Source organism: Cervus canadensis, chromosome 24 (assembly GCF_019320065.1).
Source record: "Cervus canadensis isolate Bull #8, Minnesota chromosome 24, ASM1932006v1, whole genome shotgun sequence".
NCBI lineage: Eukaryota > Metazoa > Chordata > Mammalia > Artiodactyla > Cervidae > Cervus > Cervus canadensis.
Window position 1 is genome coordinate 7,791,359 of NC_057409.1, and position 141,692 is coordinate 7,933,050.

A 141,692-nucleotide genomic window follows, 5' to 3' on the forward strand; every position below is an offset into this window, starting at 1 on the left:
GGTATTGCTCTACCCTTATTAGAAATAGGAGTGAATTCCTTTCTTGTTTCTCAGTTTTTTTCAGCTTTAAGATGGGGATATTGACAGTATAGACCTTGAGAAGTTGAGTTAACATGGCAAAATGTTTATAATAGTGCCTGACATGCAATGTTAGCTATCAAAGCTATGGTTTTTCCAGTAGTCATGTATGGATGTGAGAGTTGGGCTATAAAGAAAGCTGAGCGCAGAAGAATTGATGCTTTTGAACTGTGGTGTTGGAGAAGACTCTTGAGCGTCCCTTGGACTGCAAGAAGATCCAACCGGTCCATCCTAAAGGAAATCAGTCCTGAGTATTCATTGGAAGGACAGATGCTGAAGCTGAAACTCCAATACTTTGGGCACCTGATGCGAAGAACTGACTCATTTGAAAAGACCCTGATGCTGGGAAAGATTGAGGGCAGGAGGAGAAGGGGACGACAGAGGATGAGATGGTTGGATGGCATCACCGACTCAATGGACATGAGTTTGAGTAAACTCCGGGAGTTGGCAATGGACAGGGAGGCCTGGCCTGCTGCAGTCCATGGCGTCACAAAGAGTTGGACATGACTGAGTGACTGAACTGATACTGATACTGATTATTACTTCAAAGATAAATGCAGAGAAGGCCCCAAATTCACCATGAGGTTACCAAGGAAGGCTACCTAGAAGAGGCGACACCTCAGCTAATGTCGAAAGAGTTAGTCCAAGCATGATTTCAAACTCCTCTGCTTGGATATTTATCAAGGTCTAAAAGTTTAATACACTATGCCCCTAACAAATGTGCTCACTTCAGAAAACTTGAAAAAACACTGAAAAATATAAAGAAGAAAACAGGAAACAGCTATAACCACAATCTTCCAGTGATTTCACTCTAGATTCCTTTCATTTGTTTTTTTAACAATATTAATTGATATTCTGTATATACACTGTGTACTTGGCTAGAAAAAACTTTGTTCCTGGAAAAATGTTTACAATATTTATAGAAAATAAATATCTGCATGGAGGAAAAATTCCTGAAAATATGAACAATGGTTATCTTTGGAGAGGTGGGATTATGAGTAACCTTTTTTGTGCTCTTTTTGGTAACCTGTATAATCTACATTTTCTCCCAACCATTTCATCCTCTGTCATCCGCTTCTCCTCCCACCTTCAATCTTTCCCAGCATCAGGGTCTTTTCAAATGAGTCAGTTCTTCGCATCAGGTGGCCAAAGTACTGGAATTTCAGCTTCAGCATCAGTCCTTCCATTACAGCTATTATCTTGTAATAACTTTTAATGAAGTGTCATCTGCAAAAATACTGAAAAATAGAGTATACCAAGCTGCATACCTGAAACAAATATAATATTCTAAATCAACTCTACTTCAATTTTAAAATTTTGATTTTAAAATTTAATACACAGAATCTGGGAACCTCAGACATTAGATCTTACAATCATTACATTTTAGGGGTGCCAGGACCAGATTTTGAGCACTGGACCCTTTAGTCTGAGAGGCTGTATGTGACCTCGGGGGTGGTGAGGGGTTGTCATGAGCCAGGATAAGGCTTCACTAAGACCTGTGCGGGGTAACGAGCCCGAGGATCACGGAGAGGGCAGGGTTGCTGTTATTATGCACTTGGCAACAACAAACACTATTATCAAAACTTTGTCCCCAGTGGCTCCATCAAATCCCATGAGCCCAGGAAACCAAGAGACACTTGAATCTGAGGTTTGGGGCACTGGATCCTTCCTGAATAAACCCTGAATATTCACTGGAAGGACTGATGCTGAAGCTGAAGCTCCAATACTTTGGCCACCTGATGGGAAAAGCCGACTCACTGGAAAAGATCGTGATGCTGGGAAAGACGGAAGGCAAGAGGAGAAGGGGATGACAGAGGATGAGATGGTCAAAGAGCATCACCGACTCAATGGACGTGAATCTGAGCAAGCTTTGAGACAGCGGAGGACAGAGGCCTGCATGCTGCAATCAGTGGGGTAGCAGAGAGTCAGTTGGACATGACTCAGCAACTGAACAACAGCAACAATCCTTCCTGTGACTTTTGTGCTGAAGATGCCTTAAGGAACTGAGGTCCTCCTCCAGCCATTTCGCACGGGCGTCACCCTTCTTTGCCTGGACTATTGCAGTAGCCTGTGAGCCGGCCTCTGCACCCTCCTGCAGTCCACAGTCCAGGCTGCCATGGTGATCCCCCCAACACACACCCATCTGAACACACCCCCACTCCCCAGTGCCTGCAGAACCAAAATCCAAGCCCCTCAGCTCGACCTGCAGCCCCTGTGACCTCCTGGGCTGCCCGCCTCCCATATGGTCCCCTCACCATTCCTCCATATGCCCCAGTGTCCACTCCAGCTTAGACGTACTTCTATCCTCCAGGCTCTGCATGTATGGTTCCTTCCACCTAGAGGCTCTCCTGCGGCTTAGAGAACTTCTGTTCATCTTTCCATCCTGTCTCAGCCGCACCCTGCATCCCCTGGCTTAGCCCTCCTGTCTTCCTGTCTGCCTGCCCCATGAACTCCCCGGGGGCACAACTATGTCTTATTGGCCTTTTTTGCTTGCCGGTTCAGCCCGTGGGAGTGGTGTGGGGCTTGGGTCTCTGGTGAATGAGTGAATGAACTCTGGCCAAGGCCTTGAAGACACCAGCCCAGAAGAGCAGAGTGGGGTGTGTGGCCCAAATGGGGGCCACCCATTAGGACATCCACGAGGCCCCCGCGGTTTCAGCAGCCGGCCTGGGCACCAGGGAGGGTGGTTCCAGAACGCGGGCTCTAGGGCTTGGCCCCCTCCCCTCTGCTCGCGGGCTGCCTCCGGGCCGGGCCCAGGGCCGGCTCCCTCTGCGGGTGAATATAAATATATAAAACAAACAGCAGGCCTCGAGCTGCAAAACTAAAAATAGGAAGCCTGGAATCCGGCTCCCCAGCTCCTCCAGCCGCTGGGCCACACAGGTGTGGATGCGGATGCTGGGGGACGTGGCCCCTCACCCCAGCTCCCCTGGCCCTCGTGGGGAGGAATGGGAGCACCCTGAGTTTCTGCAAGAACAGTTCATTCTTTCACTCTGGCGCCCCCCCACCTCCACCCCCACCCCCCAGTCTGTTTGACAGCTCATTTCATTTACGACCCCCAAATGAACCAGCCCACTGAGGTGCATTCCCGGCTCACGTGGCCAATCTGAGTGTCTGGGGCAGCTCAGCACTGCCCCCTGCGTCACGCTGGGGGCGGGGGTGGGGGGGGCGCCTGGCTGGCTGTGTTTATGGGGTGCAGTCTGGGGCAGCAGGGGAGAGAGGCAGGTCTGAGGCCCTTCCCCATAACACCAGGGGCTGGCCCCACACCAGGCAGCCCCTCACTGCCTCCTCTGACCCTCACAGTTCCTCCCCCCAACCCGGGCCTCAAGACCCCTGCCAAGGCGTCCATCTCTCACAATGAAAGTCCAAGTCTTCTCCAAGGCCAGAAGCCCAGAGGCTAGAAGTCGGTCTGGGGCCACGTCATCCCTCAGCGGGGGGTGCCAAGCACAGCCCAGTACCTAGCAGACCACCCCTGGGCGTCCCGAGGCCTGGACCACCTCTCTCAGCCTCTGGCCTGTGGGGCTGGGCAGGGGCCGGTGAGCCTGTAGGCGCTGTCCAAACTGGACCAAGTCCTTGAGCCTCAAAATGGAATTCTAGGGTTCAAGGGCTCACAGACTCTGGAACAGAAAGGTCTCACCCTGGACGGGAGGTGCGGGAGGTGGGGGGCCTGGGCCAGGGCCAGGGCTCCATTAGTAGGCTGCGGTTGCCAGACTAGGGATGTCAACCTTCCCGGCAAGCCAAGTAAACCTCTGTCCCAAAGCGGGGCCTCTAGGGACCACGGGACCTGGGTTCTGCTACATACCTGGCACATAGTAGGTGCCTGTGTAATGTCTGAATAAAAAGAGATGCTCAGAGAGGGACAGGGACCTCCCACGGCCACAGAGCTCAAGAAGGAAGGAAAATCTTTCTTCCATATCGAGACATTTCCCAGGCCCTTCTGGGATGACCCTCCTGAGGTTAGGAAGTTCTTCTTAATACCTAACCTGAATTCTGGCCGTAACTGAGGCCACGTCCCTTTTCCACCTTCTCTGAAGGGGAAGGGCCACGCTCCCTGTCTGCTGCCACCTGCAGGCTGATGTAGTCACTGCAGTGCTTGCCCCTTCAGCCCCAGAACTGTGTGACCTCAGGCAAGTCCTCGACTTCTCTGGACCTCCGTTTCCCTCTGGGAATCCGGGTGTGCCGTTTCTGTGCCTTCTGGGGTGAAGGTGCTGGAGCTCTGAGTCAGGGGCTGTGGAGGCCACACCTCCTTTTCTCTCAGCTGCGGCACCCAAGTGTGGCCGGCGGGGAGGAGCTTGAACTGGGGCTCACTTAGAACCTCCATTATCCCCTCCAAGCCTGCTAAGTCACTTCCGAGTCGCATCCAGCTCTTTGTGACCTTGTAGCCCGCCGGGCTCCTCTGTCCATGGACGATTCTCCAGGCAAGAGTACTGGAGTGGGTTGCCATTTCTTTCTCCAGGGCATCTTCCCAACCCAGGGATGGAACCCACATCTCTTGCATCTCCTGCCCGGGCAGGCAGGGTGCTTTGCCACTAGCGCCACCTGGGAAGCCCTCCAAAGTGCCCCCACACAAACACATACATGGAAGCAGAGTGTTGGCTTATAGATGCTGCTTCAGGACCAGTCCTGCTCATCCAGGCAGAGGCCACTCAGAGCCAGCCTGCCGCTCTGGCTGGACTCCTGCTCAGAGAAGACTCTGCTGGCCCTGGGGCAGAAGGGGTGCTGCAGGGCAGAGGGGCGGGGATCAGGGTTTGGCTGGGGAAAGGGGAACTTCCTGCTGGGTGTTGGGTTTCGGGCAGACCAACCTAACTGAACAAGGCAAAGTCTTGGGATTAGCTTTTGAAGTCTTTTCACTCAAAAATAAGGTCTGTTTTATGAAATTTCCCCTCCTCAAATCCCAGCTGGACAGGCACGGCGCGCCAGGCCTCCTTGCTGGTGGGGTGGGGAGGGAGGCAGCCCAGCCAGGTCCCCACACCATCACACCCACGGGCCCCACCATCAGCCACAAACAACTCTGCGGAGAGGCGGAGCCAGATGACACCCCTCTTTGCACCTCGGTCCCCTCGTCCACACGCTGGGGGAGCTGCTGGCGCTGCCCGCCTTGCACCTCTGATGGCTGCCAGCTCGTCAAATGCTGCAGCAAACAGCTCCCAGTGCAGGGCTCTCGCCGAGGCCGCGCCACGGTCCACCCGCCTCGGCCCCTCCTGACTCAGGGCCTGGGGGACGAGCTGGAGGAGGGGCCCCGTTTGTCCTGTGGATTCACCTGTGAGGGGAGGAGGGATGGCGGCTCCTGCAGACGTCAGTTTCCCTGGTGTTCCAGCCACACCAGGAGGAGGCCTCGCCAGCTGCTCTAGCCCAGAGTGGTCTCTCTGGCCATTCCTGATGGAGCTGCATGCAGGGAGGCCAGGGCGCTGGGGGTGGGAGTGGGGGTCTCCAAATCAGCGAGGTCAGTCCTGGTCCTGCCCCCAGGCCCTGCCCTCTTCCTCCTTGGCCATGGTGGGAGGGCTCCATCCTCTCCCACCGCAACCCCCCCCCGAAGCCCCACCCAATGCACACAGCCCTGGAGGTCTGGCACGAGGGTCCTCTGACACATCTCAGAGTCCTATTGTTGTAACAAATCAGTCAAAATCCCATGTTACAGTTAAATAGTATAGAAGATGGTTTACTGTACAAGCAAGTTGTGCATTAAAAACAAACACACCAAGCAAATTATAGTGCAAAGCAAGTTTCCATCCCTCCCCCACCCTCTTCTCAGCCCTGGGACGGTTTTACGGAAGGTATGCGTATAGCAGGTATGAACATATCAGCATGACAATATGTCACAACCAACCTGTACCCATCACCAACAGGCTTACAGTAAACGGTAACCATACCCCTTGATTCCTCTTGCTTTCCGAGCCAGTGTGTTTGCCTCGTATGACTTTAAAGCAGCCTTGTAAATAAGGACCCATTTTTACCAGCCCAAGCTGTCTGCACCCACCATGGGCATTAAAAAAACAAGACTCAGCATGGCTGCCATCACTTTTAGTCGGGGACTGGGCAGGGGGCGAGGGGGTCAATTTATTTTCCGGTCCCTGCCCCGACCAGGGCTTGGATATCAGGAAGCGGGTAGTCATCTGGGGGGGGTGGGGAGGGCTACAAAGTGCTAGGCCCTGGGGACCCAAGGGTGCCTCCCGCTGGAGCCTGGGGCCCGTGTACAACCACAGGGAACAGGAGAGAAGACACCGGGGCAGTGAATCTGTAGCTGCTTCCTGAGGAGGAGTGGGGAGCCTGCCCCCTCAGAGCCTGCACGCTGCCTGAGGGAGTCAGTGGAATCCCCCAGCAGCTGTTTTAAAGGGATGGAGACGTGCTTTTTTTCCAGAAGACAAACTGCAGCAAGAGGGGGGTTGAGTAAGACCACCAGAAGGACTTCCTAACCTGCCTGAGTGTGTACCCCGTGTGCTTCTCCGGCGGTGGCTGCAGGCTGGGGTGACGGGCTGGCCAAGTGCTGTTACAGAGACAGCCGCCAAGGGGCACTTTGTGAGGAGATTCCCACCTCCACAGAAGATGGGGCCGAAAACAGCGACTAAATCCACATGCTGCCCAATGCTTCTAAGAGTTTTCTTGTCCTGTTCCCCTTCTGCCTTTCTAGAATTAAAAAAAAAAAAAACCCTTAGGCATGGGTTTCTTATGCCTTTCTAGAACCAGAACACTCGGACGTGCCTAAACCGGGGGGCGAGGACTGTTTTCCCATCTGCAAACTGTAGCACTTCCCGTGAACAGAGCCAGGGCTGAGGCTGCCAAGCTCTTAACAGCTCTTGTGATCTGCCCTCACTCAGCCACCACGCCCCAGCTCACACCCTCTCGAACAAGAACAAACGCCTGAAGAGTCACAGACATGAGATTCCAGCCTTTCACTGGCGCTTCCTTTGTTCCACAGCAGGGTTTCCCTATGGTGGCAGCTGGTAGGATGCTGCTGAAGGAATGTGACATCTTGAGGAGGTTTTTGGGGGTGTGGCTAACAATTCCACACCCTCAAGGGGGTGGGGGCGTACCATTCACTATCACGGGGCCTTTTCCTGTAAGGGACTGGGTGTCTGAAAATGTTTGAGAAACTTCTTTTTCTAAAACCAGCTTTGACAACTTGTTTTTCTTTTTTGTTGTTGTTGTTTAAGACTGCTCTGGGAGCAGGCTGGTTAAAGATGGAAGGTTGTATGTCAGAGGTTGGGAGGTTTGGCTGGGCCTTCTCAGGAGGCTGGGGGTCAGGGGTGTGTGCAGCTTGGCTGGACCTAGGTAGGACAGGGAGGCTGACATCTGACCCCATGACCCCTCACCCCAAGGCTTTCTGCTAGGACCTGTCCGGTCCTGGTGCTCTCTCCAAAAATGGCAACATGGGAGACCAGCCTAGGGGAAAGGGGACCCTTCCCAGGCCCCAGAGGGAGGAGAGGGCGAACGGCTCCGACTGGTAAAGTGCACGGAGGCCCCGTCTGCAGGTGCCTGCCCTGGTTTTAGGGACCTGCTGTCACAGGCCAGTCTGCTCTGGGGCCCTGGGACCAGGTTGGGGCCTCTTAGTTGCTATGATTTGTGGAGGAGCAGAGCTCAGGTAGGGGGGCGGGCCTGGGGTGTTCTCTTTCCATCTCTGCTAGCGATTCCCCGGGGCCTCTGGAGGGGTTGCTTCCTCATCCATACCATGAGGAAGACCCCCTTTCAGGGCTGGGGGAACCTTCCAGTTGTGACTCAACTAGTGTAAATGTGGAGGGAAGGGCTGGGCCCACGGGGTGAGGGGTCTCTGAGGAAGATGGCGCCGGGGCGGCGGGGGGGGGGGGTCTTTCTAGGGCTCTGTGGATAACAGGGCAAACCATGTGGGCAAACACCACCTCTCTTTGGGAAAGAGATGGTCTCTGTCCAGGGGGCCTGGGCCCCTGACAGCAGTGGGCATAGCTGGGCACAGCCGGGTCACCCTGGGCAGGGGGCGGGGGTGGGCGGGTGGCAGGAGGGGACTTCTCCCACAGGGACGTGGGATGAGATGATCTGGGCTGGGGGCGGGGTCCTGGGAGAGGTCCCAACCCCTCTGTACAAAGACGTGGCTCTGGGATAAGACGCTCTTAGAGCCAACCACCAGCTCCGGGGCCACCCCCTGGGACGGTGGACCCGTCTGGGGCCCATGACTGCCCCGGAGCATTAAGTCCAGTTGGTGCCCTGAGCCTTGGAGCTGGGCCCGCCGCGCTTGTCTGGAAGGTTCTTGGGGGTCTCTCCCCTCCGCCGCGCGCTGCCGGTGAGAGCCGTCCACCCTGCCGCGGGCGGTCAGTAGGGCCGCCACACGGCCTCGTCCATGCGGCCGGGCGTGCTCAGCGCGGTGGGCGAGTTGCTATGGCTGCCGTCGGCCTCCACGCCGTCGCTCTGGCCGCCCAGGCTGGGGTTCATGAGGTTGCCGGTGGCGACCGAGGCGGCGCTGCTGGTGCAGGAGGCCAGCATGCGGGTCGGGGAGCGGTCGCCCCCGCTGCTGCCGCCTCCGCTGCCGGCCACCATGGAGAACTGGTAGGAGCCCGAGGACGCGCCGTAGTAGAGGTGGTAGGGGGACGGGTTGGCCTGGAAGGGCCCGCTCTGGTTCTGCGGGGCCCCCGGGTAGGGCGGCGGGAGGTAGGTGTGGTGGAAGCGGCCGGTGGCCGGCATGCTGGCCACGCTGAGGCCGCTGATGCTGGTGCCCGAGGGCGTGGCGCTGTACGGGAAGGCGGCCGACATGGCCCCTGGATAATGCATCCGGGGGTCGGGGAAGCGGCTCTCCGTGAGGGGCGGCAGGAAGGAGCGGTCGAACTGGCGGGGGTCGGAGAAGGGGTTCAGTTCCGAGGTGCCTGGTGGGAGGGGGTGGACAGCAAGGAGGGACCGGTCAGTCGCAGCCCGACGCCCCCCACCCTCCTCCCGGCCGGGGACCCTTCTTTAAGAATGACCTTGGGCGACGGCCCTGATTGGTCCAGGGGTTAAGAATCCACCTGCCACAGCAGGCGACGCGGGTTCGATCCCTGGTCCGGGAAGATCTCGCACGAGCAAGGCAACTGAGCCGTCGGGCCACGGCCACGGAGCCCGTGCTCTGCCAACAAGAGAAGCCACCGCCGTAAGAAGCCTGCGCCCCATAAGGAAGAGCAGCCCTCACTCGCCACAACTGGAGAAATCCCACGGGCAGCAACGAAGACCCAGTGCAGCCAAAAATTAAAAAATAGATTGATTTTTAAAGAAAGAGAAAAAACAAAAAGGACCTCAGGCTCTGGTTCATAGGCCCGTGTGGGGGACCCCCTGGTTCTAGGTCTGGCTCTGCTCTGACCCTTCTGGGCTGCTCCGGGGCTGGAGCCTGCGGACTCCGAATCTGGCCCCCACCTGGGGACAGGTGAGAGCAGGTGTCTGGGCTGTGGGTGGCTGGGGAGCGGGGGGCGCCCACCAGGGCAGGGAGCGGGGGGTGGGGGTGGTGCTTGTCTCTCTCCTCCCGGAGTCCTCGTCACAGCCTGGCCAAGCAGAGGCCCGTCGAGGGGGTGAAGCTGGGCCCCCAGCTGGGCTGTTGGTGTCGGGGACCCCGAGGATGGGGCCAGCACCGGCCACCCAGCAGCCTGGCCCAGCAGCTCCTGCCTCCCTCTCTCCCTCTGGGTTAAGTAAGAACTGGGAAGACCATGGGTGTGAAGAGGGTCTCTGGTGGTCCTGTGAGATAAGGAGTTAGTCCTGCTTTTTGCAGACAAAGGGAACAGGCAGAGAGAGAAAGATGGCTTCTCCTATGTTGCACAAAGGACTGGAACTCTGCACAAACGTCAGGGGCTCTCTGCTTTCTGCTCCCACTGGGATGTACCCGTGTGCGTGCACCCACCTCACCTCTCTGCCCAGTGGGGCTCAGCGAGCCTACGGGAGCTGTCTGGCCTGCATTTGAGGGGGCTGCGTCCACCGCGGCTCTGTGCCTGCCACCCGGCCTCACCCTGGGCCTGTCATCTCCAGGGCTGCCCGCAGCCTGGAGCTGCCTGGTGGCCAGACAAGGGTCAGATGCTGCCCTCACCTGCCTCCACAACAAAGTGAGATGGCAGATCGAGGGGGTCTGGTGGCCTGGGCTCTGCCCACATCGCAGAGAGACCCAGCGTACAGCCCGAGCCCTGCCCTGACTCCCCCAGGGGTTTGGCTCCAAGACGCAGGTATCCTAGCCTCTGCCTCGCCTTTTGTAATCACAGACTCCCAAACCCTCAACTTCCCAAGAGGCTTCAGGAATGAGTCCAAATCCCTTAGTACGAAACCTGAGACTCAGAGAGGGTGAGGCACTCGCGGAAGGGTCACACAGCACCGGGGACCTGGCGCGGAATCCGGGGGTTCTTGGTCCTGAGCACTTACACGTGCCTGAGGGGTAGCTGTCCCATCTCTGAGGCAGCACATTGGAAGTTAACTATATCGTCTCCAAGCTTAGATACAGATCTTAGTTCTGACACTGACTAGCTGTGTGTCCCTGGGCAAGTCACTTAACCTCTCTGTGCATCGGGTTGTCCCACATGAAAAACGGAGACGATAACAGGCCCTAGGGATTTAATACATGCAAAGTGCTGACACTGGGCACAGCGCAGGGGCCTGAGGAGGGCTGGTGCTGCTGCTGTGGCTGTGACACCTCCCGCTCTTGGAACCCAGGAAAACTGGCCCATTTGGGGCCCAGCAAAGATGAGCCCCTGACCCCAGTCCTTCCTTGTACCGTGGCCACAGGGGTGACTCTGGGCAGCAGTGGGGTGGAGGGCAGGTGAGCTCCCAGCAGCAGTTCCACTGGGAAGTCAGTCTGTCCCCAAGCCCTCTGTCCACCAAAGACTAGGGGCCAGAGAGGACTCGGGAGGTGCCTAGCCCCTCCCCTGGCCAGCTCCAGGCGGGCACGGTCTGCAGGGCCTGAGGCGTGGCTGGGATAAGAGCTGCAGGTGCTCTAGGCTTTGCTTTCCCAGGTCTGCCTGAGGCGCTGTGTGGCCTCAGATAACACCTGCAACCTCTCTGGGCTTTGGGGTCTTTCCGGCTCAGCTGGAGGTTGCTTCCTCAGCAGCAGGCTCTGGTCCTGGACATGGACCAGAATGCAATGTTGAGCCCAGGCTCCAGGTTGGGGAGATGGGGGGCGAGGGTCCTGGAGACTGGGGTCTTCTGGCACACCTGGTACCCTCCCTAACAGATCTCTTGACTGGTCAGTGCTGCCCTGAAGCCTAGGGGGTCAGGGGAGCCTGGCTCCCATCCTCACCTCCCAACCCCGGGGAAGAAGCCTTGGGGGCATCGCCTGGCACCTCCCGGAAGAGCTGAGCATGAGACTAACACCTTGCTCTGAGCTCAGAAAAGTGAGTGCTGACCCTATGACAGGGAAGCCTTTTTTCAAAACAAAGGGGACCCAAACAGGGACCCCAGGATGCAATGACAGGACTGCAGTCTGCTAAACACAGGGGTTGTGCCGGGTGGGCCTGGGTGTGTGTGGCCCTCAGGGGGTCCCGTGGGCTGCGGGCAGTCTTGCCTGGATCTGCCACCATCCCCTCCCGTCTCCCTCCCAGGGCAGGGTGGCGGGGGGAGCATCTGCCCTCAGCACCCCTTAGCTCCTGCCCCCCCCCGCCCACTCCCTCCAGCCCAGTAGCCCCAGGAAACCTGAGCTGGCCAGGCCGCTGTCGAGCGGCCAATCCCAACACTGGGAGGAAATGTTTATTTTCTTCTCCAAATTGCCCCAGCTGCTGCGTGGTGGCTGAATGAGGCCTTTGAGCTGTGAGAAGCCCCCATTGTGGGCGGCCGCAGCCAGGGGGCTGGGGGCTGGGGTATGGGAGGGTTGGGGCCTCAGCGCTGCTTGCCAGTGACCAAAGCTGGGGGGTCAAAGCTGTTAACAGGAACCAAGAGGAGTGGTGGAGGGTGCCCTGAAGAGGACCCCCAGGATGGAGTCTGAAGGCAGAGATCTGTCCCACCAGGAGGGGACGGTCAGAAAGAGGGACTCCCCAAGCCTGGCTCTACCAACATCCCCTCGGTGACAGATGCCTCCTTCTTCCCACTTTAGAGATGAGAAAACTGAGGCTCAGAGAGGGGAAGCGACTTGGGGAAGATCACACAGCCAGTGCCTGGCAGAGCCTACCTGACTGCAAAGGTCAGGCTCCTTCCCTGGTCTTGGATGTCAGAAGCCCTTCCTCTCACTCCAAAGGGGTGGGGTGGGGTCAGCCGGTGTCCCACACAGGCCCAACCTCCTCTCCTCCCAGGCCCTGGGGAGGCAGAGCCTCTGCCTGCTGCTGGGCCAGGCCTGGCCCTCTGGGGCCGGACAGGGGTGAGCAGGTCTGTCTCAGACTCCGTCAGGCGCTGATTCCCAAGCCATGTCCACACAGCTGGAAAGGGGAGGAAGGGCTCTCCTTCCATGGGAGCTGCTGGCCGGGACACCACTCTGTGCCCACCTGCTGGGGTCCCTGGCTGGGCCCCAGCCCCTCCCATGGCAGAAGACCTGGCATCTTAGACCACTTTACCTGCACAAAGGCTGGCTGGTGGGTGACGGAAACACGGACAGCTTCTGGATAGAGGTGGGCACGAGCCCAGAAGACCTCTCCCTGTCTCCTGAGCTCAGACCTCTCCACCCTGAGGTGCCCTGGATTCAAGAGTTGCTGAATGTCTCAAAGTGGACAGCCCCTGGCCCAGAGCTGCAGGACAGGGGTGGGGGGCCTCTCCCCACCTTCGGGGCTCAGCAGCGCCAAGGCTCAGCTCCCCAGGCCAGAAGGGAGGAAATTTCTCTTCACGCCAGGGGGCTTCATCAGTATGCCATCGTGCCTGGCACACACGGCCAGGGCTGAGGGCAGGGCCTCCCGTAATGGAGAGACCAAGTACAGACCCCCTGGCCTGGGCCCTCAGAACTACAGGAGGCACCCAAGGGCAGGTGCTGTGGACGTTTTGAATCTGGCCAGTGATGGTCTGTGTGATCCAAGGGTGGCCCTTCACCTCTGAAGCCTCAGTTCACTCATCTGCCAAATGGGATCTAACCAGGGTCCAGGGGACTGAGAAAGGATGCACACCCGTGGTGCCTGATGGCAGCTGGCCCTCCCACCCCCGTCCAGCGCTGGGGATGAGCGCACTCCCTCCCTGCCTCGCTTGAGGGTCAGCTGTGCACTCAGCCCCCTGCACCCCACCCTACTGGCCAAGAGAACCTGGACAGCAGTATTCATCCTCCAACCATCCATGGAGCACCTGCTGCGCGCCAGGCCCCGTACACCTGGACGGTCCGCCTGAGACCGGGGCTCCCACGTTCCTGCTGTGTCCATCCGGCCACGGGGGAGAGACTCCATCCCGCGCCTCCGCCCAGAGGCCGCCCTCCTCCTCCTCCCTGTCTGGGAAGTCTCTGGGTCGGTGGGGACCTTTCTTAGATGAAAGTTCTGTGTCCCTCCAGGGCTACAACCTCACTTTACAAAGTCTGTCTGAGCGCAGTGAGATCATCTGAATGTCACCCCAGGCCTGGGCAGAGGCATCCAACCAACCACCTTGCTGAGATGAGAAAGGCGAGGTTTGGGGGCCCACCATGTCCTCGGGGAACAAGTGTCTGTCTCAGGCTCTTGGGGCAGGTCCTGTCCAACTCTAACGGGCATGCTGGGGGACCAACGGCTATTTCCCGCAGAGGACAAGGAGCTCCTGGGGCACAGGGGAGGGACTGTGTCTGTCCATTCACACTGGTCCTTGAGGCCGGGCACGGTGATGGCGCAGGGAGGGTGGCCGTATCTACTTGCTGAGTGAAGGAAGGAAGGGCTAAGCCCAGGACCCCGCAGAGCAGGCCCTCAGAGCGCGACGAGCGTCGGAGCAAGTGGGCAGCCGCGCTCCGACGTAAGACCAGGGCGGTGCAGTCAAGGACCTTCCAATGAGCTTCCGCTCCGCTCCGAAGTAGAGGGACCACGCCCAGGCCCCCGCCCACCCCCGCCGCCGTCCCCGCTGGGTGACCTACCTTGGATGGGGGTCTGGGCCTGGCTGCCGAAGTGGCTGGTGGTGCTGAGCGAGCTCCGGGGACTGGGCGTGCTGGGCGTCACCCGCATGCGCAGACGCTCCAGTTCCCCGAAGCGGTCGGGGAACGCCTTGGTCTGGTCCTCCAGCTTCTGCCGATGCCCTGCAGGGCATGGAACCCATAAGCAACTCATCCCTGAGAGTCTCGGGGTGGGGGGTGGGTGCGCAGAAACGCCTCGCTCCGTTGGGAAGTTCTCCCTGCGGTCTAACCTTAGGCCTCTGCAGGGAGAACCCACAGGCCGTTACCAACCTCTTTTCTGAACAGAGAACAGTCAGTATGGGCCACCCTGCTGCTGCCATGATCTTACCCTGACCTTCTGACACCACAGGTGAGACTCAGAGAACTTCCAGGCCACATAGCCAGTAGGTTCTGGAGTCAAGATCTTGGACCTGGGGTTCAAATCAAAGCCCATGACCTACACCTACCTCTACGTTACACTTTTTAAAAAATATTTACTTTTACTTATTTGTTTGGCTGTGTCGGGTCTTAGCTGGGGCATGTGGGACCTAGTTCCCTGACTAGGATAGAACTCTGGCCCTTGCATTGGAAGTGCAGAGTCAGCCACTGGACCACCAGGGAAGTCCCCATGTTATACTTTTTGGCAGAAGGGAAATCTGAGGCAACAGGCATGCGCAGGGGCTCAGGCAGGCTCCGTGGGAGGCAGGGAGAGAACCCAGGGATGGTACCATTCTCTGCCCCCAGCATTCCCTGCCCGCCCCCAGCATTTCCATCTCCAAGAGGGATGAAAGAAGGCCCAGAATGGGAATGCCGGCTCCTCCAGTCCAGAGCTATCTGGGAACCCCCAGCACATGCCTTCTCCCCTCTGGGCCTCACACAGGAGGGGAAATTCACCAGGATGCCAGCAAGTGCTGCAGGCACTGTGTGAGAGGCCAGACTCCCGTCTTTGTCCAGAAGCTGGGGACAGGGGCATTGAGCTTGGAGAAAATACCAGAGGTTTCCAGGATCCTTCTGCCATTACCACACGAGAAGGGCCCCAGCCTCGTCTCCAAGAGCCTGGAGGAGCTAGCAGGGTCAAGATGGCCATGCCCTCCCTGCCTTTAAGCAGCCAGTCAAGGCCACCCTCAAGCCCTCTTGAATGACATCAGGCTCACAGGGACCACCCCTTCACACACACACTCACACACACACACAACTTTTTCAATTACTCATTTTACATTTCACAAGCAACACGTGAATATCTACGAAAAGAAAAGCATTACAGGTAAGGCTAACGGCTCCTCTGACCCACCCTAAATCCTGCCCAGAAATCCCCATGTGATCAATTTGGAGATCTTTCTTTCCAGGTCTTTTTTAGGGTTTCATGTGCATGGAAAACACATAGCAAGTTTGTCATGGAACTTTCTTGAATGGTCTCAGCCTGGTTGTATCATTCTGTAACTTGCTCTTCCATAGCCCACCTGGGTGGGGGCCCCTCAATTTCCTTATCTGATAAGTACAGAGAGTACCCCTGCCTCAGAGAAACCACAGAGTTTCCGCAAAACCTCGGGAGCCCACCCTGGGTCATGGTGAGGAGCCATGAGTGGGGGCAGATTGGCCTCGCTGAGCCCATGTGTGTCCCAAGTTCCTGCTGAGACAGGCAGGCTGGCCTGGTCCTCTTTCTGTGAGACAACAGGACTGCGGCTCAGAGAGGTAAAGAGGCTTGCCTGAGGTCACACAGCGAGGAAGTGGGGAGGATTTTCTAGACCTGGGATTCTTGGAAAAGCAGCATGGGGAATGGGCTGGGGGAGAGCAGAAGGCTCGCCTGAGTCCTGGGGTCTGCAGTGACATGAGGAATTTTCTAGCTTGACAGAGAAAGAGAAGACAGTCTCAGAATATGGCACTGGGCGCAGGGGGGAGGGGGGGGCTGGGAAAGTGTGATGGGACCCTTCACTGCTGTTGGGAACGAGGGGGGCAGAGCTGGAGGCTGCAGAATGGGCCTGATTCCCGATTTTCAAAGGAGGATGCAATGGATTCTGGTACCCACAGGCCCCCAGGCTGGCTCCACACCCCTGCCACCAGCTCACATAGGCATCTGAGAGCCCTGAGGAATGGAGCTGGCTGTCCTGGGGGCCACAGCGGGCTCAACAAGCCACCAAAAACCAGGGAACCCAATTTCTCCTCCAAGGAGGACCCAGGCCCGGGCCCATGGGACATGTGGCAGCCAAAATGAGCCCACTTGACACCAGCCAGCCCCTACTATTGCCTCCCAGGACCCCTGGAAACAGGGAAAACGTGGGCTGGAGTGAGTTTGGCTGGAGCTGAGGATGCAAACTCATGCCTAAGAGGACCAGGCAAGTCTCATAAATGAGGCAGATGGGATGGGTGGGGACTGGGCAGACTGGGGAGGGTGGGCTCGTAGAAGGGGCAGCTGCCATCCAGCCCAGCTGACTGGTGCCCCGTTGGGGGTGGGCCCAGTGCTGCCAGTTTCCAATTTACCAGAAGCCAAAAGCCTGCTTTCCTATGAAATCTCCCATATTATGTATGTCGGCGACTAACCTAAATACTGAAACGTGAAAGTCACTCCGTTATGTCCGACTCTTTGCGACCCCGTGGACTATATACAGTCCATGGAATTCTCCAGGCCAGAATACTGGAGTGAGTAGCTGTTCCCTTCTCTAGGAGATCTTACCACCCCAGGAATCAAACCGGAGTCTCCTGCATTGCAGGCAGATTCTTAACCAGCTGAACCACCAGGGAAGCCTGGTATGCTGAAAACAACAACAATAACAACAAAATAAACCACTTGGCAGAATGTGTCTGCTTGGGGGTTGCCAGTTTGCAGCCTCCAAGTTTGAGGTTTCATTTGCTGGTTGGCTGTCTAAGGTGAGCCACCGAGGACTGACTAATGGATATCCTTGGGGACAGGGTCTCTAGGGGGGGCCACAGGGCTCAGCCTCGGTCCTGGCAGGCCAATGCTCTCGCCCTGGCTGCTGCGGCCACTGGAGACGGCAGGGTGACGTGGGTGAGCTGGATCATGAATGCATTCAGAACAATCTCAACAGGCAGGAAGCCGGCCGGATAGATGTGGAGACCGCAGACTGACCTGACAGCAGCTTCGGGTGCAAAGGATCCGGGTGTCTTAGCCAACCACAAGCTTGAAGTGAGCCAATGGGGCTACACAAAAGCTGCTGCAAAACCTCAGGCCCTGCTGTTATTGTTGCTGGCGGATAGAGTCCCCGTTTCTGAGTCACACTGAGTACAGAGTGTTTACAGAGATGCCCGCGGGCCGGCGGAAGGAGGGAGGGGTTCACAGCCCGCCTGGGTTCAAGGACCGCCCGCAGCCTGGTGGCCGCGCTGGAGTCACACCCCTTTCCCCCACCCCAAGCCACAGTGGGAGGGCCACACGCTGCCCTTGCAGGTCGTGGTGCTGACCAAACAAGGTCTCTGGACGCTCTCCACCCTCCCCCGCCCCAGGTCACTGTCCTCTGTGTGGTCACTTCTACCCCAGCTCATGCCAAGGGAGGCAGGATTATCATCTCCACGTGGAGACCAGGACACTGAGGCCAGGGCGGGGAGTCCTGTCTGGGACACAAAGCCAGGCCAGCAGAGCCAGTGTCGGCACCCAGACCCCTGACCCCAAGTCCAGTGCTCCTTCTCTGGACACTTCCCTTTTGTCCCCATTATACAGATGGGGGGCCACTGAGGCTTCAAGATGAACCCTACACTAAGTGACTGGTCTGGGATATAAAGCAGGTAATATGGTCCCGGAGCACGCGCTCCAACCACGTGCTACCCTGCCTTCGCGAAGGGCAGACTTCCTGGAGAGGAGTTTTCATAGCATGTGGGGAACCGCTTCCGCATTGCTGTGGAGCCCCCGAGTCATGGCCGGGGAGGGGCGAAGGGGAGCCCAGGCGGCTCGATGGGGCCAGGGCGCCAGAGAGTCTCAGAGCCTCGGGGCCCCGGCCTTCACACTGGGAGCAGAACAGAACTCCCTGTGCCCGAGGAAAGAAGATGGGCCTTCAGAATAGACCTCTTTCATTCAGCAGCCCACAGTGAGGGCTGGGGGCGGGGAGCCCTGGCCCAGTTCACCGGGTCACCCGGGGCCCAGTCCTTTCACGCCAGGACTCAGTTTCCCCTCTGTACATACTGCTCCCCAAGGCCCCTCCAGCTTCGAAAATCCCTGACTTAAGACTCCAAGAACTAGCCACTGGCCAGGAAGCGGCCCCAGAAGGAAGGGAGGCAGGGATTGCTGGCTCAGGGCCCCTCCGTCTGCTCCTTCTGCTGCTGTCCGCGGGGTTTCTCTAGTATTCTCTGCCTCAAACACTTCAGGGCAGCAGCTCTGGTACAGCCCCTGTCAGGAGTCTTCCTGTCCTTTGGGGCTCAGCCCAAGACCCCCCCCCCCACCTGCCCAGGAAGCCCCCTTCTCCCAGCACAGAGCCCCACAGCTCCTCTGCAAGGCTAAGAGCAGTAGCTAGCCTTAAACGGCGGCTGACGCTTCCGGAGTGCTTTCTCCACTGCAGGGTCTCAGCACTTGATGCCCTGCCTTGTCTCACCCGCGTCATCCCCATGGCAGGAAGGAGGGGTGGGGAACAGCGAGGAGGGGTGTCTACCATTGTCCCTAGTACACAGGTGAAGAAACTGAGGCTCGGGGAAGGCCAGTGACATGCTTGAGGTCACAGAGAAGCACTGGCCACCGTGCCTTCCTGCAGCACGCCCTGCATGAAGGAGCCTGGGTTGGCAAAGCTGGGGGGGATCCAAACGGTTGGCTGTCAGGGCCCAGCCTAGGCCCAGGGCCCAGGGCCGCTCTCTGCAGGTGCAGGAAGACAGGCCCTGGAAAAGGAAGATGAGAGGGTCTCAGTGGACCCCAGCAGAAGCCCCGCCCTGCTCTGAAGCCTGGTCCAACCTTCTAAACTCACACCCTGCTCTAACCCCCAAGTCCCTCTCCTCCCTCTGGGCCTCGGTTTCCACACCCATTGAGTGGTTATCATACTGTCTAAGCCCTGGGCTGAGGCTGAGCCAGAGGATGGGCCCCCAAATGTTTCAGAACAGAGGGAGGATGGGACACTGGGGGAGGGCGCCCCCCACCTTGCCGTCTGGACCTGGCGGCCCGACCCCCTGCAAGCAGCTGGGCTCAACTCACTGAGGGCCCCTCCGACGTCACCTCGATCAGGGCTCGTGGTGATCACGGATCATGGTGGTCGATCAGGATCGACCTCGTGTGTGAGCCTCCGGGGCCCAGCGACCCAGGGCCTGTCCCGGGCAGCTCTCACCCACTGGTGACTGGGGCAGGTCACTCTCTCTTCTGGGCCTCTGGTGTGTCATCTGTGAAATGGAGCTCACACTCTTAACTCCTGAGGGTGCAGACAGGCTGGGGAGAGTGAAACCCCGGCCTGGCCTTGGCCCTCGAGATTCACAGCTCCTCCTCAATGACCTAGTAGGTGACTGGCAGGGGGGAGTGCTGGGGGGAGGTGTGTGCACCCAGCCTCACAGGTATGCGAGAAGGATCAGAGCTGGGGGACGAACACTGGATCCCAGCCGGACTGGTGATTCACCCGGGGTCACAGCAGCAGAAGCCTGAGGACCAAGGCTGGGTTCCAGTGGGGGCGGGGGGGGGTGTCCCTGCTCTCTACTCCCAGGGCACCACTCATTCCTGGGCCAGCACTGGATCCTCCGGGACTGCCAGGGACCTGGTGCTTCCAGGGGGAAGCCTGGGGGCCATCAGGGCCATCCCCCTGCCTTCACCCTGGCCCAACACAAGGCCCCCAAGACGAGTATGGCAACCACGTGAGCAGACGTTTTCAATGGGCCATGCGCTGTGCTAGGCAGGCCTCGCGTATCATCTCCAAGGGCCGTGATGATCCTCTGGGAGGCTGCTACCATCACACCCATTTTCCACATGGGACAGTGGAGGCACGTGGCGAAGGGCAAACCCGGAAGGGTGAGCGCGGTGCATGGAGCTCAGCTGCTAAGGTCTTGGCTTCCTCAGACCTCTGAGAGAGAGGACAGCTGGGCTCCTTGGCAGCAAGGCCGGGCTGGCAGCAGGCCAGCTCAGTGTCCTGCCGTGGAGGGGGCAAGGGGGGCAGCAGGCCAACCGGAGCCGGGAGCCAGAAGCAGCAGCGCTGGGTGGGGCCGCGGGAGAGGCGCGGTCTGCGGGCGACAACGTGGGCCCCAGCCGCGGGGCTCTTCTGCCATCTGAAGCCTGTCGGCCACCTCCTCGGCTGCCCGGCCCGGGCCTGGTGCAGCCACAGCTCAGACACAGCGGCCACTGTCTGCCCGGCCCCGCGGGTGGGGCACCCGGGCCCGAGGCCCGCTCTGTGGCCTGTCGGGAGATTTACACCCGGCTCTTAACAGCCGCGCGGCATCGCAGGCGGGTGCTGGGCCCGGGGTGGTCCGCTGTGAATCGGCCCCCTGTGAGCAGATGAAAGCCGGTCGGCGGCTGAGCAGAGAAGCGGGCGGGCGGGCGAGGGGCCAGCGGGTCCCTCCTGGGGCCACAAGCGGGGCTTCCAGCGGCCTGGGCCTGATTAGGGGGGAGCCCCGGAGGTCTGAGGTTAACCCCTTCCCGCCTGCTGGCTGCACTCCCTGGGAGTGGGTGGGGGGCGCGTCCTGGGAGCCAGGGGCTGGGAGCAGCTGCCTCTCCTTCAGCCGGGCACCCCTCCGGTGCCCACACCTGGAGCGGAGAACGGAACTGTGGCGACCTGATGTTGGCGGCCGGCTCAGGGTCACTCGGCCTGCCCACGCTGTCTCCAGCTCCCAGCCGCCCCCGTGGCTGTCTGCTCACCTCCTTCAGGCCTCTGCTCCAATGTCACCCCTTCAGGAGGTGACGTTTCCCTGTGGGTCCCGGCCCTGCTCGCTCCACCCCTCCCCCAGCTTCAGTTTTCTCCACCAGACTTCTCACTACCGGAAATCGGAACTAGCTGATCATTTGTTTTACCTCGTTCATTCATTCAACAAGTATCTACTGAACACCTACGACGTGCTCACGTCTGTGTTCCAGGGTATACACCAATGTCTGGCAAAGCAAAGGACCCCCCCACTGCCCGCCCAAGGTCGGGGGGGCGCACAGTCAGTTATCAGGGAAGATGAAAAATAGGTGAAATATATGAGTGAGCTGTATAGCATCTTAGAAGGTGACAAGTAAAACGAAGCCAGGGAGTTTAGGGGGACGGGGATGTCTGTGCGGCCAGGGGGTGTCGGGAGAGGCACGCCCAGGTAGAGGGAACAGCAGGGCAAAGGCCAAGAGGCCGAGCGTGAAGCTGCCTCCTTCAACGACGGGTCAGCAGGCCAGGCGGCCAGGGTGGGGTAAGCAAAGCGGAAAGTGGAGGAGAGGAGGGTGGAGGGGTCCCGGTCACACATCAGACTGGGACCTCATGGCCGTGGTGAGAGCAGCATGACTTACCATCTCTCCCCATCCCGAGTGTGTGAGACCCAGGAGGGCCAGAACCTGGTCTGTTGGGTTCAGTGCAGCCTCCTCAGTTTCTAGAACAATGCCTGATACATGGTTGGGACCCAGGAAAGTAGTATTTGTTGAAACCATCCCATGTATATTTTGGGGAAGAAAAGACACTGCCCCCTCAGGGCAAGATGGGCCCGTGCCCCCGTGAACCTGCGCTCCACCCTCCCAGGTATGTGTTAGTCGCTCAGTCGTGTCCACGCTTTGTGACCCCGTGGACTGTAGCCCGCCAGGCTCCTCTGTCCTTGGGATTTCCCAGGCAAGAATACTGGAGTGGGTAGCCGTTTCCTTCTCCTGGGGATCTTCCTGATCCAGGGATAAAACCCGGGTCTCCTGCATTGCAGGCAGATTCTTTACTACCTGAGCTACCAAGGAAGCCCTCCCAAGTACACCACCGCCGAGCCTGGGAGACGGGGTGAGCGGTTCCCAAACTGTGGTCCAGCCCAGGCCCGCTCGAGCACTAATCCGCCTGCCACCGTGCTTCTGGATCCTGTTCCACCTGCTTCTTAACCAGCCCCTGGTGACTCTGAGGGACACCAGCCCTGAGAACCTCGGAAACCAAGGCCACACAGGCAGGAAGCCACCAAGCCAGCCTTCAAACCCAGCTGGCCACCTGGCTGCAGACTGGGCACGCTCTGCAGGGCAGCAGAGGGGAACGACCCAGCCACAGAACCCACAGCCAGGCCTCGGGGCGCTGAAGGCGCCCGCTCCCTGGCTCCCGGGACCAGCCTTGACTCCCATTCCTCCCCACAGAAGGCTCAGCCCTCACATGGGGTTGCAGGGGTGGGGGACGGTCCCGAAGCAGGAGAAAAGCCCAGAAGGAAAACCTGGCGAACATCCACCAGGGGAGTCTTGAGGGCCAATCAGCGACAGTTTCATGGAACATCCACAGCTCCCCACAGCAGGAGCTAATGCCATCCCCGCCTTACAGATGAGCACCCTGAGTGTGGAAGGCCCTTCCACGTGGCTCTGGCTTCCCGGGGCCCCAGGCTGGAGCCCCAAGGGTGTACCGAAGCTCGCCCTGGGGCAAGTGGCTTTGTCTGCCAGCCTGTCTCCTCCTGGGGTTTTGAGGATCAATTAAGAGACTCTGGGGGCTTCTCTGGCAGTCCAGTGGTTAAGACACTTCCACTGCAGGGGGGCACAGGTTTGACCCCTAATCTGGGAACTTAGATCCTACGTGGCGCACAGTGCGGCTCCCCCACAAAGAGAGAGAGACTCTGCAAAGGGCCCGGCACCCCGGGAGTGCTCACTGACCAAACGCAGCTAGCTGAGCTGGCCTCTGACCGCTTACAGGTGGGGAAATGGAAGCCGAGAAAGGAGGCGGCGGCGTCCAAAGGCGGCAGAGTGCAGGCCAGGTTGGGGCTGGAACCAGGGGTGCTGGGGAGACCTGCTCCCAGGGCCAGGCGGAGGGGTGGAGCAAGCAGGTGCTCCGAAGGGAGACCAGGAGGGCCACCTCCCACATCCGCCCTTTTCTACAAACGAGCGTCTGCTAAGATCAGAGTGCGGCAGAGGATGAGACGGTTGGATGGCATCACCAACTCAATGGACATGAGTCTGTGCAAACTCCTGGAGACAGTGAAGGACAGGGAAGCCTGGCATGTGCTGCAGTCCATGGGGTTGCAAAGAGTCGGATATGACTTAGCGTCTGAACAACAACCAAGATTTTGTTTCAAGAAACTGCTTTAAAAGCACTGATCTGGCCCACACTGAGTTGCTTCTGACTCTAGGGTCTTTGAGAGCCCAGCTTCGTTCCCTTCCTCTTGCTGCCTCCAACTATGCCATCCCTGCCCTAACCAGCTCACCCCAGGAAGGGGCCGTCTCAGGTGTGGGAGACCTAGGGAGAGACAGGCAGACAAGGACTCGACTAGGGGCAGAGAGCTGAGCCTCCGTCCTCATCCAGTGGCCTCAGTCGGGGACGGTGGGCAGCTCTGGGCTGGGCAGGGCTGAACACAGAGGGTCCAGGCATTGGACCCTTCTGGAATCTGAGGGATCCAGGCATTGGCTGGGTCCTGGGAGCCTTCCCACCAAGCTCCAAGTCCCCTGCCTGCCTGCCTCTATGCACGGGAAGCTCGCCGCTTTGTGGAGTGGCTCCTCAGTGCTCAGCATCATGCTGAGCCCAACTGGGGCTCCCATTCATCCTGATTAGGCCCCTGGAGACTTACAGTAAAATAGCACCTCCTTCATCAGAGACTCAATGCCTCTACTACTATGACCTGGGTTTCTCAGCAGCCACCTTGCTGCTGACCAAGAAAGGTTCAACCATCGACCAGTGGGGGTGGTGGTGGGAGTATGGGGGAAGCCAGACAACAAGGATTAACAGAACACCAGGGATCCAGAGACTCACAAGGACCCTCCCTCTGCTACAGCCAGATACTATCCACATGCTATCATCCCACTTCCTGGAGGAGGCAGCTGAGGCACAGAGAAGTCAAGGACTGCCCCAAGGTCCCCCGGCCAGGCAAGCCGGGTCAGAATCTGCTCTCTGTACCATGCACCTGTGGCTTACAAGGGCTTCCCAGCCATCACCACCTTGAGACTCTTGAGGTCACTGACCTGGTTCACAGATGACAAAACCGAGACCAAAAAGGAGACAAGACTTCTCTCGAGTCACAAAGCCCAAGGTCACAGTCATGGGCCCGTCCCCATCTAATCCCTGCAGGAAGGAACCAGCAGGAAGGTTCCAGGGCAAGTGCCAGCTGGGAGGTGAATCACTTGGGCCTGATGATCGTGATCAGGAGCCTCGGGGGCCTTGGAGGAGGTGGCCTTGAGAAGCCTGCAGGGAAACACTTCCAGGGCTGCAAGACCCTGCTCTGAGCCCTTCCCCAGTGGCCAAGTGCTAGTGTGGGCTGGACAGATGGGGGGCCAGGCCTGATTCCCCAAAAGAGAGAGGGGCCCAGGGCCAGGCCTGGGTGGTCTTCACTGATGTTGCCCTTACACAGCCATAGCCCTTCCCAGCCTCCTTCCTCAGGCCCACTCAGCCCTGGAACTGGGACTGAAAGCTATTTCTGGGAAGACTGGGCACCTTCCTACACCTGAGAGTGTGAGGCCCTGGCCAGGTTCTCAACATCCCCAGGGCTGGATTCCTCCTCCTGGGATCCCAGTGACCCTCTGGTTCAGGATCCCATGAGACAAGAAATGAGAGAGGGTTTTCTAAACTGTAAAGGGCCATGGCGACAAAGACAAGGACATGGCAACTCTCAATACATCGATCATGCCACAGGGTTGGGGCCAGTCCACATAAGCACTCCGCTCTGAGTTCAGGAAGCAACCAGAGATGACCGGCTGCTTGTTTCATTCATTTATTCATTCCCTCATTCATTCAGGAAACACAGGTCTCCGGCCCGCAGTGGCAGCTGCCCCTCTGGTTTCCCTAATCTGAATCTGAAACTCTGCGTCATCCAGCAGGCAGAAGCAACGAAACCGAAACCCTCTCTGACGCTAAAATGCATGGATGACCTGCTCCCTGCACAGAATATGTGCTCAATAAACAGAATCAGATCTGCATTCCTGATCTCAAGAGGTGGGTCCTGGGGTCGGAGTATCTGGGCTCTGTGAGACTTGAGTCACACTGAGATTCAGAGGAAGGGTTTCCAGGAGGGGATGTGGCCTCGCACCCCGAGCAGCGCCTGCTTTGGGTGCTCCCTCCCTCCCACAACGGGCAGAGGAAGCTGGGGTGGAGTCAAGCCAACCTGCCCCATCTCTGCCCAAACACACACCGCCCTCTCTGCAGTCTTTCCATCCTTTCCTTTCCACATTCCCCCGTCGCCCCCTCAGTGGGCAGTCAACCCTCAGGGTGGCAGAGTGGAGGTCAAGCTGATCCGTCACCTCCCCTTTGCAGCCTGGCTCCCTCCAGCCCCAGGCTAAGCACAGGCACACAGCGCAGGGAGGCCGCGGCGCAGCGCTGCGCGCGAGGACTGCAGTCCCCACGGCTCCAGGGACCCAGTGCCCTCTGCCTGACCCTGCTGACCCCGCTGGGCCCCCCTCCCCCGCCCAGTCGGTCCGGTGGCTTTGGCACTTACGTCTGGGCTCCCGGGGTCCATCCACGGTCACCTTGATGGCGCGGTGGTAGGTGGCCACTTGCGTGGGGTTGGTGAACACGGTGATGGTCAGCGTGAAACTCTTACCTGGGGGGAAATAAAGGCAGGAGGTTGGCACCAGGAAGCTATTCACAACAGCCCAAAGCCCTCATCTTCCAGAAGGGCTGGGTCTCTCTCCTTTGACCCCGGGGCAGAAGAGAGGGCTCTGGGTGAAATTCAGGCTGCTGGGCTTGGCATTCAAGGTCCCCCAGAAGTCTGGTACCCATCTGATCACATTCCCCCGACCCTGTGTTCTGGCCACCCTGTTTTTCGGCCTTTGTGCTGTTCCTCAGGGACACTCAGGATTTTGGGGTGGGGGCTAGGATCGGTATATATTTTTTCCTGAAAATAATTTGTAACCTTTAGAGAAAATTTTGACAATACAGAAAATATAAAAAAAGAAGAAAAAATCACCCACAGTTCCACTAGCCAGAGAGAAACACTGTTATTAACATTTGGGGGTTCTCTCCCGCAACCCTTTTTGGGCGAGTGTATGTTTTTACACAGTTGTAAAAATGACAATGAAGTAAATATTTCCATACCCTCTTTTTTTTTTTTGTCCTGTTCACTTAACATCACATCATAAGCACTTATGTCATTAAAAACTCTTCATAAACTTCATTTTTAATGGCTGCAAAATATTTCCACTCATGGAAGCCTCATCTTTTATTTATCCATCTCCTTATCTTGGGTATTTATGCTGCTGCTCATTTCTTACTGGTGTGTGCAACCGGAGCTTGAAAAAGGACTGATTTGGGAGCTACAGACATTTCATTTGTAGACACAACTGTTATTTCCAGAACTCTGTTCTATTTTTAGATAAACATTTGGCCCCAAAGTCTCCATTCAAAATTCCTGAGGAGGGAAAAAAAAACTTCAAAAATCATCATTTTTGTGTTACCGTTTAAAATAAAAGGAAAATGACCTTCTGTTTATAAAAATCTTTGTCTACACCTCTGCTTATTTCCTTGGCCTAGGTTCCAGGCAGCGGTGAATCGTTTTATTGCATCAGAGGGCTGAGATGGATTCAGGGGCGCTGATCTCTCCAGTGAGATGACTCTCCAGAGAGAAGCATTGTGATCGGTGTGGGGCCGGGTCTATGATGTTAGTGGGTCTGTGATGTTGTCAGCATCTTCATGACCAAGCCTATCAAGGTGGAAGATCTCTGAAACGCTCTAAGCTTCGACACCTTTCTTCTATTATCAGTGAGAACTGAAACGTTTTATATGTTTATCATCTGTCCTCATCCAACACAAATGACCGCTTCCTGGTGTTCCAAAGTTTTAAGGTTTTAATGCCTTAAAAAAAACACACCACTCTCTAACAAGCCTGTTAACACTCTCCTTCTCCTGTTTGTGGCAATCGGCTTCCCACTTCACTGGCCCTTACATTTCGCTTTCTGACTCCGAGCTGATTTGCATTTTCAGTTCTGCCTCTTGATTTGTGACTGTTCCTGTCTTTTCATGTTTGGGGAGGTTTCCCCGTGGAACAAGCAGGTAAAGAGTGCCTTCGATCAATATCGTCCTCTCTACCTCCTACGTTGTTCTTTGATTCTTCTAGGGATTTACTGGTTGGCCTGGTAGAAGGTAAAGTTTTTCCTCAAAGGGCAACCCAATTTTCCTGAAGTCGGAGTCTCCTTTCCTGCCCTGCTCTCTACTGTCATCAAAGTCTCTACGATATATGAGGGTAGGGGGAGGGGGCGGCGAGTATCACTGATCCCCAAGTCAAACAGGCCTCCTTCTGCTCTGCCTCTGAGCACCCCACCTCTGGTCCCCAGTTACGGGCCTGGGGACTCCCCAAGGGCAGGGGCCGACGGCTCTGTGCACCCGTGTCCCCCAGGGCTGTCCTCGTACTCTCAACACCCATCCAGGACAGGCAGACCCAATTCCATATTCCCACCACACGGGTGGGAGACAAAAATTTGAGGGGTGTGTGTTGGGGGGAGGTACCAATAGCTAGCTTAGCACAGCTGGTACTTGATGATCTAGTGATGTGAGTGGAAATTCCAGCCCCAGAAACAGAGCAACCCAGAGCAAAAGAAAACAGCCATAAAAAGGAACAAAACTGTGCCGTTTGCAGAGACATGGATGGACCTAGAGACTGTCGCACAGACTGAAGTAAGTCAGAGAGAGAAAAACAAACAGCGTATATTAGCACATACATGCGAAATCTAGAAAAATGACACAGGTGAGCCTATTCGCAACGCAGACACAGAGACACAGACGAGGAGAAGAAATGTATGGACACCACGGGGGAAGAGTGGGTGGGATGCACTGGGAGATGACGACTGGCATGTATACACTGTATGTATAAAACAGAGGATAGAATAATGAGAACCTACTGTATAGACAGGGAACTCTACTCAATGCTCTGCAGTGACCTAAATGGAAAGGAAATCCAAAAAAAAAAAAAAAAGAGGGGATATCTGTACACAGAGCTGATTTACTTTGCTCTGCGGCAGAAACTAACGCAGCACCGTAAAGCAATTACATGTGTGTTAGTCGCTCAATCCTGTCTGACTCTTTGTGACGCCACGGACTATAGCCCACCAGGCTCCCCTCCATGGGATCTTTCAGGCAAGAATATTGGAGTGGGTGGCCATTCTCTTCTCCAGGGGATCTTCCCCACCCAGGGATCAAACCCGGGTCTCCTGCACTGCAGGCAGATTCTTTACTGTCTGAGTCACCAGTTCAGTTCAGTCGTTCAGTCGTGTCCGACTTTCTGCGACCCCACGAGTCGCAACCAGGGAAGCCCCTAAAACCAAAGATACTCGGAAAAAAATTAAGAAAAAAAAAGAAAATCAGCCAGGCTGCTTGGAGCCACACCAACGGGGGCTTCTGAGCCTGGGAGAGAGTGTGTGTGTGTGGGAGGGAGCAGGGGAAGGGTAGTGGTTTAAATTGAGGTGTGACTTGAACTGGGGCAGAGTGGGGCCTCGCTGGAGGAATTTTCCAGAGCTGGCAGCTGGAGGCAGGGATGGAAATGCACCTGCATCTGACCTGGCGTTCTGGGCCAGAGAAACCAGCCTGGCCCCTCACTCTCAGACCACAGGGGCACTTTCCATGGCTTTTGGAAACAGACTGTGCAGAAAGTCTCTTGGCCTCAGGCTCTCTGCCCACTCAGGGACCCTTCTACCCCACTACTGCTTCCTCTCATTCTGAGGTCCGTTCCCTGCTGGACCCTCTCCCCAACCAGTCGGGCACTCTCCAGAGGTCCCTGGGCTTCTGACCCCTCCATCACCTCCCTGGTACCACAGGGTGGTTTAGGTGGCCAGCCCAGAGCCGACGGGCCACGGGGTCCCTGCACTTGCCAGCTCACTGAAGCCCTCTGTTTTTAGCCTCACTTCCTTCAGGTCATCACTTTAAAGTCACCTTCCCAGGGAGGCCCTCCCAGGTCACTTTATCTAAAGGAGGCATTTTTATCTTGGCATGCCTCTGAGAATTGAGCGGGCTTGAGAATAGAACAAAAAAACAAGAAAAGGACAACAACTGTATCTTCCCTAGCCTCCACCTGAAATGTAGCACCTCTCTGAAGGATGAACGTATGCAACAAGTCACAGAGGCATGACAGCAGTCTCCGTGACCTTGTCGCCAACAGACATCACAGATATTAACATATCACGTTACAGATCATGCAGATTTCTTTAAATATCTTTTGTGCTCGTCACAACTTCAAAGTCACAGTCATGATCAAACCATTGCTAGATCTTGCTATTTAACATGCTAACAAAGCAGCATATTTATCACATTTAAGAAAAATGTTTTGCTAACTATGTTTTAATATAATTGGCTTTTATTACCATCCTTTGCATTTTATTTCATTCCTATTTTTTTTTCACGGTGGTCCACTTTTTAAAAAACTTATTTTTAATTAGAGGATAATTGCTTTGCACTATTGTGTAAATGTCTGCCATACATCAACATGGATCAGCCGCAGGTATACATGTGTCCCCTCCCTCTTGAACTTCCCTCCCGCCTCCTGCTCCATCCCACCCCTCTAGGTTGAAAAACACTATTCTGAGACTGTTAAAGGGGTTCCTGGAGCGAAGAAAGATTAAGAAGCTCATTCTGAAGCATCATAGACCTTCCCACTTCCACTTGCTAGGCTTGAATTTCCTCCTAAGACTTATTACTGCTAATAATCCATCTACTTATTTATTTTGTCTCCCTCTACTAGATGAGATGGTCGAAAGGCATCATCAACTCAATGGACAGGAGCATGAGCAAACTCTGGGAGATAGTGAAGGACAGGGAAGCCTGGCGTGCTGCAGTCCATGGGGTCACAAAGAGCCAGACACAACTGAGCGACTGAACAACTAGATGATATGCTCTGTGGGGGCCAGAATTTTTGTCTTCTTCATTGCTCTGTCCCCAGCCCCTAGGACAGCATCTGGCACATAGCACATGCTCAATAAATGCTTGTGGAATGAATTAAGGGCAAAAGTTACTGCTCCCATTTTACAGATGAGAAAACTGAGGCTCACAGCAGGGCAATGAGTTGGCTAGGTCCCACGATAACCACGTGGAACCCAGAAAAGTCAGCACTTACTGGAACCTGCCCCGCCACACCGACCCTAAGCATCTACTCCTTGGGTGTGAGAAACTCCACCCCACTAGGCAGCAAACCACAGGCCAGCACTGAGGTCACCAGCCCACCTCAACAGCTTCCTCCCAGTTTCCAGGCCTGACACCACCCCTCCCAGGTACCCACAGAGAGGAAGGAGGGAGGAGGGACGAAGGGAGGAGCTAGGACCTGGGAGCAGGGGTGGGAGGGAGGGGGCCAGGCATCAGGTGCCACAGGAGGCTGCCCCCCACCACCGCGAACCAGAGGTGGGGGAAGCCGTCTCCCAGAGCGCCCCTCGCTTCTCTCTGTGCCTGGCAGCAAACCCATCCAGCCATCTCTTAAGGGCAGGAAGCCGAGAGGACTTTGTGCAGGAATCCCAGGCTCACTTGCACATCAAGGTGCAATTCCTAGGAGTAGGCAAGCAGCCCTAGAAGGGGTGAGGAGTCCTAGTCTGGAAATTGCTGCTCCATGGGGCTGAGAACGGCCCCAAGACTTTGCCGGAGGACCCGGGTTTCGGTCGCTGGATGGAGCAGTGGTGGGGTCTGGCAGTGCGGTCCCGGGCAAGTCTCTGAACCTCTAGGCCTGGGTTCCTGTGGAACAAGTCCCTGCCCCTGGGGCTTCATGGACAGGGGGAGGACTCATCTCTGGGGGCCTCTGGATTTGTTCAGGGTCGACCAAGAAGCCATCTACTCCTCCCCCACCAGTGGTCCCCTTAAACCGGTGCCCACGATTGCATTCCTAATTTCTCTCCACACACTGAGGTTTCCTTTTAACCAATTCATAACGGTTCAGTTCTTTTCATCTTCACCTAGGCCAGTGGCCCCCTCCTCAATTCAGTTCAGTTCAGTCAGTCAGTCGTATCTGACTCTTTGTGACCCCAGGGACTGCAGCATGCCAGGCTTCCCTGTCCATCACCGACTCCCAGAGTGTACTCAAACTCATGCCCATTGAGTCAGTGATGCCATCCAACCATCTCATCCCCTGTCATCCCCTTTCTCCTCCTACCTTCAGTCTTTTCTAGCATCAGGGTCTATTCCAATGAGTCAGTTCTTCCCATCAGGGGGCCAAAGTACTGGAAGTTTCAGCTTCAGTATCAGTCCTTCCAACGAATACTCAGGACTGATCTCCTTTAGGATGGATTGGTTGGATCTCCTTGCAGTCCGGGGGACTCTCAAGAGCCTTCTCCAACACCACAGTTCAAAAGCATCAATTCTTCGGCTCTCAGCTTTCTTTATAGTCCAACCTTCACATTCATATATGACCACTGGAAAAACCACAGCTTTGACTAGTGGCCATTTTGGGAGTTTATGGTGCCATGGTCCTCAAGAGGTGGGATGTGGTGGGTAGGGGAGATACAACTGTCTAGCACTGCACAGGGCAATGGATTATTCACTCTTCCTGTGTGTGAAAACCTGCTTACAGAGAGTCTCTAAGCCATGAGCCTAACTCAGTTGTACACAAAATAGAAGTTTTTGCACTCTTTTAACATCTACTGAATTTTCCAGAAGGGAAGATAGTTCTTAATTGTTTCAAAAAACCTTTGCTCAGAGTTTTGCCAAAAATTTCTCACAGCTTCAGCAAATCGTGTCCCTGGCGACGGTGCCACTTTCAGACTTTGAGTCACGTACACCTGGCCTGTCGGCTTGGGGGTCACAGGGCTTCCGCTAGAGGTGCAAACATTGATCCACCCCACAGTGTCTGTCGGCTTGCCCCAGCATTTACATATTCAAATAGATACATTGTGATAAAGTTACTTTTCCTTTTTCTCTCCATTAGAGTTATGGAATTATATCGATTTTGAGAATGCATGTAGGTGGATAGATCATGACGATATCATGCACATTTCAACCGTAGGATGGTAGAGGGCATGTCGCAAAATCTTCTGTAAGAAGGGGTGCTGCGTCTGGCAGGGTGGGGACGTCAGCCCTAATCACTGCAGGAGAATGACTTGGTTTCCTTCCCTTTCTTCTCTTGGTTTACACTTTCGGGCTTATCATGAGAGCTTTGTGGTAGTTCTGTGTATACGTCTTGCACAGAAATCTCTTTCTTAGAATTAAGGCAGGATCAAGGGATAAAAAGCAAGGAGATGAACAGAAGTTTCCATCTGGCTTCTTAAGTTCTGGCAGAAGGCAGAGAGCCAGGGAAAGGCTTGGAGTCCCAAACCCCAGGCTGTCCTGACTCCTAAGGTGGCCCAAACTGTCTGTGTCAACCACCGATGTGTTCCTGGGAGGGAATTTCCCAATGGGCAGGCTGGGCGCAGCAGAGGCGCGGCTGCATGCCACAGGACCCCTGTGTCCTCCTTCCTCACTGCCAGCCGCCTCCACTTCTCCCACTCAACAATTCACACCTTCTGGGTTTCCCCCACCCCCGCCCAAACCACACCATAATCAGAGAATCAGTGACTGTCACCACTCAAAGGGACTTCAAAGGTCTCCTCCAGTCCCAGGCACTTGAAGTAACACAATCTCTAACCTGTATCCCATTCTCAGCAGGTGCCAACCGATACATTAGTACCAGTTTCCTCAATGCTCACAGAAATCCCACAAGGTAGGTTCGAGTATTGCCCCATCTTATAGATGAGGAAACAAGGGAGACACAGAGAGGTTAATAAGCCATTTGCCCAGTGTCATCCAGTGAGTCACCAGCAGAGCTGGTTGCAGAGCCCAGGCTGTCTGATGAGCCTCCAAGGTCTGAAAAGCTCATCAAGTTCCTTGGGCATCGGAACTCGCGCTCAGGCCTCTTCTGCCGCCTAGGACCACTGAGACTGGAGAGAGAATGGAGTCTGTAAACTCCGCCTCCTGCCCCTCCCAGAGCCAGGATCCCAGCCTCCCTCCGCAGTGCCTGCTCCAAGAGCCCTCGGCTGAACGATGCTTTGGAAACCCAGCTCCTTCTCTGTGGGCCTTGTGGGGTGGGTGCAGGTCTGTGGGTATAAATACTACCAAGAAATCATTTTCAGTGGCAGGACAGCCAGGTGAGGTCTCAGGAACACACAGAATAACCAACTCATCACTTTCCAGGAGAGGGAGTAGGGGAACCCATTCCTGACGCGTTGCTGGGCTCCCAGCACAGAATGCCCCTTCTGCTGCGGCTCCAGGTGCCCTCCACTGCCACTGGTGGACCCGGCCACCGCCCAAGACCCAACCGCATCCGAGCAAGCCCCCTGCCAACCAGTGGTGAGCAGCTCTCCACTCGGGGCTGGGATTAAGTTGCAAAAGGCTTGAGAAATTGGGAATGACAAAGGGGGCTTGGAGACTAATTAGGAGCAGCAATGAAAGCTTAATTCATAAAAGCAAACATTTTCCATCCATCAACCTGCAACCAGTTAAGGGCAACGTTTGAAAGAAATCTGTGCGTGGGGAAGGGAGCCAACAGGAACAGGAAATGTTTGAAAGAATGTAAACTATTTCAGTTTCATAAAAAAGTAACAAGTAAACAGTTATTACATGCAAATAATGCCCTGGTTTTAATTAATGCTGAAAAGTCAAAATATGTTTGACATTTGTATGTATACATTGAATGGCTGGAGAGGAAAAAAATGGTGCCCAGATGCCCGTTTCCGAGCTGGGCTGGCGGCTCACAGGGAACTAAAACCTTAAGAAGGTCTTGTTTATTGGTGATGAAAAGTACAATTCTGCCTCAGCCTCTCTGGAGGACTGGAAGCAGAGGGAACCTAGCTAGCTTTCTGAACAAACTGGAGGAGTCGGCTGGTTGCCTGGGAAGGGCACTCCCCACTTTTCGCTTTTTTCGGCAGCCTAGTCTTAAAGGGCCAGCAAGCCCTCAAGTCTGCATTTCGCCCGGCCAGGGTTCTAGGATTTCTCAACTCAGAAGTGGTGATGGGGTTTCAGGTCCCAGCCGCCTCCCACTCAATAGCCCCTGGCGGCAGCCACAGCGGCGTCTGGTCCTGCCTTCCCTCATAATGCCCGAGGAAGATCAGATAGGCAGGCTGGCACACCAGCCTTGATTCTAGAGTGGGAGATGGCAGCCTTCAAGCTCTGCTTTCCAGCACCCAGCATCCTGCACTGAGTTCGGTTTTTTTCTTTTCTAAACCACCTTAAGGTTCAAAGGGGCTGGCGAAACTGTGGCTTCGGGAGACCACAGCTGGGGAGAGGCAGCCTCAAAGTGTGGGGGAGACTCCACCCCAGTGGAGAGAGTGGTTGGGGTGTTCGGGGCCCCAAAGACCAAGGATTTGTCAAAACCAGCTTCTAAGCAACGCGCCGCGCCGCGCCGTAAAGACCCATGAGGCCCCATTTTGAGCTTGTTGGTCCGCGATCCCCCAGCATCTCCTGTGAGGCTGAGGAGCTTATCGGAAAGAGGGGAGACGGGGAAGGCTTCACAAGTTAGTAAACCCCAGAAATGGAAAGAAAATTGTGTCTTTTCTGGCCAAAGACCCTAACTTTCTCCACCTTCTCAAAAGGGTCTGAAACACCTTAAGGGGTTCCAAACTGCTATTTTGGACAGAGGTGGGCCTGGAGACCTGTTTCCAGGGCTTCCGCAAGGACCCCAAAGCCTCGTTCTCAGCTCACTTCCCTGCGCCTCTGCCATCGCCAAAGTCGCCCTTCCGCTCACCTCGCCCACTGCGGCCCACGAAGCGGAGGTCGTTGAACCTGGCCACCTGGTTCTTCATGACGGCCGAGGCGTTGCGCAGCTCAGCGGAGTAGTTCTCGTCGTTGCCCGCCATCACTGTCACCACCGTTCCATCTGGCACGTCCCCCAGCGCCACCACCTGAGGGCATGGGGGTGGGGGGACAGCTTAGGCAGGTAGGGGAGGCCAGCGAAAGAAGAGGGGGCAGGGGCAGCAGCTCCCCTACGCGGCCCAGGCGCAATGCGGATTTTTCAAATGCGGGGGTGGAGAAGAGGCTTAAAAACAATAGGCACTTGCGCCCCCCCCCCCAATACCACAAAAATCAGAAGGCAAAAATCTCTACTTTCCACACCCAAATCCTACATCAACTGATTAAATCACATCCTGAAGAATTGATCATTTCAATGCAACGAAACCTAAGTGAAAGCGGGGAATGAGCACAGACACTGTGTCCTGGGGTGCAGTTCCTCTCTTCCCTTCGGCTTGAGCAAAAGAGGAATCAACACGCTCCTAGCAACCGAGTCTCTGAGTGAAAATAATATCAACAACAACAATAACGGGACTGCTCCCCCACATTCAATTAATGCAAGAGCCCTTTGGGGTATGAAATGGGGCGCCAAAATGCGGCCCAGGCCCAGTTTATCTGCCTCTGCAGAGCCTGAATTCGTTATGCAGGGAAAATGCAAAATGCAAAACAAACTGCTGTTTTGAGAGGGACTGCCCAGAAACCCCCTTTAAAGTGAGAGAGGGGCTTCTGATAACAGGAGGATGCACCTGCTGAAGAATTGCAAAATGAAGGTGGAGATGCGCCCCCAATATAGTCTTCCCCACCCCAGGCCCTAAGGAGCGTGGAGAGACAGATGCCTTTTGCAAAGGAAATCAGACTGCAAAGGCAGTCACAGCCATTTAAACGTGGCCACCGCGTGCAGGGACTGGGGATCCAGATGGTAAAAATTTCAAGGAGAAAATGTTTGGGGTCTGATTAAAAAGGCCAGATTTCCTGTCAACATCCTGTCTTCTTTTAATTTCAAAGATTCCTTTTAAGCTCCAAGTGACAGTAAAACCTCCAATCTGAGGATTAAAGTCACACGGGCCTCCCCCTCCCCCTCCTCCCCGGGAGATTTTCCCCACTGGTATTTTAAGATGTCACCCGGGAGACCTCAAAGAGCCACTCATCCCTTTTTCCAATTTGGAGTCGTCTTAATGGGACCAAAGACGGCCTCGGCTGCCAGGAGCCGCTGTTTCCAGTCACCTCGGGCACCCGCCACCCCCAGCCGCTGGCCCTTCCTGCGTTGCCCTTTCTCACGGCAGCTGTGAGAGGTTTAGGGGAAAACCAAGGCGTTTTCGTTTCATCTCGCTGCCCCCTTAAAAAAAATGAAAATGAAACAGTCGCCTACTCCCCAGCAAATAGAAAAAAGCTCCTTGGGATGGCTACCAGGGGCTGCCAGGTGTGGGAGCGCCCCCCCCCCCCCATCTCGGTCTGACATTCGGGATCCCGGCCAGCAATCGCTTAGGGTTCAGGGCCCCCCATCCCGGCCTGGAGCCTCCCGGTGTAAAACTTCAGAAGCCAGGGGTTGACGGTGTGAGCAGGAAGTGTTTTCTGAGAGCCGTGCAGGAGGAGGGGGTGCGGGCAGGGGAGGGTAGGCCCTCTCCCACCCTCCGCACCCCGCCTCCGGGGTCCTCGCCCGGGTCCCAGGGCTCCTCTCTGCCCCGCTCGCTGCCCGCAGGGCTGTATCCGAGGGATCCGGGTTGGGGAAGAGCGAAACCCCATCCGCCCGTTTCCGCATCAACGGTCTCTCCGCAGGGCCCCCCCTCCCCACCACCCCAAGACCGAAGGTGGCAAAGCCCTTAAAAAGTCATCCGTGCCGGGTGCATTCTAGAGCGTACGCCCAAGTCCCCGGGTGGAGCGCGCAAAAGCTCCAGGGGACCCGGCGGCCGGGCTCTCACCGCGGGGGTCTCTCGGGCGCCTCCCTTCCCCTCCCTTTTCCGGGGCTTTGGCTCCTGCAGCGGAGACGCCCGGGGCCGCCGGGCCGGTGTCCTCCCGCCCGGGGGTGGGGGGCCTCCCCCGCACTCACCTTGAAGGCGACGGGCAGCGTCTTGTTGCAGCGCCAGTGCGAGGGCAGTACGGAGCAGAGGAAGTTGGGGCTGTCGGTGCGCACGAGCTCGCCCGCGTGGTCCGCCAGCACGTCCACCATCGAGCGCACCTCGGGTCGGGCGCGCCCGCCGGGGCCCACGGCCGCCTGCGCGGTCAGCGCGCCGCTGTTCTCGCCCATCTTGCCGCCGCCGCCGCCGCCGCCGCCGCCGCCGCAGGGGAAGGCCGTGGAGGGAGGTGTGAAGCGGCGGCTGGTGCTCGGGTCTACAGGAATACGCATAACAGCGGCCGTCAGGGCGCCGGGCGGGCGGCGGCGGCGGCTCGGCTCCCCCGGGGGCGGCCGGCGCGGGCGCCTCTCCTCCGCCGCCGCTGCTGCTGCCGCTGCGAGAAGCGGGAAAGCAGAAGCGGCCGGGCTGGGGCCTCAGGGCGCCGTGGGGTGGGGTGGGGTGGGGTGGCGGGGGGCGGCGCCCGGGGACGCCCGCCGCGAGGCCTCACCGCCCCCCCGACGGCCGCGCCGCTGGCCCGGCCCGCTAGTCCCGCATCTTGGGCGTGTAGCGCGGCCCGCGTGCGGCCGCTCCTCGCGGCGGTCCCGGCGGCCTTGCTCAGGCTGAGGCGGGGCGCGCCGCCCGCCCGCCGCCCGCAGCCCGCTCGTGGCCGCCCCACCGACTGGGCGGCCGCAGCCCCAGAACAAAATCCTCGAGAACCGAGTGGCCGCGCCGCCGCCGCCGCCCGCGCGGGGTTAGTACCCCCGGGGGCCCGCGAGGGCGGGGCTGGCCCGAGCGACGCGTCGCGCAGCCAATGGGAGCCCCCATCGCGGGCACCTCGGCTGCGCTCGCCGGGGAGGAACGGGGGCCTCCGAAGGCCGCCCAACGGGGAGGGGCGGAAGGCTCCGCCCGGGGAGGGCGCCCGGGGTCCGAGCTGGGCCACCCCCCCGACTCCCTGCGCGACAGCCCTGGGCTCCTCCAGAGTTCTGGGGAGCTGGAGCCGAGGCTGAGAATTTGTTTAAAACATCTAGTCCTTCCAGCCGCTGCCCCCCCACTCCCAGCTTCTTCGGGCGCCCTTCCCGGCCGCCGGCAGCCAGGCCTCCCCAGCTCCAGCTGCTTTCGGCCTGTGAAGCTTGCACCCCCCACACCCCCCAGATGGGGACTGCCGGGGGGGGGGGCCCTTCAAGGCCGGTAACACCGAGCGGGGAGCGGCCCCAGAATGCCTTCTCCCTGCCCCTACCTGTCCCGCAAATTATTTTGACCCCAGAACCTCCACCGCACACGAGATGACGCTCACCAGGCAGAGGCCTCTGCAGCACCGAGCCCTGTGCAACTTTCCTCCCGGCCCGGGGCCAGAGAGAAGGGGGTCCCCTCCGTGCCCGCATCGGCGTGGGGGCGAATAACACCATTTCTCTCCGCTCTCCCCTCCAAAAATGACTTTCAGGATCGCGCAGGCCTCGCTGCGTCGTCGGCCTATGGCTCTTTGAAAACCACAACGCTACCTGAAAAACGCGAGCGTTTCCACTCCCCCCATCTCTCCCCCAACCCCCAAGCCCCAACCCCCCGCGGGCATCTAAACGATGTCCTGCTTCGTAGGAGAGGACCAGAGTTCGTGATGAGTAGGAAACCGTGCAGAGAAGGCGCGGGAATGGCTGCAAAAGCTAAGGGCCCCGACTTCCAAAGCAGGGAATTTTCATCCACCCGGTGGATGCAAACTGGCCCACGCGGGTCCACGCCCACGTCTTCCCGGGCAGTGCGCTCTGGCCCTGCGGCAGGAATGCAGACAGCTCTGCCGAGGCACTTTCTGCTCGCCAGCCCGGGGTCCTCGCTCCTTCTCCCCTTCTCCCCTCTCCCCGACCGCGTGGCCCAACCGCTCCCCGAGGCAAAACAGGCAAAGGATCCCCTCTCCAGCCTTTTACGCCGGGATAGCGGGCCTAGGGACAGGCTACACAGAGGAGGAGGACTGGAAAGATCAAGCCCCCATTCGCTCCGGATTATCGCCCCAGATGGACCCCCTGGAGTTTGGGAAACGAACGCGTGCAGAGTCTGCCTGCCGTTTTGGAGATCGGGTTGGATATTCGTTGTTTCCGGCCTTGGACAGGTGCAAAACGACTGATTCGAAGCCTTGGCAGCGAAGAAGCATAGGATCCGATGGCGGCAGCAAGATCTTTCCCTGAATCTGACCCATCGCGGGCCACTTAGTCTTTGCCAAACGAAATCAAGCCCTGTATCGGGTCTAAGATGGACCGGCCCTGACCCACCTCGACCACCTGGAGAGCTGGTCCCCAGCCCTGTCAGAGCCTCACACCAGTCCCCCTCAGACCATTTAGAGAGCGGGGACAACGAAGGTCCCTCGCTGGACCTTTTTATAGAGCCTGCACGTGGGAGTTGCAGGTTGCCGGGAGGGGCCTGCACACTCTTGGGAGCGCTGATACCGGCTGCAAAACTGGAGGAAAGTGAGGAACAGGGGCGTTGGGGCGACCGACCTCTGGGAGCTTCCCGCTGCAAAGGCCCACCTTGTCTTGTCCAGGTAGGGCCCGGGGCCAGAAAGGGCGGGTGACTCCGTGCTGCCCTGGAGCGGCTTTGGGGTCAGGACCCGCTGCATCTGGGGTTTGTAAATTCGATTTGTTGAGTGGTTTTGGTTTGCAGCCGTGCCCTTCCTGGTCTCTCCGCCTGATTTCTCCCTCTCGTCCTACAGCCGGTTTACAAATGGGTTTCCTGAGGATAGGACTCCTGTGGGTCCTGGCACCCGGCCACAAGTGCCTGCATGGCTCCAGCCCAAGAGAAAGGCGCTCGCTGCCGGTGGGCGCCAGAACCGGGGAACCTGGGTTTGTGGACGCTTGGGTCCCCAGCCGGAGGTCGCCAGGGCTGCTGGGCAAGGAGCAGTCCCAGGACCCACCGCTAGTTGACGCCTGCACTCTGCCAGCCGCGGAGGTTCTGGGCACAGATGTGCACCAGGCGCCACCGGCCGGCTCCTACAAGCCGCCCTTCCTGGACAGACCTCCCGCACGATTCCTCACCATCTGTGCGGCCACGTATCGGACAAACCAGTGGCTTTGTGGTAGATCGAAGGCTGCCCTCCCCTCCCCCCATTTACGTGGACGCTTTGTGCCTTATCTCAGACCCCGGAGGGTCCCGGCAGCCTCTGACCCCCTGCAGAACGTTCTCTCTGGTAGACGTGCACAGTCTTGTCCTGTTCTCGGGGAACCCGGGAGGAGGAGCACACACAGAGGAACAGACCAGCTCGGTCCCAATTTCAACCTAAGACCAACCCATTTTTGTCCCTACCCCAGACTGACAGACCTAACATCACACCTCTCTCTCCTCTCCCCACCCATTCTTGCCCCATTTTCAAAAGACAGTTTCAATTTGAAATCTACTCCCCCCCTGGGGCCCACAGATATCTCTCCCTTCCCCATCTTGTGTGGACAGCAGTCCCTTCTTCCCTGGGACCCATTGACAGCCGCTCTCGAATAGCCCCCATCTGAGTGCATGCCAGGTCGTGTGCAACAGGGAGAGGAAGCCAGGAGGTCTGGACCTACCTTGGCCCAGAGCTGGGTAAACAGAAACACAACCTGGGGCCTTGCAGAGTCTGGGTTCTGGGAGACACTCCTTCTGCCAGGGGGAGGGAGTCAGAATGATCCCGTGTTGGGCGCCCCCCTCCTGCTGCTGGAGGGTGTTTAGGAGGGCGCTTCATCTGCATTCCTGGTAGTGAGGTGCCTGCACGTGTCTCCCCTCCCTCCAGAGAGCTTCTGAGAGCAAGTCTGATTCCCAGGGAGTCCCCGTACCTGGGGAGGGGTGAGGACCCCCCGTCTGTGGCAGGTAGCGGACGTAGATGCTCTGAAAAACCTTCTAAGAGGTCCACTTGATGTGGAAGGAGCTTGGGTCTGCGGTTCCCCTGCCCAAATTCTTCCACCACCTACCGTGATCTGGAGTAAATTGCTTAAAACTCTCTGAGCCTCATCTGTTTCTTCTGTGAAGTGGGAGTAATAACAGTGGTCTCTTAGAATCATGCGTAAAGTGCTTGGCACACGCCTGGCACGTAGGTGGTGCTCCATCCATGCGAGCTGGTAGTGTTATGCTCAAAAATAAGTCCTGATCACCCCTTGTCCAGGGCCTTTGGCAAGTCCCTTCCCCTCTCTGGGCCTCACATTTTCCGTTTGCGAAATATCCAATCAGAGCTTGCCCGAGTCAGAGCCTGGTCCACGGAGGTCCTGTCCCAGATGGTTCTCCTGGGGCGGGTGCGGGGGGAGGTCCCTGGGGGAGCTAAGGACTGTCTATGACCTGCCTCCAGGCATAGGCAGCTTGCAGGAGGGCTTTCAGCTGCCACCAGAGGACTGCCCACGCCTTGATCTTGAGGACTCAGGTTCCCCTGGGCTCTCAGACCCTCCCTCGGGAAACCCACTGGTCCCGCCGCCTACCTCCCCACAGGCAGAAACTTTCCTAACTTGAAACTTGCCTCAGCCCCCTCTCCCTCCCCGGGAGGTGGTTGTTCCCTTTATTCCCGGAGTCTCTCCCAGTAGCCCTAGTCCAGTGAATAACACAGAGGACCGTCAGCCAGAAGATAATGATTTCTCCTGGCTTCCACACCCCCACTCCAGAGGGATCCATGGGGAAACCTGTTTCATGCCTCATGCCCTGGAACTCCAGGAGGAACATTCCTGTCCCTCACTTTGCCTCAGTTTCCTCTACTGTGAATGGAGGTTGTTCTGATTGTTCCATTTCACAACCTGAAGGGGAGGGGCATTGTGCTTCACCATATCAGATATACCATCAGTTGTTCTATGTGCAAGAATAAGAAAGCAAATGCTACTAATTAAACTAGGACTTGTCTGCATCCTTATTTCAGATGTAAATGTGTAAACTTACATTTACACATATGTAAGTTTTATTATAATATATATGCTATATGGTGGTGGAGGTAACTCAGTCGTGCCCAACTCTTGCAACCTCATGGATTGTAGCCTGCCAGGCTCCTCTGTCCATGGGATTTCGCAGGCAAGAACACTGGAGTGGGTTGCCATTTCCTGTTCGAGGGGATCTTCCCGACCCAAGGATCGAACTCACATCTCTTGCGTTGCAGGCAGATTCTTTACCACTGAGCCACCAGGGAAGTCCCCATGTATGCTACATATGTATTCTACATTAAAATGTGTGTGTGTTTAGGCTCTCCAATTCTTTGCGACCCCATGGACCATAGCCTGTCAGGCTCCTCTGTCCATGGGGAATCTCCTGGCAAGAATACTGGAGTAGGTTGCCATGCCCTCCTCCAGGGGATCTTCCCAACCCAGGGACTGAACCCAGGTCTCCTGCATTGCGGGTGGATTCTTTACTGTCTGAGCCACCAGGGAATATTAATATTTATATCATAAAATATGCTTATATAATTATGAGAAAGGGTCATGAAAAACAATAAAGTGTCTGAACGGTTGTCTCCTTCAGGGCAGGGAGCCTTCACCCCAGAGAATCCAGCTCTGAGGCCATCCACTCTGGGCAACCTTTCAGGAAGGCTCCTGCTGAGAGGACTGGAGGAGGACAAGTGGCATCTCAAATTGTAGATTTTTTTTTTTTTTTGGAAAGGGCCAGACTCTCAGAGAAGGGGGAGGGAGCTGGGGAGGAGAAGGTGGGTAGGACAGAGCTACAGGCTCTGCTGTTGATTGGCTGGACTTTTGCCCAGGGCCTGCACCTCTCTGAGCCTTGGTCTGCCGGACAGTGAAGTGGGCAAAGCCGTAACAGCCATGTTGGCTGAGGTGCTCCCATGTCCAGCCACTGTGTTTGGGCTTGAAGTGGTCTTTCAACCCTCAATTGTATGTGGTAGGTGTCAACACCCTTTTAAATGAAAAGGAACATTGCCCAAGGTTTTCTGGGCTAAAGAGGACCAGAGCCAGGTTAAAAGCTCAATCTGACTCAAAATTTGGGGAGGAGGCACCCCAAATGGTTATGTACATTCCTTGCCTCCCCCCTCCGACCCTGCACTGGTTAAATGAAGAAATGGGAAGAGCCCTGCATACAGATGGGTACTGAAAGACCTCAATACGGTTAACTGCAAAGGGGTGGGGGAGCTAGAGAGAGGCAATAGCACCTGTTAAATAGCTGTGGACTGGGAAATGAGCGGACCCTTCGGACTCGGGGACGGGGCTGCAGGAATTGTCCATCGAGGCCCACCCACTGCCCGTTCTCCTTTTACCTCGGAACCAACCCACCCGCAAGGAGGCTGACTCAGCTGTGATCCCCAATTTACAGATAGGAACACTGAAGTCCAGAATGGGGAGAGACTTAATCCGTGTTACCGAAGAAGAAGAGAGACTTGGCAAGGCCCGGGGCAGCACGGCACCGCCCCCAAAGTGGGGTGGCTTGACTTCCGCCCACCCTGCTGGAGCCCCATAGGTGGAGCCCTGGGCCAGGACCACGCTGTACCCCGCCTCAGCCCACCCCCCGGCCAGAGCCCTGGGCCAGGCCCACTCTGTACCCCGCCTCAGCCCACCCCCCGGCCGGAGCTCTGGGCCAGGCCCACGCTGTACCCCACCCCAGCCCACCCCCCGGCCGGTCACGACCCCTTGCTCCAGGAGAAATGCCGTGCCCCCCTGCAGGGATGCCCATGGCATCTGGATGCCTGGATTCCAAACGCGAGAGGGAAGGAGGGCAGGGGATTGGTCTCAGCACAAGCCTGGCCAGAGGAGAGTAGGTGGCCCCAGCAGTGGCCAGGGAAGTGGATTCTGGCTTCGGCTCCCACCCCTGCATCTGGTCTTCTAACGTCCTCCTTGTTCCTCACTCTGGTCATCTGTTGTTGTTTAGTAGCTCAGTCATGTCTGACTCTTTGCGACCCCCATGGACTGTGGCCCGCCAGGTTCCTCTGTCCGTGGGATTTTCCAGGCAAGAATACTGGAGTGGGTTGCCATTTCCTTCTCCAGGGGATCTTCCCAACCCAGGGATCAAACCCCTGTTTCCTTGCATTGGCAGGCAGATTCTTTAGTGCTGAGCTTCCCAACAGGGAAGCCCATGGTCATCTATAAAGCAGAAATAATTCTGGCAGAGCTCTTTGGTCTATGATGAATAATTACCCTAATTGATTAGACCCCTGCTGTGTGCTGGGGGTGCTACCTCAGTTATCACTAACCCTCGTGATGCTTCTACAGGGTTGAGATTTTTGTCCTCTCCATTTTACAGATGGGGAAGTTGAGGTTCAGACAGTAAATAACTTATTTCCTCTGGGTCTCAGAACCTGAGAGGTTCAGACAAGAAGGTCTTGAGGGCCCTTGTTTGTTGTTGTTGTTTTTGCGAGATCTTAGTTCCCTGACCAGGGATCGAACCCAGGGCCACTGCCAAGTCCTAACCACTAGACTGCCAGGGAAGTCCTTCAAAGGCCCTTCTTCTAACATGACTTCTTGGTGCAGATCTGGGCTCTGTCTCCACTCTGCTGGCTAGTCACAGGGCTTCCCTCCATCCACAGCAATGGCTGGGTGCCAAGCAACCCACTGTCAGACCCATCAAATCAGAGGACCCTTCTGTTGAGGGCAGGGGAGAGGCTGGTATCTTGCAGCCCAAGACGGCTTCTGGGAAGAGCATGGCCTTCCCCTAGTTCCAGTATAGGGCTTCAGCTCTGGCAATCATGGAGGGAAAGGGCTTTCTGAGGGGCTGTTGCCTCTTGCAGAGTAGAAGAGAGAGAGGAGAGATTCAAGGTTCAACATGTCTCCAAACCTTAAGCAGGTGGCAAGAATGAGATTCCAAGAAACTGGTATTCCAAACCAATTTTGGGGATAGGATTGCAACCACATGATTAAATTTCTGAGCATTATTCATCATTACTGACAGCAGTTAAGTTCAATCCATGCCTCCCAGTACTTTTATGGGAGAGGTACAGTTATCACCCCCCTTTTACAGGTGAGAAAACCAAAGACAGAGAGGCTAGGTGACTTGCCCAACGACACACAGCTGGGAAACTGTGGAGTTCAGATTCCAACCAGGCAGACTGGCTGCAGAGCCACGTTCCTGACTACCACACTCTGTTCTCATGGACCAGAATCAGATGCTTGAAGTTACAGTCATGGAATAGAATTAGAATCCTGGCATGAGAATTGTGGGCAGGATTCAGGATTTTATAATGTCAGACTCCACAGGGTTCTGAGATAGCATATCCAAATCTCTAGTTTATCAAGGGGCGGAACCAAGGCCTGGAGAGGGGAAGGGTCTCGCTCAAGGTCACAGCCTAGGCCAAGGGCAGAGCCTTGGACCCCCTCTCGCGGTCCCCCACTGACTCTGGTCCAGGGTAGTTTCCTCTCCACGGCAGGCCCTCCTCGCCACCCCCCGCCCCCCCCGCCCACCCAGTGGCTCCCGGGCCCAGCCAGTCCCATTAGGGATTTTCCACCTCCCCAAAAAGGTTCTAATGACTGTCAGTCCTTGTGAAGCCTTAATTAATCTCAGAGGCCGATGGCTCTGAGGAGACCGGGGGCTTTGGCCTTACGCAGATGAAGATTACGGCTCCATTTCATGTGGTGGTGGAGGAACGCCTCAGACATTCCTGCCAGCAATAAAAGCCACATGGCTTTCCAGCGTCGCCCTTGGAAAAGAAAAAAAAAAAAAAAAGCGCAGCCCTTTGCGGAAAGAAATCAACTATGTGCTGTATGCATGGCATGAGATAAAAACGGGGCAGGACGAGGTGGAGAACAGTTGGTCTTTCATGCTGCCTCCGACGGCCCCCAAGCGTGGCAGGGCCCAGCGGTCGTGATCCCAGCTGCAGCCCCGGGGAGAGGGGGTGGCCCTCCGCGTGCTGGTGGAAGCTGGGGTGTCAGGGCCTCAGCTCCTCAACCTGAAGCAAGTCTGAGCCACGCCAGGGGTCCCCACAGACGGGGCCAGCGTCCCGGGCCCGTGACCTGTGCAGTCACACAGAAGGGCCTTGCCCGTGACTTCCTGCTCTGCCACCCCGCCTTGACATTTCTTCATTACTTTTTGAACAAGGGGCCTGTATTTTCATTTTGCAATGATACGACTGGTCCTGCCCACAGGTCCTCCCATCAGCCAATTGCCATAGGTGTCCAGGCCCCTGGCATGGGTCCAGGCCTGGGGAGAGTGTTTTCTGAGCACCTACATTGTCTTGAGATGAAATTCAGAACAACTTCCTGAATTCGGCACATGTGGAAAACCGAGGCTCAGAGAGGTTTCCATGCAGCCAGGAAGCCTAGATTGGGAATCGGGTCCCTCTGACGCCAAAGCCAGTGCCTGAACCGCTGCCCATTCTGCAGTCTTTTATGTTCACCAAGCCCAGTGGGGACAGTGTTGCACATGGGCAGGTTTTTTTATTCTCCCAAAACAGAAGGGATAACTGAGGCCAGACCAGTGAAGGGACTCATGGTCATACCCAGTCAATGGGGAGTGGGACACTCTCTCCCAGGCTGGGTAGCAGTGGACCTGGGCCTAGACCCATAGGAACTGGTGGAGGCGGGTGTCCCCATTTTATAGCTGTTTGTTCCACTTTTAAATTTATTAGGTCTTCTATGTGGGTCATTGCCTTAAGTCTGGCCCGGGATGTAGTGGGAGTCCTGGCCCCAGATCTCCGTCCTAAACATCTGGAAGTCCTTCTTTGTGACTGACCTCCTCCACTCTTTCATGCTCCAGGATTCCTTTGCTGCCCTCATTGGTTGGGGAAGCAGTTGTGTTTTGCACCTTGATAAACTCAAACCTGTCCTCCACGAATCAGAAAGTTGGGGCTGAATGGAGCCTAACTGTGGTCATGACTTATGACCTGGCTCTAGCCCCTTACTCCTTGCTGGTGTCCCCAGGCAAGTTCCTTCCCTCTCCGGTCCTCCAACAAACCCCATCAGGGAGAGAAATGCATTGGCCCTCACTTGATCCCCAGGAGGATTGTCCATCTTCAGTATTCTAGAATTCCATGTTAATCTGCAACTGGGAGCACTGAAGCCCAGGCAAGGTCAGGGACTTGTTCAAGGTCACACAGGCAGCTGGACCCAACTCTGAGGCCCTGGGAGAAGTTGAGCCCAGGCTATGGAAGTTTCTATTTGTTCTTAGTCGAGGGGCATTGATTCTTTAGGTGGTTTGTGAGCCCACAGCTTTCAGGCACATCCCTAGCATCTGTTAACCTCCTTTCCTCCCAAAGTTCCATGGAGGTGAGGAGGGCCCTCTTGGTCCAGAAAAAAGAGACTGTAATACAAGAGTTGCAGGGAGAGTCACTCAGACCTTGATGTGGGGAAGAGTATTGAAGCCATGTCATGTGACCGACTGTTAAAGCAACTGGGACTTTGCCCTGGGAAATGTCCGGTCTGGGGCCTGAGAGCACTGTTTTCAGATCTCTGAAGAGCTGATACATGTCAGGGGGCCACATACATGTCGAGGGTGGAACTACAGCCAGTGGTTGTTGAACTCCATATGAAGAAAAGAAGCAGAGACAGAATGAGACATTCCTCGGGAGGTAGAGAGGTCCCCATGTGGGAGGTATTCAAGTTGAGGTCAGGATATTGTAGTGGGATTACAAGTGTTGGATGGGACTGGAGGCTGGACCAGGTGCCAGTGTCCAGCCTAGGCTGGCTCATAGTAAGCGCTTATTGAACAAATGAGAGAATGAAACCAGAGTTTCATTTGTGACCTGACAGTTAGTGACACAGTGCCTACCAACTCTGAGTTCTCGCCCTGGCATTTTCACCTGCTAATGTGTGACCTTGGGCCTTCTCAAGCCTCAGCCTCCTCATCTGTAAAATGGGAAGAATTGACCATCTTCTCGGGTGGCACAGTGGTAAAGAAATCGCCTGCCAATGCAGAAGACGCAAGAGACACAGGCTTGATCCCTGCATCGGGAGGATCCCTAGAGTAGGAAATGGCAATCTGCTCCAGTATTATTGCCTGGAAAATTCCATGGACAGATAAGCCTGCCTGGCTACAGTCCAGCGGGGGTTGCAAAGAGCTAGACATGACTGAGCACACACGCATGGCCATCTTCCATGGTTTCCCCCCAAGTAAACTTTGGTAGTTCAATGGCTCACATCCTTTATTTCTGCCTTTCAGTTTATTCCAAGGTATCTATTCATAAATGGAAAATGACATTGAAAGCAAAAAGCATATGAACAAGATGATGGTTAACATAAAGACCAGGAGAGTGGGTCCTCCCTCTGACCATGGCAGCAGGGAAGGAGAAGGAGGGATGTGATTGGGAAGGGGGTGTTGGTGGGAGCCCTAAGGCCCACTTAGTGGGCTTTTTAAAACGATGGGTGGTAGGTTTATGGGTCTCTATTTTATTATTATAACTTAAATAACATTTATATATACCCCCGTTACTATATTCTGCAGTAAAGAAAAGCAAAAGATAAAAAATATTTTAAAAGCCCTTCCTCCCTGAAACTTCTGAAAAAAGAATAGACAAAAATGCTTAAATTTGCATAGAGTTGCAGAATTGCCCATGGTGCATCAAAATTGGGACATGTTTATTCTTGGCGAAATCACCGTTTCAACCAAATTGTCCTGTCCACCAGCTCACTCAGCTGAATCATCTGGTGGACTTGAAGCCATCCCCATCATGACAACCCCACCATGCTGAGAATTTCTGTGTAGCCAGCCCCGGCTGGGCACAGTCCCTACCTAGTTCATTAGACCTTACCAACAGCCCTCCAAGTACCTGTCACTGGGCATCCTTTAAAGGTGAGGGACTGAAGTGCATTGAATAAGTCTCCTGGAGCCAGTTAGGAAGGGGTGGAGCTGGGATTTAAACCAAGGTCTGTTGATGCTGAAATTGTGCATTGCTGTATGCAGCAGCCTCATCCCAGGGGCCAGGCTCCTCATTTACAATAACTAATGCTATTCACACTTTACATATATCATATAATTTATCCTCACAGCCACCTTATGTATTGCATGAACGAGTGCTAAGTTGCTTCAGTTGTGTCAGACTGTTTGCAACCCCATGGACTGTGGCCCACGAGGCTCCTCTGTCCATGGGATTCTCCAGGCAACTGGAGTGGGTTGCCATGCTGTCCTCCAGGGGGTCTTTCCCAACCCAGGGGTTGAACCTGGTCTTCTACGTCTCCTGCAACGGCAGGCAGATTCTTTACCACTAGTGCCACCTAGGAAGCCCACCTCGTGTGTTAGGTAACCTTATTATTACTTCCATCATACCACTCGGAAAACTGAGGCACAGAAAGGTTAATAACTGGCTCCAGTTCACACCCTGGGTGAATGTCAGAGCTGAGCTTTTGAACCTTGGCAACCTGAGCTGCCTTGCCTGGCCCACAGAGAGCACAGATATCATGGACGCAAGACAGAGCTGTGGCCCGGGTCCCACAGATGACCCCCAGGAACAAAAGGCCAGCAGGGGTAGATGAATGGGCTGATGCTAGAGTGATGCTGTGCGTGCGTGCTCAGTCACTGCAGGCCTGTCCGACTCTTTGTGACCCTTTTATGGAGTGTAGCCCGCCAGGCTCCTCTGTCCAGGGGATTCTCCAGGCAAGAATACTGCAGTGGGTAGCCATTCCCTCCTCCAGGGGATCTTCCCAACCCAGGGATCGAACCCGTGTCTCCTGCATCTCCAGCACTGCAAGGAGATTGTTTACTGCTGAGCCACCTGGGAAGCCCGGAGTGATGCCAGTAATATGCAGTGAGCAGTGGTCTGCTCCTCTTCGCCTAGCAGGCCTGTGGCCCTTGGGACGGTGCTGAGGATGAGGGCAGCGCCACGTAGAGACTAGAGCAAGCTCATAAATTCCCACCTGGCATGTCCGAGCCACAGGCTCAGACATCGGGCACTCTGTCGTTTGCTGTTGGCGTGAATTTGTCACTGGCAAGAAGGTAATGTTCATCACTTGTGACTTTCGGGGTGCCCCTGGGTGGGCTTCTGGAAGGGGATCCTAGAATGTGCTCAGAACCTGGGTGGGGGCTGGGCCCTCCTCCTGCTCCATCTCTAAACTTCAGTCAAAACAAGTGGGGGGTGTGGGTGGGGAGGCTTGATAATCTGAAAGTCTTTAGCTCACAGAACCTGGTCCCATCCCAGGAGCACGGGGGAGAATGTTCCCAGTCCTACAGGGGAGCCCTGCACTTGATGAGGGAAAGAGCAGGAAAGGAAAAGGAGAAATAAGCAAATGGATGGAGGAGGCGCTAGATTTACTCAGTCAACAAACGTTTTTTTGAGCACTTACTATGTGCCAGGATTTATTTTAGGTGCTGAGGATCCAGCAATGGACCTGATGGCTTTGATTCCAGCAGGGAAGACAGAAGATAAACAAGGAGTGAATACATACACACGCCAGCAAAATTAGTGTGTGTGCGTTAAGTCGATTCAGTCTTGTCTGACTCTGTGCAACCCTATGGACTGTAGCCCTTCAGGCTCCTCTGTCCATGGGATTCTCCAGGCAAGAATACTGGAGTGGGTTGCCATGCCCTCCTCCAGGGGATCTTCCCGACCCAGGGATTGAACCCACGCCTCTTATGTCTCCTGCTTTGGCAATGGGTTCTTTACCAGCAGCACCCTCTGGGAAACCTAGTGGGTGGGTCACTAATTCCCTAGATGGGGCGGGGTGGCTGTCAGTCAAAGTCTCTTGAAGGAGGTGACATCTGAGCCAAGACCTGAGGTTGAAGGACTCAGGAGGAGGAAGGGAGCAGGGAACCGATGTGAGGGCCCATGGCGCGGCAGGAACCCACTGCTCCCATCTGCCTTCTCCTGCCTTTTCTGCACCGGGAGTGTCCATGACTCTGAATCTTGTTTCTCGATTTCTGCTTCTCCCACAGTAGCCCTGAGAAGCATGTGGGGATGAATCTAAGCAGCCCAACCTGCCGCTGAAGAACCCGAGCTGGAGCTGGGAGGGGCCTGTAAAGGACTCCTTCAAGCCCATCCCCAGCCTGGTGCTCCTCGGGCCAGCCCCCGCCGTCCAGCATGTTCTAAAACCTCCAGGTCCAGGCAGGCAGCAGCCAGAGTGGAGTCTGGCCCTGGGCACAGCTCTCCAGGGGTCACGGGGCTGGAAACGTGGGCCGCTAGGCAGGGCCCAGGAGGGGCGGCGCTGGGCCCCCCTACCCGGACGGGGGTCCCGAGCGGAAGGCGCCCGGCCCTGATTGGAACAAGGTGCCGGGCCCGGGAGCCCAGCCGGGCTCCATTGATCTTGCCCGGTGTTCCAGCCACCGGGCGGGGCCAGCGCCGGGCAGGCTGCCGGCTTTCCCAGGTGTGGGGACTCCCTGGGGGAATGGTCTCTTATGTGGTTGCGGAGCAGGCCTGCCACCCAGCACGTGGGGAGGCCAGGGCGTTAGGGGCACGCTGGCAGTGTGTGTGCAGGGGGGTGGTCCGGAGACTTGGAATCCCACAGCTGGCCAGTGTCAGGCTCCTGGAGACAGGGTCTCGGACTCCAGGCTCCAAGACTCCAAGAATATCAGAATCTTTGTCATCAGCATGCACAGTTTGTAAGTGCTCACTGTATGCCAGGCACAGTGCGGAGCACTTGGTACAGTTTAACTCCTGGCATCATCCCTCTGCCCAGGAGGCTGGGTTCTATGATCACCCCACTTTCAGGCAGTGAGACTGAGGCTCAGCAGGGTCAGTAACCTGCCTAAGGTCACACTGTTACAAGGCTTTTGTCCTTGAATATAAGAGCCCTAGAATCAGAGGGTCTTAAGAGTGTGGGAATCACAGCCGGTCAATGTTGGAAGGAATCCCAGGTGGCGCAAGTGGTCAAGAATCTGCCTGCCAATGCAGGAGATACAGGAGATGCGGGTTTGATCCCTGGGTTGAGAAGATTCCCCTGCAGGAGGAAACGGCAACCCACTCCAGTGTCCTTGCCTGGGAAATCCCATGGACAGAGGAGCCTGGTGGGGTACAGTCAATGGAGTCGGGGAGAGTCAGACGCGACTGAGCACATATGGTGTTGGGAAGACCTTGAGGATCCTTAAGTCTAACTCATTGGAACCCCTTTTCCTTCTCAGCTTGCAGTATCTAGGAGGGCAGTTTGGCCTTTGATATGAGTGGGTGTTAGCAGAACAGGATGGTCTTGGGAGCAGGGGTTGAGGGCAGATGAGGACAGGGAGTGGAGAGGGGCATCGCTGATTCTGCCCTTCCAGTCAGCCCTGTGGGGTTCTTCGTGACCACACCCACCTTCTATCTGTCTGTCCTCATCTCTTTCCACTCTCCCCTTCCCTCTTCCCCCTCCAGCCATACTGGCCTTTTCGTTTGTCCTCAAACACACAGTTATACCCCCACCACCATGCCTTTGCACATGCTGTTCCCTCTGCCTGGAATGTCTTTACATTCAGTCCACATGGCTCAACTCCCCACCTCAGTCAGGTCCCTGACGCCCCAGTGAAAGGCCTTCTTGGAGCCCCAGCGGCAGGCAGATTAATGGCCCCCAGAGATGCCCATATCCCAGCCCCTGAAACTGAATACATTACTTCATGTGGCAAAAGGAACTTTGTAGATATGGTGAAGGTTTAGGACTTTGACATGAGGAGATTATTCTGGATTATCTGATGGGCCCAATACATCACACGGGTCCCTACAAGTGGAAGAGGGAGGCAGAAGAGGACAGTCAGAGGGAGGTGTGATCGGGAAAACTGGGCAACCAGAGATGATGGCATGAGAGACGTGGCCCAGCATTGCTGGCCGTGAAGACGGGAAAGGGCCACTATCAAGGAAAGCAGACGGCTCTTAGAAGCTGGGCACGATGAGGACGTGGATTCTCCCGTAGCCCCCAGAAAGAACCACAGCCCTGCCAACACCTTACTCTTAGCGAAACTCATGCAGGCTTTCTGACCCCCCAGATTTGTATGATAATAATGTCTGTTGCTTTAAACTACTGCATTGGCGGTGATTTGTTACAGCAAATCTTTTTCCATTTGGTTTCACATCCCCAGTTAGACTTGCCAGATTTAGCAAATAAAAATACAGAATACTCAGTTAAATTGGATTTCAGATAAACAGAAATACTTTTTCAATATAAACTTGTCCCAACAAGTGCAATCATTCATTGTTTATCTGAAATTCAACTGACTTGGGTATCCTGTACTTTGTCTGGTAACTCTATTCCCAGTGATTAAAAAAAGGCTTAGGATCATACTAGGATCTCAATAAGTATCTGTTGAATGAATGAAATAAATAAATAAATGAATGAACGAACATTAAATTTTAGCTTAAAAATCCTTTTGGCTCCCAGAATGCATGCAGGGTATATAACAACCAATCATGAAAGCAAACAGTTTTATGATCCTTGCTATATACCAAATACCATTCTGAGTGAACTACAATTGCTAACTTAGTTAGTTCTTGCAGTAACCCAATGAGGTCACTAGCCCATTTTACAGATGAGGAAACTGAGGCCCTTGAGGTTCAGTAACTTTCTCAGTCACATAGCCTGCAGAGCCAAGCAATTCAGGGCCCTTGAATTCCCTCACAGAACATTCTAGCTTTATGTCTTAATATGCTTTCCCACACATAGCAGATTCTTTTTCTCTCATAGACCATGGTGCTTTGTGAGGGGTGGCTTCCCGCTTTTCTCTGACTGCAGAACCCTTGCTCATACATCAAAGCCTGGTCCTAATTCCCCTTCATTGTGAGACTGTCTCCGATGCTCCCAGAAGGACTTGTCCCCTCCTCTGATTGCATTATAAGGGCTTGCTTTTGTGTCCTTCACTCTCCCAGACTATGACCACCCTGAGGACAGAACTGAGTACGTTCAGTTCTTTGGCCCAGGAACTTAGAACTGAGCCTTCCTCTAGGGGGCTTTCCGGAAGCATTTAAGGACCAATGAACGAGTGAATGAATGAACAAAGGAATGAATGAACATCTATCTCACTCTGAGCCTCAGTTTTAGAGTCTATGAAAGGGGAAGAACAATCTCTAACCCCTACACCACCATCTCTGGAAGCAAAACACATTTTTTTCTAATTAGAAGGATAAAACACACTCATTAAAGAAAAATTGGAAAATAATGAAATTATGCAGAAGAAAATTAAAACCATCCATAATCCTGCCACCCAGAACAATTGTTAATATTTTGGTTTTCAGCCTTCTGGTATTCTTACTGTATGTATAGATTTAATTTTTTCTCTCCCTCCCTCTTTCTTTTCTTTTCTAATGGTGGGAACCTATATTCCATGTTTTGAATCTGGTTTAGAAGCTCACCAACCTACAGTGGTACATTTCCCCATGTTATTAATCCTCTCCTCAACTGTGGGCGATGTGACTGTGCTGACTGGGCATGTTGGGGGTCAGAGTATGGACAGACTCCCACCTCTGGCTCCCTTGTGGTCTGCCCTTTTGGGTGTTTCCAGATTTCAGTTATGAAGAAGACACTGCCTGGAATACCCCGGTGTGGACGCCTTAGGCGCGTTCCTGGGTCCTCCGTTGGAGAACATTCCAGGACTGGGAAGCCCACGTGGACACTGTTGTGCCCTCAACACTGCCTGCCCACTGCTCCCCAGCCCCACTCCTACCACTGGCCTTGGCAGAAAACCCTGGGGATCAATTTGGAAGAGTGGCCCCATCTATATCCAAGGCCTCTCTGGTTCCATCCAGGCTGAAGATACTCGTGTACTCAGCCACTTGTCCACGTTATGGTCTAAGGCTCATGACTTCCATCTCAGACACCAGGTTCCAAATGCAGCAGCCTGAGACATCTCTGAGGGTGCTCTCGGCCCCAGGCCAGCGTATACATCACGCGTGTTAATAATTCAATGACTCAATTCACCACATAGCAGGCCCTGTGCATTTCTGTGCACCCCTATACCTCTCCTTAGCAGCTGGGATGACTGTGTCCCATCTTACAGATGAGATCCCTGAGGGCCTAAGAACTCAGTGACTTGTAGAAGTCACAGAGCAAGGGAACAGGGCATCTGGGGTTCAGCTCCGGTTGGCCTGACTTGGTGTAAAGCTGACTCTTCTGCCCTGCCCCCCAGAGGCTGCACCCCTGTGGACCACTGATTCTGCCCTAAAGAGCCGTGAGCCTTGTAATCTGGGGTGCAAAGACCCAGTGCCACTGCCCCTTCTGGCTACTATCTGATGGGGCACTGCCCCAGCATAACTGGGAAGTCAAGGGGAGCTTTGAGCTATAAGTTGGGCAGGCCAGATCCTGCCCTCTCCTGCATGTGTGTGCCCTCACCCTCTCCATCTGTGAAATGGGAGAGCAGGGACTCAGAGGACCTCCTGGGCGTGTGGCTTCTCTGAGCCCAGCAGTGGTGATAACTCGGCGCTGAGTCAAAGGGAGAGAGAACTTTGTCAGACGGGCCACGTCATCATAGGCAGCCAAGCCTGGTCCTCGGGGGGTTGGAGTAGGCAAGTCTCTGTCCTAGGCCAGGCTGGGGGGACCTGATAGCCCCAGATGGAACCTCCCCCCTCCAGCCCCAGCAGATGGGAGGCTATTTTTTAACCAACCCCACAGGAAGAAGAGGCCAGAAATGAGCTCGGGCGGGGTTAACCCAGGTCCCTGGGGACCCCTCCTATTTGCATCCTCTTCTCCCGCAGCAGCCAGGGAGCTAAGTGGACTTCACCTGGAGCTTCCTGGAGCCTTCCAGAGTTCCCAGATCAGGCTTCTGGAGCTAGAAGGTCCCCGCGTGGTCCCCATGTGAAGGGCGGGAAAACCGAAGCCCAGAGGGGCTGGACCAGGCCTGCCTTCCTCACTGCCTCTCTGCCATGTGCTCCCACCTCCTCTGCCTCTACCTTTCTTGGGTGACCCAGGGTGGGACCTTCCTGCGTGGCCTCAGTTTCCCCACTTGTAAGGTCCCCTCCGGGTATCTCTGAAGCCTTTCCCAGCTGGAGAACCTCCTTCTGAGCTGGGGCCGCCACTCTGGTCCATCTGTCCTGGGTTTCCCAAAGGCCTCATCCCTCTCGAAGCATCAGCTGCATGGACACAGCCCAGTGGCAGGTGTCTGGGGACCACCCCCCCCACCCAGGAAGAGATGAACTTCCTGGCCCAAGAAATGGGGACCAGTCTGGGTAGGGGTAAAGCTGCTTCCCCTGCGGTCTCCCTCAGACCACACCACCAGATGTCCCCGGGTCCCCGCAGGCAGGGGTTCCTAAAAAGTTGGGTGTCTGTCACGGCGGGTGCAGCCTCTGATGTGTGTTTGCCTCTGTGAGTGGGGGTGGGGGAGCATGGGGGTTGGTGGGCACACAGCCCGGGGGCCTAACATAGAGGGGGTACCAGACTTTGGCTGCTGAACTGGGGCAGCTTGTGATAGTGGCCCGACCACACCCACAGCTCCTACCCAGAGCCCTGGACTGGGGCTGGGCTAGCCTGAAGGTGGGAGGCATGTGGGGGGGGGGGGGCGGTGCCTGAAGGGCAGGCGTACAGGTGGGGAGGGGCACAGGTGAGGGAGGGGGTACATGTGGGGAAGGTGTGCCCGTGGGGGATGGATCTCAGGGAACAGCGGCCTCTGTGGGTGAGGGTTACATGTGAGGGAGGGGTGCATGTGGGTGAAGGCACAGCGCCCAGTGCCATCAGGGCCCCCAGGAGCTGGGACCCCAGGGAATGCTTGCAGGGAGCTGACTCTGACTTACCTCCTTCTTATTGTCTGTTTCAAACAATCCTGTTAGTAAATAACGTTAACTGTGTTAGTCGACCGTTCTCAGTCGCTCAGTCGTGTCCGACTCTTTGCAACCCGGTGGACTGCAGCCCACCAGGCTCCTCTGTCCATGGGATTCTCCAGGCAAGAATACTGGAGTGGATTGCCATTTCCTCCTCCAGGGGATCTTCCCGACCCAGGGATCGAACATGCGTCTCCTGCATCTCCTGCATTAGCAGGCAGAGTCTTTCCCACTGAGCAACTGGGGAAGTCGCTCAGTCGTGTCCAACAGTTTGCAACCCCATGGACTGCTTAGCCCACCAGGCTCTTCTGTCTGTGGAATTCTCTAGGCAAGAATGCTGGAGTGGGTTGCCATTCCCTTCTCCAGGGGATCTTCCAGACCCAGGAATTGAACCCAAGTCTCCTGCATGGCAGGCAGATTCTTTACTGTCTGAGCAACATTAATTGAGTTCCTTATATAACACACCCCTGTCCCTATGATACAAGTAATATGAGTGCAATGAAAACCTTGGAAAAATACAGAAAAACCACCTTAAAAATGTTAAAGCTGGAAATCTTAGCACCAGAGTAAATACCATGCATCTCTGAGGAGGAAGGAGTTGGCAGAGCTTTTTAATATAATCATCTTAGTTCTCATACCCTGAGCATTTCAATGGGGCTACGGGCAGAGCTAAGCACTTGAAATATTATTTTGGTTAATTCTCTGAACTGTTATTTTCCCCCTTGTCCAGATGAGGAAACTGTGTGAAAGGGAGGTTAAATATACCCAGGGAGTAAGTAGCAGAGCTAAGATTCAGACCCAGGGCTGGCTAATTTGAAAGTGCAGATCATTCCAGGGTTGGGATCCAGGGCTTGGCTCCCCTGGGAAAACTGTGTTCCCTTATTCCTTCCTCCGGAGGTATTTACTGAGCCCTCCTAGGAATCAAACCTAGCTCACCATGGGAACCTGGTTGCGGACAAGACAGGTCCTAATCAGAGCCCCCAATGGTCACAGACCGAGCCCCATCCCTCACCACAGCTTGGTCCCCAACCCGCTGTCCCTGGCTGAGCTGTGGTCCCGCCTCCCCCGTCAACAGGGGCCTCTGTGAGCTTATCGTGGAGGGCCACGATGTGTCCAAAGGCAAGGCCAGGTGCCTGCCTCACCCATCCCATTGTCTGCTCAGGCAGGGAGACCCTCAGGAGCCCACCCAATGCCCCAGGCCCAACACTCTGGGCCAAGCCCCCCCAACCTGGGGTCGGGGGCAGAGAAGCCCAGCTTCCATCCTGCCTTGGCTGAATGGCAAGCCTCCACTCACAGCATGGGGCCACCCTGGAGTCTGAGCTGGCGTGTACCCCCCAGCAGCCCCTTTTAGCCAAGGACAAAGTTATTAGGAATGTCGAGAGGCAACCGTGGAGCAGGACACACGTGTGGGACCTTCCGAACCTGGAGCGCTGCGCCATCCCGTGGGTTACAGCCCATGAAGCTGGTCCTGCTTGAGGGAGGGACCCAGCTCAGTCATTCAACTTCCACCCCAGCAACAAAGCCCCTGACATACGGGGGTACAGGGGGGAGTGTGGGGTGTGTATCCAACATGTGCACTCAGGAGCTGCCTTTCTTGTCCTCGGCTGTGCCCGTGGAGGACCCCGTGGCAGTGGGGAGCAGAGCCTGGCATGCAACCCCAGCTCCACCCCCTACACATGATGTGAACTTAGGCAAGTGACTTCACTTCTCTGGGCCTTACTTTCCTCCTCTGCAAAATGGGGACAAAATTACCAACCGCTTGGGGTTTCAGAGTTAGCAATGACATCAAGTGCTGAGCCCACAATTTCAGAGGTGACTTGGGGCAGAGGAATATTCCCCTGGACAAGCAAGGGGGTCCATGAACTGGGGTAGAAGCATGTCTGTGCTGCTCACCCCATGTGGGGGACCAACATAGAAAATTCCAGAGGACTGCTGCAAGATGCCTAGGCAGGAGGCTTGGGGCAGTGCTGGACCACACATAACCTGCGCCAGGTGGGAGGGGCTCCAGGGAGAGGGACTCCAGCCTGGAGGGAGAGGCCCCCACCGAAGGGCTCAGAGTGCCCTTATGAGAGGGGCAGCAGGGTCTCTCCCTGCCAAATGGGAAAGGAGCCCTTTGCTTGTACCACGTGTGGACCTGGGTCAGCCATTGGACTTTGGCCTGGCTCTTGGAGTGCTCTCTGAGCTCAGCTTTGGCTCAACATCCCCCACCTCGGGGCTCCCACTGCTCTGTGCCTCAGTTTCCCCAACTATGCACTGATGGAGGAGAAGAACACCATCCATCGAGTGCCTTCTCTGTAGATCACATGCTGTGTTTTACAAACCTCCCCATCTTGGTCCTCAAATGACCGCTGGCCCATTTCTCAGATGAGGAAACTGTAACCCAGCAAAGGTGATGACTAACCCAGCAAGAAAGCAGCAGAGCTGATTCTGCTCGGGGAGGCTTGAGGAAGTGCCACCAGCCTTTCCCAGGAAGGAGGCCAGTGGAAGCCAAGGGATGTTCCTTTATCTGGGGAAACCTCAGTTGTTAATAACTCGGAGCTGACGTGCTATGGTGAGGTGCACAGGCTCCAGTTGCAGGTTTGAGCCTCAACTCCGTGATCTTGGGCAGGCAGTTTAATATCTCTGGGCTTCAGTGGTCTCATGCATAAAACAGGCTTAATATTGGTATTTATTTTGTAGGGTTGTAAGGATTAAGACTGGAGAAGGAAATGGCAACCCACTCCAGTACTATTGCCTGGAAAATCCCATGGACGGAGGAGCCTGATAGACTACAGTCCATGGAGTCGCCAAGAGTCGGACACGACTGAGCGACTTCACTTTCACTTCAAGGATTAAGAGGGGCTTCCCTGGTGGCTCAGATGGTAAAGTGTCTGACCGCAATGTGGAGACCCGGGTTCGATCCCTGGGTTGGGAAGATCCCCTGGAGAAGGAAATGGCAACCCACTCCAGTACTCTCACCTGGAAAATTCCATGGACAGAGGAGCCCAGTGGGGTCCATGGGGTCCATGGGGTCGCAAAGAGTCAGACACAACTGAGCGACTTCACTTTCACTTTCAAAGATTAAGAGAGCAGAGCACTTAGTGCCTGGCATATGGTAAGAGTCATGTAAGTGTTGGATGCTAATAGGACTCCTTAAGAGTTGTCATAATTTATATTTTCTAGACAATTATGCCTGGAGAAGGGAAAAGCTACCTACTCCAGTACTCTGGCCTGAAGAATGCTAGACAATCATGCATTTATTGATTCCAATTTTGTACTTTCCGTTTTGTATTTAGGATCCAGCAAATTTCCCTTTCAAGTTTCACATAACTTCCTAGGTCCTTGAGAAGGTAACTCTCTGCTCCCACAATGGATTTAATAAGTTGTCCCGAGAGCAACTTTTCCCTAAGTGGGCTCTCAGCGCACCAGCTCCTTTGAGCAGCCAATGTTTGTTAGCATATCAAAGGCTGAAATGTCCTCCACAAAACCCTCGGTGGAGCACTGGTTGGTACAGTCATTCTCTATCTTGTTTGGCCACAGAGTCCCCTTTATGTCTTTTTCTTTTTAGATTGATTTTTATTGGAGTATAGTTGCTTTACAGTGTTATGCTAGTTTCCGCCGTAGAGCAAAGTGAATCAGATAGATACATATATATCTCCACTCTTTTTTAGATTCCTTTGCTTCCCACTTAGGTCACCACAGAGCACTGAGTAGAATTCCCTATGCAGTAGGTTCTCACTAGTTAACCGTTTTATGTATAGCTGTGTATACATGTCAACCTTAATCTTCCCATTCATCCCACCCCCACCTGGACCCCCCCCCCCCAACTCCCGGTAACCTTAAGTTTGTTTTCTACATCTGTGACTCTACTTCTGCTTTGCAAATAACTTACTGTACTATTTTTCTAGATTCCACGCATGAGCGGTGTGATACAATATTTATCTTTTCTCTGTTTGACTTACTCTACTCCGTATGACAATCTCTGCGCCCATCCATGTTGCTGCAAGTGGCATTATTTTGCTCCTTTCCATGAGCCCCCTTCGTTTCTGCTCGGCACCTGATGACATCTGCCGAACACACGTCGGGAGATGTCCCACTCATTTCCTGGTTTCTAGGAAATGGCAGAGATGTGAGCAGAGCCCCCCACAGAGATGAGTGAGTGGTTCCACCTCTACGGAAATCATCTCCAGTAACTCGCTTCCACTGCTCAGCTGGTCCCCTGCGTTCTCATCATCACTGTCTGATTCAGTCCCCACAGCATCCTGGCAAGGTCAGTAGCGTCAATATCCCCATCTTACAGATGAGGAAATTGAGGTTCACGGAGCTTAAATGGCCACACAGCCAGTAAGTGGCAGATACAGGAGGCAAACCCACAGCTTCTGATTCTAAACCCCACATTCTTTCTCCTGAACATTGATAGGAAAAATAAAAATAGATCTCATTCTTACAGGATCGATCTTCCCTGGTGATATGCTTTTAAAAATCTAAAGCCTCCTCGCCATAGCACTGAATACATTACAAACTTAAATCTTTAGCAGCTTTCTTCTGCTTAAAAAGCAGTTCATGATGGTTGGGTATAAGACTTTTCAAACATTCTGAGTTGGAAAATGAAAAACTTCATAACCTCACCTCAAGAGATAATGTGGGTTGACAGTTGGGCACATATTCTGCTAGGTCTGGATGGTCCAACATGTGCTATTTAAATAAAAATAGTTAAGATAAAATAATGTTAAAAATTCAGTCCTTTATTCAGACTCATTGTGGACCTGGGCCAGCCCATTTCAAGCATTCAGTATTTACACGCAGTGAGTGGCTACAGCGTCAGGCAGTAGAGACAGAATATTTTCATCATCGCAGAAAGTTCTATTGAATAGCATTGCTCTAGACTCTTGCAAGACATATCCCAACATATATGCATACTGATTATTAATATATTTGGTGAAGTTCCTGGATATGTCATAAGTCTCTGTATGGCCTCACCCATAAAGGGAACAACCCTCTAGAGGCAAAAACCAGACACAGGGGAAAAGAGTCTAGACCGAAATACATTGAATGATAGCGGTTTTCTCTGGGTTTGAGATTACAGAGTTTATTTTTACATTTCCTAGGTCCTTCAGGTGATCGACAACCTAAAATGCAGGAGGGGTGGGCATTTGGTGAATTCATGTTTTCCCTAAAGTTCTTGCTGGTTCTAAAAGCTTCAAGGGATGTGCTTACATAAGGCTTCATTTATTATTATTTTTAAAATTGTGGATGCATGAAGAATGGAAGCCTGCACAAGTCAAAGGAATGAAGCATAAGAAGGAGAAGCAGACAGAGGTTCATTTTCAGCCTAGGGTCCCCTCCTGCTCAGGGCTGTTCTAGGCAGGATCGGCTTCACGGACATACAGGTCAAGCAGTCACACAGGGTCCCTTGTTTAGAAGAGCCCCCACTGGGACTTCCCACTGGGTGGTCCAGTGGTTAAGAATCTGCCTTCCAGTGCAGGGGACTCGGGTTCAATCCCTGGTCGGGGAACTAAGATCCCACATGCCATTGGGCTACTAAGCTGGCTGTGCCCTGCCCGCAACCACTGAGCCTGCACACCACATGAGACCCACTGCAGCCAAAGATAAATAAATAAATATTTTTTAAAAAGAAAAAGAAGAGCCCCACTCTTAGTTTCATGCTCTGTATTTTGCCATCCTGAAATTCTATTTGGTTTTCGAACAAGGGGCCCTGCATTCTCCTTTTGCACTGTGCCCTACAAGTTGTTCCATGGGCACCGGTCCCGGGATTCTCCCCGGAATGGGTCTCGTTTTGGCTGCTCTGAACTATCGACTTGTCCTCGTCAGACCACAGATGAGCCCATCCATGGTGCGCTCTACGTGCCTGAGAACAAGTTTGCTTTAGTTACTAAGATGTGTGTCTAGAGAGTGATAAAAATAGGACTTGCAAGCGGGTGCAGGAGGGCCCCTGTGGTCTCTACTCACACACAGGAGCTCAAGACGCACGTCTACACTGGCCTATTTCAGAGACAGCAGCCTGGTGCATCATGGGATGCTGTGCCCCACATCACCGCTTCGCTTGTATCCCGCCTGGACCCCACTGCCTTGAAGGCCATGCCCAGCCTCTAGGCTTGGCTTACCTTCCTTCTAGCATCTTCTCCCTCCACATTGCTGCAGGACCCACAGACCCTCCCATCTCTAAGCAAGCATCTTTACAAGGTCTTTCTGCCAAACCTTTGCTGATGCCATTTATTCTGCCTGGAACACCAATGTTCCTCCCTTCCAAGATCTGTCTATCCCAGATTCTATCCTTTCTGGGAAGCCTGGAAGTATGTGAGAGGGCCTGAAGGTACTCTAGTAGCACAGAACAGAATATGGATCACTTTGCCTGGAGGAATCAGGGAGGCCTCCATGGAGGTGGTGAGCTGGGACCTTAAAGAACCCTAACCCTAACCTGTCTGCCAGGTAGAAAGGAGACTTTTGTTGGGTTGGCTTTGATATCAGACAGATTCTGACATGAATTTGGGCTTTGCTGGTTACTAGCTGCATGATGTTGGGTTAGTTACTTCTCTTTGCTGAGCCTCAGTTTCTTCATCTGTAAAATGGGGGTGACATCGATCACACTTACTACATGGATTAGAGATTAACTGATTGGCACACAGCAAGTCATTAACAAACATGGTTCCCTTCTCCTTTCCTTAGGGTCTTTCTCCTGTGAGATGTTTGTTTCAGCCCCTCACCTGTCGCTCTGGCTCTGTTTATTCATCTCTGCAATAAAGGTAGTGGTGCCCCGCACATGGACCTGTGATGAGGATTCAATGCGGGTAATGGGAACATTTACAGAAATCCCAGGAGGCTGAGATTGTATATCGATAGGAAGTATATCAGTCAAAGAGGGGCTGGCCTTTCTCACTGGGGCATTTTCCTGAGAAAAACTCTTTCCATACATCACCGGGCTCCAGGAAGGCAGGCAGCTTTGTCTGTTTTGTCCGCTCCTGAATCCTCAATGCCCAGCACAGAGCTTGGCATGCAGATGGTACTCAGTAAATGTCCACTGAACAGCACCAGTTGGCCCACATGGCACCCAGGCCCTGGGCACTGGGAATGGGAGAATCCAGGGAAACCAACCCTTCCCAGGGAACCTGTCTTCAGACGGGGGCCACAGTACAGGTCACTAGCATTTCCTGAGTGCCTGCAACATGTAAGGCTCTGCCCAGCCCAGGGAAGACCCTGGCTCCGCTGCCAGATGGGAGAGAACCCGGGGGGAAGGTGACGGGCACAGGGGCGTGGGAAGAGGAACAGGCCGCCAGGGGCGGCCAGCAGGGTCTTGACTGGGCGGAAGCAGACCCACCCCATGCTGCAACCCCGGCTGACAGGGGACCCAATTCACCTGCTACTAGCAGGGCGGGGCTGCCCCTTCCTCTTCTTTGTTTTGAAAAACTAAAGTTCCCCCCCTAAATTTATAAGTAATACATGTTCAGGGCTTGCAACTTTGGAAAACCAGGTGTCCCTGGTGGCTCAGTAGTAATGAAGCCTCCTGCCAATGCAGGAGACATGTGTTCGATCCCTGATCCGGGAAGATCTCACCTGCCCCAGAGCAACCAAGCCCAGGCGCCATGACCATTGATCCTGTGTCCTAGAGCCCCGGAGCCACAACTACCGAGCCCACGTGCTGTAGCTGCTGAAGCCCTCTCGCCCTAGAACCCGTGCTCTGCAATGAGAGAAGCCACCGCAGTGAGAAGCCTGCACGCCACAACTAGAGAATAGCTCCTGCTTGCCGCCACTGGAGAAAGCCTACTCACAGCAACGAAGATCCAGCATGGCCAAAGATAGATAAATAAAAATTGAAAAAATTTTGGAAAACCTACAATCAAAAGAATTAGAAATAAATGCTCCCCACGATCATTGCATCATGTCGCACAAACAACAGCATTTTTGTGTTTTCCCTCCAGCCTTTTTTCTAAGGCGGACCTGCTTCCACGGGTGGTGTCCTCCGCCCTCTGGGAGGGGACACGGCTGCTCTATAGGGGAGAACCAGGCTCAGTGCCGTGAGCCCTCGCTACCCAGGACATGGGGCTTCTTGCTCCAACCATCTTGTCCCTGTTGCATCTTGCTGGCTGGAGCTGTGGGTGGGAGGCTCCGTCCATGGGGGGCAAGGAGGATGGAAAGAAAGTCCTTGGGGGGGGGCACTTCTTGGGGCCGTAGTGGTGTGTTTGTCTTTAGCCACAGGGCACCTGGGTGAGTTGAGTCTGAGGCAGGGGCATGACCAAAATGGACCTCCCTTCTCCTCCCGATCCCCTTTCTTTTCACCCCTTTCACTTGTGTGCCCCATGTTTTCCTTCCCTTATGTCTTCCTCTTGCTCTACACCCAGCCATTGTTCTCCTCTTTACAAAGGTGAGCAGATCCCTGAAATTACCCTGCATTTGAAAAAAGCCCAGTGGGGCCTTCACCCCAGAGGGGCCAAACACCGTGGTGGAATTTCAGTCAGATGTTCTGGGGGGCGGCTAACTTCGGTCACCTCAGCAAATCATAAGTTATGGGCATCCGCCCTCTCCGCCCACACGTAAGTCTGAACCTTTTGCCAAAAACACTTTTCCCAGACGCAAAAGAAAACCCCAAAGAGGAACCTAAACCTTCACACGGCTGTGCCGATTGGACATGAGGGCTCAGACTCCCACCAGCAAGCGTTGTTTCAAAGAACGAGCCAGACGGTGAAGAGGAAGTAAGGGGAGAAGCTGGAACCCTCCCGAGGGTCCGTGTTGGTCCATCCATTCATTGGTCCTTTCACTCCCCCTCTACTTCCTCCTCAAAGCCCAACCTGCTGCTGGGAGCACCCCGCTTGCCAGGAGGAGGGTAGGGGGTAGTGCGGGCAGGGGCAGGGCACTCCTGAGGCCTGGAGAGGAAAAGCAGGGGAACCCAGGAAGGCTCCCCAGAAGGGGAGGTCTTTAGACTGGGCCTTGAGAAGAGAGAGATGGGTTTCTCACCTTCCCCATCCAGTTCAGAGTCAGACTCTTGCCCAGGAGGAACAGGAACACTACATAGTCATAATTTCCATAATTAGGGAGGTCTTGCCTCTGCGCCAAGCCCTGTATTAAATATGTAATATACATAAGCTCATTAACCCACCCAACATGCCTTAAGGTGGCTACCGTTTGTTCTCCCCATTGTACGGATGAGAAAACTGAGTTCAGAGAGGCCACACCTTGCCCGCGGCCACATAGCAAGGAAGTGGCAGGACCTGGCTGCAGCCTGGGCTTGTGACTAACTGCGTTTCATGCTGGCTCTTCTCCATCCCCGTCTCTCGGAGCCATTGACAAGGGGCCTGACGGTCCTTCTCACAGGCTCCCTGCGCTGTCCTCTCCAGGGAATCACCAGGGGGTCAGTGTTAGAGACAGAGCTGTGGGTGAGACATGGGAGTGTCCGCCGTTAGTGAACGGGGCAGGGCACAGGGCCGAGAGTTTGAGGAGGTGGCCGTGCTGAGCGAGTGTTCACTACAGACCAAGCGTCATGCAGGCCTTCAGGGCAGGGTTGCCTTCTCTCTTGCAACCTCTCTAGCCCCATCTTACGGAGGAGGAAACCAATTCAAAGAGCTGAAGTCACGTGTTGGGTCACCCAGCTAACCTAACAGCTTCAACCTGGCCTGACTCCTGAGCTATGTGTGAGGTTATGTGTGAGCAAGTGGCTGGGGAAAGTTGGTGTTCCTGCTATGTCCCGGCCTCACACAAGACCACATGCCTCTCTGGACCTCAGTTTCCCCATCTATAAACCAAGGTGGAGGCGCTCTGCCTGCCAGCTCCAATGTTTCTCCTGAATTCACTACTGTTCTTGCTTCTCGCTGTGTCTCCAGGTAGGACAGTCTCGCTCCCAACCCGGCTGTGTTCCTCCACGAGGTGCCGTTTCAAGGAGGATGGGGTGGAGGACTCGGGCTCCAAATCCACTGAGGGGTAAAACCCTCCCTTCCCACCTCCCCCTGTCCCCCTAACTTCCAGCAGGTAAGGCAGGCTACTGGGCACCAAGGCGGGAGTGACTGAGGCCCAGGCCAGCCTGGGTCTGAAGCTCCCGGGAGGTTCTTGATGGCCACAGGGTCCTGAGGAATACTGCTAGCAAGAGGGGATGTGTGAGCTCAGCCTTGGAGACTGGGTGAGGTTCCTTAGCTGCCAGTAGGGCAACCCCCTGCTTGGTGGGTTTGAGGAAGGGTCTGTAGATGAGGCATCCTCAGGAGACGGCCGGAGGACCAGCATCCTTCTGACCCACTGAACCCTTAGCCCGGACTCCAGTCTCCCCGCCAATGAAGGCATCCAGACTGGCTCCCAGGTGAGGATGGGGTGGGGTGGGTGGGGGGTGCCACTGCTTTCCTGCTCTCAGAGCCTTCTGGAAGGTCAGGCCCTGTTGCTTGGGGGCATCCGACTCCTGGCCCCCATGTCCCCCGAGAGCTCCCCCCCACCTCCCGGGTAGCTGAGGAGGCCTCAGCTTTGATGCGGCCACCTCCAGGCCAGGGTGTCAATGGGCTCTCTATGTGACCAGCGGGGCCGCTGGGGGCCGCCGGCCGCCGTCGTGGGCACGGGTGAGGCCTGGACACACAGTCCCACTGTGTGGGGCCGCCTCATGCCCGCCCAGACCCTGTGGCCAGTGGGGGGACTCCCAGGAATGCCCTTCCTGCCTGGGGGGTACTTTGGACAGGCAGGGTGGTCTGGGGAGACGGGCGTGTGCAGGGCGGCCTCAGGAGCCGCCGTCAAAGGGGCTCCGCAGAGGTGGCGCCAGGCAAGCGCCAGAGTGGGTGTGGGTGGCTGGCGGTCAGTCCCTTCATCTCCTGGGGCTGTGGGGGGAGGGGAAGCTGCCAAGGTCTCGCTGCTCGGGGTGACCAACCATCGTGGGGTGCCCGGGACTCGGGAGGGTCCCCTGTTGTTTGCCCACTGCCTAGAGCTGAGCAAAGGACATAGTGAGTGGCCTCTCTGGTCCGAGCGGCTGCTCCACTGTCTGGTAACCTCTGAGTCAGACTCTGCCCAGGGCCATTCTGTCCACCCCCTGCCTTTGCACAGGCCTGCCTTGCACCTGAGAGGCTGTTTCCCATTCCTTCCAGGTGTCTTCAGGGGCAGAGCTGCTGGCCAGCTGCCCACCACTGCTCAGAGAACCCCAGCCAGACAGGCCCATCCTAGTCCCCTTCTAGCACCTCACCCCACATGGCGCCCCGCAGCCACCCCAGGAGGCGCCCGGCATCATCACAGCCTTTCCTGCTTCCCCACCTTGCCCCCTGCCTGGGACATCCTTTCCCCGTTGATCACTTCCTCACCCTGCAAGGCCCAGCTCCAGGAGAACTGTCTGGCCAGTCGCCCTCTCTGATCCCCAAGCCCTCTTGTTCTTAGTCCATTCTAACATTTATCCCAACCCGGTGCAATTTTCGGTTCACCCATCTCTTTCTACACCAGACCGTGACTTCTTCAAGGGTAGAGAGCCTGACCTAGTCACCCTTGCAGCTGAGCTCCCGGCACAAGGCCAGGCTCAAGATAATTCAAAAAATGAAGATGTTTAGCAAGCGCTTACTCTGTGCCAGTACCCTGCTTGTTTAATTCTCTCCAGAGCCCATGAGGTTGGTGTAATCATCGCTCCCATTTTACAGATGGGGAAACAGGCACAGAGAGGTGAAGCAACTTGCCCCGAGCTACGACACTCTGAAGGGCAGAGGCAGGACTTGAGCCTGGAGCTCTGATTCCAGAAGCCAGCTTGAACTCATATCTCCTCCTTGATGAGCTTATGTGGAATTACTGAGTCAGGGAAACCTTCATCTCCCTGCGATTCCTGCACGTGCGTTTAGACCCATTTCCTGCAGTTCTCTCCCTGGAGGGGTGCCCTCCCTGAGTGTCCTGGGGAGGGTGCATTTTGTGGGTGCTGTGATTGGGGGCCCTGCTGCAAGAGGACACCCCAGGGGTGCAGAGATAGGCCTCGTGGGCAGATCCAGAATGAAGGTGCTGGCCCTCCAAGGGCTGTGGACAGGCCCTCGGGCATTCCCAGGCCATAGTCCCGTTTGTCCGGTGGGGACCCCAAGGCCCATAGTCATGCAGTGTATTCTTAGACCTCAGCTTCCCCAATTGTCAAAGAGAGGATTCATGCCTGGGAGATCCTCGGGAGAAGCGATGGGAGAAGGTGGAGGATTGCACCCCAGGAACCCCCTTCATCCTCTCAGTGTCTGGAATGCTGCCATCAGTCTGCCGGCTCTGTGGGATAAGCACCACCCTCTTCTCGTCTCCTCCTCACCCTCTAATTCAGGTGGGGATCAAATGCCTCTCCACACTCTCCCCATCCTCCCAGGTGGCTCAGTGGTAAAGAATCTGCCTGCCCCTGCAGGGAACACAGGAGACCCAGGTTAGATCCCTGGGTCAGGAAGATCTCCTGGAGGAGGAAATGGCAACCCACACCAGTATTCTTGCCTGGAGGATCCCATGGATAGAGCAGCCTGGCCGGCACACATGCACACAAGCCAGGCTCTCCCCAAACCTCTTCATCACAGAGAACTGAGAGGAGTTCTGGAATCCGGAACCCAACTTGAAAAACCTCTCAAGAGGTGGTGATGCCCTGAGACCCGCTTGCTCTACCACTTCGGGCTAAGGAACTAGGACCGTAGGCCTGAATTCAGGGACTCCATGGACTCAGGCAGGAAACACATGATGTCTTTCCTTTCACTGACCTCTAGCTAAAGTTTAGCATCTTTTTTCCACGGGTGACTTTGTCAGACATCCTTCAGTCTCCTTAGAGCTGTCACGATTCTCCTGAAATTCTGTGTACGCCCATTGCTGTCACATCACGGCCCTTACCGTCTCCACTGAGAGGCCTGTGGTCACGGTGTCACACACTGGCTTTTTTTTATAGTTTGAACACAGCGTTTCTATAGATTTGAGGGTTTTTGTTTTTTTTTTCATAGTTCTTTGTATTTTGTTCTATGCATTTAAAAATACGACTCTGAGGAGTCCATAAGCTTCCTGCGAGTCCGCAAAGGTCCCCGGCTCCAGGCAGGTTAAGGACCTTGGGTGGATTAGCATGAGGCGAGAGTTGCAGGACCCCGGGATTGGATCTCTCTGGGGACAGAGTTGGGAAACCTCCAGAGACAGAATCTGGGAGGCAGATCCATTCAAGTGAGTGGGAAGTGGGAGGGATAGAACCGGGTAAGAGAGTGGGGCCAGATTGTGTGGACAGGACTCGGAACTTCAGGGAAAGCTTCAGACAGCAGACTGAGCACCACCGCCCCCCCCCACACACACACACTGGCTTACCAGATCACTCCCCAGGGATCAGCACGCTCTGCCCGGCAGCCTCCCATCTCTGTGCACACAGCCAGCCCAAAGCCACCAGCTGTCCCCTCCCTCTCCCTCCGGGTCACCTCTACCATCTCTCAGGAGCCCACCCTAGGTGGGTGGCCCTTTAGTCCCGGCTCCTAAATTTCCTTTGTTTCAAGCTCAACGTTTCTCCATCTTGCTCACGGAGGGAGAAGTACAGATTACAAAGACCCAGCAAATGGTTTTTATAAACTTCTGTTTTCTTGCCACAGCACTGCCTTTAATTAGCTTGGAGGACCACAAAGGGAGCAGCGTTATACTAGGAGCTGCTGGAAGGAAGGAGCCCACAGCACTCGGCTCCCAGACCCAGGGCTATTGCTGGTCACCGGCCACTAGCAGGTTTGACGGGAGCGCCCCCACCACGGGGACGGCAGCCCCCCCACAACCCTCCTCTCCCCCACTCAGCGCCCCGTCTGCAGCCACACAGCCTGCCTCAGCCCCTCTCCAGGGAGGAGGAGCGGGTCCAGCCCTCAGACAAGCCCGTGCAGAAGCCTTTGAACAATAAGTACCCAAATGTGCCTCGGTCCCTGCACAGAGCTGGCTGCCCAGGGACTGGCTCAGAGTCAGTCCACAGCGGGATAGGCAGATGGGCAGATGGACAGTCAGACCGGCTACTGCATCTCAACTGACCACCTCAGCAAAGCAAAGGCAGTGCCAGGCCCCCAAGCCCTGGAGTTCTGCAGTCCACTCCATCCCTCTGTTCCAGAGAAGAAGTCGGCCCCGTGTACAACCCCGAGGCGCTGCCGTCACACACAGGCCATTCCCAGCCTCAGGCAATCAGAATGCACAGCCAGAGGGGCCTTCATCTGAGGCACAGAGAGGTTAAGTAACTTGTCTAAGGCTGCCCAGCAGGGTAGCCTCAGGGTCTCTTGACCCCCGATCTCAGGTGCCACAGCCCCATCTGGGCTCCCACTACTTGGGGGGAAGGCAACAAGGTGTTGTCTGAGGCCCGGGCACGTCACCTCGAAGGGCCAGACAGAGGAATAGTCTCCCCCTGAGTTCTAGCCTCAATCAGAGGTTCCCAGCGGGGGATCTGGGAACTAAATCCTTTTTGAGGGACAAAACTTAGACCTCCGGGTCCCTCTAGGCCATAGACAGAAACAACTGATTTCTCCCCATGACCAAATTCACAAACCTTCCCGAGGCCTGCTCCCCACACTCTGATCCAGGCTCAGGGCCACCCAGAGTTGCATGCATTCCAACAAAAGCCTGGACCCCTTCCTCCCTCTGCTTCCCTAGTCCCAAGTGTTCCTCGGAAAATGCAGAGTTAGGGGAAGGTCCTTGGGAAGATCTCTGAGTCTGCCAATGTAAGCCTTGCCCCCTGCCTGCTCTGTGGCCCTGGGCAGAAGGCAGCAGGGGCCCTGGGGAAAGGGAGGATCTGAGCATCTACCTGAGCACGGGTAGAGGGTCTGAGCACCCCAGGAGGGCCAGGGGCTAGGGGTGCAGGGCCCCGGAGCCCCACGGGGGAGGCAGGAATCACACCCGTGGGGTCACAGGGACACCCCCGTGGCCTCTCCATCTCAAGACCCTCAGAGCTCTGATCTTTGAGGTTTTGAGGTCTTGTGGTATCCATGACCTCCACCAGGAATGGTCCCCACCAGGAACAGTCCCCACCAGCTGAGGATAAAAGTCCACAAAGATGTCCCACTCCAGGAGACCACGGAGGCCACCAAGCCCAGTTCCCACCTCCGGCTTTCAGAAGCCAGCGGATTTAGGTAACCAACCCCGGGCCCTTGAAGGCAGCCAGGGCGGGTGGTGGAGGGTCGCGGTCCAGGGCCTGGCCCCAGATCCCCACCCGAGAGGGCACTCATTACTCACCGCGGATGAAGGTCTGCGAGTAGGTCGGGAAGGAATCGAAGATGCTGTTCGATGCCATGCCCCGCTCTGAGGAAGGCGAGGTTTCAGCCCTTCTGGGGTTGGGTTGGGATGGATTGGTTGGCTGTTGTTTTATTTTTTCCTAGCTACTTTTGAAAATAAAGTGGGGGGGGGTTGCTTTTTGTTTGTTTTTTTTTCGTTTTGCCTCTTCCCCCCCCCCCACTCCCACCTACTGCTACGAAAAAGAAAAAAGGAAAGAACGCGAGAGTGTGTGTGTGAGCGAGAGAGGAAAAAAATCCCCAAGGAAAGTAAGTTTCTGTTTGTACCCAAGAATTTGGATTCCCGGTCCCACAGGAATGTCTCGCCACAAATTTTCAACAGAAGCGTATGCAGAGTGTATCATTAGATGGCGGGAAGGGGCCTTCAGCAGCCAGGGCAGGAGTCGTGGGGCGGTGAGAGCAGGAACAGCCCTGCCCCAAGCGCCTCGGGAATGAATGAATGAGGCTCACCCCCGTCAGAGCTCAGCTCAGTGGGTGCGAGAGCGGCCGGGGGTGGGAGGACCGGGAGCCAACCAGCTCCGGCGCAGGGCCCCCCGAAGGCGGCCGAGGGCCTCGCCTTGTGGTTCTGTGGTTGAGGGACCAGGCCTTCACGGTGTCAACTCAACCTCAGCTCACAGGATGCAAGAAGCTAGCTCGCGGCCTTGGCTCATTGGCTGGGCGGCAGTCACCTGGGCCGTGATGTCAGAGCCTCTTAGAAGATCTTGTGGCTGCCTCGCTCCCTTTTTAGAAAAAAAAAGAGAGAGAGAGAGAGAGAAAAGGGATGGCTTTTATTTGTGGGGCTGGCCTCAGCACGCGGCCCAAAAGCAGAACTGAAAGCGGCTGGAGCGGGAGTGGCCGGGCGGTGGTTTGGATCCTGTGGGAGACTCCTTTTTAATGAAGGCCAGTGTGGGCCCGGGTAGCAGGGAGCCCCAGGAGCCCGGATCCCTCCAGGGCCCCCCATCTGGGCTGTGGGTGGTTGTCACCCGGCCATCGTCAACCAATTCAGTCCCAGAGAGGTGTCCACACGTGTGGCTGGGTGGCGCTTCAGGGAGATTTTATGAGAGTTGGGATCAGGCACCAAGGGAAACACATGAAGGGGCGTCACCAGCGCTCACGCCGGAGCCCGTGGGCCTCCAGAAAGGGCTTCCTGGGGAAAGCCGGGGGCACGGCCTCGCCAAGGGGCCTTGTGCAGAGCTTGGGGTCTGAGGCCCGCACCCAGTCATTCAGGGCCCTTTGCTCTCTTTGCCCACCTGTGTGTCTCTATGGGGTTCTCTGTTCCAGCCTCGTGTGCCTGGACTTGCCTGCCTCTGGGCCTTTCCTCTTGCTCTCCGGTCCCCACTGCCTCCAACCCTCCCGCCTCCATACCCGCCCCCACCCTGCCGGCTCCCAGTGCCCTTCGTCAGCTCTCTTTTTTGAATCCTTCAACTCCCAGAGGGACTCAGAAGTAGAAAAGACAAGGAGGATGATTCAACTTCACACTTCCGTGTTTTCCCAGAAGCCAGGTCAGGCTTTGGGGGGAGGGTGGAAGCTTCACCATTTCCCTGGAAAGCTCTACCACTCTCCCATTTCATGGGCCAGACCACTGAGGCCCGAGGCATTGAAGTCAGCTCGTTCAAGGCCACACAGTACTCTGAGTGGAATTGGAATGTCAGCCTCTGGCTCATCAGGCTGGGCCTCAGCCACGACACCCCAGGGTTCTGTAGCGTCCTCTAAGCCAAATCCTGAGGCTCCCAAGAGCCCTCCACAGCTTGGGCCCACCACCTGGCCTCTCCCAGGGAGCCCAAGCTTCGGTCCAGGCCCTGTCATCTCTGTAGGCTAACACAGGGAAGAAGGGGCATCCGGGGGAGGAGGAGCTTGTCCCAGGTCCTGGGACAACTTGCTTCTGCTCACCGCCTCACTGGGTCACCTGGGAGTGGGATGCCCTTGGAAATTTGCTGTCTGTGTCTCACCTGCGTCCTCCTGGAGACTCAGTCTTCTGTTCCCTAGTGGCAAGTAGATGAGGGTGGGGGTGGGGGTTCTGACTTCTCCAGGGAGGAAGCAGGTTTAAGTGAAAGGCGCAGGGCTCTGAGGTCAGATTCAACTTCTACTCCAGCTCTGCTGAACCCCAGCTGCAACGCCGTGGGGCCAAGTCACTGCCCTGCTCTGGGCCTCAGTTTCCTTTCCTGTAGAATGGGGATAACACATTTCTCCGAGGACAGGCAACTAGGTGAGGACACCGTGAAGGCTGGTTTCCTTGCCCGAGTCTGGGTGATGTAATTCGGGCTCTGTTATGAGTAAGTGCAGGAAAAGAGCCATCACGGTCACATAGGAGGATAGACTGCCCCTGTTGGAAACTCATTGGCTCACCCGGCCTGGGCAGGGCTGGCAGGGTAGGGATGGGGGTGGGTCAGTGGCACAGCCCGCCAAGGGGCCTTGGCCCTCCTGGCTAAATTTGGAGTGTTTTGAAGTCTGCCATGTTGTGAAACCGATCAGAGAGGAAAACAACTGGAAAGACCCCCCCTTTAACAGAATGGAAACTGAGGCCCCCAGAGGGGCAGAGACACACTCTGAACTCACCAGTGAGTCAGTGGAACCCGGGCCCCTTGCTTCCCAGCCCAGGAGCTGTTTCCACTCTGCCGACGCCGCCTCGAGTTTCTAACGTACCACCCTACGCACTTGGCTGTTTTTTCCATACATAAGAGTGGGCTCCCCCATAACACCTATAATTTGGTCACTCTGAGGGACTCCCCCTCCCTGGGAAGCTGAGTTCAGGCCCAGGGAGGGGGGGCCCGTGGGGCTACATCTGTGAGGCGGGTGGCTTTTTGCCTTCCTGGGACCATGAGCAAAGGCCTGCTGGGTGACAAACTTGGTTTCTCCCTCAAGAGGCTTATAATCTCCACGCGCCCTTTCAGAAGCGTGCACCAGACTTTGCACGAACCTCTGAAGGCTGCCTGGGAAGAACCTTCCTGAAGCCTGCCTTTGGTCCTCATGAGATGTGAGATCACGGGCAAAAGGTTTTTTCCTTTGAGCCTGCTTCCTCGCCCGTGAGACGGGACCCACTTACAATTGCAGAGGATTAAATGAAAAACACCGTGAACATGCCCGGCGCGTGGTAGGTGCCCAGTTCCCAGGACTCCTCTTGCTGCCACTTCTGATCATGCACCCTCTCGGGGTGTAGTGAGCAGTTGAGTATCCTTTTGTTCTCCACTGGAAAAAAAATATCCAATACCATAGACGCCTCTGAACCATTTAGATCAGGTTAATCCAAAATTTTGGTTGAAGAAGGAAATCACTGGAAAAAACAGTGATGCTCCTTTTTTATGTTTATCAATGTGTACCAAATGGCCTCCCTCTTGTTCTTCTGTCTTAAATCAACCCAGAAGGAGTCTGCTACGATGTCCAGGTTTGTCCTCTTTAATGTGCAATACAATTGTAAAGATGCTTATGAAGCAATTAGCACCCGGTAGCAGTGCTGACCCAATGTTTCACAATGTTTCACCCACACTTAATTCAGTTTATTTTTTAGCAACTTGCCTTCACTGAATCTTTCCAAGGTATTCAACCTTGGCAAGTTTTCATAGAAACAGATGCCTCCACTTTGCCTCACACCACCTGTAACATCACGTCACCGCTAGTGAGGGTCCAATGATGAAAACAGAAGCCACTTAGAGTGATGGAAACTGAGGGAAGGACATTGGTTCAGGGATTATTGGAAACCCAGGCGATGGAAGAGCTGAGAAGACAAACAGAGGTGGGGAGGAGCCCCAGCGGCAAGAAGCCACTGACACGGGAGGGACAGAAGGAGGAGTGGGGTCCCCAGGGCCCCCTGTGGAAGCAGGAGCATCATGGGCCCGTCTCACACTGGAGCCACGGAGGAGACTCAGCCGCCATGGAGAGGCCCCTGAGACAAGGAGGAAAGAAACTTCTCCCTTCCTCCCATCCTTCCATCTCCTCCCGGTGCCTCCCAATGGCTGAATGGAGCTGGGGCAGGCTGACTTAGTGGAACCAGACCTCTGCATTATACACCCAAACAGGAGAGCGAGTAGATAGAGCTAAAGGCAAGGTGGCCCAAAGCTGGCATGGTGGCCCTTGGAGCTCTGTAACCATGGAAACCCAACAGGAATGAATGGGTTTGGGAACAAAGCCAACAGATGTTTGGTACATTGACAGCTCAGTGGGCTGGTGGGGCCAGAAGGTGAGGGTCCCAGTGAGGGACCTGCCAGCCAGTCCTATATCCCCTGGTATATTACCCCAGAGAAGGCAATGGCAACCCACTCCAGTACTCTTACCTAGAGAATCCCAGGGACGGGGGAGCCCGGTGGGCTGCCGTCTATGGGATCGCAGAGTCGGACACGACTGAAGCGACTTAGCAGCAGCAGCAGCAGCAGCATGTTACCCCAGAAGTACCCGTGAACCCCATGGGCCATTTACATCAGGGTCAGTTAAGAAAACACCTACTGTGAATGGTGATGAAATTCGTTTTCTTAACCTGTGTGCAGAGCTGATGTTTTCACTAGAGCTTTGGGTGACTGTGACTGGGGAATCACAAGCATTGGCTTCCAGGCCTGTGTGTGAACTTTACAAAGATGGCACCTTCTGAGCCCACTGGACCCTCCCAACCACCTGTGGAAGAGGTGTGTCTCTCTTCACTTTTCTGATGAGGAAAAGACTAATCCCAGGGATTAACCCCATGTTTTAGATTCTAGGGGTCAGCAGAGCCAGCTTGGAGCGAATAGCTAGCAGATTTGAGGTGGGCACTGGTCTTCGAGTTCAAATTCTGACTTTCCAGCAGTCAATCACATTGCTGGGCCCAAGGAAGGTGCTGGAATGATATCTGAGATGTACTGCAGGCTTTCCCAATGGGTCAGCAGGTAAAGACTCCGCCTGCAATGCAGGAGACGCGGGTTTAATCCCTGGGTCAGGAAAATCCCCTGGAAAAAGGAATTGGCAACCCACTCCAGCATTCCTGCCTGGAGAATCCCATGGACAGAGGAAACTGGCGGGCTGCAGTCTATAGGGTCAAAGAGTAGGACACGGCTGAAGCGACGGAGCACGCTAGCACGCAGGCTGCCCAGGAGGCTCCACCTTCAGAGCTGAGCGCAGAGACATCCAGATAAAGATGTCCCCGCCCCCATCTCCATCTTCTGTCTCCCCACCAGCCAGGTGACCACCCCCTGATCTATCATAAGATCAGGGTAGCAGATGAGTCCTGCAAGCATGCAGCCTACCCAGGGGCCAGGATACCCAGACCAAGGATGATTAGCTAAGAACCTACCAGGTGGGATGCACATGATGAGAGATTTACGCACAGAACCTCCAATGGTGGGCTCTCTGGACAGCCCACCATGCAAAGTGGTCTTCCGGCCATTTCTCAGGGGCAGTCAGAGAGGCCAGGAGACCCACCCAAGGGCACCCAGCTTGCAGGTGGAAGAAGCAGGATCAAACCTAACCTGCCCACCATCCGCTTTCTGGGCTTCTCCCCACCCCGCCCCCAGCTTCTCTCTTTCCTGTTGTTTGTTTCAGAAAACTGCTCAGGGTGCCCCCTTCAGAACTCCCCCCTCCCTCTCCTCCACCTTCCGGCCTCAGCCCCCTTCTGCAGGCAGGCCTCCCTTCACCGGACCCCTCGCTGCCTTCCCATGGAGCTGCCAGAGGCTCGGGGGTACTGAGGACAATCCTGTAACCATCTTTACTCTCAGCATCTGCTTCACCAAGGACCTCCATCACTCCACGTAGTGGCCTTGCCTTCCGCCTGGAATTTCACCACTAGCACATGTTTGGGCTTGGATATATTTCAGCCACAAGCTCTCTGTCAAAAGAGAAAGAGAGAAGTGGGTGGAGGAGTCACGGAGCCGCCTGAAGAGGGAAGAGCCCAGTTGGGTTGATCAGCTGCCCCCTGGATGAGCTTGCTGCCTCCCTCTCTGGACCGAGTTTCCTCACTGCTTAAAATCATGATCCCTAGGCCCCCTGGCCCACCGCCCCCTGCACGCAAACATCCCGCGCAGACACAGCCGAGATGGTTCGCTCCCTTTTACAGCTGGGGAAACTGAGGCTGGCAGAGGTGAAGGGACTCACCTGCAGTCTCAGGCGTGGTAAGAGGGAGTCAACAGCAGGCCTGCTGCCACCACCTCCAGCCACGCCCAGGGCCCCCCTTGACTTCCCTTGTCTCCCTCAAGTCCCCCCAGGGCGGCCGAGGTGCTGGGGTCTTGGGAGTCAGGAGAGCTGGGCAGGTCCCAGCTCCGGCACTTCCTGACTGTGCGACGCTGGTGTCAGCGGGTCCTTTCCCAGCCTCAGTGCCCTCATCTGTGAGACGGGGAAAATCAAAAGCCTTTCTCTCTTCCCAGGGTGGGCAGGTGAGGAGGGACCACCCCGGAGAAGAGTACACGTAGGCAGTTGGCTGGGGTAAGCTGTTTTGGGGCTGACAGTCTAAGAGCCTGGGCAGCAATGCTCAAGGGTGCTGTGTGTGGGGTCTGGGGGAGAGCAGAACTGGGCGGCAGGAGGGGGCGTGTGGCTGACTCACCACTGCCCCAGGGTCCTTGGTGCCCCCCTGGCAGACCCCTGCCTCCTGCCCAGCCTCACCAAGGCCCTGCTTCCGGCAGCCCTGACTCTCCTGGGTTCTGAAGGCCGACTCCAGTCAAGGGCCACCTGAACCCGGGTTTCCAGGAGATGTTCCTTTGAGAGCTGGAAAACCTTGCCCATAACACGCTTCCTCCCTCAGAGTCCCAGGCCCCTCAGAGGAAGCAAGAAAACCCCAAGCTTTTGGCTCATAAAATGATCTTTTTCTCTGGGTTTTTTCCGGTGGGATAATCTATTTTTAGCATCAAAGAGTTCTGCCAGGGGCTTCGACCTGCGGAGGGACTGGCTTCGTGTGACCACAAACCCTGCCGGAGGTGGGCACCCCTCAGAGGGGTGGCGGTGGGGCAGCAGGGCAGCGAGGAAGGGTGTCTCCCCCCACCCCCGCCCCCAAGGGCTGCAGACTCTGGCTCAGGGCTCCTTCTCCTATTCAGGGAAGGCTTGCTTGGGGCCAGGCCACCTCCCCACACCCAGTGCTTTCTCCCCACAAACCCGAAAATAATAACAATAACAGTAATCATAAATAGCACCTCCCACAGGCCAAGCCCTCTCCCAAGAGCCTCAGGTAAATGAACTCATCGTCACAGACAAGGAGACTGAATCTCAGAGAGCTTAAGCGACTTGCCCAAGTTTGACTCAGGATGGATGGAGCCGGGATTTGATAGTCTATTTTATCAGCCGTTGGTCTCCTGTTACCGCTGAGGAAACAGAAGCTCAGGGAAATGAATGAATGCACTCAAAATCACCTGGACAGCAGACGGTGAGGGAGGATCTACCCAAGGCGGCCGACTCAGAGCTTCTGGCTCAGACCCACACCCCAGCCCCTGAGCTCCTGGGGGTGCAGCACCTATGGACTCAGTTCACTCTCCCACTAAGTGGTGTTTGGGGGTGCTGGGCAGCATGGGGGCTGGAGGTACTATAATCTTCCATCTTCCTGAGGAAACTGAGGCTCCAACAAGAAAAAGGACCCCCCTGAGTTTGCAGAGTTAGGCCGTGGTGGTGAACCTCATCTGCTGGAATTCCTGAAGGCTTTGCTAAGCTTTGCTGCCAGCTTCCCATCCCCCACCCCCCACCCCCACCACATACCCACCCCCCAATCCCTGCTGCTTTCTTTGAGGGGGTTGGGCCCCCAGACGAGTCTGGATAGGGCTGCAATTTTTTAAAAATGATTTGGTCTTAATGATCCACCCCCTCCCGCATCTCCCTCCCTTTCTCTCTCCTTCAATCGAAATGACCCCGTTTGCAGGGGTGTGCCGGCCAGCAAATTTGCTGACCCAGGCAAAAGGAAGGGGGGGGGGTGTCATTATGCGGTTGGGAAATGGTGAGGCATTTCATATGCCACCGATCTAGTATCCCAGGAATTTCTGCTGCCCTCAAGGAAATTAAAGAATTAGCTACCATCCAGGGCTGTGGCTTCCTCCTCACTGTGCGCGTGCATTTTCTTGACTTTAAATAGGATGCTCTGAGCATCTGCATGTAAGTGGCAGCACTGTAGGAGGAAGGGGGGCTGCCTAGGGTAAGGAGAAAGTCCTGGCCAATGAGGTTACAGGCTCAGAGAGGGGCAGGAACTTGCCCTAGGTCACACAGCTAAGGCCAAAAAGCAACACCACCTGACTTGTGGCTGGATTTTCTTTCCATGATGTGAGGTTCTGTGAATAATTTGTTGTGTGAAATCAAACAAGTTCTTTTCCCCTCTCAGAGTCATTCTTCCTTGTATGTAAAAGGTAGGAGTGAGATCACTGTCTTAGTTTGAGTGTGTGTGTGCTAAGTCACTTCAGTCGTGTCTGACTGCGACCCTGTGGACTGTGTAGCCCAGCAGGCTCTCTGTCCATGGGATTCTGCAGGCAAGAATAGTGGAGTGGGTTGCCATGCCCTCCTCCTCCAGGGGACCTTCCTGTCCCAGAGATCAAACCCATGTCTCTTATGTCTCCTGCACTGGCAGGTGGGTTCTTTACCGCTAGTGCCACCTCGGAAGCCCACTCTTAGTTTCGGGGCTCCTCCAAAGACAGACCTTGAACCTAGGGAATAAGTGTAAGCGGTTTACTTGAGGGATGGCACCAGGAAGCAGGAGTGAGGGATCTGGGAAGAGGCACAGGGAAGGGAAGGCAGCCCATACAGGGTGCAGGGTGGTGGTTTGCTTCTCCGACCCCTGGAGCTCCTCCCCTCTGGGAACCCTCTGAGGAAGTGGGTGGAACCCACACAGAAGTGCTTTGCCAGAGGCCAGGGAGCTGCAGTATGTATCTACCTACTCCCGTCTCTCCTTCATTGAGGGTTATCCTAGGAATGATGACCCTTCAACAATTCTTGTCACCCCTCTGGACAAAGGTCACTCAAGACCAGAAAATGTCCAATCCGTGCTTTAGGGGAACTCTTTGGGGAGGGTGTGTGATTTCTAAGGCGTCTCTTGGCTCTGGGAGATAAGGATTTCGTATTTCAAAGACATCTTCCTCAGTATCCTCTCAACCCTTCTGAGCTGTCATGACCTCAGGGAAGTGATGTATTGGTACAGTAGTTGTTGGTGTTCAGTCGTTCAGTCGTGTCCGACTCTTTGCAACCCCACGGACTGCAGCACACCAGGTTTCCCTGTCCGTCACCAACTCCCAGTGTTTGCTCAACTCATGTCCATTGAGTCGGTGATGCCATCCAATCATCTCATCCTCTGTCCTCCCCTTCTCATTCTGCCTTCAATCTTTCCCAGCATCAGGGTCTTTACCAATGAGTTGGCTCTTCACATCAGGTGGCCAAAGTATCGAAGTTTCAGCTTCAGCATCAGTCTTTCCAATGAATATTCAGGACTGATTTCTTCCAGGATGGAGTGGTTTGATCTCCTTGCAGTCCAAGGAACTCTCAAGACTCTTCTCCAACACCACAGTTCAAAAGCATCAGTTTTTTGACAGTCTTCTTTATGGTCCAACTCTCACATCCATACATGACTATTGGAAAAACCATAGCTTTGACTAGACAGACCTTTGTTGGCAAAGTAATGTCTCTGCCTTTTAATACACTGTCTAGGTTAGTCAAGCTTTTCTTCCAAAGAGCAAGCGTCTTTTGAGATGTAATTTAATTGACACAGTAGCTGCAGCACAAAATCACTCCCTGCCTATCCCAGAGCTTGAATATCCCCTATCCATGCTTCAGCATTTTGGACATTTAAAAAAATATGTTATTTATTTGGCTGTGCCAGATCTTAGTTGTGGCATGTGGGATCTAGTTCCCTGACCAGGGATTAAACCTGCATGCCCTACATTGGGAGTGCAGAGTCTTAGCCACTGAACCACCAGAGCAATCCCCTTGGATCCTGATTTTTAAGAAGTGTTAAAAGCCCTGAGGGTCAGTGCCTCAGGGTGCCCTTGAGGAGGATGGTGCCAGGGAGTAGGCTGAATGGAAGGAGAGTCTGTTCTCCATCACCTTGGCTGAAGAAGTCTGCTTTGTTTATTAGTTTTTATCTAAACTTTTTTCCCCTCAAAGTTACTTAAGCAGTCAAGTACTTCTATAAGGCACTCTTCACCAATCCTCACAGAAAAATACATTCAACTTTTAGTACTTACTCTATTTCTTTAGGGGCTTCTCTAGTGGCTCAGACAGGTAAGAGTCTGCCTACAATGTGGGAGACCTGGGTTCAGTCCCTGGCTTGGGAGGATTCCCTGGAGAGTGGAATGGCTCCCCACTCCAGTACTGTTGCCTGGAGAATCCCATGGACAGAGGAGCCTGGAGGGCTACAGTCCATGGGGTTGCAAGGAGTCGAACATGACTGAGTGGCTAACACTTTCACTTTTTTTCTGTTTCTCTAAATAACATGTTCACCAAGCTCATCATGATTCTTCAGTTTTAGACATTACCTACTGACTTTCCCCATGGAAGAGGATTTAGCTCCTTTTACCTGAACTTCTTACCATGCACCACTTCTATCCTTAAGGACAGTAGTTATTTTGGTTAGATGACCTGTTACTATTTCCTTTTTTCAGCTAGGTACATGCTTTCCCAGCTGGGTCATATAATATGCTCTGATCACATTTCCTTGATTGCATCGCCTTTTGTTTTCCCTGGAGTTATAACTTGTTTAGGTTTTCATTTGCATAATTTTCTGTGTGCTTACCACAAATGTATTCCTAAACTCTCCACTAATCGTCCACATCTCCTATTATGAAATTCAATAGCATCTATTCATTTATGGAGTCCTCTCCTCTGGAATCCTCTAACCTGCTCCAGTCTGGACTGGTTGCTCTCCAGGTCCGCTACTCAATTATCAACCAGAGATCTTTCTACACTGTTATCCTAGATTTCTCTTTGCCCCCTCTTCCACCAGAGGCTCTGTTTTCTGGATCCTCCCTCTCTCTCGGTTCACTTCCTTGTTTTGATGCAGCACATCTAATAGTAGCTTCCTAAGAAAGGGTGCCTAAGAGGTAGATTTATTTATGAGCATTTGATTATGTCACTAGTCATACTTCATGGGTAGTTTGGCTGGCATAGAAATCATAGTTAAAATAATTTTCTCTCTTCAAAGTTATCTCTCCATTGTCTTCTTGCTTCTTATGTTGCTGTTGATGAGTCTAAAGACATTTTGATTCTTAATCTCTGAAAATAGCTAATTTTTTTTCTCCCTGAAAGTTTTGACGATAATCTTTGTCCCAAATGTCCTAAGATGCCACAATTACATGCCTCTGTATGGTTCTATTTTCATCCATTATTCTGGACATTCCATTGATCCTATGACTTAGACTTTTATTGTGATCAGTCCTGGGCAATTTTCACGAATTATTTCTTTGATCATTTTTTCTTTCTCACTAGTCTCTCTTTCTGTTGAGGCTTCCAAGTTTATAAATAATTTAAGATTTTCATAAATTCTAAAATTCTATCCTCTCTTATTTTCTGTTGTGTTTTTGTAGTCTTTCAGGGGAGGATATCTTCATCTTTCTCTTTCCATGTCTCTATTTTCATTTTTGTTATAGTAATTTGAATTTGTACTTTTCCATTTTCTAATTATTACATTTCCTGTCTATTCATATTGCATAGATGCAGTACCTTCTCTTATCCCTCTGAAGATATTAATGATAGACTTAAAAACATATTTCATCTCCCTGTCTAGTGTGTTTCTTTTGAGTTGCTTTATTTTTCCATTAAATTTTGTCTTATCTTTTTTGGTAGAGGTTTTCTTCATATGGCTGATAACCCTTGGCTGTCTGCCCTATTTATAATAGCAAGTACTGAGCTCTGATTGGAAGTTCTGTGTAATTGTGTGAGACGGCCCAACTCTGGGCTTCATAGAGGGATCAGACTAGATCATTCTCTTGGCCAGTACCTTTAGATCTTTCACCTTGATCTGTTCAGATTCCTTGGGGTAGACTCTCTCTAATGTGCTTAGAAGGTACTGGACTGAGTGCCAGTGTTTGGGGGCAAGAGGGTTGTGAATGCATATACGTAGCATTCTCTTAATCCTTCATTTTTTATGCCATAGCTTCTGCCTTTTATGTGGTTGGTCCCCACCTGTCTAGAGACCCTCTGTTTTTTTTCTCTCCAAAAAATAAACCTCAAGTATCCTACTGAGATAAGAGAGAGAATCTGGAGGTCTAACTGCTTCCTATAGACTTTCCTTATCTGTGTATTTACTATTTATTTGGTCGCATCGGAGTTAGCTGTGGGACTCGGGATCTTCACTGCAGTACACGGACCCCAGTTGTGGCACATGGGCCCCAGAGTGCTTGGACTTCAGAGTTGGCAGTACGTGGGCTTAGCTGCTCCGTGGCCTGTGGGATCTTAGTTTCCCGACCAGGGATCGAACCCATGTGACCAGGGATCGAACCCATGTCCCCCAAATTGCAAGGGGGATTCCTAATCACTCTTTCAAACATTCCTTCTGTTCTCAGCCCCTTCCCCACCCGCATCTCTGGATGTCTCTCCTGTGCCCAGACCCCGAGTCTTTGGTGGGCGGTGGCTTGCCCCACAGATGCTTTCCAGGCTCCTACACTTTGCTACTATTATCTTTTCTCTTTCTCTCTGACCTTGTAGTCAGATAACCTAAAATAACCCCTCAAACCAAAAAACACACCAGCACCAATCACCTAGCCAACAACAGCACCCCACACCTGGGAAGTAGAGGTAAACACAGGCCTTCAACCCACTCCTCTGTTTTCTAGGTTGCGGGGAAGATTTTGATTGAAATAAGGATTCCAGATCTATCTTGTTTGTGTTTGGGAGGACACAGCTCTAAAACACGTGAGTTCTTCATGTTGAGGTTTGACAGAAAACAATAAAATTCTGTAAAGCAATTGTCCTCCAATTAAAAATAAATATTTTAAAAAAGGGAGTTCTTCCTGAAATTCATTTATAAATTATATTAGCAATTCTAGGATTTTTCCATAAAACTTTACGAACTGTTCCTAAAGCTCTGCAGAAGAATAAGTGGCCAGGAAAAGACAAGACAGTTCTGTAGGAGGGAAGCAAGAAGGCTCATCCTGCTTGATATCAGGATCTAGGACACGTTAAAGTCATGAAGTCAGAGAGGCACTAGCACGAGACGATTAGGCCAATGAAACAGAATGAAGAGCCCAGAAACGCGTGTCCCTGCAAGGGTCCATCAGTCAGGATCCTGCAGGAAACAGGTGGTACCCCCCAAAGGCTTGACTGAAGAGTGTTTAAGGCAGCAGAGCTTTGTGGAGGTGGGGCAGGATGAAGGGAGCCAGGAAGGTATGCTGATGCTTCCAGTTTCTAGCAGCAATGGGAAGCAATGGGAAGCCATTGGGCCACTGGGATGAGGGGACGGGGCGGGGAGATGGCTCAGGAACCCAATAGCTCTGGGAAAGGAGGTGCCTCACAGAAGGAATGCAGGCCAGGTGAGGAAGGAATGCCCAAACCATGGCAGGCCAGGTGAGGAGGGAGCCCCTCCAGCAGCGCCTCCCTCTGGCTGAACCCAGCAGGGAGGTCAGAGAGCACAAAGGCCAAGCAAGGAGGTCACAGACGGCCGCCTCCAGGTGCGCGGAGCAGGGGAAGAGAAAGGTAACAAGCAGATCTGAGTTGGGGGAACGGAGAAAAACCAATACATGTGGAACTAGCCAAGCATCTCCCAGGAAGTCCACTCAAAGGTTCCACAGATGATGCAAATGCCACAGCTCCCAAAGTGACTTCTTCAGAACCTACTTGTCCTTCTTCTGTGAGTGGCATAGTCATCCACCCTGTCCCCAGGCTAGGTCCTGGATCACTCTTCTCTCTGACTGTTGGATTTCAATTCAGTCGCTCAGCTGTGTCCGACTCTTTGCGGCTCCATGGACTGCAGCATGCCAGGCTTCCCGGTCCATAACCAACTCCCAGGGCTTGCTCAAACTCACATCCATTGAGCCAGTGATGCCATCCAACCATCTCATCCTCTGTCCTCCCCTTCTCCTCCTGCCTTCAATCTTTCCCAGCATCTGGGTCTTTTCCGATGAGTCAGTTCTTCGAATCAGGTGGCCCAAGTATTGGAGTTTCAGCTTCAGCATTAGTCCTTCCAATGAATATTCAGGACTGACTTCCTTTAGGATTGACTGGTTTGATCTCCTTGCAGTCCAAGGGACTCACAAGAGTCTTCTCCAACACCACAGTTCAAAAGCATCAATTCTTGGGTGCTCAGAATTCTTTATAGTCCAACTCTCACATCTCTACATGACTACTGGAAAAACCATAGCTTTGACTAGACGGACCTTTGTTGGCAAACAACGTCTCTGCTTGTTAATGTGCTATTCACCTTCAAAACAATCCCCGTGCTCCTCCTTGTCTGGTGGGATGGCAGCTCATCCTCCATCTATCAGCCAGGCAGATGGAGAATCAGCTAGCACTCCGCCTATGCTTTCAACAACTCATTTTCTGCAGGAAACCCTCTGCTCTATCCCTCCATTTTCCTTCCAGGCTAGGTGTGGTGTCCTCACATCTCCATGACTCTGCCCCTCCTATAATCTCTCCCGAGAGGCCTGCTTGCCTCCAGCCCTTGCTTCTTGTCTGTAGAAAGCTCACGCCTCCACGAAACTGCTCTGTCATCCAGCCTCCTTGCTCGCTCCGTATTTCTAGCTGCTGTCATTCCTATGTCTGGCCCCCTCCACCCTCTGTGAGTTTGCAAAAACAGGAAGTGTGTCTCCAGATCCCAGAAGCAAGCACACATGATGTTTGACGAACGAATCCATGATTGCGTGACCAAAGAAGGGATGGAATCATGGGCCCTCCTTTTCTGAAATACTGAAGAAGAGAAGGCTTGGGCTGTGGGGCTCGACGTTCGTGTCATTTACTCAAGAGTTGCGCGTCGTGCACTTACCATGTGCCACATTCTATGCCTGGTGCTGAGCGCCCAGGGTTAACATAGCAGGCGGGATCTCTCCACTCAAGGGGCTCAGAGGCTGAAGGGGGAAATCGACATTCGACAAGTAACTTCACAAATAATTACTTCATTTTAGCCATGGGTGAAGTGACATTTTACAGAGTCAGGAGCCGTGGTGACCCGAGGGTAGGGGCGAGGTCTGTGAGGAGCGGGCTAGGTAGAGGGCACAACACGGGCCAGGGACAGAGGAAGGCAAGGGGCCAGCCAGCCTGACCCGGGAGCTGCAGATAAAGCCTGTAGGCCCAGGGAGAGGGGAGGCTGAACAGGTAGGTGGGGACAGCTCTGGAAAGATGTAAAGGCAACCAGACGTGAAGAGAGGGTTGGTGAGTCTTGGGGCCGGGGTGTAACATGGTCAGATGTGCATGCGTTAGGTTTTCTCTAGAGAATTAGTTGAAGGGGGACTGGGGTCTGTGTGTACACACACGCGTGCAGGCTGGAGCCCCTGTCACCAAGGACAGAAGGACGGGGTGACCCTTCACCCTTCCTCCCTCCCCACACCCCGTGTGGGGGCTTCCTGTTAAGGTTAGCCCTGGGGCCCCGTCCCTACCTCCCTGAGATAAGGCTGTCTCCTCTGAACCTGTCCCCTGACTAATACCCTCCATGAGGAGTCTCCCTGGACAGCCCCACATTTTTGGAGAAGGGGACAGCCTGTTCCAACACCTCACCCTAGACCTGCCTGCCTGTCATGGGTTGAGTGGTGACTCCCCAGAAGAGTCTCAGGAAAATGTGAAGGTTACTTTACCTGGCAAAAAGAGGACGTGACCTTGTATGGTAACGATCATGCATGCTCAGCTGTGTCCGGCTGTTTGTGAACACATGGACTGTAGCCCACCAGGCTCCTCTGCCCATGGTATTTTCCAGGCAAGAATATTGTGAAGCGGGTTGCCATTTCCAACTCCAGGGGATCTTCCCAACCCAGGGATCATCTCCTGAAGCTCCTACTTTGGCAAGAAAATTCTTTATCACTGAGCCACCTGGGAAGCTCGATATGGTAACCCAGGACCGAACCCAGGTCTCCCACATTGCAGGCAGATTCTTTACCAGCTGAGCCACCAGTGAAGCCCAAGAATACTGGAGTGGGTAGTCTATCCCTTCTCCAGCGGATCTTCCTAACCCAGGAATCGAACTGGGGTCTCCGGCATTGCAGGCAAATTCTTTCCTTTCCTTTACAAATTCTTTACTGAGCTACCAGGGAAGCCCGCGTCTATATGGTAACAGGTATGGTTAAATTACAGATCTTGAGCTGAGGTTACTTGGGTTTATCCAGTGGGCCCCAGATGCCGTCTCACGTGTCTCTGAGGCAAAGGAAGGCCCCTTGGAAAAGAAGAGGTGGGGACCGGAGGGATGCGGCCGCAAGTCAAGGAATGCTGGCCCCACAGGAAGCCAGATGAGGCCAAACAGGGACTGTCCTCGAGAGCCTCGGGAGGGAGCACTGCCCTGCCCACACCCCGATTTGGAACCCCTGGCCCTCAGAACTGTGAGAGAACAGGTTTCCGCTGTTTCAAGCTGTCCAGCTTGTGGTGGTTTGTTTCGGCAGACCTAGGAAACTAACGTGCAGCTGAGACCCCTCCTCGCGGGAATCCTGGACTGGCGGCTTGGTGCTCTGTCCAGGGCCCGACAGCACGGACCTCGTGTGTGAAACACGACTGGGCCCCTGTTTCCAGAATGCCTCCCTGGGGCTGGCCACCCGGCGTGTGTTGCTGCGCGCACAGCGCTCAGCCGAACTGAAGTGAGCTTTGCACGTGGAGAGGCACGGACTTGGCAGCCAGATCACCCGCACTGCATTCACACCCTTCTGCCATTTGCTCCATGGCACAAGATACGACTCGTGTCTATAAATGGGGGTGGCGACAGCACCCGTCCAGGCGGCAGGTGGAAAGGACTTGGGTTAAATTTGCAGGTCTGCCTCCTGTTGCCGTGCATCCAGGGCGAACACCTCAACCTCTCTGAACTTGTACTCCCAGCTGAGGGTCAGGAGGGCATCAGGGAACTGGATTTGGGGCAACCAGTTGGCAGGTGGTTTCAGCAAGTCCCCGTGGCCCCAGGGGTCAGCCCCACAGGCTCAGCTTTGCCCATCAGCCCACCCCAGGAGGCCCCTCCCGTGACCTGTGGCCCCTCATAGGGCCAAGGACCCTCAGAAAATGGTCTTGTCCCTGGCGTGGGGGAAGGGGCCCTCCAAGAACCTGGAGGGGCTGAGGGGAAGTTGCCCGCCCCCAACCCCAGCTCCGACCCACCCTGCCCCTCACGCCTGGAGGTTCGAGTTCCCTCTTTTGAGGAAATAGATCAAAGAGCCTGAAGTTGCCTCGGGGTAGGGGGAGGGCATGAGGGGAGCTCAGCTCTGTTCGCTGGGTGCTCCATAAGCCGCCTTTTACAAGCTCCCCGCCCCTACTGCTCCATCGTCACCCTCACCTGCTGGCCAAGGTCAGCCTTGTCCCCATTTAATGGATGGGAAACTGAGGCTGAAGCCAGGCAAGTCACTGACCCTGCAGGTGAGGGGCTGCTCCACAGCCCCGGGCGGAGCTGGGCTCTGCCCCTCGGAGCCCCTCCAGGCCCCCCACCCTGGGGCCAGCCCCCAACTCCTGCCTTCCTCCTCTCCCTGTAGCTAGTCATCTCCCTCCCTAATTACAAAAGCCACACATGTACAACACTGAACCCATGGGAAGACCAAAGAGAAGAAAAAAATGTAATAATCAGCCCACGCCTCTTACTTAAACACTGTCAATACTTTGGTGTGTCTCTCTCTCGAGTCAGGGTCTGTCAATTTCTCTCTCCATTTTTCTTTCTTCTCCCCAGATGTCATCACCATAGCTGAATTTTCACGAATCCACAGCAGGCAATCTTCCCCTGAGTACACAAGCTTTGGGGGATCTGGGGACTCCTGAAAACTACACACAAAACCATGTCAGATATGTAGTTGCCAGCCCCTCATTTTCATAAAGTTCCCGAAGGAGCCCAGGGCCCAAATAAAGGTTAAGAATCCCCCTCTCTTCTGCCCGCTGGCCCAGGTCACAGATGGAGCTGTGACTGGGGAAGGCTCGCCCTTTGGGTGTCCTGGAGGATGGCCGCCCTTCACGGTGGGCTCCGCAGTGCCAGGGGGGTGCCTGAGGGAAGGAGCTCGATGACGTGGGTCTTCGTGGGTCTGGGGGTTGTCACAGCACAGATTCCCAGGTCTGCAGCCACTTCCATCCACCCCCATGTGACAGCTCTCCAAGGAGCCCTCCACCAACGTATGAGGAGTCCCCTCTGGTTTCCGAGGTGCCCTTCACTTGGGGAGCCGGGGCAGTGTGTTCAGCCACCTCATGTGCGGCTCCCCAGGTCAGAGAGATGAAATGGCAGAAGGCCGCATTGCTTTGCTCAACTCACAGGTGTTCATTTGGCACCTACTGTGTGCCGGGCATGAGTCTCAATTCTAAGATTCACAGTGAACAGAATAAGGTCTCTGTCCTCCTGAAGCTGGGTCCTCGGCGAGGACACAGATGGTCAAGAACAGCAAACAGGTAAGTGGGAGTCATGCTGGGTGGAGCCCGTGAGATGAAGAAAGTGAACCAGGAACACGGACAAAGAGAGAGGGAGGGGCATGTCCAGGTAGGTTGTTGGGGGATCTCTCAGCAGGTGACATATGAGCAGAGACGCCTACCCCCAGGAAACGAGGGGATAAGTCACCGGCATTTAGTCCAGAGAAGTGTATTCTACCTGATGTGAAGAGCCTATTCATTGGAAAAGTCCCTGATGCTAGGAAAGACTGAGGGCAGGAGAAGGTGCAGACAGAGGATGAGATGGTTGGATGGCATCACCAACTCAATAGACATGAGTTTGAGCAAACTCCGGGAGATGGTGAAGGACAGGGAAGACTGGCGTGCTGCAGTCCATGGTCTCAAAGAGTCGGATACGACTCAGTGGATGAACAACAACAGTGTATTCCAGGCCACAGCAGCCGCCAAAATGGGCTTGTGCAGAGGAATGGTAAGAAGGCGCCTGGCTCCCCGCCTTCTGACCACATGAGGTCAGCTCCACATGCCAAAGGTCAACTGAGTCAGCCCGTGGTCAAGACCACTGGTGGCCAGTGATCAGTGGACACAGAGTGAGGTGGCTCTGGACCTCGGGTCGCCAGACTTAGCAAATAAAAATGCAGGAGGCAAAATATCACCTGAGATACACACTAAAAAATGATTCTTGTTTATCTTAACTGGGAACTCTGTATTTGATTATCAGTCCTACCTGGGTCTGGACTGTGGACAGGTGGGCCTCAAAACAGCAAAGGAGATTCGAAAGAAACAGCTGGTGTGTCTTGCCACAGCATTTGCCCTGAGTCCTGGGCAGGCCATGGGGAGCCATTCGGGAAACTGAGTGGGAGCGGAGAGGCTGATTTACATTTGAGAAGAGTTACTTGGGTGGGAAAAGGGGTTTGAAGGGAGATAGGTAAGGTATCTCACCTATCTTACCTATACCTAAGGTATCTGCCTGGAGGCAGGGAGGTTTCCGGGCTTTGGTGATGTCCCGGCTTGAGTGCCAAGGCCTGAAACAGGATAGTAGCTGGAAGTGACAGGAAAGCGCGGAGATGGATTCGAGAGGCACTTAGGATGCTGGCTAGAATGAGCCAAGTGTGGCTCTGGCATTGGAGTCTGGAGGATGGCTGGATGGTGGTGAGAACGCCGGGCTGGAGCCTGTCTGGTGGGGGGCATAGGGTGGAACACGGGGCAGAACCTGGGAGATCCTGAGGCGCGAGGGGTCCAGGTTGGTCCTGCCGTGTCTGAGCAGGTCTCCTGGAGGAGGTGTCCAGCAAGCAGGTAGAGGTATCACTCTGGAGCCCAAAAGCAATGGGGGCCTCACCTGCCTACACAGGGCCACGGAAGGATGGGTATGAAGAGATCCAGAGGGAGGGCAGGAGGCTGGGACGCACGAGCCGGAGGGATGGGGAGGGGCAGGTGAGCTCAGGAAGGTGACTGGGAAGGAAGAGGGGCTCCAGGCCAGGGTTTGGAAGGGAGGTGTCATGGATGGGAGGGAATGGGGCAGAGAGAACTTGAGACGTGACCGTGGATTTGGTTAGGAGGATGGCGTTGGTGATTAACGGGGTGCAATTCAGGTGAGTGGGGTTCAGTGGAGGCAGCAGAAGCCAGATCATCTTCATTGATTCACTCATCCATTCATCAATTCATTCATGTTTCAGACTTGGAGCAAAGAGGAAAATGGCCTTCGGGGGCCCAGGGCTGGAAGGGCGGGAGGGGTATGGCCAGGGGACCGTGGCAAGGGTGCAGATGAAGAGGTGAGCAGCCCAGAGGAGCAGAAGGTTCCATGGGAGACAAGGCGGGGACTCTTTGGGGCAGTGTCCGGAAGCAGCCTGGACAGTGGGGAAACGAGGGAGGGGTAGGCTCTCCTGGAGAGCTGCAGAGAGGTGGCGTACTCTGGGAAGAGTCAAGTTCTGAGCAGGTGGGAGGTGGAAAGAAACTCCCTAAGGTGAACCATGGCCTGGGGGGCCTGGGGGCTCCGTGGCAAGGTCTGGTGTGGTGGGGACAGGATGTGGAAGAATAGGAGGCGTGAGTGACCCACATGGGAGCTCTGGGCCAAAGGTGGCAGAGATGGGCTTCAGAAGCCCTAGGGTCCCCATCTGTCCCTTACCCTGACTGATCCGTCCTGTCCCCCAACCTTTAGCATCTCCATGCTTTCCATCCTTCCTCCATCAGAATCCACTCCCAGAAAACAACCCCAAAATGCCTTCCCTCTGAGGCCTGGACCACAGAGCCACCTTCCTCCCCTGTGTTCTGGTGAGTAGACAAAGCAGGCTTTCGGCCAGCGGCGTGGCAGCTGAGACGGTGGGATTTCAGGTGCAGGAGAGAGAGACAGAGAGAGAGGAAGCTCATCCCAGCCTCGCAGGGCCCGTGACTACACTGGCATCAGGGGCCTGGCCTCGGTGTAATTCTGGGCCCTGCCACTCCTGGTGGCCCGACAAGGACAGTCCAGGACTCACACCTGCCCCCATTCCAATCCCCAACTCCAGCCCCTATAGTAACATTTCCAAAGCAGAGCAACCAGAAGCAAGAGAGAAATCAAGACACTTCCCTTGTCTGCTCTGTCAACTCTGTACATTAAGGCACATCAGATAAGCCTCTTGTCTTGTATGTGGTCGAGGTGTCAGACGAGCCGGCTGCTGTCTGCTTCCCTCGGTGGTTCTAACCGTTCAGCTGGGCCTCTGGGAAACCTGGGGAGGGCGTGGGCAGAGGCCACTCGCTCCTGGAGCTCGGGCTGGGGTGGATTCCTCAGCTCCACTGCAGCCCCAGGGGAGGCAAAATGCCTGGTCCTCTCCTGCTCTACAATCTCCCATGGCTCCCTAGGGCACACCATAACATCTCCCCACTCCGCAGCCTGGAGTTTGAGGTCTTCCAGGTAACCTTCTTGCTGCTTTTAATTACACATCTTGCACTGGCCAGGAAAGGGTATGCTTTGCACCTAAAAAATTCAGATCATTGTTCATAGGGATTTTTCCCCTCCTGGATGTCCCTCCCTTCCTTCTACCACTGTCTAAATGCTGCTCACCATTCATGACCCAGCTTTAGTTCCCCTCCCCCAGGAAGCTTCTAGCTGCCAACCTGATGCTTCTATTCTTCTGTGCTTCTTGTAACCAAGATGTTAGCTTCTGCTTCTGTCGCCCCCGAAGTGTCTGGCACAGTGTGGTGTATGGCATGAGCATCAGTGAAGGCATTCATTGGATTTTCTACCCTTTCAGGTTTTGCTCACATATATCAGGCACCTACTACATGCAGCCTGACAATTCACAAAATCAACCTCCTCAAAGTTACATAAAGGTGTGGTAATGTCAGTGCTACTGCCACCATTTCCATGTTAGGAAACTGTGGTTCATAGAAGCTAAGGAACACCCCATAGTCACATGGCCAGGAAGTATCAGCGTCGAGACTGTGCTGAGGCCTTCCTGAGTTCACAATCTGGGTATTTCTACTCCACACTTGATCTTTCCAGCTGAAACATCTTCCATCAAATAGAGTTTTGTAGGAAGCAGAGAAGAGTAATCAGATGTTTTCACACTGACTTTTATTTCAACCTACTCTTTCTTCTTTCTTATGTCTTTTCTTACAACGAAAGATATTTGTGCTCAGCTCTGACACTTAATCCAGGGCTCTTTCTAAAACACTCTATTGCCTCTGTTTCAGGTGGAATCCCTGAGCCAGAAAAAGACAGAAAGGTCACCTGGTCCATTCCCCTGCTTCTAGTCAGAACACCTTTGGTTATTACAAGTGAAAGTGAAAGTCACTCAGTTGAGTCCGACTCTTTACGACCCCATGGACTATACAGTCCATGGAATTCTCCAGGCCAGAATACTGGAGTGGGTAGCCTTTCTCTTCTCCAGGGGATCTTCCCAACCCAGGGATCGAAGCCAGGGTCTCCTGCATTGCAGGCAGATTCTTTACCAGCTGAGCCACAAAGGAAGCCCAAGAGTACTGGAGTGGGTAGCCTATCCCTCCTCCAGCAGATCTTCTCAACCCAGGAATTTAACTGGGGTCTCCTGCATTGCAGACAGATTCTTTACCAGGTGAGCTACTAGGGAAGCCCTATTACAAGTGACAGGAATCCAACTATGATTGTTAATATTATGTGTTAACTTGGCTAGGTGCTAGTATCCAGATATTTGATCAAATACGACTCTAAATGTTGCTGGAAGGTATTTTTAGATAAGGTTAACATCCAGATCTTTGAGTAAAGCCGACTGTCCTCCCTAATGTGGGTGGGCCTCATCCAATCAGTGGGTGGCCCTAAGAGAGAAAAAGACTGACCTTCTCAGAGGAGGAGGTTAGCAGATAGACCTCCAGACTGGAGGTGCCACATCAGCCCTCCCTCAGGTCTCCCTCTGCAAACTGTGGACCTTCCAGGCTCAACAGAGCAGACCTCGTCTTTAGAATCTCTCTCTCTGTTCTACTTTCCTCTGTGTTGACTTCATTCTTGAGCAGGCTCTCCTCATGAGGCACAAGGAAAGCTGCCTTATGTTCTAAGTTATTGTCTAAGCTTAGCAAATCATAGAAAGGAAGGCCTGCTTTTCAAATAATTCCAGCGAAAGTTCTGGGGTTGCCACTCATTTGCCTGTTTGGGTCATGTGACTTGTCCTGAGCCAACTGCTGAGATTCCAGCCAGGGGACCAGGTAACCTTCCTTTCCGTGGTCTGATGTTGACTGCTACATGTTTGTTCCCTGCCTTGAGGTACATCCAGGGGATGGAATCGCTCTGAACTGGAAACTGCAGATTTGAAGAAAAAGCACACGGATGTGACAAAGCATAGCGTTTCATTTGAACAGCTTTGGGGGTGGAGTCAGGCTTTGAATATTCCCCTGGGAAGCAGTTTGGCTGAAACTGAAATCTCCAGGGAACTGGCTCATGATGCCTCCCTACCCTCCATGGAATTCAGGAGACTTTAGTGCCTGCCTCTGCCCAACGCTTGAGCCAGTTCTACACCATTTGCAAATGGTTACATGCCTCCAGTGACAGGGAATTCATTACCCATTAAGGCAGCCCGTGCCATTTTTGGCTAGTTCTGACTAGGTGAAACTTCCCTTTTACGTTGAGCTGGAGTCTGCTCACTCAATAGTCACAGTTCTGCCCTCTCCCACTCTCTCTCCCACCCCCTTGTCCCTTTCTGCCCAGTCCAGCACTATGCTAACCCCTCACCCACATCGAAGTCTCCAGGCCTCTAAGCCAGCTCTCCTATCAGCTGTTCTCCAGATGCTGAGCCATACATACTACTCATGTTATCTCATGCCCTTGTCCCTGAGGTGGGCACTCCCATTGTGAGCCTTGAGATGTGAAGGGGTTTCTTAAGGTCACCCAACCGATACAGGACAGAGTAGGAAGCCTGCTCTGACTCTAAATCCTGTGGTTTTTTTGCCACCAGGCTACACTGACTTCAACAGTTCCTCAAATGATATGGTTTCAAGAAACCCCTGCTATCCTTGAAGCTTTCTTCTGATTGTGGTTCAGTAGATAAAAGCTTCTCACAGTAGGATGGCCAGGACTGAGCTGAATTGGTAAGGACTTCTATGGTTCCATATTATGGAAATTTCTCTCAGACTGGTCTAATGATTGGCTCATACAACTGAAAACTCCAAGGGGCTATGGCTTCAGGCATGGCTGGATCCAGAAGATCAAATAGCATTATCATGATAAGGTCTCTCTCCTTCTTCTTCTACAGCTCCCCCCACAATGCTATCCTCGGTCTTGGCCTAATTCTCAGGCACCCATTTCCTCTTAGTTTATGTGCCCTTCAGTAACCAAAATTTTACATTTTATCTGTTTATCAGTCCCAGGAAAAGAGCTCTCCTTTCCATAGATATGGGCAAATCCCAGGACAGGTTCTCATTGGCCTGTTTTGGATCATGTGCTCACCTTTAAACCAAGGGCTAGATGCACTTGGATTCAGTACTCTCACTGGCCAGGCATAATAAACCACAAAGCACAAACAAAGATGGAATATGTCAGATGGCAAAGAGCACTAAGAAAGAAACAATATGCAAGATAAGAGGACTGAAAGTTACATGGGTGTCAGGAAAGGCCTCTCTGACAAGGGGATATTTGAGGACAGGCCTAAATGAAATGAATGAGTGAGCCATCCCGTGACCTGGAGGAGGAACATTCCAGGCAGAGGAACAGCACATGCAAAGGTCCTGAGGTGAGCGCAGGCTTGGAGTGCTCCCAAGAAAAGTGACAAGACCAGCATGAACCTAGCTGGTGAGCGAGGGGAGAGGAGGAGTCTGAAAGTAACACAGGCCAGGCTCGCAGGGCCTGAAGCCCACTAGCAGGATTTTATCTCGTCTTTCCAGGGTGGTGGGAGCTGTTGGAGCATCTTGAGCAGAGAAGCGGCCTGATCTCACTTGTGATCAGATGATGCAGAACCCCAAGGAGGGAGCAGGGAGGGTGGGTGGTGCCTCACAAGAAAATCCAGACAGCGTTTTCAGAGGAAGACAGGACAGATGCTGGGGGTGCCCCAAACACGGGGTCCACTGCCGTCGCCTAGCTCTGCAGAGGAAGGCTGGCTCATGAAACAGGGCTGTCTGGAAGGCAGTGCTGGTGTCAGGGATCGTGGTCTCTGGGGACCCTCCTCCCTTTAGGCTGCCAGTCCTTGGAAACGGTCCCACCCTGTGAGGCAAAAAGGTCCTGTCTCAGGCATTCAAGGGCCTGACTTCTCTTTCCTGCTCTCCTGCCCGTCTTGCCTCTCCAGCCACTCAGGCTCCTCACTGCTTCTGAGCATGCTCCACCAGCTGCTGGGCCTTTGCTCATGCCATTTCCTCTTCCAGAAATGACCTCCTGACCATCTGCACGTGTCGCGATCCGGCCAGCCTGCAAAGGGGACCACGACTCACTGAAATGGGCCACTTGTGGGCCTATCTCCCCGACTTGCCCAGAAGTTCCGGGGCGCGGGGGGACATGTTCTCCTGAGTCCTCATCACCTCATCTGGGCAGGTGGGCAGGAAATGCTGGCTGAATAATTAATGATGAACAAATAAATTATAATCAAATGATGAAAGGGGGAATGAGGAATGGAGGGAGGAAGGGAGGACAGCCCCGTTCAAATGTGACCTTCCTCGGGAGCCTCCCCTGATTTCCAAGTTTCAAAGTCACATGTCATGTATTTCTGAGCATCAGTCATTTTGGGACATGCCACTTCATCTCTCCTTTCTGTGATTCTAGGAAATACATCTTCTTCTCCATCTTTTCCTCTAGCCGCCCCATTCCCTTCCCACGCCCTTCCTGGCATGTGGCTTAATACCTACTGAATCAAAATGACTAAAGGCCTGAGAAACATACCAATGTTCTCCCCTACTAGGAAGAGGAGTACTTGTCTACTGAATGATGGGAAGACTTGAATCCATCTTCCTCTAGCAGGGGAACCTCAGACATAAAGGGGAAGTGAAGACGGTGAAGAGAAACAGGGTTCCAAGTTCTCCAAGGGAAGAAGGGAGCACATGCTAGGTGTCTGCTGTATGCAGGTGCTTCACACAGACTCTTAGCTTATTTTCCCCACAGCCCTGGGAGGTGGATATCAGTCTTCTAATTGCACAGGAAGAGAAAGAGGATTAGAGAGTGACAAGACCACTGTCACACAGCTGTTAAGAGACATGGATGGAACTGGACTCCAGGCAGTGGTGTTCTGGCTTTCAAAAAAAAAAAAAAGCAAGCAAGCAAGCCTTGATTTGTAGCACCCGCCAACTTCTATGGTGTAACTACTCCCACCAAGGTCAATTTCAAGTTACCAACAACTGACCTACAAAATTCCCAAGGGTTTCCCAGTTGCCTCCTGCAAGTTCATAGCAACCAGCACCAGCTGGCTTCAGTGCACCTCTAAATATCTGTCTTACCCCCAAATGAGACCCCCTTCCACTGCCCTGAATGCGTGGGTGGTGGGAGCACAGGCTGCTGGAACTGAGATGCGGGTGAGGTTGGCCCTGGAGGTGGGGGTAGGGATCCTCCCCACGCTCAGACTTCCCCTGTGTTTCCCTCAGTCCCACTGGCTCCCTTCGCCTACTGTTTCTCTCCATCACCTGCTGGTGCCATCTCATGCTTTTCTCCTCCCAGAAGCCCCCTCTGCTCCATCTCTCTTCCTTTCTGATTCTTGGTCCTGCTGACACATTTCCCCTCCCATTTCTACCTGCAGGTTTCTCTCTCTCTCTCTCCTTCTCTTGACTCTCCCTCCCTCTCAGGAAACTTTTCAAAGTCGGCTTAAAAAACAACACAGCGACTCACTTTACAGGTTTTTTTCCCCTGTTCTTGAGAACAGGACGTGAGAAGGCCAGGTTGAATTTCCTGTGTGAAATGATGTGTGGGCTTTCTGAGCAAAACAAGGGTCAGGCTGTGGTCCTGGAGGAGCCGATGCCAAGGTCACCGGGAATCAGGCCTCAGACAGAGCAGCCCATGGGGTACCCAGGCCACTCCCACCCTTTTGGAAGATAGATTTATGGGACATGTGCTGGGAGAGAGCTGGGATGGGCAGGGAATATTCCACTGCACACCGCTGTTGCGCCCCATTTATCCAGGTCCTCACCACAGAGCAAGAAGGGGCCCTGGCCAATCCAGACTCTATTCAGCTCTTTCTGGTGTGGGTGTGACCTGGGGGCACACAACACTCTGCCTCTCCACACCTCAGTGTCCTCATCTGTAAAATGGGGATAATGAACCCAACTTTGGGGTCTTGCCAGTGAGAGACTAAACGGAGGTCATAATACCCAGAAAAATGCCTGGCAAGTAGGTGGTGCTGAGGTAACATTAGTTGTTTTGTCCAGTGGGGAGGAAGCGGAAGGGAGGTGTTCTCTATAGATACTAACTGAAATCTCCACCCTGTATATGGCAAAACCATGGTTAATTGAAATTCTCTTGAAACGTCTCATAATTGGCTATAGGACCTTAGGCAGGTTACTTAACCTACTCACACCTCAATTTCCTAATCTGTAAAGTGGAGTTTATGAGAGGACCTACCACAAAGGAATATTACATAGGTTAAACGAGTTGATACATGAAAAATGCTTAAAGCCATGCCCGGCATATAGTAAGTGCTTAATTAATGTAAGCTATTATTATTGTTGATTTTTACATTCCTAACAGCCATGTGACTGGAGAACACTGTGCCACTTCTCAGTTAAATTTGAGGAGGCCCCTGACAGAGACGAGCTCCACACATTTTCCTCTCAGGCATCAGCCTTCAGAGGCTCTTAAAGACTCAGTGCTGCCCCAGCGTCCTCACTTGCTACCTGCGGTGATGACAGTCCCCACCTGACAAGCTGGGTGTGCGCACCCCCGTGGGCAGTGCTTGGAAATGATGGCGGTATTACCCTTTCTCTTCCTGGTTGCTCAGATTCCACGAGCTCCGGACGTGAGGGGGTTACCTCTCTCTGCCTTATCACCACTTGAGGTCCAGTTCCTGCTGTTCTGGTGGCCACGCCCTCATCTCTGGAGCCAACACGTGACCCAGACCTGGCCACCCAGAGATTTTCTGATTGGTTTGTGCCTGGGCATGTGACCGAAGATGGGCCAATGAGAGCCCAACCCTGAATTCAGGCAAAGGAATGGCTCCTGTCATGTGACCGGCACTGTCCCAAGCAAGTTTGGGCATGCTTTCCTTGCCTTTTCTCAGCACTTTTCTAACTCATTTTACAGATGTCTGGTGCTGGTTTTGTAGCTGACTCACTCTGTAATCTCGGAGAAGGTCCTCATTTATTTACTAAACCATTCATTGTCAAGTGCTGGGAAATAAAACTGCTAACATTTATTGAGCCCTGGATATGCTCCTGGTGCTGCTCTGAATGCTTCACAGCTGAGAAAAATGCTATTATTCCCATTTTACAGGTAGGAAAACTGAGTCACCAAAAGCTCACACAGCCCATTTGTGGAGAGCTGCTATATGAGCCCGGGTGTCTGATTCATGGTCCATGTGCTTAAACTGCTTACTGTAGCACCTGTGCTGAGCCAGGGGGAGTTTGTCTGTCTTCGTGGAGCAAGGGTAATGGCTCTTGGGCCCTCTGTCTAGTTTCCTGGTTGGTTCTGGTTTTGAGAAGGCAGAATGGGGAATGTCCCAGATCTGGGAATCCCAGCTCTGACCTCACTCACCTGTGACCCTGGGGTCTTGGCTCCTCTCTGAGCCTCACTTTTCCTCTATCAGTGAGATGCATTCTCAAAGAAGTTTCTCCACACACTTTCCACCTTCTGGGCTCTTAGCACCTCTCTGCCTCCTGCCCCAAGTGGTCCATTCTTAACATCCCCAAACCCTGTTCCCTCCTCTGGGAACTCACTCTGAGAAACAGTGGGTTGTGTATGTATATATTTCCTGACCTCTCTCCCTTAATATCCCTGGCCTCTCCCAGACAGCCAGGGCAGGCGGGATTCCAAGGTCTTGGGTTGGTATAGATCCACTGCCCCCTGGCCATGCAAGCCTGTCTGGCCTAGTGAGGACAGGGCTATTTCTATTGATCCGTGCTATCAGCACAAGGAAAACAACTGTTATTCTCCAAATCTGAAATCGATCAGACTCAGCATAGCAGATGAGGGCAGAGGGTTTGGAGCCAGGAAATAGTTCGCCTTGACTTTTGGAAACACTTTGCTTGGAGGTCAGCTGGCGTGGCCAGGCTGCAGAGCATGCTGGGAAGCCCCAGCCTACCAGGAGGAAGAGACTTAGCCCAGGAGACCCCTTCCAGGTTGAGGGATAACCTTGATACTTTTTTGGTGCTTCAATTCATTGCTGTTCCGATCTAGCCCTGGACTTTGAACCTGAAGAATATAGCCTGGTGGTGTGTGTTTGACAGCTCTGGCCTGGGATCATCAATCTGGTTCTAGCCCTTGCTCTGACAGTGACCTACTGCGTAGCCTTGGGCAAGTTTCTGTCCCTCTCTGGGCCTCAGTTTCCCAGGGGCCAAAGGAGAAGGTCAGACCAATGATCAGTAAGAATGGTCAGCTCTGTTCTCCCTGATGGTGGCGACAACATTCCCTAGTGTCTGGACAAGCTGCACTAGCCAGGGAAGGGGCTCATAGGGTGGGCATGGTCCTTGTCACTGCATAACTGGTCTATTTCACAGCCGGACCCCTGCCATCCCAGTGTCAATTACTGTTCCCTTTCCCCCACTCCTACTTTCTCCTGGCACGTTCCCTTCAAAAGGCCTCATGACGCTTACCCCCACCTCCCACCCCACCCCATCCCCAGGGCCTGTACCTGTCTCCCAGGTATAGCTTCCCCTGTGGTCAGGGAGTGGGCCCTGGGTCTTTGCTTCTCTATGGGGGTGGGGCTGACCCCCCGGCAGGGGACCTCAGGAGCTGAGCCTGCAGACAGGGTCCTTATGATAGCTTCCAGAGCTGGGCTCCTGTATTTGCTGGTCAGGGGACACTGGGCTGAGGATCTAAGCCTGGACACGCCCTGGTTTCTGGCTTGTAGTGCCCACATCTGCAGAAGCTGCCCTCTGAGCTGGGGGCAGCGCTGAGGCCCCTCCAGGCTGATCTCACGTGCGACTCTCTCTCTGTTCTGTCCGCATTTTCTTGACTCTCCTCCCTTCTCTCCTTTCTCCCTTCCCTGCTGCTGCTCCACTCCTCCTGGATCCCACCTGCAGCATCTTCATGGCTTCCTGACCCAGACTAGCCCTTCTGTCCCCCTGTTCCACTCTTTCCTTTAAGGTGAATCTTCAAAAACATGTGTCTGATCAGACCTTATCCTGCTCTCTGGCTCCTTGTTGCCCAAGACATAGAAGTCCAATCAGGGGCTCTATGCTCTCTTCCCAGCCCTCCCTTCTATTCTCATCCATCCCCCCCACCCCACTCCCCACGTGTCCCCAGCTCTCTAGCCATAATACACTGATCCTGCTTGTCAAGTAGGGCTTTTCCACCTCTGGGCATTTGCTCTTGCCCTTCCCTCCCTTCTCCTTCTGTCCAAGCTACCGGTTCTTCGGAACCTGTACGGAGGTCATGTCAGCTGTGGTTCCCGGTGTTCAGAACCCCTGCGGCTCTGGCTACAGCCTCTCCTATGTTGCAGGTCTGCATCAAATTTGAGGTGGCCTTCACAACAGGGGCTTTTGAACTGTGGTGTTGGAGAAGACTCTTGAGAGTCCCTTGGACTGCAAGGAGATCCAACCAGTCCATCCTAAAGGAAATCAGGCCTGAATATTCATTGGAAGGACTGATGCTGAAGCTCCAATACTTTGGTCACCTGATGCAAAGAACTGACTGATTGGAAAAAACCCTGATGCTGGGAAAGATTGAAGGCAGGAGGAGAAGGGGACGGCAGAGGATGAGATGGTTGGATGGCATCATCAACTCGATGGACGTGAGTTTGAGCAAGCTCTGGGAGTTGGACAGAAAGCCTAGCATGCTGCAGTCCATGGGGTTGCAAAGAGTTGGACGTGACTGAGCGACTGAACTGAACTCACAACAGGGGATCCCTCCATGCCATGGAGGCTGCCTCCCAAATTCTGGGAGGCCATGAGGGCCCTGAGGACAGGACCTAGTCTCTTCTCATCCTATCATCAGAGACTTGTTTAATTCTGAAGAAAAGTAGCTTCTTCTTTTTAAAAAAAGAATAATTTTATGTATTTCTTTTTGGCTGTGCTGGGTTTTCTGTTCTTTTTCTTCATTGCTCTGCCGGCTTTTCTCTAATTGTGGTGAGTGGGGCTACGCTCTAGTTGTGGCAAGCAGGCTGCGCTTGGGGAGCGCGGGCTCTAGAGTGCACAGGCTTCAGTAGTTGCAGCACGTGGGCACAGTTGTTGTGACTTTGGGCTTTAGAGCACAGGCTCAATAGTTGTGATGCACAGACTTAGCTGCTCCGCAGCACATGGGATCCTCCCAGATCAGGGATCGAACCCCTGTCTCCTGCATTGGCAAGTGGATTATTTACCACTGAGCTACCAGAGAAGCCTGAAGAGTAGCTTCTTAATAGCAACATGTTGGATAAAACTGGGCTGGGGTACCCTTTGAAGGAAAGCATGGGTAGTCTTTTTGGACCTGGACTGATTAAACAGGAATGAGGTGGATTGGGAGGATTTATCCGAAACTCATTGAATTAAGTTGAGTTAGGTGTACTAGTCAGGCTGGGTGAGTCTGGGTTACATGGGCTTAGTTGGAATAAACTGAGTTAATTGGATGGGCAGTTAATAGAGTGGGGCTGGTTTCATTGGACTGGACTGGTTTGGTGAAATGGCCATTTAGTGGAATTGTGTTGGATTACTTGGGATTGAGAGACCTGGGATGGCTTGGCATGGGTAAATTGAGTTGGTTTAAGCCACTTGAGCTGGGCTATTAGGTTGGCTTTGCTGAGGTTAGTTCATTTGGGTTGGGTAAGTTGGGTTGGTTTGGGCTGGTTCAGTTGGATTTGGTTGGTTAGTTGGATTCAGCTAGGTTAGCTATATTGGGCTACTGAGTTGAATCTTACTCAGTTGTGTTTGCTAAAACAGAATGCCTTATACTGGATGGTTTAAACAACAAACATTTATTTCTTATAGGTCTGAGGCTGGAAGCCTAGGATCAAGGTGCCGGCATGGTTAGGTTCTTGGTAAAGGCCCTCTTCCTGGTTTACAATTGGCCATTTCCTTTTTATATCCTCACAAGGTAGAGAGAAAGCTCTGCTCTCTTCATCCCTTTATAAGGGCACTAATTCCATCATGAGGGCCCCACAATTCATGACCTAATTACCTCCAAAGGCCCCACCTGTAAATACCACCATGTTGGGGATTTAGGCTTTGACATGTGAATTTAGAGGGGACACAAACATTCAGTCCATAACAAGTTGAATTGGTTGACTTGGGATGGGTGGGTTGAGTTGGGCTAACTCATTGAATAAACTGGATTATGTGGGTGGGGCAGGACTACTTGAGTTGGTCTGGTTGGCAAAATTAGGCTTGACTTCTCTGGTGGCTCAGACAGGTAAAGAATCTGTCTACAATGCAGGAGACCTGGGTTCGATCCCTGGGTTGGGAAGATCTCCTGGAGAAGGAAATGGCAACCCACTCCAGTATTCTTGCCTGGAAAATCCCATGGACGGAGGAGCCTGGTAGGCTACAGTCCATGGGGTCGCATAGAGTCGGACACGACTGAACGACTTCACTTTTCACTTTCACGTGGGTTGAACTCATTACTTGGCTTGGGTTAGTCGGTTGGGTGATTGGTTTGGGTTGGTGCAGGCAAGGTTAGTTGGGTAAAGCTAGTGGGATGGAATGGGTCACTTGGGTTTCTAGAACTGGGCTGGCTTAGATAGGTTGGGTTGCTTGGCTTGTCTGGCTTGGGCTAGACTGGCGAGGTGGGCTGGGTTGTAGGCTGACCTGGTCTGGCTGGGGTCCCAGCCGGCTGGGGTCTAGCCACAGTGCGCTGAGTTCTGCTCAGTCTCCAGCTCTGAGCCAGCACGGTGGGGTGGGGGGTGGGGGTGGGGGGGCGCCTTGGCCACAAATAGCTGTGGGGAACACAAACAGTTTGGTCTTCAAAGACCTCAGTGGTGGCGGCTGTAACTTTCCACACGGCCCCGACAAGCACGCCTCTAGGCCTCGTGTTCAGGCCCAGCTGCTGCTTCCTCTGTGAGCAAACCGCAGCGTGGGGGGCAGGAGAGGTGGGGAGCAGGGGGGCTCTGAGCCCCTCCTTGCCAGGCGTCCCCCAGCTTACACACTAGGTACTCTCTACCAGGGAGCTGGAGATTGACCCCACGGCAGGGAGCATCTCCTCCCTATATGGGGCGCACACAGTGTGTGCCAGGCCCTGGCAGAGGAGGGCGAAACCAAGAAGGTCTGCAGGGAGGCAGGAGCCTTGGTTGACGATGATTAACTCTCCAGGCAGGGTGACGGTTAAACTACAGGCCTGGGAGGGCTCAGGGTGCCTGGAACTGATTCCTACACGGCTGTGGTGGGAATTGGGCTGGAGTTCATTCATTCATTCATTCATTAAAAAAAGAACAACAACAAAAAAAAAACCCATCTGTTTCTTGAGCACTAAGTGCAAAGCCCTGGCAGGCAGCAGTCAAAGCAAGGAGTGTTGGTGATAGCTATGAAGACAAACTTAGCCTTCCCGAAGGGCTGAGCGACCCTGTGGACCACTGTTTTCTCACTCCCCATGCTCCATCCCCTCTGCTCTCCTTTGAACACACCCACCGTGAGCAGCTCAGAGCCCTCCCACGTCCCAGCGAGATATGCCTGTGGGCAGACAGACACAGGAGGGTGACCAAGCCCAGACAGCAGGGCCTGACGTTCAGCGCCCGCTAACCGCCATGCCTCCTCCACTGCTTCTCCACCTCTGGCCGTTCACCCCACTTCCCACCCACGCCAGCCTAGCTGACCCTCCCCTGGTCCCTTGGGAAGGCTGAACATCTAAACCTCAGAGCATCTAGGGGCCTCAGAGGTTGTCAGATTGAGAGGGGAGGAAGCCGGGGCCCAGAGTCGGGGAGTGCGTTGCCTGAAACACATAGCACATGAGACGCAAAACGAGGGCCCCGTCCAGATGTGCAGACTCCCCACGCCAGGAGCAGCCACATGGCCAGTGGAGAGTCCATGTGTTTGCTATTCAAGCAGCCCTAGACTTGCTATTGACTGCTGTGTGGCCTTGGAAAAGTGCCTTCGCCTCTCTTTTCCTCAAAAGGTGATGGTTCTCAGGCCCCCAGGCGACTCTGCTCCTCGGGGGGGAAACATTTGGAAATGTCTAGAAATGTTTTCGGTTGTCACAGCCAGGGGGTCATAAGGAGTGGGCAGGAGCCAGGGATGCTTATAAACATCCCTCAGGGCGCAGGACAGCCCCTCCCAATGAAAAAGAGCTGGTCCCAAAGATTGGTAGTGCTGACGCTGAGCGACTCTGCTCCAGGGTGACCAGCTGCCTCAGTTTGCTTCCCAGACTCCTTTTCCTCCTGCAGCCTTCGCTCCATCATTTCTGGGCTCTGCGCCTGGCACGTCCTCCCAAGGCGCCCAGGTCCCGCTCCCCCATGAAGCCTCTCTGACGGGTCCCTCCTGAGAGAACAGTCCCTCCTCGGCTCACCACCCCATCGTCTGGCCCGCACAGCCGAGCGCTGCCCCTCAGGTTAGTTGTCGGATGCTCTGAGGGCTCCGGGTCTCTCTTCTTGGCAGGCAGCTCAACTCATTGCCCTGGATTTAACTGGCTCCCTGCTCATGTCCCGACCAGAGAGAGCGCCCCAAATTCAGGGCCTTGTTGGGTGTGTGTCTGCACCCCCTGTCCAGCTCAGGGCCTGGCACAGAGGGGACAAGTGTCCGCTGAGACATTCCACCAGCTGCCAGGCTCCACCGTCTGCATGTCCTGGAGGCTTGTTTGTCTTCTTGCCCTGTCATCCCCTTCCTCAATCATGCCCAGAACGGGACTGGGACCAACCAGTCCAGACCGAGGTTTTTTCAGCCTTGAGAAATGTTAGGATGGAGGTTATAAGGAGTCAAGAGGTTCTCAGCACACCGAGGGAAAAGGCTGATTACAGAAAAGTTATGTGCGTGTGAGCTTATCTCGGTCAGTTACGTTGTTCATGTGAAGGACATGTTTTCTCGATGTAAAAATGCACTTTGGCTCTTGAGGGTGACAGCAGAAGGGCCTGGCCACTTCCCTGCTTCCCCAGGTGTAAACTTGGGCAAGTTTTTCCACTTCTCTGGGCCTCAGTTTCCACATCCATAAAGTGGGTATGAGAGCGTCTCCCTCCCTGGGGAGTCAGGAGGCGCCTGTGAGCTAATGCTATGAAGGGCCTGTACGCAGTCAGTACCCAATGGGTGTCCCTACTCTGTTATTACAGCTCTGAGGATGTGCTTGGGCTGCAAACTCCCCCCACTTTCCTTTTCCATCCTGCCCTTCCCCACAAGCGCTCCCCAACAACAGACAGAGGCCAGTACATCCCAGCAGAGACCCGGCTCTGAGCCCTCATGGTCTCTGGATTGGGACGGGGCTGTGGGCTCGTCTTCCGGCCCCTTGAAGAGGCCACACAAGATCCCAGAGCAACCACCCTGGTTCTCTCTCCCTGCACCCGGCGATGGCCGCTGCCTGCCGTGCCCACGCGGAGACAAGGCCAGCCTCTCCACAAAGGCTCGGACAGGACAGGGTGGGTTTATTTACTCCTCGCTGATGCTGGTTTCTCTGTCCCCAAGGTGAAGTCCTGCTGGTTGACTGTGTTTCCTGCCTGGGTTTTCCCAGCCCTGCCCGTCTTCCATCCGCCCCACCCTGGACCCCCGCCACCCTGGCCACAAGCTCCCCCTCCAGGTCCCCTCCCTGGCCACCGGAAAACAGACTCAGGAGCCCTCAGGTTCTTCCTCAGCAGGAAGTTGGCACCCACGGGCAGCGGCCTCAGCCCAGGTCACCCTTTGGGCCGGGTTAGGACGGCCGCAGACTACACACCGGTTAGCCTGATGGGACATAGCAGAGCCACCCTCCTGCCGGGTCCAGCCAGGCAACTCCATCTACAAAGAGATGCTCTCCGCCATTCTGTGCCTCTGCCATTGTGAGAGAAGGGCATCCTGAGCTCGGCCTGGTGGCAGGGACCCGACTTCAACTCCCTGACTTTTGGCTTGATGACTCAGGAAGAAACAGAGCCACACCCCGCCCTGTGGTGAGCTGTCCTCCCAAACAGGCTTTTTTTTTTTTTTTTTTCCAAATTTTAGTCATTCCAGTAACAACTTCAAGACGTTTGTTACTCTAAACTCATATTGCACATAATGTTCCTTACTTCATGTGTTTTAAAAAACGTATTCATTGTTTTTACTTTAATAGCTTTAACCTCATCCTAAGAAATCTTGTCTGTGGAATCACAGGTTTGATTAAATAGAGACTTTGCCTGTCATGCAGGAGATGCAGGTTTGATCCCTGGGTTGGGGAGATCTCCTGGAGAAGGAAATGGCTACCCACTCCAATATTCTGGCCTGGAGAATTCCATAGACAGAGGAGCCTGGCGGGCTATAGTCCATGGGGTTGTAAAGAGTTGGACATGACTGAGCACCTAACACACTTTCCACCCTAAAATACATGAAATAACCGTGAAAATAGCAAATACTGGTCAGTGTACCTCTATAACACAGGCCTTGGAGAGCAATTAGGATGATCATTCCTAGGGAGGATCCCCAAGTGCATCTCTTGTCAGACCCCTGAGATGGCACAGCCCGGCCCCTTCCAAGCCACCCCCAGCACCAGGAGCACTGAAAGCTATTTAATGCCATGAGAACAGATTGGGGGCCCAACTCCAGGCTGCTCAACCCATGTGGGTACCCAGAGGAGTTACAAAGTCCAGCTTGCTTAGCTCAGGAGACAGGATGAAGAGTAACACAACCCCATGTACTAGCCCAGCATTTGACAGTTGGCAGAGCCCATTCTCAAATCCTAGGCTCACCGTGACCAGCCCAAGGTCATGTAGCCACAAAGGACAGAGCGGAGATTGATGGTCAAGGTCCCAGAATTTTTTTTTAAATTATTTTTTAGCTTTGTTTTTGGGTGTGCTGGGTCTTTGTTGCTGCGTGGGCTTTTCTCTAGCTGCAGCGAGTGGGGGCTGCGCTTCATTGCATTGTGCAGGCTTCTTATCGGCAGTGGCTTCTTTTGTTGCAGAGCACAGGCCCCCGGGCACCGAGCTTCAGTAGTTGTGGCCTGTGGGCTCAAGAGTTCCCAGGCTCCAGAGCAGAGACTCAATAGTTGTGGCACACGGGCTGAGTTGCCCTGCAGCATGTGGGATCCTCCGATCAGGGATCAAATCTGAGCCTCCTGCACTCGTGGGCAGATTCTTTACCCCTGAGCCACCAGGGAAGCCCCAAAGTCACAGAATTTAGTCACTGGAAAGGCCCAAGTGCTGTCTGGTCTCTTAGTTGTTTCTCGTGCTTGTTGATGGGCACTGACTCCAGAGTGAGCCAGGAGTGCCCTTTTCTATTCTCACTGGCGCCTCTGATTCCCATCAGTCAGGTGCTGGGGGGGTCTTTAACACTCTTGTTCTTGCCAGTCTCCCATCCAGACAGAGTGTCTCATAGTGAGAGGCTTCCACACATCGTAGTATCCAGCTGGAGTTTCAGAACATTTGTCGTAGACAGCTTTCTCAGAGGGCTCCCAAGATTCCTATCCATGCTGTGTGTACTCCCATCTCCATGAGTGTGAGCAGAATCTATGAATGTGAGCTCATCAAAGGAAGTTTATCTTGGGTGGGCCTGGCCTAATCAGAGAAGAGTTTCAAAGAAGATGAAGTGCCAAGAAGTGACTTCTGCTCACCTGGGTGATAGCAAGCAGCCACTGGTGAACTGCATATGGGAGGCCACATGGCAAGGAACTGCGGGTGGCCTCCAGGAACTGGGGGCTGTCCTGGCTGACCACTAGCAAGAAAGCGGACAGTCCCACAGCTACGATGAACTGAATTCTGCCACCACCAGTGTGTTTGAAAGAGGAGCCTGGGCCCCATTTCTGCCAACACCTTGAGCAGGGGAATCCAACTAACCTGTGCCTGGGCTGTGACCTACAGGAACTGGGAGATAATAAATTTTGGTGGAGTTAAGCTTATATATTTATTAAACAGCAATAGGAAAGTAATGCAATGTCTTTACTTTCCTTATATTTATGTTTGCAATTACTTTTGCAGTTGCAGTTTCCTTATATTTATTTTTGATGTTGATTTTCTGTTTAGTGTGGGGATACAAGTTTTTTCTAAATTTTTTGACAATTAAATTAAATTTTAAAAATTCAGGGTGGCAGATTAGAAAGTAGCCTAAATTCTTTGACACTCGTATCATCAAAAGGTGGGCTTTATGTCCCTCTCCCCTTGAATCTGTGTGGACCTGTGTCTGCTTCCATCAGTAGAATCTGATGAAAGTGACATGATGTGACTTCAGTGTTAGGTTGCATGCAGTTTCTTCCTGCTTCTCTTGGGACCCTGCTGCTTAACAAGTCAGCTTTGGTGGAACACATCTGACTATCTTGAGGTCACCATGCTAAGCCACATGTAGGTGTTCTAGTTGCCAGCATGGCTGAGCCCCAAGTCGAGACCCAGCAAGGGTAGCCAGCTGTGGGAGGGAGCCTGCTTGGATGTCCAGCTCCGTCAAGCCCTCAGATGAATGCAGCCCAGCCGACATCTGATTGCAGCTGCATCAGAGACCCCAAGCCAGAGATGCCCAGCCAAGCACTTCCTGACCACAACCTCATTAGCGGGGGGAAAAAAAAATTGCTGCTTTAAGCCATTGCATTTTAGGGTAATTTGTTATGCAGCAGCAGCAACTGGGGCAATTAGTGACACACTCACATGGTTCCAAAATCAAAAAGTATGAGATTGTCTGGGATCAGCTGTGGATGAGGCTGGCCAAGGGACTGGGGCTTTGATGAGATGCTGCCCAGCCCTTCCACCACCCTCCCCACCCGCAGCCTCACCAGTGATAGACATTTGCTGAGAACCTGCTGCCTGCTGAGTAGTCAGCAAAGGCAGGCTGTCAGCGGGGCATTTATGGACCTTATCATTTTTTAATAGCTAACGACTTAAACACTTAACACATACCAGACCCCCTTCTAAGTATTTGAGAGTGTTGAAATCTCAAACCCAGTGGATGCTATTACTATTGCTTTCCCTTTCAGATAGGGAATTAGGCTCAGAGAGGTGAGATCACTTGCAGGAAAGTGGCAGAATAAGGGCTGGAACCTAATCTTTTTGGAGCCCAGAGCCTGAATCTCTCAGCATCTCCAAGAAACAGCAAGGCTGAGCCAGTAGGGAGGACGCGCTGGGTGGAGAAACTACAGGAGCAAAGGGTCAGAGGCTGGAGTCTGCTTTCTGAAGCCTAGGGGAGGAGTGAGGAGGAGGAGTGGGAGGTGAAGCAGGGCTTGAATACCTAGTCAGGACGCCTGCGTGTAGCTCTGAAGTGTATGCAGATGCCCCAGTCATTACAGCCTGGTTCTCCTCTCCCCTCCCTCGACCCCTCCCTCCGCTTTCTCCCTCTCTCTCTCCTGGAGTCTCCCTTTCTTTGCAGAAATGTATTTTTTCAATGTAAATTAGTGTATATATATATATGTGTATATACACACACACACACACACACACACACACACACACACACACATACACGTACATATATATAATTTATAAAAGTTATATGTATACAACTTAAAAAAAAACCAAAAAATTAAGGTTGATGTCGCTAATCAAAGTCACACCTCCCTAACCTCTCCACCTCATCCCCACCTCCCAGCAAATAAGGTATCTCAGTTTGCCAAATGTATAGAGACAGAGGAGCTGTCTTCCGATTTCCAGCTCGCCATCACTTTGGCCCAAGAACGTCTTTGGGACGGTCGGGCTCGTGAGCCACAGCCTGGCAGTCTGAGTCACAGGGCGCTGGAGAAGGGGGCTCAATCACTGGGGCAAAAGGCCAGACCCTCAGGACAAGACAGAGTGGGGTCCCTTCTCCACCCCCATAGTCCCAGTCCCCCCGCTCTGCTGAAAGGCACGAATGAGCCTCATCTGTTAGAGCTGGTTTTGTTGTTTAGTCGCTCAGTCATGTCCAACTCTTTGCGACCCCATGGATGATAGCCCGCCAGGGACTTTCCAGGCAAGAACGCTGGAATGGCTTGCCACGCCCTCCTTCAGGGGATCTTCCCGACCCAGGGATGGAACTCACATCTCCTGCAGTGGCAGGCACTGGCAGGGAAACTCTTGACCGCTGAGCCACCAGGAAGCATGGGAGAGTTGGAGGCTCCCTTGATTTCCTGCGTAGGTGAGGCCCAGGAAGGGGAAGGGACTTGTCCAAGGTCAGGCAGTCAGAGCACATGACTCAGCCCCTCCAATCAGGGCTCTTTCTCTGCACTGGGCTCCTTCACGCTTAGGGATAAAGGGTCATCAGAGGAGAGAGACAGGCTGAACCCAGGGGCTGGGGAGATGATGGAGTTTCAGGTTGGGCCTCCAGGCTTTCTTCATCTGGAGGTGGCGGGGAGGGGCGGTTGTCGCATTTCTACGCATTAGTCTAGATCAGGCCAGCCTTGAATGGGGTCCTCCTGATGCCTCTAAGGAGGATGGATGGGTGAGTGGGAGGGAGCAAGGTCGCGAGGAAAAAGAGGCTTATCTGGCCTGGGGAAGCCAAGAGAAAGCTGACATGGGAGAGCTAGATTTCCACAGGAACTCTGATCTGGGAGTCAGGGGCCCAGTGTCCAATGTAAGGAGGCCACTGCCTCCTGCGGTGAGGTTAGCCATTCATTTCGTTTACTCACTGAGTATTTGCTGAGGATCTCTGTGCCTGGCCCTGTGTGAGGAAAGGGGAGAGGAAAAAATTATAGCCAACCTGCTCGGTTTCAGGAGCTCACAACTCAGCAGCGAAGAGAACAGATGGGGATATCAGTAAAATATAAAGTTTGACCAGGACCAGGAGGGAAAATAGAGAGGGAGGGCTGTGAGGGTTGGGGTGGGAGAGAGAACTGATCGGGTGGGACATGGGAAGGGCATTATAGGCACGGGACCACAGGGACAAAGCCCGGGTGGTGGGTAAGACGGGGTCCTCCAGGGTCTTGCTCAGCTGGAACACAGTCCTAGGGAGGGAAATAACATTTGGAAAGTGTGCTTGGGAGCAGCTCAGAGCATGTCACTTTATTCTTTAGGCAGCAGGAGTCACCGAAGATTTTTGAGTGACCATGTGGCAATAAGCCTGGGAAGCCAGAAGAGTCACCTTTTGAAACGCCCTTTTGCTTCTTTAGAGTTCAGCTTCTTTATCAGAAAATTGAGGGAGCTGGGCTAGATTAGAGAAGGCAAATCCCCAACACACATAATATTACTTCCCCATCCGCATCCGTAACAGGCATCAACAGTCAATCCCTGCACTCTCTCTCACTGAACTCACTTTCAACTCTGAATCACCCTAGCCAGTCACTACGGAGCTGACCTGAAGGATGGCCCTGGTTAACCATCTCTCAACACAGTTGTGATGGGGATGCTAATTGCAATGAAGACAGCCGTACTTTGTACCTTCTGGAGAGCTTTCGTCCTATCTTGCCTTCTGATTGCTGTTACTGGCTGCAGGGGGACAGGAAGACTTGTACAAGGCCACTCGGCATTCTGCAAAAGCCTCTCTCGGGCTTCCATCCCAGCACCAGGGGCTTGACCCCACTTCTCAGCTCAAGCCCACTGTCCTCCCAGCCCAGATGAAGGGGACTGATTTAGGGGCACCGCCAGCCTTGCCACTGTCCCCAGAGCCGCTGGGGCCTCTCTCCCAACACCGGCCGCAGTCCTGGTGGTCCTAGACGGAGAGTTGAGGAGCTTCTGGAATTGCTGGCACAGGACAGACGCCCAGTTAGTTAGAAAAACATGTGGCTTACTCTTCCCTCTCCAGACCCCTCCAGCAGCCACCACCTTCTAATTCAATTTCCCTTGAAAAACAATGGTTTCAATGAAGGGGGAAACAAGATTTTCCGAAACTTCGTAAAGTTTTGCAAAATAATTACCCCCTAAACTGGCAGCCTCCCTCCCTTTCTTCCTTGCATAAACGCCTCTAGGACAGTTTCATAGACCTCAAATCCCAGCTGGATTTGCCTCTCACCTCCCCCAGAAGTTGCCCACCCCCGATCAGATCCTGGGCATCAGCTGGCCATGGGGCCCCTGGGAATCACTGTCCTCCTTCCTGTTTGCCCACCTCCTCTTTCAGTGAGGACTGGCCTGGGAAGAGAGGAAGGAGGAGGCCTGGCAGCCCCCCAGCCCTGGCCAGGGAAAAGGCCAACCCTTGGGGTAGCCCCCTGAGCTGGCTCCACCATCATGGTGCCCCAGCCTTTCCCACAGAAGGGAACTGAGTACCAGACTGGGGGGGAAGGAGTCTGCCGGAGGTCTCAGCTCAATGCAGCAGAAGACAGGGCCAAGACTGGACCCCGGACTCGGGGCTCTTCATCCCAGCTCCCTCGCTGGGAAGCTTTGGGTGGGCCTCTGTTGATGGGCCTGATGCCTGGGAGGCCTGGGAATGTAGCCTTTTGGTTGGTCACCATCCCCTGGGTCCCTGCCAGCCCACTGTGCAAAGTACAGATTCTTCTTCCTGCTCCACTTCCGCAAGGGAGCTTTCCGAGGGGCCTGGGGAGGCCCAACTGCAGGTCACTAGGGGGCTGTGGACCACCCCTCAAACAGACACGTCGGCGGGCAGCCAGCCCACCACTTCTGGTTGCCAGCCAGTGTCCTCTCACCAGGGTCAGAAGTTTCTCTTTGCTGTGCCCTTTCCCCCTGCATGCCTCCTGCCCTCTCCTGATGCCCTCACCTGGACACTGAGTGACCCCCAGATGACCCTGAGCCCTGGGCCCCAGCTCCCATCCCAAGTTCCCCAATCACTGACCCACTTAAGCGTCCCATGCTTGTCCTGCCCAAGGTGTCCCCTTTCTAATGCTCCCCCCAAGATGGTCCCCTCTGGTCCTCCCCAGAAAGGCTGTTCCCTGCTGGGGAATCCCACCAAATGCCCTGCTTGGCTTACTTTCCCTTGACTCTGCTTCCCATCAACTTCCATCCCAAATCTCTTTTTTCTGCTTCTACTAATTCATACTGAGGTGTGACTGGTTGATCAGCCTAGCTCTTTCAGACTGAGGCTTGGTTCTGGGCTGAGATTCTGGGATGGGAAGAGCAGCTTTTGTTCTGAAGATGCAACCAGGTGCTGCAATGACAGACTTTGGTGCAGACTCACCTACCCCACCTACCTTTGCTGGGTAGCAGCTTTAAGGAGCCAAATAGGAAATGTCAAGGGCAGTGGGACAGCTGAAGGTAACTTCTGTTTGCTACCTGCACTAACCTCAGCCTCCAGCTGAAATAACCCTAAAGGCATCCAGCTGTGGACACAGTTTCCAAGATGGCCCCAGTGATCCTCACCTTCTGATATTCACCCCCTTGTGAAGTCCCTAGCCACACTGGGCAGGGATGACTTGTGTAGCCAATAGCCTAATGGAGAAATGATGGAGTATGACTTCTGAGCCTTGGTCATAAAAGACATTGCTGCCAAAGAATTGATGCTTTTGAACTGTGGTGTTGGAGAAGACTCTTGAGAGTCCCTTGGACTGCAAGGAGATCCTACCAGTCCATCCTAAAGGAAATCAGTCCTGAATGTTCATTGGAAGGACAGATGCTGAAGCTGAAACTCCAATACTTTGGTCACCTGATATGAAGAACTGACTCACTGGAAAAGACCCTCATGCTGGGAAAGATTGAAGGTGGGAGGAGAAGGGGACGACAGAAGATGAGATGGTTGGATGGCATCACTGACTCAATGGACATGAGTTTGAGTAAACTCCGGGAGTTGGTGATGGACAGGGAGGCCTGGTTTGCTGCAATCCATGGGGTTGCAAAGAGTCGTGAACTGAACTGAACTGAACTTCTGTTTTAACTCTCTGGGATCACCGAGGAAAGCTGGCCGCCATATTGTGAGGATACTCAAGCAACCATGGAGAGACCCACATGAGAAGCCCTGCCAAAAGCCTGCACGAATTTGCCAGTCATGTGATTGAGTCATCTTGGGAGCAGATCCTCTAGCCCCAGTCAAGCCTTCAGGTCAATGCAGCCCAATCGGACATATGATTGCAACCTCATGAGAGACCCTGAACCAGAAATGCCAGCTGATCTGCTCTCCCATTCCTGACCCATAGAAATTGCAACATAATAAAAGTTGATTGTTTTAAGCCACAAAGTTTCAGGTAATATTTTATATCACAAAAAAGAATATACCAACCAACCCTCTGCCCCCAGGACTCCCCTGCAGCCTTTCACTGGAGCCATTTGCACATCTTTGTAAGAAAAATTATCTGAAACTTGGAAATGCGCAAACAGAGGGCAATGTGTCTTTTCAATGACATATTGGAGTGCTTCATAACTGGCCCAACCAAGGGTATTTAATTATCTGGAGGATTTAACTTTGACCAGTTGGCACATGCTATTAAAAGGCATGACTTTAGAAGTTATATGTTAACTGACAGATTTCTCTCTAGTAGAAAACACCCAAGGGTTACAGATTTTGGGTCTTTTAAGACATTAACCAGTTTTGTATTTAACTGGAGCTATTTTATTCCAATGTTCTTTCTCCAGTATCCTGTAATTGTCTTCCTCTTGTTCTCCCTTGAATTAGCATGACCGTCTTACTGGTTTTCTCTTTCATGAGTTAAACAAACTTTTGATGTATGTTCAATCTATATTTGAATAAGAGTCATGCTTCTTTTTTAAAACTTATACTCTGACAGCTTACCTACTACCAGGAATGAGGAACTCACTACTCATCCAGGAACCCAGAAATCTTAGCAGCTTAACAGCTCCTAGAACAGGTGGAGGAATTCTCCTTTATCCTTATGGGCTTCCTATGTGGCTCAGTGGTAAAGAATCCAATCCAAGATGCAAGAGATGTGGATTCAATCCCTGGGTTGAGAAGATCCCCTGGAGGAGGACGTGGCAACCCACTCCAGCGTTCTTGCCTGGAAAATTCCATGAACAGAGGAGCCTGGCGGGCTACGGTCCATGGGGTTGCAAAGAAGCAGACACGACTGAGTGAGCACACACACTTATAGCTGCATCCTATAACAGCTGGTTCTCCGTGTGATGAGAAACTCAGGAAGTAAGCTAAGCCCCTAATTCCCATGGCAGCCCTCTATATTTGGTCATCCCCCGTGATTCTGCACTATAGAGTACATATTATGTATTCAGGAAAAGAAGTTATTAAATTAAAAAAAGACATCTAAATTTTGCCTCTATGAGTCGACGAAAAAGTTTACTGAGAAAGAGCCATTTACTGATGCTGCTCTGTGCCCATGACTATGCAGCTAGAGGAAGGGGTCCACTCTGACCCTCTGCCTAATCTCTTCTCCCCAGGCTTTGGGGGAATCTCACTAGGTAAGACCTTCATGACTCTTCCCTGGGTTCTTTTCATGGCCTGTGGCTTTGGGGGGTGAAGGCCAGATTCCCACCCTGACCTCCTGTATGGCCTGGTTTTGCCTCCATTCCATCTTACCTCATACCAAGCTCCCCTTTGCCCTCTTCGCTCTAGGCACATTTTCCCTCGCTGACGCTCACTGTGTTCCTTTCCGCTACCTGGACTCTGCTTATGCTGTCCTCTCTCCCTGCAACGTATTGTCTCCTCCCCACCTTGACCATTCCCAGCCCCCATCGAGGCTCTCAGAGCTCCTCTCCCCCGCCTCTCCCCCAGCACACATTAGATGGCCACTAAACATTTGCTGGTGGGGTGATCTGATAGCGCTGGCCTCCCCTGATGGACTGCTGGTCACAGAAGTCTGAAGACAACCTCTGCCTTGTCCTATATTTTGTCCCCCAGGTCTCAGGACAGGACTGGCAAGCAGTGGACCCTCGGAGCCCAAGGGGCCCTGGGCCTGGAACTGAGGAGGCACTGGGGAGAATATACTGAGCAAAGAAATAAAGGCTTCATCACAAGTGATGGCAGAATGTCAGGCTAATCCTAGATCTCGGTGCTCTTGGTCCAGTGTTCCTCCTGCAGCCCTGAGCATGCGGTGGGGGGTGAAACTGCTTCTTGTTCGAGCTGATGGAAATGCCTTGGCCTCTCGCACACCCACGAGCCGTGACTCAGCTTCTATGAAGTACAATCAAATGCTCCCCTCTTCTATTTCTCTAAAGAGAGCAACTTGCCACAAGAGACCTCTTGACGCCTACTCACACCTCAGCTCAGCCCAAGGTTTTCTTTATTTAAAAAAGGGTGTATATCACAATAGAGGTTAAATGCTCATTGAAAAAAAAAAGTAAAATGCTACTGAAGTGTGGTGAGTACGAGGTGGAAATCCTGCCAGCCCACTCCCAGAGTAACCACTGCTCACAGCTAGGTGCATCCCATCAGCACAGGTAAGATAATCGAAACGATCACAGCTTACACAGGGCTGACTCTGCACCGCGCTGCCGTACAAATGAAGTGTCACCAGCAACCCCCATAAGCCCCACGTGTTCGGTTTCCATTTCCATTTCATTGACGGGGAAACAGAAGCGCCCTAGGTCACACAGCCAGTAAGGGACAGAGCTGGGGTTAGAGTCCAGGCGGCCGGCGGGAAAGCCCGGGTGCTTAATCCAGAGCCGTCTTGAATTTATGCGGGCCCCTTACCCTGAGGCCTTCAGGCAAAGCTGTTTGCCTGTGCAGTCTGGACTTGAAACTTGACTCTGCTCCTTCTTAGCTCTGTGACCTGGGAAACCTACTCCACCTCTCTGTGTCTCAGCTTCTTCTCTGTGGAAAGGGGACCACGGGATTCTATTTTTGGGATGGTTGTGGGGTAGTGGGTGGGCAATGTCAGAGCCTGAGGGCCCCACACACAACCCGGCGGTGGGATCTCAACTCTGCCGGCCCAGCTGAATCACCTGGGGTGGGTTTAAATGGTGTCCATCCCAGAACCTTAATTAAGTCTATGTTTTAAAGGACCCTGAGTGCAGCCAGAGAGGAGCCTCACTGATGAATTCAAGCATCTCATTTTAGAGGTGGGGTAATGAAGACAGAGAAGCTTGTCCAAGGTCACACAGCAAAGCAGTGGCACCAGAACTGGGTCTTGGCATCCCTCAATCCAGCAGGATTCTGACTCTGCTGAAGGTTATTTTCTAAAAATGTTATCTATTTATTTTTAGCTGTGCTGGGTCTTCGTTGCTGCATGGGCTTTTCCCCAGCTGCGGCGAGCAGGGACTACTCTCTAGTTGCGGTGCGCCGGCTTCTCATTGCTATGGCTTCTGTTGTTGCGGAGCATGGGTTCTGGGCACCCAAGACTTAGTAGTTGCAGCCCGTGGGCTCAGCAGTTGCGGCTCCCAGGCTCTAGAGCGCAGGCTCAGTAGTTGTGGCTCATGGGCTTAGTTGCTCCACGACATGCGGGATCTTCCCGGACCAGGGATCGAACCCGTGTCTGTTGCATTAGCAGGTTCTTTACCACTAAACCATCAGGGAAGCCCACTGTTCAAGGCTGATGCTAAATGAACTGACTGCAGTTGGTTGGTCGTGTACTGCCCACCCCCATCTCCCCCACCCACCCCTGGCCACAGCTGCTTCACCCCCAGCCTAGTTTCTTCTCCCGTTTGGCGGGTTCCTCTGAATTCAGAGGCAGAGGAAAAATCCACCAGGGGAAATGGTGGCAGGTGTGGGGTCACTTCGCCTGCGTCTGTGGTTTTGTCTTCCTCTTACCTCTCGTGAGACGGGCTGGAGGGTAAAGGGAAGAGTGTTTCTTGTGGAACCAAGAGGGGCCGGACTTCTGCAAAGATGTGGGGACGAGGGGGGCTGGGCATGAGGCTGCCACCCCCTGGGGGGTCCCCTGGCCTGGGCCGCTGGGAGTGAGGCTGGCAGCACCGTGGGGACTCATGACTTGGTGCCTGGCTGCCAGGCTCGAGTCTCACCTCTTTCAATCTTTTTTTTAAATTAATTAATTTGTTTTAATTGGAGGCTAATTACTTTACAATATTGTAGTGGTTTTTGCCATACATTGACATGAATCCGCCATGGGTGTACATGTGTCCCCCATCCTGAATCCCCCTCCCACCTCCCTCCCCATCCCATCCCTCAGGGTCATCCCGGTGCACCGGCCCTGAGCGCCCTGTCTCACGCATTGAACCTGGACTGCGATCTCCTTCATTTGCTAGAAAAGTGAGTGTAGCCTTAAACTGACCTCCACCAATGGCACCCCCAACAAGATGAGGCTGGTGGTCGGATGGCCCTGATGGAATTAGATGAGACCCCGGGGGGTCTTGGCAGGGGCTTTACTCAGGCAAAGGTAGCCCCTGTTATCATGAGCACCTCTTGGGCCAGGCACATGACTGCACCTCACTGGACGATGCTGGCCAAGTCCCTTCCTAGCCTGAAGCCTCAATTTCCTGCTCTGTAAAATGGGGAGAGGGTGGTTCCTACTCAGTTCTTAGAGATTGTTTTCTCACTGTCTTCAGAGGGTGTGGTCGTCATGAGCAGACAAATGTCGGGAGCGACACCTGGATCTGATCCTGATCCTTTTGGCAAAGTCAAGGCCAGCGCTGCCAGCTGTCCCCATGCAGGACTGGAGGGGGCACCTTCTCATGGGACACTGTTTGGAGGCTCAGGCTGGCTTCTCCTGCCCCGGCTGTGTGCCATCGCCTGGATCTGCTGCCTGGTGCTGAGACTCTAAGGCTCCTGTTTGTTGACTGACCCTACATGTCAGCCCCCGTGATGTGAAGTGGCTTGCTCAGAGTCCCAGCGGCAGGATACAGCCTGACACTCAGGCCATGTGGTCCCAAGTCTCCGCACTTTGCCCCACTCTGTCCTGCTCTGCTAAAATCATGTGATCACTACTCACTAGGCTCTTGGAAGTTTATGGCAACTGGTTGTGAGACAGGCTGGGATCTGGGACCCTTTGCTGCAGCCTGTACCTGGTCGCATCTCTCCTGGGGCAATAAAATACAAAGAAACTGCATGGGACTAAAAATAATGGGCGTGCATGCACTATGGGGGCCAATTCCAGATCCAAAAGATACAAAGAGACCCAAAACTCCAACTGCCACACTTTTTGAGGAGCCTGGAGCAAAAACAGGGTGTTGGGAGAAAAAACATGCCCCCTGCACACACCACCACCTACTGGGTGAGCAAAACACCTAAGCCACCCCTCCAGTTTGACCCCTGGACTCACCTCGACCCTTACCCTGTATAAGGAACAAGCTTGGGAAGTGAGTGGACAAGGGAACTTGTTGTTTGTTCTCGATCCCCCTCTGGGGCAGTGGCCCCCAGAAAGCCTTGCCTGAATTTCTTGTCGGGCCTCTAGTCAATTTCTTTCGACCGGAGAAGGCCAGGAACTCTGGTCGGTACAATTGGAAGCATTGGGATCAGGAGCCAAACTACAAGGTTTCAAATCCTGGCTCTGCCCTTTGCTGTGTGACAAGAGGCAAGTTACTTACCCTCTCTGGGCCCGTTTTTGCACCTGCAAAATAGGTTAATGACTTCCTTCCAAGGGGAGAGGTACAGAAAGGCAAAGGTTTAAGAGTGGGGAGAATAAGTTTACTTATTCTCTACTTATTCTTTACTTATTCTCTACTTATGTAGAGAAACCTGACAAATGCTACCTCAGCTAGTGATCAAGGTCAACATCCACAGTGGTAAGCCATATGGATACTATGAGCCCTTTACATGATGTGATGAAAATGGCACTTTACCCTCCTGGCCTTCCTTCCCAGATTCCATAACGCCAGTCCAATCATGAGAAAAACATTAGACAAATTTCAACAGAGGGACAATCTACAAAATACCTGACCAGAACTTCTTGAAACTGTCAGGAACATTTAAAAAAAAAAAAAAAAGAGGAAAGTCTGAAAATCTGTCAGAACCAAGAGAAGCCTCGGGAAACATTACAGCTAGGGGGGAATCCTGCAAAAGAAAAGGGACAGCAGGCAAAAATGACAGAAATCTGAATAAAGTATGGACATTAACTAATAATATCAATTTGTTAGTTGTAACAAAGGCACCAGATGAATGTCAGATGTTAATAACAGGGAAACAGACTATATGTGTAGGGTACATGGGAACTCTGCACTAGCCTCTCAATTTTTCTGTAAATCTGAAACTGTTCTAAAAACCAAAGCTGACCTTTAAAAATAGGATTAATAATAGTTCCTACCTCATGGGGTTGTCGGAGAGATAAAATAAGTGAATGCTTGTAATTTCTTTGACTAGTACCCCATACATATGAAGCCCTCAAGCAGTGCCAGTCATTATTACTATTATCATCATTGCCTTGATACTGGGGACACCAGACACCAAAACCCAAGGGGGATAGATCAGCAAATTGTATCAGCCGAGGTTTGCTCCACACCTCCAGGGAAAGCCACTTCTCCTGTGATCCTGAGAAGGCAGGTCTGGTGTTGCCTCATCCTGCCTGTTCATCTGGGGGTCCCCCAGGGCCCAGGATGAGCCAAGGAGCTGGTGAGGCCATGTGTGGAGTGGGTATGGCCCAGGCTCAAGAGCTGGCTGGCCTGGTGAACCCAGCTCCATCCCTGCCACCTGATGACCTTGGGCACTCCACTTACCCACCCATAAAATGGGGGTATTTGGCTCACCCTCATATGACTTGAGTGCCCAGTAACAGGAACAATTCAGGAGCATCCTGAATTGGAACAACACCCTTGACAATCCATTGCTCAGCATCTCTACACCTAGTCCAGCAGAACTGCCCTTCTCCCGGCCTCCAGATGGTTCTTGTCCCCATCATCAGGGCCAAGGCTGGGCTCTGAGTCCAGGTAACCCCAGAACTGAGGGGCAGTGGTTCTTCTGGTCCGATAGGAGGCAAGTCAGGAGAGGAAACGGCCTGATTGCCTGCTGCATCTTCTCCGAGGAAAAGGGTGGAGGGGGATTGCCCGGTGCTCCCAGCATCTTCGCACACCTGGAGCCAGGCAGCGGTGGGTGTGAAGGGGAACTGCATGGGCTGGAGGGCCCCCATCCCCTGCCCCCAGAGACTCCAGAGCCTGGCTTCCTGCCTCTATCGCAGCGCATCACAGCTCCTACAACTGTGCCATTAGTAACCCTGTTTTCTAGGGTTGAAGTCCGTTTGGTCTTCTGTAGTCAATTCATGGGCTTCCCTGGCGGCTCAGCTGGTAAAGAATCTGCCTGCAATGTGGGAGACCTGGGTTCAATCCCTGCGTTGGGAAGATCCCTTGGAGAAGGGAACAGCTACCCACTCCAGTATTTACTGCCTAGGACTCCTCAGCCTTGACCCCAGCCACAGACCAAGCCCGGATTACTGACACACCAGGGCTGGCCACACACCATGCTCTGACCCTGGTCTCAGATGGACCCATAACCACAGCCACAGCATCCTGACCCCAAGCAGCCATGTCAGAGACATAGATGTGCGTTCTGGAAGAACGCAGGCCACTCTCTCCCCAAGACTGGCCTGCTGGGCCAGGGGTGTCATCCCCAGAGGTGAAGGCCATCCACAAGTCTCCAGGACAGCTTGGACACACACCACAAAGCCATCGGCTGGCCCTCGGGAGACGTGGTTGTACCTGGGCCCTGCCCCAACCCCTGTGTGACCCTGGACGTGTCCCACCTTCCTTGGCCTCAATTTCCGCTCTGCCCTACTATTCCCCAGGGAGGCAGAGATAATCTCTGAGGCCTTCCCAGCTCTAAAGGTTGGTGATTCAGGAGACACAAAATGCTCTTGTGGGCCTGCTTCCAGACTTTTCCCAGCTCTCACTTCCCTAGTTTGACTCGCTTCCACTCTTAACTTCCTAGCCTCAGTCTCACAACCCAGTGGTTAGAAACAGCCCTCAGGGCCGCAAAGACCTGGCCTCAAGACACAATCACCACATCCTAGCTGGGGGATGCTGGGGGGGAACCTCAGCCAATTTCTTAGCCTCTCAGAGCCTCAGTGTGTTCATCTGTGAAATGGGGGTTTTGGGGTCCTGGGAAGACTCGTGCAGCAGATGTGTGAGAAGCTTTTGGCGCAGAGTCTGGCAAGTGGAAAGGGTCAGCAGGTCAGAGCCGAACAGGCTGCCTTTGTGTGGGCTTCCTGGGCTTTACTCAGTTCCAGTGGTGATTAAGTTACTGTAATGCTCTTTTCTTCCCTTTCTCGGCGGGGGGCGGGGGGGGGGCGGGGAAGAGGGCCTAAAGAGGGCGAGCTCCTTGCCTACACAATGGGAGCACCAGAGTCCCGTGTTCCCCCACCTTTATTCTTCTCTGCATGGAAGCCACCAGAATCCATTGTCACATTCTCCGAGCCTCAGTTTCTTCCCCTGTAAGAGGAGAGAGGGGGGCCAGGGGGACACCCCCCACACATACACATACACACAGCATTGCCCACCCAGCTACTGAAGGGGCAGGAGTGTGCTGGCGTGGGAGGTCACGGCTGGATGGCAGGCTTTGAGAAACCTCTGGAATGAGGGTTTAAAAGTTTGGGGCTCATTTTTGCTACAAGGACCCCGCTTCTGCCCTCCTTTCTTTTCATGACTTTTCACCAACTGTTTCTTCCCTTAATCCAAACCATTGTTTCTCCAGGGTGAGATTTAAATCAAAGCCACATGGCTCCCCCAATACACACCCCTTTGCCAAATGGAAGCGTGATCTGGAGGAACAATAATCACCCTGTTGAAGGGGATTCTGATCTCTCCGTGGGGACCACCAGGCAATGGGAAGACTTGGGGGGCTTCGAGTTGGCCTGACTGGGGTGAGCTCAGAAGTTTCTAGGCCCAGGATGGCTCAGACCCAGAGCCCAGGATGGACCACAGTTCTGCCATTGAGAAGATGAGCCCTTTCCTGAGTCCGAGGCTTCCATCCCTTTAGCTGTGGGCGTATGAGATGGTGCCCAGCCCCTGAGGCCCCTTTTGGAAGGGGGGAGTTTCACAAGGTCAGCCCCACAAGGCTTGGCCATTTATAGGCGACTTGAAGCGTTACAGCAGTGTGGCCTAGTGGGCAAGACATCTGGATATGGAGTCTGGTTCACGTCTGATGCTCAGTTGCTTGCTGTGTGACTCTGGACAAGTTCCTTAACTTCTCTGAGCTTCCGTTTCCTCATCAGTAAAATGGGGCGCTTGCCAGACCTCTGTGTTGGTAAAGTGCCAAATACCTGGTGCATGGTATAGCTTGCAATAGCAGCTCAGGGAGGTGCAGAAGTGAAAGGGAGTCTCACAGAGGAAGGAGCGAGGTGCCAGGCATGGTATCAAGGCAGGGGGCAGAGAGCAGGCAGGGTGGGGCTGGGGAGGCAGGGGAATCTAGGTACCTGGCTCCTGACAATGTGAAGGCCTGGGAGGGGAGCCTCACAGGACCCTGGAAGGGGCAGGCTGTTTGTTCTATGCGGGTGGGGGGGGGGGAGCATGGCAGGGGGCTGTGAGGGGGTTGGGGGGGTGGCAGAGGCCTAGCCAGTCCCCAGGGGCCGTTCTCCAGGGGCTTCCCCAGGCCTGGCCTCTGTTTTGCATAGTCTGGCTCTCCCAGGTGGGCCCATTACTTGGAGTCTCAGGGGAAGGGCGAGGTCAGGAGAGTAAGGGGCACCCACCTACCCCACCCCCCACACAAAGAACTAACCGCATACGGCCTGGACACCTGGGGGCTGAGCACACTTGCACACATGGGCCCATGCATCCACACAGACTAAGACATACATGCAAATATACACACGCTAGACCCGTATGCAAAACCTAGACCCAGACAGGCCCTTGCACAGACCCACAGTTCCACAATGGCTCAAACCCACATACAGGAGTGAGCGTGCAGGCCCACACACGCACACACACATGTGCACACACACTCGTGCTGAGAGGAGGCGGCTCTCTCTCTAACCCGTTATTCCCTCTGCCAACACAAGCGGGTCACCCACCATGCAGCAGGTGTGACGGGTCCTGGACGCAGAGGCCAGCCCCACTCCTGGAACTCACAGGCTAGTGAGAAACAAGTCAACAGAAGCAAGGATCGCCCTTCACACGGTCAGGTGATTGTGTTCATTTAATCCTCACATGGCCTTCTGGAGTTGGGGCATCTGCCCGAAGGAAATGGAGGTCTGGAGGGGGTGTGGCCTGCCCGAGGAAGGCCTTGGGGAGGTTGAAGGCCTGCTTCCTCACCGTGACCTCCATACAGACCAGAGAGGCGCTCGGGACACGCCCCACCTTGGGGGGGGCATCTGGGCCTGCAGGGCCCCTGGCCCCCCGCCCCCCACCGCCGCCACTGCTATTAGCCAAACTGTGGGCTTTCAACCAGCCACTCTCTCCCCACTCCGTCTGCTCGGGCTGGAAGAAATGATTTCACCCATTGTACAGAAGAGGACACAGAGTCTCTAAGAGGACTGGTGGCCTTGGAAAGTGGACACTGTGTGCCAGACCAAAACAATTCCTGCTCACCTGAGGGCGCCAGCTGCCTCAGACCCCCCGGTCGGTCAAGGGCTCCTCCCTGACCCTGGCTGGACATAGTGCAGGCACAGGGGCAGGTGGGTTGGCAGGCCAGCCCCTAACTACCAGGCAGCCCAGCTTCTGGTTGCTTTCCAAATTCCCTAGAGAGATGTCACCAGGTCAGAGAAAACCAAGCTTCCTGAGTGTTAGGACAAGAGCGAGCAGACATTTGGGGCTCAGGTACTGGCCCCCACTTTTTCCTGCAAGAGGAAGGTGTGGGGGACATCCTTTCATTCAGCCCCTGCCTCAGTGATGCATCATTTCTGGGATCCCTTGGGGCTGGACCCCGTGTGCAGGCCGAGGTTGGTGCAGGAGAGGAAGGCCATAGCCTCACCTGAGCCTCCCATTAGAAGCCCTTGCAAATCACCCTCCAGGGCACACCTGCCCTGGAGCCACTCACAGTCTGTCCCAGAGCCTCTCCGCCTTCTGATCAATTAGAGGAATCTTATAAAATGCAGATTCCTGGGCGCATTCCCAATCCGCTGAATTGTAGTTTCAGACTAGAATCGGTATTTTTGCAAAGCCTAGAGCTCGGGCTGAGAAGCCAGCACCAAGAACCCCTGGCCCTGGGCCCCGCTACTTCTAGTTGTTATGTTTGTGATTCTAGCTGGATGTCATCTTATCTCATCCTGGGTTCCTCCAAAGGATGCTCAATAAATGTGTGATGGTGCTATCAGGGGGCTGCCCAGGGTTGTGGGCCCCTGGAGGGGTGTAGCTGAGGGCTCCACTGGCCTGCTGTGTGACCATGGCCGAGTCACCGCCCTCTCTGGGCCGTCTGAACACCAGGAGATGTTCCCCCAGCCTGGGAGGGACTCAGACGGATTGCCCAGGCCTCTCTGGATTTTCCCCCTTTATCTTCTGAAAAATGAGCCCAAGCCAAGGGGGCGCCCTGAGCTAACCTGATCTCTGCGGTCTTCTTAACCTAAGTGGGGGAGAAAGCTTCGTTAGCCCCTGAGCCCCCAGCCCGGGCCTGAGCGCTGAGCCGGAGAGGAGGAAGGACCCCCGCCTCTCCTCCCCCCCGCCGTGGGGAGGCCGAGATGGTGGGCGAGGAGCAGGTGCAGAGGTTTCCACTTCTTAGAATTCCTGCAAGGCCTAGGGGGGTGAGCTCACTTACGGGAAAGGGGGATGGGGGGCTCGCTCTTCTCACCCGGCCCGGCTCGGGGGGGCGGCAAGTGCGTCAGCAGCCCGGGCTCCTGGCCTGCCTCCGGAAACGCCGCCCGGGGCTCAGTCACGAACCGGGCGGGCGGCGGGGGGGCAGCTGGAGCGCAAGAGGGGGGAGTCAGGTGACCTGCAAGGAAGCTTGACTGGGGGCCGGGAGGCTGCACCGGGGTGCAGGGGGAGGTCAACTTCCCCCTTCCCGGGCCTGTACCCCCACACCCGTTGCTTGACGGGATATCTCTCCAGCTGTCTGTCTGTCCACTGTTCCCCCCCACCACCACCGACACCCCCGTCCCACCACGAGCTCTGGGCCTCTGCTGGGCTCCCCTGGTGCTGTGAGGCCTTGCGTTCCCAGCAAACACCAGTCTCGGGGTGCGGGGTGGGAGGGGGGCGCTTCAGGCCAGGGTCCCGCGGGGTGGAGGGGTGAAGACCCCAGCCAGGGCCCTAGGGCAGGAGAACCCTGCCTCCCGACCTCCCTTCCCCCACTCCCCTGCAGCTATTTAAAGCAAGTGGTGGCCGTGGGAAACTTCTTCAGATGTGTGGTTTCGTCTTCTTCAGCACAGGGACCGGGCGTCTGCTCTCTCGGTCTGGTGACTCATCCTGAGTGAGAAAAGCCTTTTTGTTGTTTGGCGCTCGCTCGAGGCTCTCTGGTCTGAGAACCTGGCCCAATGGGGCCTTCCCTCGCTGGGACTCCTGGAAGGTCCTGGAAGTGCCCTGAGCTGCCCCTCTCTCCCGTTGTCACCAGACTCAGGAAGCCCAAGGGCTGAAATGCTCAGCTGCGCTTGGGGGGCTGCCTGGCTGGGAGGGTGCCCATCCTCAAGACTCATCACAGCCACCACCTCCTCCAAGAAGCTGCCCCCGTGCCCTCTGAAACCTCAGCCCGTCTCCCCCTAGTGACTCGGTCCTCTGCCCTCAGACTTCTCATCTCTGAAACGGGGCAGTGAGTCCAAGCTTGCAACCTGCGGGAAGATGAACTGCAGAACGTGTAGCACGCAGTCTAACACACAGTAGGTGCTCCATGGACGGGGTTTATGGTTAAGAAGAGTTGCTAATGTTTATTGGGTGTTTCGGTTACCTGAGTGAGTGCATTTAATTTTCCCAACAACTCCAGGAAGTCCTTTACTGTCAAGAGTGTTATCTCGTTTTACAGAGGAGGAAACTGAGGCACAGGGAGTCGAGTTACTTCCGCGCTGTCTCACATCTACTAAGTGCAAAGTGAGATTCAAACCTACATGAGGTGGCCCCAGAACCCGTGGTTAATGCTCTGCCAGCCTGTCTCAGGAGCTTGGCACCTGGTGGCTGCTGAAGAGTTGGATTCCAGGGACTTCCCCGGTGGTCCACTGGTTAAGAATCTGCCTTTCAATGCAGGGGATGTGGGTTCGATCCCCGGTCGGGGAACTAAGATCTCACACACTGCAGAGCAACGACTGAACAACCTGTAGGCTCTGGAGCCCGTGAGCCACAACTAAGACCCAACACAGCCAAATAAATCAATGAATACTAAAAAAAAAAAAAAAAAAAGGATTTGGACTCAGGAGCTATGAAGAGCATGCCCCGTCTGCTCAGAACTTTTGCATATACTGCTTTCCTCTGCCTGAGCACTTTTCCCCACTTGCCTGACCATATCCTCCTCAAACTTGAGACCTGAGCTTGACGGTCACTTCCTCCTGAAGCCTTCCAGGATTGGCCTGTTACATGCCCTCACAATGCCCTCACACTGTGCATGTTCATCGTAATTGCTTAAATCATGGTTTGCACAATTTTCTGCCTGGGTCCCTGTCCAGACCGTGACTGTCCCCAGGGCAGGGACGAGTCTGGCCCCTCATGGCTGCAACCGCAGGCGAGCACAGTACCTGGCTCATGGTACGTTTCCAAGGCTGTGGACTGAATAAGTGCCACCAAGGCAGCCAGAGGCTGGGAGCAGTGCGAAGCAGCAGTCACTCGGGAAGTTTTCCAGGAACTTCCCCTCTTGCCTGTGGTGACCTCTGGGAAAGGCAGGCCCTGGGACCTGCTGCTCAGGGAGGGTTTATGGGTGACAGGAGGGTCCTCAAGGGGTCAGGCAGAGGATCACTTTCCACGGACAGCAGGTGGCCAGCCCTCCGTAGTTGTGGAACCCCTGCCTATTTGCTTACGACCCTGGAGCTTCGTGGGGAGTAGGAGGGAAGGAAGGTGTCCCATATGCCCACTCTGGCAGCAGCTGAGGTCCCATGAGAGAGGAGCACTCAGCTCTATCCTTGGGGGCCCAGAGGTTGCCTGGGCTGATGGTGCTCAACACAGGTGGGGTTGGGGACAGAGAGAAGTTCCAGGGCAGAGGGGAGCACATGGTTCTTGGATCCCCGGAAAATGGAGGAGGCTGGGGGCCCCTGAGAGATGGATCTGAAGGCGAGGCTGGACTGCCCTGGAGGAAGGGGCAGCAGTTCCTGTCTGGTGATGTCTGGCAGGTGCCCTGGGTACTGCCACGAACACAGAAATCTGGGGCCTCAGACCCAGACCCAGCAGCCATGCCGGGGCGGGGGTGGGGGGCAGCTTATTTGACCACGGGAGTGGCTGTGCCAGCAAAGGGGCCCTCTCTCTGCGTGTGGAAGGGGGCATCGTCACAGCAGTCACGCCAGCAGGGGCAAGGCTGTGATCATCGGGTGTAGCCACACCAGCAGGGTGCAGGGGAGGAACGGAAGACGACCGTGGAAGAAGCCACGACCACCACCCACCAGGTAGGAACGGTGCGGAGGACCAGCAAGAGCCGCAGGGCTGACCCCTTTGGCATCAAAGGACGTTCCCTTTGGCATCAAGGGCTGTGGATATCCCCGCGGGGGCCTGGGCCCTGGGGGCCCACCGCCCAGCATCTCCACCATTTCCTTCCCGGGCTCTCCTGACTGCTTCGCTGGCCTCGTGAGAGGCCCATGGAGGCCCCAGGAGCACTCCCAGGAGGGACGCTGCAGGCAGGGCCTGGGAGGACAGCAGGAGAGAGGCCGGGGCCCCTGGACAGGCCGGGGTGGGGGCAGGGAGGAGAGCGAGGCCATCCTGGACATTGGGGTCTGCCTTCTCCCCGCTCACCCTCATCCTGCCCGGAGCACAGATGAGAAGGTGGGGGGTGGGGGGTGGGGGCAGGGCAGCCTGGAAACTTGAAAAGCTGAGGCACCAGGACTCAAAGCCCCAGACCCAGGCCTCTTCACTTGGGTGAGATCCACGCCATCTCTCCACTGCTCCTGGAAGGAGAGAAAGGGAAGATGGGGAGGGGGGGAATGAAACAGGGCCTGAGGGCTGGGGAACGCTGGCCTCGCTCGCTCGGGCCTCGGTTTCCTGCACCTGTGAAGCCGCTTGGCCTCCACCACCCCCTGGGGCTCTCCTAGCTGGTGGGTCTCACGGGGAGGGGGGGCGGGGATGGCACGTGGCGAGGACAGGCTGCCGCTCACCGAGGTCTTCGCAGCTCTGTTACTCCAAACGGAGACCGAGCTTGACGGGGAAGGTGAGCGCTGGCTGTTGAGGCTCAGTGGAACCGGGACTCTGCCCGCCGCCCGCCCCCGCCTGCCCGGCTGCTGAAACACAGAGAAAGCTGTCTTCCCTGAGGCCACAGCAGCCCACCTCACTTGGAAAGTCCAAACTGACTCACACTCAGGCCCCCGCTCCGTCCACTCCCAACTCCCCACCTTGGCTTCAGAATCATGGGGGGTCTCCCCATGGCACAGAGAAAAAGGCTGCGGCCCATCAAGGGCAAGGGACTCATCGCAGGTGCCCACCCCTCCTCTCCCCCTCAAGGAGGCCAGTCCAGAGCAGAGTCCTGAATCCAGGTGTCCAAACTCGTGGTTCCCTCACTACCACCAGGGGGAAAATAAAAGGATTTATTGAGGACCCCAGATGTCCGCTCTGGTCTGTCTGGGGCTGCTCAGGTCTGGGTCCAGCTTCAACCACACCCTTGCCTTAAGGTTCAGTCCTGCCAACGCCAGGGGCCCTGGGCACTGCCCGCTGGAACCAAGCGGCCCGTAGGAAAGGCCTGAAGAAGCCGAGCCAGAGCCTAGTGTCAGGGCTTCATTATGCCACAGCAGGGCCAAGAGCTGCCCCCTGGACCCACCTAAGGAGGAGCCATCTGCAGTTCTTTCCCAGCCCTTTGCAGTTTGTAGAGCCAAGATTTCTCCTTGGAGGTCTCACTGCCTCACACCAGCCCAGAGGGTGAACAGAAGAGAAGCCAGAAGCACCTGCTCGGTGGAGAAGCCACAGTTAACCTCAGCTCTTCTCTCCGTGTTGGGTTCGGGAGGCTGGGTCTGTTAGAGGCAGAAGAAAGTTCCCTGTGAATTCCTGAACAATAGTTCAGGGAGGATTTGAGACAGTGGATTTGGGGTCAGTGGGGACAAGGGACCCAGCCAGGATCACACAGAAAGTTTGGGCTGAGTCAGCAGGGGAGATCCGTCTGCTCTGCCCAGCGCTGCCTCTGATCTGAGGCTGGAGCTGAGCTGACCGAGGCCCGGCTTGGGCATGACCTCCAGATGGTCCGTGCAGGTGAGGTCAGGGCCTCTGTCCGCAGCTCGGAAGCCTGCCTGATTCAGAGCCACCAGGTGAAGGAAAGCCCAAGGTCAGAGAGGAGTGGAAGTGTAACACCCCCTCCACCCGCTTACATGCTCCTCGCCCTTGCATATGACTGGGAACATCTGAGCTGGGGCTCTGGCCGGATTCTAGTCCAGCCCAGACATAAAATTTCCCCTGTGGTTTGGAATGGATCGTGGCCATCATTTCCTGTGCCCCAAGGGAGGTGAGGGCAGGGCAGGGCAGGGCAAGGCAGGGGTCCAGAAAGGGAGCAACCCCACCATCAGGTGGTGCAGAGCCGTGGGTGGAAGTGCTGGCGTGAGAGTCTGCCTCCAAGGGTCCAGTCCTGGGCAGACTGCAGGCTCACTGTGTGACTTCCAGCAATTTCCTTTCCTCTCCCCTGTAAAATATATATCATTTGAATACTTCATTGTCCTGAAAAAACAGAAGAGACACAGGAGGGACTGAGGCAGGGGGTTTCGGGAAGGAGTACGGCTTTGAGTCACAGAGATCTGAGATCAAGTTCTGCTTGGCCACTTCTTTGCTGTGTGGCCTTGGGCAAGTGACTTGGCCTCTCTGAGCCTCCACCTCTGCACTCATAGAACTAATGAATGAGTTGGGAACTAGCATGGGTTGAGCCTCGCCTTTCTGCCCCGGGGCCAACTGATCACTCATAGACATGTCCAACTACCCGGAAGGAAGGGGCTCTTTTTAAATCTTGTGGGCAATGAGGGAACGAGGCTTGGTAGCCCAGAATCTGAACCCCAGCTATCTGACTCCAGATTCTTGATGCCTGTCATACAAGAGGGATCACCGGGAAGATCAGAGGAGATAATCTGAGCAAAGTTCCTCACTTGTCCTTAACACATGAAAATTATCGCCATCATCATTATTTCGGTTTTCCTCTTGCTTCCCTTTCCCTGGTTAATGCCAACACCACTTCCTAAGTCCATACGGCTTCCCACTGCTTGTCTCTGGGTGCCCCCCTGCCTTGATCTGGGACCCTCCCTCTGCCCTCTCTGTACCCCCAGCCCTTATGGCTGTGCCCATCACTGGGCGAGGGGCTGGGGGGGCGGGGGGCTCCTGCAGGCCTTCGGCTCAGTCACCTGTCCAGGACCGCACCGCGCTCTTAGCACGGGGAGCCCCCAGCCCCATTCCTACTGCACGTTCTGTGTCAGCCGCCTCCGGACCCTGGGGCGTTGGGGACGGCTGAGTAGACGGGCTGCTCTGACACCCCCCTGAGGCGGGTTCTATCTGCGGGTGGAACTGTTGGTTGCCTACAACAGAATATCTAGCACAGGGGTCCCCAGCCTCCGGGATCAAATGCCTGATGATCTGAGTTTGAGCTGATAGAATAAAAAAATACAAATAAAGTGCACAATAAATGTAATGTGCTTGAATCATTCCGAAACCGTCCCCTGTTCCCCCCTCCCCACACCCCGTCCGTGGAAAAATTGTCTTCCACGAAAATGGTCCCTGGTGTCAAAAAGGTTGGGGCTCACCGCTCTAGAATATCTTGCCCTGATGCCAAAATGTCTATCAGTAGCCAGCCACCCTTTGGGGTCGGAGCACATTCAGGGGTGCCCTGGTAAATTGTCCCAGGAAACAGCAGCTGGCATACTTAAGAGGAAATGAGCCCGGGGAGGGGTCATAGAGGGGGGCTCTGAGCAGAGGGGTGAGGTGGTCTGCAGCCTGCTGGATCCTGCAGGCACCCCTAGGCTCTATGATGAGCACTTGGGGTGGAAGTGTGGGTAGAAAGGATAAAATTTCCCCCCAATTCTTCCCAGCACGCACCCCCTCAGCCGACCGGTTTGCTCATTGAATGAGCATCTGCCAGCTGCCATGTGCTGTGGGCACCTGTAGGCCCACCTGAATCCCGCCGTGTCACCCACAGAAGCATGCCCCACCTGAGTCCGGGGGGTGGGGGGGTGAAACCCAGAGGGGTCGCGGTTGTCACCAAGAGGGAGACTGACGGGTGGTCTTCAGTGTGAAGTCAGCTTTGGTTTTTCGGTTGAGAATCACACCCACATTCACAACCCACGGGAAGGAAGATGCTTGGGGCCAGATTCTGTGTTTTCTGGAAACACCACAGGGCGGTGAAAAGGTTTTCCAGGCCCTGACCTCAAGCCCAACAGGCAAGATTGTAATCGCTGAACTGTCTCTAGGTGTCTCCCACGATCTGGATCCAGCTTTGCGACCTCAGGACGTCAGGAAGAGAGACACCCCCAGCCCAGAGGCCCTGCCACCCACACAGAACACGACAGAACCTTCGTCAAGCCCTGACTTGGCGCCAAACACTTATGCATTTGCCTGTTTAGTTCTCACACCTGTGCCATGACAGATGCTGTGGTGATCGCTTCCGGGGAAGCCAAGGCTCAGAGACGTCAAGTGACAGCCAGAGACCAAGACTGAAGCTCAAGCTCAGAACCGCTCAGCTACAGAGCCCCACGCCCCTAGGGCCCCCCTTCTCCCACACCCGCAATGCCGCGGGAGCACTGCCGTGCCCAGCAGGACCCCGTGTCGAGACAAAAAGAGGAGACGGAAAAGGACCGGGAAGACTGCACAGCTCTTGCCTTCAGTGGGGGTTCAGGAAATGTCTGTTGACCACTGATCCTGTTCGCATAAAAACAAAACCGTGCGTGCATGTGCATAAGACGAATACTGGAATAACATGTACCCAAATGTTAATATTGAAGAGCATAAAGCATGGATTGCCTTTCTCTTTTCTGTGTAAATGTGCATTCTACAAATTTGCTACAGAAGGTTAGAAGAGAAACAATAAAAGGCTAATCAGATGCCTAAGCCAGTGCTGCCTAACCCACTTGGGGCTTGAGGGTTTCGAGGAGAGGTGGTCTGGGCGGCTGCAGACAACCAGAGGGCTCCCCAGTGAGGTGGCCACTTGGCTTCACACACAAGAGGGGACAAGGACCGGTGGCCAGCCTCCCAAGTCTGAGCATCTTGGGGTGGGATAGTTGGGTGGAGGGGGGTATGGGGCGGGTAGTAGACAAGGAGGAGAACGTTGGGTCAGCAGATCCTGGGTCCAGCTCCCCCTTTAGCTCAGGGTACCACGTGAGTCACGTCATTGCTCACATTACCAAGTGAGCCTCAGTCTCCTCATCTGCAAAATGGGCCTCCAGGGCTGGCATGAGGACTCGGTGAGCTCTGTAAACAGACGATCTTCCAGCCCCCAGCACATAGTCGGTGCTCAGACTCTGGAAGCTCTTGGTTGTGGGTCTTTTCTCGCAGGCCCCAGCGGCCTTTGGGGAAAGCTCTGGCCCCCAGCTGGGAGCTGGCTGGAGGAGTCCAGGGTCTAACCCTCTGGCTGAAGGTGAAGGATCTGAGGTTCAGGGAGGGGAGGAGATAAAGACAGGACCGACTTCTCCCTCCTCCACACCCAGCTGCCTCTTCCAAGCCTCAGTTTCAGGGGCAGCCAAGTGTGGGGCTCTGGTGCTTCCGAGGAGATCGGAGGTCCACTCCGTGTATCCTGACGTCTTCCCGGGCCAGGCCTCTCCCCTCCTCCCAGCCAGCAGGGCCCAGGACCCGTGGACACCAGGACTGACAAAGTTCTCCTTCTCACTCTCCTTCTGAGTCAGCCCCACGGCACGGTGGAGGTGACTCAGAGAACACAGAGCCCCACAGCACACCCCGTCCATCCCAGAAGAGAAGAGCTCGGCCCCCGGGCTGGGTTTCCCAGCGTCTGCCCCACCCCATCTATGTCTCTCGGGATTCCCTGGGAAGAGGAGGCTGGAGGGATGGAGGAGGAGGAAAAGGAGCCGAGCGGAGCAGACCGGGGCCATGTCCTCCAGGTCTCTGCTACTGCCCGAGCCAGGAAGCCTAGTGTGGAGACAGCGGGAGATCCGGGGTGCCCTGTTAGTGGACTTTTGTTCAGTTGCTCGTTTGTTCAGCAAACATCTGTAAAGTGGCCCCTTGGTGCCAGGCACTGGGCTGGGCTCGGGGGTTAGAGATGAATCAGAGCTGGTGCCCTCTCCCTGGGGACTCCCAGGCTGCTGGAGGAGACAGCCGTGGAGACAAATAATTAAAGACATGAATGAAGCTCTTTGAGATAAAAATACACAGGATCTGTGAAGGAACACAGAGGGGCCACTGAGATGATAAACTTAGCAATTAACATAAATGTAACTAGAGGGAGAACGCCTGTATCCCCCGGAGTGGGGTGGGTGGTGGGAGGTCAGGGTGGGGGGCCTGCTCTTGAGAGGTGCCCAAGGCCCCACCCTCTGTCTGGGCTCTTCCTGCCCGCTGCTGCCTGCCCTCCACTCTTCCTCTGGAAAGCGTTAGCCCTCTGAGATTCAGGACTGAGGAGAGACCCCAGGGAATTCAGGAATCAGATTGGGATTCAAGGATCCATTTGTAGGCTTTGATCTGCATGCAACTCGCTTACTTTGTGACCGTGTGCAAGTTACATGTCCCCTGAACCTCAGTTTTCTCATCTGCCAAGTGGAGGCCTGGATTTGAAGATAACTATAATAGCTGATATTTGCAGAACATTTCTGTGTACCAGGCATTGCACCAAATGCTTTGCATATGTTACCCCGTTCAGTCCTTACATCCGCACCATGAGGTAAGTACTATTAATAGAAGAAATCTCCTATCCAATGAGAGCAAAACTAGTGGTCTATTACTAGAAAAAAAAGAATACTTAAAGCAGGACATCTTACAATACATAAATAGACATTATATTAAACATAACATGTGGGCATGTTATATTTATTAGATGATCTTTTGCAGGAGGGCCAAGGCTTTTTGAGACCAAGGCCTCCGGCTAGAGTTCTACCTTGTTCTTCTTGCATAAAACAAACCTGTGCAGAAGGTTTGATGGTCCCCATGTGGGTTTCTTTCAAACGGAGAGAGATATCTAAGAGATGCTTGTCAAGCAATCTGTAAGCAGAATTCTTCTGGATTTTTAATAACACCCCCCCAAGTTGTAACCTACACCTATTTCAACATAAGTTTCTGGTGGATTTTAACAATTGTTTTCACTGATCTTTTATAATTGTCTTGTGAAGTCGCTCAGTCGTGTCCAACTCTTTGCAACCCCACGGACTGTAGCCTACCAGGCTCCTCTGTTCATGGGATTTTCCAGGCCAGAGTACTGGACTGGGTTGCCATTTCCTTCTCCAGGGGAGGATCTTCCCAACCCAGGGATTGAACCCAGGTCTCCTGCACTGCAGGCAAACGCTTAACCATCTGAGCCACCAGGGAAGCCCTAATTTATAATTCAGCATTTCTCTTCTTTTTTGGACAGTTCTCCTCTGTTGGATCTTTCTGAGGCCCTTTCTTAGTTTTCAGAGACACATCAACTCATTGTCCCGCTCTCACTCAAGTTACGTTGGTTTAACAGTTACAACTGGCAGCTACAGATTCAAGGACAGGCCTCCTTGAGCCAGCCAGAGGGGTTGATGGCATTGGAAAGTGGCCGCCAGCCCGGAACACTCAGAATGCTGCGACACCCACTAGTCTGCCTTTCAGAGGAAGGGAGAATGTTTATAAACCCAGAGAATCCATCGGGTGGCGGCTGGTTAAGGCCATCTCTGCTGCTTTGTATCCATTTTGCAGGTGAGGAAACTGGTGTGTGAAGTCATTTCCCCAAGGCCACCCTCAGCTGGGAAGTGCTGGGGTTTGAAGGGGGCCGGGTCTGGCTCCACACTCTGTATCCCTGCTGTCAGCTGCCTCCTTAACACTCTGAGACTCTATGAGCCTCTGGCTTCCCTGCCAGAAGGACTACACATATAGGGTGTTGTGATCTCCTACATGGGACTTGAGGCGTATTTAAAAATCTTCAGGGACTTCGCAAGCAGTGCAGCGGTTGAGACTCTGCGCTTCCACTGTGAGGGACCTGGGTTCGATCCCTGGTCGGGGAACTAGGATTCTGTATGCCATGAGGCACAGCCAAAAAATAAATAAAACTTAAAAAACAAAACATGTGGAGCACTGCGCCTGTATGGACCATGTCTCCCTCGGGTCCATGTCCCCAAACCCAGGGCTCTCACGCATCTGTGGAGTTGGCTGGGAGCAGGTGGCAGGGTGCCTTTCGTCTTTCCATATGTCCCCGGGGTCCTGCTCCAGAGCAGGCACGCGGGTCGGGTTCTAGGACAGAACAGGGAGGAGAAGCAGCCGCCCTCGCTGCCCTCAGGGCTCAGGGCCGGTGGGATCCTTCCAATGCCTTTCACGTCCAAGCCCCTTCGGGCTCAGACTTCTGTCTGGGGGCACCTGGGGAACGTTAAACGTACAAAGGATGGAGATTTTGGAGGCAGGCCCACCTGAGTTCTAACTCTGGTTCTGCTGCTTACTTGCAGTGTGACCCGGGGGTCGCCAACCCCCTCTCTGAGACTCAGTGGGGAGTGAGATGGCCTCTCGGCAGACCCTCCATGGGCAGCACCCCCGAGGGCCCAGCACACACACAGGGCCGGGGACAGAGGACGGGGCAAGACCGCCCTGCGCAACTTCCGACCGTTGGTGGCTGTGGAGAGGGACGCGGCAAGCGGGGGAAATGAAAAGAGGCCAGACGCAGTCCAGGCCGCAGCACGCAAGGGGCGCCTCGCTGGGCCGCCCGTCCCCTCCCAGGCTCAGAAAGGGGAAGGCGGCCCAGACCGGGAAGTGGTCGGCCTCTGATGACCACCTCATGGGGACCGCGCCAGCCCGAGCAGGAAGTGGTCGCCCCTTCCCACCCCCCGCCCCCCCAGTGAGCCGGCCCTGCCCGAGCTCACACTTGGGAAACAGCTGGGCCCAAAAGTCCCTGTTCTCTGGTCTGTTCTGGGAGCCGGCTTTATTCTTAGAAACTCAGCTCGGCCTGGGGCCCCGGGCTCTGTGGCTGGGGGTCTGCAGACCCTGTTTCTCATCCCACCTCGGCCACTTCCTCCGCCTTGGCCAAGTGGCTTCCCCGTCTGGACCTGTTCCCCATCTGTGAAATGGGGTGATAATCCCCCCACCCGCTGCCTCAGAGAATGAAAACGAACAGTCCTAAAAGGTCAGGGCTGGAAAGGCTCCCAGGGCTCCCTGGGTCCAATATCTGGAGAGGGAGGGCGGTTGCTCCCATTTCCACAGTCAGGTATAGCAAGGGTTCTGAGGTTTTGGAAAGAGCCCTGGACTGGGAGCCAGGACTGGGTTCAAGGCCTCTGGTGTGATGGGACCTTGGTCAAGTCGATCAGCCTTTCTGAGCCTTTTTCTGCAGTGAGGGAGCAAGCTGTACTTCCCAGGGTTCCGGTGGGGCTCACCGATGATGATTCACGCTGGGGATGTGTTGCAAACTGTAATAGGCTGTGACCATGAACGGCTTTTTAGCTAAGGTGGAATCAGACTGGAACCCGGATCTCATGGTTCACTGTTCTCTTTGCTGCCCCCTACCCGAGGCTCTACATATAACGAGCGTTCTGGGCCCCAGAAAGCTGCCTGGTGGTTGTTCAGTCTAAGTCATATCTGACTCTTGCGACCCCATGGACTGTAGCCCACCAGGCTCCTACGTCCATGGGATTTCCCAGGCAAGAATACTAGAGTGGGTTGCTATTTCTTTCTCCAGGGTACCTTCCGGACCCCGGGATCGAGCCCACGTCTCCTGCACTGGCAGGAAGACTTTACCATGAGCCATCAGGGAAGCCCACGCAAGCTGCACTGGCCAGGAATCGAACCCGGGTGAACTGCGTGAGAGGCAGCTATGCTCACCACTGTGCCAACAGCGGCAAATGCAAATCTCTCTCCCTGAGTCCACGGAGTCACCACCGGAGGCCATGTTCCTGGTGGGGCCGAGTGTGAAAAACTCACTTTGCCCACATCAGTAGCCAGAGATGCTATCACCACTGACACCCACCCCTCAGCTCGTGGCTCCTACCCGCCAACTCCTCCTCTCCTATAGGCCAAGAGGACGCGCCTAGGACCACAAGCGCAAGCTGCCTTTCTGGTGGGGGCCAGAGGAACGGGCAGGCTGGATCAGACAGGGGCAGCCTGTCCACACTAGGCCTCCCTGGTGCCACCTGGCATAGGCCACCCAGGCCTGGCTTGGGCTTCAGGAGAGAGGGCCTCGGACCAGGGAGTCACAGATAACAGGACTGACAGACAGAGATTAGCCCATCCAGGGGATAGAACTGGGGTCTGTGGACCTGAAGAAGAGCTGGAAACTCCCAGATCGCACAGACTTGTGGTCATGTGCATGCGGTTGAATGTATGTATGGTTCTTTGTGTGTGTGTGATTGTGTGTCAGTGTGTGTGGAGCTTTGGTTGCATGTGTGTGTCTGCATTTCCTGAGAGGAGGGTCCAGATTTCATCAAGTCTTCACAGCGAAATTTTAAACTTCAGAATCAGTGTGCATCCCTCCCCTTTCCCATTTCACAGGAGGAGAAACTGAAACCGAGATACGCGAGTTGTCTCCCAGCCCTTATAGGGAGGCTGAGGAAGGCAACTTAGGGCTTCGATTATGACTGCCTTTTTCAGACTCAAAAATAGCCCCTAGGGAGTTCAGAGGGGATCTGTATCCCATCTCCTTTGTCCCGGGACTTTGAGGGTGGCTGAGGCTTGAGGAGATGTGGAGAAAGGAAAGTTAGGTCAGGTCCCCTGTACCAAGCCCCAGAGCTCCTGCCAGCATCGCCAGTATCACCTGTCACCATCAGCACCAGCACCGTCAGCAGCATCATCCCCATCGTCAGTGTGACTAACAGGCTGCTATCGGCGTCACCATCAGCAGCACCACCAGGATCGCGAGCATCACCTTCAGCACGGGATCGCCCTTACAGCCTGCGTCAGCCACCCTGCTTCCGCCATCACCCTGCCTCTGCTGGTGGCAGCCGGGGTGCCCAGCTCAGGCCTCATGTAGAGCCCCGTGGGGCCAGCCCAAGGATGGGATGAAAACAAATATCCATGCTCTAAGGTGAGTGGGGCCATTCTGAACCGAAAATGCCCACTGCAAAATGCACTCAGCTGCCCTGACCCTCATAAAAGACCTGCTTAGAGATAGCTCATGCAGGCAAGCTCTGATCCAATTAAGACTGAATGCTGTTCCTTTCATCGTTCCACAGATATGTTTTCATTATTATTGTAGCCGACACCTATCCATCACTGAGTGGGCACTGTCCTCAGGACTTTAGAGGTATGACTACTTCAACCCTCTCAGCAACTCTATGAAACGAGTAGTATTTTTATTTTACTTTGTAGTCGGGGAAACAAAGGCACTGAGGAGGTCCAAGGTCAGGCCTAGTAAATGACAAAGCCAAGGTTTGAACCCAGGCATCATTACACCAGATGTGAATCCATGCTCTTAGCCTCTACACTCCAGTGTCAGATCAGAGAAGTATGGAGCAGGCGGAAGAACCCCTCTCCCCACCCCGAGATGTGCAAACCCTGCAATAACTGTGATCTCTTTGAAGGCACAGGCTGTGTTGTTTTCATTGCCCCGTTCTCGGGGTCTAGCATTAGGCCTGGTATGCAGAAGGAGCTCAATAAATGCTGGTTAAGGGGATCACTGGCCTGATAGTACTGGCCTCCAACACTTCCCCAGCTCTGACTTCTTCCCCGGAACCACACTTGAGGGCTGTCCCTGAAGCTGTAGTTCTCTTGCCAGCCAACAGAGGGCAGCATGTATAATAAGGCAAGACCTCGCTCCAGGCATCAGGAAGAAGGAATTAGGAGGAAAAGGAGGAAATACTTTGTGGCCGGCACGAACACAGTTATTGACTAAAAGCAAGTTGAGACAAACTCTGGGTCCCACAACGTAATAGGATACCATGGCTGGTATTCTTAATTTGACAGCCGAGGAAACTGAGGTCCGAAGAGGGAGAGGTTTTTCCCCAAGATCATGTAAACAGCAAAGCCAGGCTGGGAATCCGAGTCTCCTGGTCTCTTTGTCCACCAGCATGGCAGAAATAGCTGACAGGTTGGGGCAGGGACCAAGCCTTGCCTTGTCTGTGAAGGGAATAGCAGAAGTTAAAAGTCACCAACCCCTGGGCAGCCTTTTGTGCACATAGCCAGGGCGCCCCCTGGTGGCTGTAACTGTCAGGCACCAGAAGCACAGTCAGGATAGTGTCAATCCATCAGCCGATGGGATGCATCTCCCCATTACAGGTGCAGGCCAGGAGTTGTTAAGTTGTGCCTGACTCTTTGACACCACTCTTCATGGACTGCAGCTCGCCAGCCTTCCCTGTCTTTCACTATCTCTTGGAGTTTGCTCAAACTCATGTCCATTGAGTCAGTGATACTATCTGATCATCTCATTCTCTGTTGCCCCCTTCTCCTCCTGCCCTCCATCTTTCCTAGCATCAGGGTCTTTTCCAATGTGCTGGCTCTTTGTGTCAGGTAGCCAAACTACTGGAGCTTCAACTTCAACCTCAGGCTATTGGGAAGACAAGGGACCAAGAGGATCAGGTTCCAGTCCCTCCAGGGGCTTATAGTCCAACAAATGAAGCAGGCTGGCCCACGGAACAGAGCAGAGAGCATGTGTGCCTAAGTCCCAGGGACCACAGCCATGGCCAGCTGTGCACCCAATACCATGGATGGCCCATCACTTTGAGGCCCACATCATCTTATGGGATAG

General features: G+C 54.3%; 1 protein-coding gene across 1 annotated transcript; it reads right to left on the reverse strand.

The window, feature by feature from the left end:
• Positions 1-5,704: 5,704 nt before the first annotated feature.
• On the reverse strand, positions 5,705-71,812 carry RUNX3 (RUNX family transcription factor 3). The gene is made up of 6 exons (XM_043444895.1): positions 71,320-71,812; positions 36,719-36,999; positions 34,628-34,784; positions 25,445-25,549; positions 13,979-14,137; positions 5,705-8,900 (listed from the first exon to the last, which is right to left on the reverse strand). The coding sequence occupies exons 1-6, from the start codon at positions 71,375-71,377 to the stop codon at positions 8,353-8,355; spliced, it is 1,308 nt and encodes a 435-aa protein (XP_043300830.1). The 5' UTR covers positions 71,378-71,812; the 3' UTR covers positions 5,705-8,352.
• Positions 71,813-141,692: the final 69,880 nt, after the last annotated feature.

Excerpts from the sequence above, each read along its gene's own strand:
- RUNX3 (XM_043444895.1), bottom strand. The coding sequence starts at position 71,377 with ATGGCATCGAACAGCATCTTCGATTCCTTCCCGACCTACTCGCAGACC. Across the intron at positions 25,550-34,627 it reads CGTGGGCCGCAGTGGGCGAG|GTAAGAGTTTCACGCTGACC; the intron begins GTGAGCGGAAGG and ends ATTTCCCCCCAG. Across the intron at positions 8,901-13,978 it reads GGCCCAGACCCCCATCCAAG|GCACCTCGGAACTGAACCCC; the intron begins GTAGGTCACCCA and ends CCCTCCCACCAG.